General features: G+C 35.8%; 1 protein-coding gene across 5 annotated transcripts; it reads left to right on the forward strand.

The window, feature by feature from the left end:
• Positions 1–22,266: 22,266 nt before the first annotated feature.
• On the forward strand, positions 22,267–118,431 carry LOC117337749 (allatostatin-A receptor-like). 5 transcript variants are annotated; one of them, XM_033898890.1, is made up of 4 exons: positions 22,267–22,693; positions 91,707–91,760; positions 113,704–114,736; positions 116,172–118,431. In XM_033898890.1, exons 3-4 carry the CDS (start codon positions 113,722–113,724, stop codon positions 116,237–116,239), a joined length of 1,083 nt encoding a protein of 360 aa, XP_033754781.1. In that variant the 5' UTR covers positions 22,267–22,693; positions 91,707–91,760; positions 113,704–113,721; the 3' UTR covers positions 116,240–118,431. The 5 variants fall into 5 exon arrangements, with proteins under 5 accessions (XP_033754781.1, XP_033754772.1, XP_033754750.1 ...); XM_033898881.1 differs by having other exon boundaries at positions 22,268–22,693; positions 91,707–91,764; positions 113,704–116,359; XM_033898859.1 differs by having other exon boundaries at positions 22,268–22,693; positions 113,704–116,359.
• Positions 118,432–144,179: the final 25,748 nt, after the last annotated feature.

Consider the following 144,179-nt stretch of genomic DNA (forward strand, 5'->3'; position numbering starts at 1 on the left):
TTTAGCCCCTGTGAGGAAGGCTTTGGGCTCTGTCCCCTGGCCGAGACATACTGCAGTCTTTAAAAATGGTAGTTGTTATTCCTACTTAACGCTCAGCATATTGGGAGCGGAACGAGTGGTTCACCTGTTGTCAGTATATGCGCGTCTTTTTGGGTGTCGTCAGAAGTATGCTTCAGTTGGATAGCACTCTAAATTCTGCATCAGTACGGCATTACAATATATATATATATATATATATATATATATACGGCAACCTCTCAAAATACACAGGAATGTATACACCTCGCACAGACAGGATGTCCATAAATTACCTTAGCTGTTGATAGGACGTTAAAAAGGGCATTACGCCCTTGACATAATATCATCATACTATTACGATAAAAGTAAACGCGAATCAGATATTATATAAAATAGTAAATGTTATAAATTCTACCTTCATAATGACACTCAAAGTCAACAGATAACCAAAGTTCTGAAAAAAAATAAGATTATTTTGAAGTATAACTTCGACTCGAACAGCGAAAATTAATCACCACCATTGTCTATCAATACAAGCATGTGCAGAAGAACTGCTGTCAAACCAGAACCAACAGAATAACAGATGGCGGAGAGCACTTGGTTCTACACGAGTTTCGCTCGATCTTACATTTGCTAACATGCAGATATTTCAATATTATTCTATCGAACAACAAACAAATATTTTACGTGTAGATTGTGTATTTATCTTATCTCGATACTTAATCTGAAGCTGTCCTTCATTTAACCGCTTGCCACACGTCTTGTTAACATGACACGTATTTGTGGCATGTGGGACTCATATGAGATTGTGTGCAAGTTCGTTTTTGGTAAATGATTTACTGCGTTTTGCTTTCTTAACTCAATTACTAGTTTTGCATGTTACCATAACATAAACTCTCATGGAAGAACGAGCTAACCTTGAAGTTTATCATCACAACAAAAAGGGGACACCATCATAGTCTGCCATGTTCTATTCCGTTTAAGTTTCTATGTGGTGTCACGTGATAGCTAAATATAGCAGAATAAGGAGTGGCGGAATAGTCAAACGGATATTTTATTATTTATATATATATGTATATTTATTCCCTCAAAGTTACGCACAAATATGAGTGTTAAGAGCGTTAATGCATTTTTATAAATTAATGTACCTCCGTATCTAGACAGCTTATGTACCTTACATATGGAGACGGATTTATATAAGTTGCAAAACTCGTTTCTGAATCCGATTGATATACGGAAAAATGAATTAGTTTTTTTATGTTGAAATGTATATTGATATGGATGAAATCGAATCTATATCAAAATATTTACATTTTCACTTCGCTCCGCCTCAATGAACATAGTAAACTCAGATCACTTCATTTCCCGTTGAAGATTTTGGGTCACGTGCTTCTGTTCTGAGAGACGAATCACTTTCTTGACGGCGTGTGAATACATTCACTGAGTTTACAATTGCGAGTTCTGTACCGCCTCCGACTTTAATGTACTTTCACTTTGTGAATTGCGTAACATTTTATAAACGTATATGAACACAAGTGGAATAGCCGCTTTATGTGCTAATAAAAATGCCAGTATAATGCAGACAGTTTAGAAAACAGGATCTGACAGAACACTGACACTCTCGATATCACCGAGCTCATGACCTTCGTAGCGCAGTAGGTATAACGTTAGCTGTATCTCGAATGCCATGCTTAATACCATTTCAGTGGACACAGAAAATAAACCTCAGTTTAAACACTATTTAAAAACACAAAACAGACTGGTAACAGAAGTATGCTATATCGAGAACAGGGACACATTATTGTCGTATTTTGACTCGTCAATCTAAACATATGGAGGACACAAGTTTCCTGCCGTCGAATACCGCCAATGTTCAAATCAATGTTTCTTTACTTACTATTATCAGAACTTACATCCCAAAACGCCAGTGCGACAATGAAATCCAATATTTCAAGAACACCATGTACATCACCAGCTAACCTGCCACTAAAATCCACATTGTTACACTTTTTCTCGAGCTCTGAATATCCCGACTATTAGACTGCATCACATCATTTTGTTAACCGAGTCCCTGTGTCTCGAGTGACCAAATCACACACATACTATACTGTCAACACTGTACTCGTGCAAATGGTACATGAACTGCTTCGCAGTTCACTTCATTTGCACGATGTTCACTTCCCTTCATCAGTCCATGCAAGCAACAAAATTGACAATCAAACCTTAATTACTGCGTTCGAACAAAAACCCCTTTAAACAAGTATAAACACAACAAAGAACTAATGTGGCATTTATTGGCCGTGGGCGTTCTGTATTATGTTTAATTTTTCTGGTATCGTTGCATACTTTGTAAATGAACCGTTTAGTTAAGGTAATAGCTTGTTAAAAAGTGACGCATAGGTTCGATCATTGTCAATGTATTTTGCAGACGACCACGTTTTCGTATATATTTGATGTGAATATTTCATATTTTATACTCATGACGCAGATATTTTTTGTTTTTGTTTGTTTGCTTTTGATTGTTTTTATTTCGGGATTGTAGAACAAGCTGTTAAACTAGCAAAGCTCATATTCATTTGAAATTAGTTGACAGGTTATGAATGCTCAACGTTCCTTCTCAAATTGTAACGTATAACGTTTTATATATGATAACGAAAATAGTATCTCTAACCATAGCCTGTAAAACAAAGAATTTTTACAGCGAAAAAAAAATAAAAATTACACACACAAAAACGAATTTAGACATAAAAATGCACATCAATTTATCCAGTCTGTTTGATATTGTTTAAATTGGCGATATTAATAAAGGAGGAAGCAATCTATTCTTTATAATTACAAATATTCGTCAGTAGTAAAGGCATAGAGGTTAAAGAAATGCCGTAATGAAACATTACTATTAAACAGTTGTAATGCTGGGATTCAATTTCATGAGGAATTATTTGATGTTAAAATGATATATGATGACCTTCGTACGAGTATCTCTTTTTTGTCTTTGACGCCTCCTCGCTTCTAAAATATCCATACAAACTTTCCTGGAGCCAAGTCTGTTTGTTTTGTTTCAAGTGTAATAATTTGTGTAGGTATAAAGCATGTTAAATAATAGATCGAATACACTGTTATTAGTATATACCGCCCGTAGTTCAATGCACTATTTATATATAATGTGTAATCAAAGAGAATGGTTTTCCTCCATTTCTAACTTGGCACTACCTCACTTTTGATATAAGTGTTGAACGTCCGCTTAAAAGTACAGTGACTTTAGTGAGAGATACAAAACCTTGTGTAACAGGAGGAGTCATGTAGGCGTAACCAGTAACTGACTAACCAACCGCGGTAAATCAGTTATATTTCGCGTGGGAGTTAATCGCAAATTAAAAACATTCGCGATTATTTGTACAAAAAACAACCTTTGAACAGAGGCAAAGCTATTGGTAACTGTTATAGAGTCTTTTAGAGTCAATTACTCTAATAGCTAATCACTAACTAGTCATTTCTACTTCAGTGGTTTTCTGCGAAAACATGTATTCGCGAATATGTCTGAAAAGATATGTTCGTAAAAAAAATATTCGCGAAATCTAAGTGATTAATAATTGATTAACTACATCTTAATAACAAACTATATGTGACTGAATAACAAGCTACATCTAACTAACAAACTATTTGTGACTGAATAACTAACCACATCTTACTAAATAGCTCAAGCCGCATGAATTCCGGGACTGTCTACTGACCAGAGGAATTGATCTGTCCTCATTGTTGTCAATGACACAGAAGACTCTTACCTTGTTGGAACTCCTGGTCTTATTAGTACTCCGTTCGTCCTATACATCTTCTAACGGCTTCATTCCTTGAAAAAAAAAAAACTAAACTTCACGCAATGATAAAGCCATAATGCAATTTACCACGGACACGGTCGACATTCAGGAAATGTTGGTCAAGGTTAAAGTTACTATTATTAGCGGGGGCCGGTCGGTGACAGTATCCTTGTTCTTGTACGTTTCTAATTGTTTCCGTATGTTTTCGTATCCTGTCTGTTATGTCGATTTTGAGTTAGAGTTAGGGTTTCGTTTTTATATTGGTATTCTCTGTTGTTTTGGCGTTCTTCTTTCATTATATGGCGGTTTAGGACTAATAATTATACCGGTATGAGTATAATGTAAACTTTAAATGTGTAAATTCAATGTGGTGTGTATACTTATCATCCAATGACACATTTTATATATGACCATAAACTGTTGCGAGGACAAAAACGTTTTTAAAACTCAATAATGGAGACCTTATTTGTAAAACACTTTTTAAACTGCATATAAAATACTTTTGCAAATATTTATGAATCGTGCAAAATTAATCTCTCGCGAATTAAGAGTTTATATCCCCTGTCTTTCACTGAGTTTCTCTTATCTCATAACCTCAACTGTTCTATTGCTAGGTTTCAACAAAAGAGACCTCGTGCCTCGGCAGATATGCTACGTACTCGATTTAGATTGCAATGGTTTGTATGCAACGTGTTTAGCTGTTTCATAGTGACACAAGGGACCAACGAGTTTTGTCTGATGCATTTCATGTAAATACACCCCGTCTTGGGTGGTTTCCACAACACTCACTGTTATCGAATATGGATGAGGTCTGGCCGAACGCTTTTATCTGCATATCACGAACACTTTTTATTTGGTGTTGTGTGACAGACGCGGTGGTCTAGTGGTGAAAGTGTCCCGACTCCTTATCACTAGCCCTCTACCTCTTGGTTGCGAGTTCGAAACCCGCTTTGGGGCAGTTGCCTGGTACTGACCGTAAACCGGTGGTTTTATTTTGCCTGTGATGCCGTGAGCTCTCCTTTTACGTCTACACTGGGGCACTTCATTGTCTGTGCCAATCAATAATCAGTTATGACGTCATAAAATGTTCTTAGTTAAACGATAAAAGTGTCTTAAATGTGCTGTTGCAGGAATGCTCTAAAACCGCCCACGAAGGAAATCGATCCTTTACCTAATGCCCGGATAGACATATCCATGGGGCATCTGATAGTTCATATGAAAACCTTGTTCCGTTCCGGACATGCCAGGACGAGGCCATTTTGTACCAAAGTCGTAAATACTCACAAGCACACTTTAGCAAGTATTTATAAGGTCAAAATGTTATTTGTTTGTAAGGAAAATTGTACTAAAATTACATTTATATATCGGGCGACGTAATCGGATATCGATTGTATGAATATTTTCGTTAGTTTCTGTGAAATTTGACATCAAACATAAAAAATGATATTTCTCATAAAGCTGAATGCACGTTTAAACGGCATTTTGTCTAATTCAAACCCCGAGTACTATCGAATTTTGTCGATAGAAAATATCTCCATTCATTTGTGTAATCAATGAAAAAAATGCGCTTCAGAATTACTGGATATGCCTCGTATTTGCAACTTCTATTAGTCAACCCCCCCATAAATCTTCATATAGATCAAAGTGCTGAAAGCACTGCATGCTAGTGAAGACATCTCGTCCGGACAAGAAATACGTTGAAATATTATAGGAAACACGATTGGACGAATTCGCCTTCAAGGAAAGTATTTGTTTCAAGATTTTTGTCAGGATAATGTTAGTCCCTTTACCAATTTTCCTATCTCCATGACGTTGTTGTACAACTAATGTGCTTTGTTCTTGCTCATTCAGCTCATCATGTATTATTTGTGTATTTAGAATTTAATATCATATATACATGAGTATTATATTCCTTCACAGTTACATTCTAGACACTGTCGATCATTTTTGAAGAGCGACAATCAGAAACATTCAGTGTAGTATCTTCCCTACATTCTGGATTATATATATTAGCGGGCTATTTACGTCATCAGTGGCATACACTTGGTTGGTCGAAGTAGTTTTCGAGACTGACTATGGACATAGACCCCAAGGTAGAAGAGAACACTGGCGATATGAGCACACATACCGTCAGTCCTCTGACCGGTTGGACACGTACAGTAGTAATTCTGTATTGGTGGTTGTTCGGTAACTGAGTACTGGATCCATATGTTGTATTTCGTTTGCTATTTATGACTAGATCGGATTTGACATCGAATCAGGTCAGAAGAGTAATATGTAATATGTTCGGAACATGCATCGTGTATTTGATTGAATTGATTACAATGCTAGCCTGTCCAAGCTTGGCAATCTTCATCATCCATGTTGTCGAAGTTTAATACAAGCGGTGACAAGTTATTGGACATGTTCTGTATGATATTGAGTTAATCGTTGATAACAGCTGGTGACTTGGTGGCTAAGTGATTAACAAGTTTATCCCTCCCTGTCAAAACCGGCTCAATGTCAGGACTGATATCCTTACCAAGAAGATGACTTGAACACACCTGGAATCCTCAGGAATGTACAGTTTATGTTTGATAAGCAGCTGGTGTCTTGCTTTCTCACTGATGCAGCTAGAACTCTTAATGTTGTAAGTTCGACAAATGCTACATTTTCTGTTCGAAGAAGGGGCATAGTATAAATCATCTACAGAAAGATACCCGTCCAGAGTGTCAGATTCGTCAACAGAATCATCATTGTCTACGGAAGCTTTTTTCCGTTGCGGTTCATTGGCATTCTCGGATGCAGGACGATTCCTGAGGTATCTGAGAAAACATTTTGGACACATCTTTCCTTCTGTTGATTCAGAAAGTATGACACCTTCAGAAAGGAGAACATCTTTCATCCAGTCCTGAATTTTTCGCGGATGTTTACCATCACCAACCTGGTTGTACTTGAACTTAACTTTACAGCCCAACCCAACGCAGGAGTTCTCCATTTTCCTATTTGAGACAAAGACAACTTTACTACAGAATAACTGAATTAAATAGAATTGTAAAACGTAACAGCATTTATAACAACACGCCGAGCACCATTCGCGGTGAGTAGTCAAAAGACCAAATGGCAAAGGGAACTTTTGTGTGGCACACCCCAACGGAGGAGAAGCTTTGAAGAAATACTGAAGACGAAGATGGTCAAGTGAGAAATAATATGAATCATACGTAATACGGAACTACTATAAGTATGTTAAACATAGTAGAACATAATACATTGTCATGGACATTGTATCAAATCATTTTCATAATAAATCAATACGTTGTATTATTGTGTACGACAAGGACCACTTGTATCGCCCGTGCATTTTTTCCACATACATTTTTCAACATTGAATTACTGCCCTTATCCAATGATTCGGCTCGACTTTCTTTTGCTGGTATACAGAGGGATAGTCAAATATGTTTTTAAAACACTAACATCGATAGTACTCGCATATTATCGTGCCGAATTTGCCGCTTGAATTTAAAAATGGTATTTTGAATTTAATGAAAATTTTCGAATTTTGGTTTTCTACGTCATCTTGTACTAAACTCGTTTGTTTTTTCATGGTTGTTTTTGTTTCATGTGCAATTTTAGTAAATTCGTCTCCAATTTGTTTTAAGTCTTCTAAATGTTCGTTTCACAAATGTTTATGAAATGAAAACTCAAGGTCGACTGCGATTTGGGATCGCCTGTTTTCACGGAGTGTGCGTCTTTTCCTTTATGGGCGTAGCTTCACTTCAAATCTCGATAGGCCACAAAACAATAAATATACATATGTCAGTTCCATAAAAGGAAGATCGCTCCGATACGTATTTTATGTTTAACAAAAAACTTACTATTGTGAGACGAAACCTAGCAATAGGCAAAGTCACTTACAATGTAAGCGGCAATCCAGTAGCAAATGAATTACAGTAACCAAATCCTTTAGCTAGACACATGGCGAAAAAAACTAACTGTTTATTGTCGTAATCATGGAAACTGGAAACAAAGTAGTCAGCGGGGAGGGATTTCTTTTTTTTTTATTAGAACAATAACTGTTATATGTTTGGCAACCAGGAAGATGTCCGAGATTTTATGCCTAGCATTTTTTTCAAAGATTTCCCCTTTGGTTTTGTCAAAAAGACGTTCTTGGGTCCTGACATTTTAGTTTAGGTTTCATGCCATTCTATATACATTCTTTACATTCTATATAAGGTAACTGACCAAAAGTAAATAGAAAGTCAGTCAGTTTTGTTTCTGTCCTAAAGATTAAGTACATTGGTTAAAATGTGGTTGATTTGAGCTGGAAATTGATAGTTACTTTTTAAAGTATGTCCATATCTTCTCGATGTTAATTTCGTTTTGTATACATACACTTGATTATGACTTACATTAGATGTGCTTGTGCATATCTTTCAGCAAGTGACACAGAACATGTTTTCTGTCAAAAATAATGCTATTGACTGACCAAAGTGAACGACCAAATGGCATTGCTACAGTGAATTGATAACAGTTTATGTTCCAGAATTCATATTTGGCTTTATCTAATTTTAACACTACCATAGTTTTGAAATGTAGTTGACCTATTTTGCAATACTCTTAAACAGTATTTTCATTTAATTTTTCTATAGGAGAATTTTGCATGTTCTAATCTATACAGTATAGCAATGTAACTCGTAAGTAAAACTTGTCACATGGAACGTTTTTTCATAAGATATCAATTAAGTTACTTTCCATCACAAATGCTACTTTATATATCACAGTTCAACATTTTTCATGTGTAATTTTTTAGCAAATAAATTTGGATTGCCCAATAAGCAGATTTTTCAACGTTAGCACAATGCTAACAGTCGACTGCGATGATGGGGATCTCAAAGAACTGTACTGGCATTCAAACGATGTTAAATCACTTTAGACCTCACATCGCGCTTTAGCACGTGCGGAGATCGGGGTTTCTAGCCCAGAAAAATCTCCAGCCAGGAACTGACGCGGAATTAATTTTTGGGAATGGTTCGTGAAGTATTTGTGTTGACTTGCTTGGTTTACCGCCTCCTGAACAGCCAGGGTCATATTGATTCCGAGTCTCCTTGTAGTAGTTGGTAACTACCTCACTAAACAATATAAGGGAGGCCCGTTGCATGCCATCCGGAGTAATTAGGGTAAAGTGTCTTTTCCAATGACCCGACATGGGTAGGGAGTGTCGAATACCGCACCTCGGGCCATCACCTGAGGTTACGTGACTGGAGCTTTAACCGAGGGCCGTCGTGGCCGAGTGGTTAAGGTGTCCCGACACTTTATTACTAGCCCTCCACCTCTACTTTTTCTCTGGGAACTCCGGCTTGCCTCCATCTTTAAAACCTGGCACATCCTTAAATGACCATGTTAATAGGACGTTAAACAAAATAAACCAAACCAAAAGCTTTAACCGACCGAGCTATCGGGACCCCTGTTCGTGAAGTAAATATCGCTTTTGACATAAAACACTTAACATGAAATAAGAGCATGAATTTGAGTAGAATCAACATATTACCTAAAATAGAAAGTCGACATGTTTCTTCAAACATAACTTCAGAAAAAAAGGCAATACAGATCATTTTTGTGGCAGAAGACGCCGACAATAACGAACTCCACAGAGATCATCTTCGGTTCACCAATCTGGCTTAATGACATTGGTCGCAGTTTGTAATTAAATGCTACTGCGCGCAACGAGATCATATCATTAAGTTAGAAATATCATGTTAACACCACCGATGGTTGTTGATTTAGCAGCAACCGTGTTTAACAAGCAAACAGGTGTTTTTTTCAGATACAGATATAGAACACAGCCCAGAAAGTGTGTTACAATTATTTTCAAAATATTGAAATCCGATCAACCGACAAGGTATCCTGTAATGATATACCCTATTACTCTAATTGATTCAAGCTGGGTGTTTTTGATATATTGGTTTCCGCGTGTTTAATTTCTGAAAGTTGAACTCGGTTCCGTTAATTTGCTTCGAAATGTCTTCTTTTTTTTCTTTTTGAATTGCAGTGTTTGATATTTTGGCATCTTTTCGCATTTCTGATCTTAAAACGATAAATACGTTATTGATAAGCTAGATATACTAAACTTTTTATCAATTTTATTGATCAATGTTGCATGGACAGGTGTTTGCATACACAGGTGTGGGCCTAGCAGAACAGAGCGGTAAGCACCCAGATGACGCCTTACTGCTCGATTTCAACATTACGTGAATAACTCATGAACATAATAGTTCATCTTTTTTCGTGCTCGACTTATGTTCTTTTGTCAGACCTTCGCTACAAGTGAAGTCCACACGGTTATTAATTCTTTATACGCAAAACTAGAACTTGTATTTTGACGAACATACTCTCAATCCACATATACAGGTAAGTGTATTATTTTTTGTTATTATCATATTGTACAGTGTTACTTCCCTTATATATAACTTGCGTTGTTTATTTTTACTGTGTATTGTATATACATATATGTTTCGTACATAATGTTTTATATACTGCTTTATCTGAGCACAACATTGGTCTTAAAGCGGTTAACAATTATTACATGTGGTCAATGGCCTTTATATGGTAATTTTCGACATGTGAGTAAAACATTTCGTGTAAAATAGCATTCTGCCAGTCTGCCAAGCAGACCAAATGGAACATGTTCTATTTCATATGGAAAAGCAGATGTAACTGACCAATCAGCAGAAAGGTCATAGGTTAATATCGGCAACATTATTATATGAGACACCTTTTGAAACAGACCTTTTTTTTCTTTGTTCCTTCTTAAAACATTTCTGTAACTTTCACTATCTCAATGTGCTAATTCCCATATCAAAATTTGATTGACACCGTGTTGTTCTCTCTTCTGAGTTCGATGATGTACATAAAACTGTCGTCTCTTACTTTCGTTGTGTACGATTTGTCTATAGAAGCAGCAAATATATATTATAGAATCGGTACTGTTTTCATGTCATCCATCATTTTGTATTACTTTATCTCTAAACCATGTAAACAGGATTCATAAATGTGGTCAGTGCATAACTGATCTGGCCACATATGGAAAAGGACATCGTGTAAATGAACCTTTAGAGAACCAGTCATTGTCTTTAAAAACACCCCTAGGGAACATACAGCCGGAGCTGCCATTCCGGCGCTGACAGCTTACACACGGCATTTCTTGCACTGCCCTAGCACAAACTGATTTGCAGCTGAGTCGACTGGAACAGAACGGAGTAGAGTAACTTGTTCAAGGATACAACACAGCGCCCGTGCGGGGACTCGAACTAGTGACCCTTCGATCGCGGTGCTAATAAGGTTCTCCCTTTCAATACATACTAAGATCTGTTTGCCGAGTTGGGACACGTTAGGACAAAAAGCATTAACGCTTAGCCCTAGATTCCGTCTTCTGAATCACGTAGCTTATTGGCCTCTGTCTATTTATGTAAAAACAATCCTAATTATCAATTGTTGAAACTTACTTTTGACTTTACGTATGACGTGTTTCACTAAAATTGAGTAGGAAGTGTGTAACCCTTTCTCAGAATAAAGCTTATTTCAAGAATTAATAGGAGGGATTAATTGATTAGGAGCTATTTAACAGTGTATGCACCTATTACATCAAGTTCATAAAAAATATCGGTCTTTCATCCTTAATCTGGCGTCACTTAAATTAACATGTGGCGGCACAATGGGTGTTATAAGAAAATATATATATTTGTGTTATCAATATCCACAAAGACAATACTTTTAATTACAATTACGAAAAGTGTAAATATTTTCATGATTTTCCCCCTCTTTTAGCTTCTTTTTTGTTTTCTTTAACAAGACATGGCTCCGTTTTTCCTGGCGGCGTCTTAGATTAATAACAGCTATCGTGATCATTGTCATTTTGTCTAGACATGAGACGATAACAATTTCTTTTAGTAAACTTTCAACGGTTTGATTACAGACAATGTCGCATCTGTACCTTAATGTTAGTTTGAGATCAATCCTTTCCTCTCGGCCATTAAAGAGGCTAGGCATAGCGAAATGGCTTACAGTGGACCTGTTTCAACACTGCCGTGAAAACCATTTTTTGTAATTGTATAAGGAAAAGATACTGGATTTAGTTTTTTAAAATCTGAAATATGATAGTGACTATCTACTACTATCATGAAGAACAAAGCGGGCTGAGGTTAGCGGTGGATTTGTTATTGGGGATTCGAATAATGAATCCGCTGCTGCAGCAGATTCGTTATTTGAATACCAACATCAAAATATCAATAAAAGGAAATATCAAACATAAAGAAATGAATCCCCAATTCGCTGGATTCGTTGTTTGAATCTCCGTTAACGAATAATGAATCTGCTGCTTACTTCAGCCCGGTGAAGAACAATGCCATAAAAAAACGTCGGCAATTAATAAATGGCTCCTGGTATAGCAATAATTGTAAATCATTGCATGGCGAAAGAGGCGACTAAATGTGGTGTTCTTGCCGGGACTGAGAGGATTTCTCTCATGTCTTCTTAGATCCAAACAATAAAGCACATTGTATCCCACTGGATGCTGATCGTAGAAGTTGTCCTCTGCAGAATCAGGGATTTTCTTCAATGTCTTCTATTTAGAGAACATTAGAGAAATCAAAATATATTCTCTGCCTCCTTTTGAATTCTTGGTGTCTCTCTTCCTGTACTTCGTTTTCTTCTAACGGTGTATCATTGACACCTGTCCTCGTATGACCCTGGCTGTTCCAAGGTTACCAGATGCATGAAAACCAAAACCTAACTTCGAAAATGAATAAAAGTGGGGTCAACGCGAATGAAGATTTAACATTAGCTCCGGCCCCACTCCGATTTCTTTAAATTTTTCACGATACGTAGAAACCATATTGTCAACCATCAACCGATAGTCGTAGTGGATATCATTGCATAACACCAAGTTGAGTGAAGGATATACTATAATAAAACGGTTAATAATTTGCACAGGCTGGTGTATATTTAAAATTAAGTTATAACAGTTTACAGTGTATAAATGTGCTGTTAATTTGATACCAAATATGTAATACTGACAAGTATGAGGTAGGCAAAGTAATATATATAACTAACTCGAAACATTTAAGAATAGCAAGAAAGAAAAGCCTTGTCTGACACCCAATGAATGTCTTAAAGTGTAATCCAAGATGATCATTAGTCCTTTACTTTTAACTTTTGGGAGAATTGCATTTGACGTGTTTGACTTAATTTATAGGTTTTAAATTTTTCTCGAATTAATTCTGTAGAAAGTGTATATATATTTATCATATGACTACTGTTACATACGGTGTCATAAACCCATCACATAAATTTTCTTTATGACACTAGTGTAATAACACCTTTCGCTACGCTGATTGGCTGGTTCCGTGAGAACTGTATTCATACGCGTGGGAACGACCTACTTCTTTTTACTACGACTCGTAAAAATGTGCTTGTAAACTTTGAAAAAAAATCAACTGAACGACAAATTGGTCTATTAACATAACATATTGTACAATCAAAGATAAAATCCAAGATGTAAACATCCTAAGTTTTTTAATTATATTTATACTATAAGATGTTAAATTAGGCCTGGCAAACATCTATTTTATGACCCCTAGTCTAGTAACATATTTCAACTCCGATAGAAAATAGCGGTTGCGTTGTCCGATGAGACATATCTAGTCTAGATTCTTTTCAAATAAACAAATAATAACATTATTTAATAAAATCCTCGTGAAAAACGGCAATGTAGTTTGTTACAACTTGCCTTCAACGGTTACTCAGAATAACATGCTGACACTGTCGTCGACAAACACGTGTAATGTCAAAACAAACAACACTGCCAACAAATCGGCAACCAAAGTCGCTTTTCATGGCAGTCTGAACACAATGTTCAGTGGGAATATTCACGGTGGAACATTTCACATCTCCATAAACTCCCGCGAGGACGAGGATAAACACAAAGCAGTGAAAAGGCACCGTACAATGGTTCTGTACGACAGCGACAGCGAATAGACATTTGTACAACGAAGCCTCCATTATCGCGCCAAGTGACGTCACGGCTTCGTCACATCAAAAACAGTCGCTCATGAACTTTCAAACTAAAATATTTTCCTCATTGTTTCAAACACCAAGGACAATTTATCTATTATAGATTAAATGAAAAAATGCTGAAATTTTGTTTTGAGACGTGTATTTAATAAAATGAATCCTTTTCAAGAGTCAGTTGTGTTAGAACTATTTCTTCTCTCGTCGGTATAATTGACCTACTTCGAAGGTTCGGGTGATTTGGTTGAGATGTGACGATTCAAGGCAAAAGAGAAAATCAGTTTTTGATGGGGAACGATGAAAGAAAACGTCATATGATAAAAAGAATCTGTCATTCGTTTCCCTTCATATTAGATTTATGATACTCGTTTAGAATTTTTTTATTTTTGCTCGCCAGAGGCTCGCAAAAATAAAAAATTCAAAACTCGTATCATAAATCTAATATGAAGGGAAACGAATGACAGATCCTCTATATATGTAAAGTGTTTAAAGAAGTAAAAAAACATAGACTGTCATTACATCCATAATGTTTCAAGTTGACTCGACAGTATACATTTTAAATTTTATGACAATTTTGCATGTTATTCTTATCAAATATATCACTACACTTACTTCATGCATGTCAATATGACATATTTTGTATCAAAATAACGGTTGATTTTATACACTGTAAACTATATCAATTTATTTTCAAAAATACATTGGCCTGTGAAAATTATTAACCGTTTTGTTAGGGTACCCCCTTCACTCAACTTGGGGTTATGCAAGGAGGTCCACTACGACAATCAGTAGTACTAAGGACTAATCATATATATTTTTATGGTTAATTTTCATTTTACATATTTGTGAAAAAGAGACACTGAAGTGAGGGCCAAATGTTGACCCCGCCTTTTTCAATGAACATGTATTATCATTGTAGTACGTTTAACATTATAGTAAAATGAGTTAATGCACGGACCTCTTAAGATGATGTGTACATCGTGCTAACCATATCGAAGGTATGCAATTAATCCATCAACAGTATATGTTTTCTTGAGTTTTATTTTTGACTTGTCGTGTCGAAAGATTTAATGAGATTCCCCTTGTAGGGTCAGTTTTCCCCCCATATCGTTGTTCAGAGAACTTGAATAATCCAAGAATAGCACCGGAGTTTCTTGTTCAGAGAACTTGTATAATAAAAAAAAAATAGCACCTACAGCATGATTGACTAGTCGTAGGAGAAACCAACTATGCTGGCCATGAAGAATTGTCCTCTGGATCTTCTCTCTAGAGGACCTTGAAGGACCAAACATGACCCCCTGCTCCCATGGCAACTCTCGGGATCTTCATTTTATTTTGTTTTTATTTCTTGTCTGGAATTTTGCTATGTTTTATAACATGTCCTTCCTAACCAGCGTCATTTAGTTAAGTGTTACTTTTGAAGGATTATAAAAAAATGCCTGCAGTCTGAATAAAGCTTCTCAGATTCTGATGTCCAAGTGCTGATATTTCAATCCGCTGTTATCCTTTCCCCTTGAGAAACTAGGCGTCTTTTGAAGCCATCATCATATTACCCTAGCTTTTTGATGACACCAAAACCATGCCCTTAAATGTTGTGTTGACACTTACGTCGCATGACTTTGTATTTTATGCTGATATTTATGCCTGATGATTTTCTTACTTGACACCAACCGGATCATTAGTGTAGACATTATCGTCCTATATACCTTCAACTGTTTTTAGATATTTTCTTAAAAAAAAAAATCTTTACTTAATATAAAACAATTGCGAAACGAGTTATATCAACTTACATGTATCTTAGTCACTATTGTTGGCTCGAATGGAAACGCTCTAGGAGTCTTACTGGGAGAGGAAACCTGAGAACGCCTGATTTACCCCGGCTACATACAGCGTACCGTGTTTCCACTGCGCCACCCGACCACCCAAGGTGTTTTTAAAGACAAACTGCTTTAACGTTGCCTTTTACTCATTCAACTCTTCGACCTTACCCGAAAGTGAGAGGAAACTGAAAATAAACTATACAAAGCACTTAAACGAATATTAAATATCAGAATTGTCTGGTGTAATCTTCATTAAAAATACCGTGACCACTTATAGCATTTATACCAACCCCGATAAAATGTTTCAGACAGCGATCGTTAAAGATCTGAACTACAACACCATTATTCGTGACGCATTCGTCCCTGTCAGATAAGAACGATATTGCTGTGACTACTACTTAGGGAAAAAAAACTACAGACGAAGATTCAGTAAATTTGTGTTTCATAAATTTTGAAATCAAATTTTTAATCTATGTACCGACACTGGAAACGTCATTAATTAAATGGTACACGCTCTCAAATCTCGTCACTGTATACTCATATTAAACATATGTTCCCGTTTACTATCATTTCAATCTGGTTTTGTAAGGCATTGTTCATATAGATCACTCAGCGAGACGTAACTGATTGTGTCAGAGCCAAGGACAGATCATAAGCGTCGATAGTGTTGGATGCATTTTATTTACAGGCTTGTGACAATTCAATTGGTTACGTGCTGAGATAGTAGGGCATGTTACTTAATATTTTAAACTGCGTTTGAAGTGGCTTCTACCAGTTTGTAGAACAAAAAACAAAACGAAGCATCAACACACAAGGCGAAAATACACATGTATCTCTCGGCCCCAACACACAATGATAATAAATACCACAGCGTCGGCACACAGTGACAACAAATGTCACAGCGTCAACGCACAGTGACAACAAATGTCACAGCGTCAACCCACAGTGACAACAAAGCGCCACAGCGTCAACACAGTGACAACAAGTGTCGCAGCGTCAACCTACAGTGACAACAAATGTTACAGCGTCAAGCCACAGTGACAAGTGCCACAGCGTCAACGCAGTGACATCAAGCGCTGCAGCGTCAACCCACAGTGACAACAAGCGCCACAGCGTCAACGCAGTGACAACAAATGTCACAGCGTCAACCCACATTGACAACAAATGTCACAGCGTCAACGCACAGTGACAACAAATGTCACAGCGTCAACGCACAGTGACAAAAATGTCACAGCGTCAACCCACAGTGACAACAAGCGCCACAGCGTCAACGCAGTGACAACACGCGCCGCAGCGTCAACACACAGTGACAACAAGCGTCAATGCACAATGGCAACAAATGTCACAGCATCAACGCACGGTGACCACAAATGCCACATCGTCGACACACAGTGACAACGAAATGCAACAGCGTCAACGCACAATGACAACAAAATGCCACAACGTCGACGTATAGTGGCAACAAAATGCCAGAGTGTCAAAGCACAGTGACAACAAATGCCACAGCGTCAAAGCACAGTGGCAACGAAATGCCACAGCGTCAAGGCATATTGGCAACAAAATGTCACAGCGTCAAAGCACAGTGACAACAAATGCCACAGCGTCAACACATAGTGAAATCGAAATGCCACATCGTCAACACATAGTGACAACAAATGCCACATCGTCAACGCACAGTGACAACAAATGCCACATCGTCAACGCACAGTGACCACATACTCCACATCGTCAACGCACAGTGACCACATATGCCACATCGTCAACACAAAGTGACAACAAAATGTCACAGCGTCAACCCAGTGAGAAAAAAAGCATTAACACAAAACGACCAAAAACAAATAAATAAAAGTCGATAATAGCGTCATCACACAGGGACAAAGTATAACACAAAAACCTTAACATACAGATCACACATACCACTGCATAATGGCGTCTACAATTACCAATAAGATATACATTGTAGCGATCATCATCAGTACTATACATGTATAGGTGAACAAATGACAATGTTTTGCCTTTTGTTTATCTTCCTTGCGTCCTCGTTCTCGGTATCACTTTTCTTGTTTTATCGTATCTGGTTTCTTTAACCAATCTGATCGGATTTGACACTTGCTACCTCGTTTTGGTTGTGACATTTCAGCGAGATTGTACTTCAAAATGATGCCATCATCATGCTATCATAGCGTTAGCTATCTGGGACGTTAATACATGTACAGGCACGGTATTCCTTGAAATTAAAAAAAAAATGTGATCCAAAAAGCAAAGAATCCGTCTAGTAGTAGGTTAAATGTCATTTGAAGAAAACAGTGTTTACAAAATAACTATTGAAATAAGTCGTATTTAAAAAAAAAATCTCCATCCAGGTATGCTCAGCCCATAGGAGCTATTCCCACGTAAACAGACATGTTTAGCAATGGATTACATCCGGAAATAAGAGATCTGCTGCAGAAATTTGAGTGATTATGGATTAACACATTGTATAATCTATTATCCGGGAAAAAGTACGTGTAATTGGAGCATGAATACGAAACAAAACATATGTAATTCAATATCGAGTTTAACACAGACCGCTAATACGTCATCTGGTGAAAGGTGTTACTTTCTGGGGTTTCGGTAACGTGTTCGAAGTGTGTCATTTCATACCTCTTAATTTCACAGGTTCACTTCGAGACATTTTCATTGTCTCGTAACTGTACTAACTACCCTATATTAAAGTAAGCGACGTGTGATTGACAGATTAACTAGGTGTCGTTGTGGTGAAGTACGAGCAAAGGAAGACAGTACATCCCTCATATGGATATACGGTTCCCCATGAATATACCTTTTTTTTTTAGATATGTGATATTTTTTGCGATTTTACCGGTCATGTTAAGGAAATTGGGCATATTTCTGTTGCAACATTTACGAAGCGGGCCATGATTTTCTCTTATAATGTTTTTGCATGCGGTATTATATCTCTTTTTTATTTGATCTTTGGAAAGAAACAGAAAACAGTATAATGCAAGACTGCAAGCCTGAAATTGAAATCTTAATTTGGGTACAATGTACATGTAAATATAGATGTTGAAATCACAGCTGTAGAATTCATTATGAAAGTGCTTATCATTTTTTTTTTAATGTTGTGAATACTGTGTTAATTACAGAATAATCCAACCTGATTACATACGAAGTTTGAATGTAATGTATTTTTTTTATTGTATGTCGGAAGAAGGCGTGCCATCAGTCGTAATAACTTGTGTCGGATTACTCATTGCAACTGACTAAAATAAGATGTTCATTATCCGCCTCCTAAACTCTGCAACATACGGACTTTTCTGATTGGATCATGATTATCTTATTTCATTTAATTGATTCCATTCTCCCTTTTTTGACAAGAAATTGTTTAAACTTTAATTTGTACATGTCGTCGTATGAAGGGGGGTAACTTTATGGATTATTAATAGATGGCTCCCTGAGCCAAATTTGAAACGTAACAGCATGGCAGACTATATTTGATATCATGGGATACCATACCGAGTTTATTTGAGATCGGACGAAATCTAAGTGTCAGGGTAAATTGATGTCTTAGTCGAGTCGATTCACGTATGTAAATGTTATATATGAACATATGTTTACAGTGTATCTACGAGCCTGTACCTTTCAAACCTTTCAAAGGTGTTTTCAGCGTTGCTTCTTTTTATATTTCTGAAATGTTTTACCAGATTTTTACATCATAAAACAAATACATTTAAGTCAAGACACACATTTCCATGTATGTTTCTCCTCCTCCTCCTCCTCCTCCTCCTCCTCCTCCTCATCATCATAAACATCATCATCATCATGACATCACTAAATCGCAAGTTCATAATAACATCAGCAGTCTATCACTGCATCAGCAGCAGCAGCATTTCATTACTACAACACTATACCATGATTTCATCACAACATCGTTAAATATTACGGCGTTGCCTCTTGATATGTCATGAAATATACACGCAGGCAAATATCAAATATCCATGATAAGTAATACGAATTCAATTTACCAAATGCTATTTAAAAATCAACAAACATCATAATCGCTGTAGAGCTCATACTGAGAAAACAAATCCAGTTTTGTTGATATATAATGCATAATTATATATAAAATTGCTGCTCATCCTGGTGTCTTTACCCTATAATCTTCAACGTCAGAGAGATAATTACCATTTCATTATAGATTAGTTTATGTTTACGATCATTAATTCATCACAAGTACAACAAACACGGTTTGAATTTCGTGTAGGCGATGCTACGCCCTGCTAATTCTCTTTTTATGACGGTGTACTGTTATGAGAAGACGATTGGAGATGTGCTACCGTACAGGTAACACAACACTGCGGACTCCGATGTTCATGTCTATATGATTGCATTGATTGTGACCGTAAGCTTGACCGCTTGTACAGCGTCCGATGTTCGGCCGAGTTCGTTCATGTATACACAATAAAAACGAGGAAATATACATCACCGTTGCCCTTTAGATATAGACACGAGCATTTGATTATATCGCATGAGTAGAATTGGAATGTACACCAATTGATGTAAATTAAATAGACATACAACTCGTGTATATCCGTGTGAGCGTGCAAAACACGTGCAGACCATATCTCCTAAATGTTCATTGAGAATCACATGCGATGGGTACTACTGTTTCGTCAGTTAATTACATCATTGGCGGATAAAAGCAAGAGTAGTGTGCTTTTATTTTTATTAATTATTATTGATTCTTTTTTAATTCATTATTATTTGAAGATAATTAATATGTAGTAAAAATAGAATCTGACTTAACCGATATTCTGTCTTATCCGACTGTATATTTCTTCACGGCAATACCAGATCGACTCATTGTCATTTCCGACCACATTATGTCTTCGTCTTAATGTATGTTAATCCAAATGTACATGTACCCTGCTCCGGTCTATACCGACGTACTGTCATATCCGATCGCTTTTCAATACATGTCAGTTTATGAAGGTTGTCTAACCTCCTGCGACACCCGAACAAATGATCAAGGCATGCTGTAAAGCACTCTGTAAAGGGATACCTTGCCATATCCGACTGGATTTCACTATGTACATGTTTACAGCCATACTTTCAAATTTTACCAAATTAGCAAAGTACGCTCTGGGTGTCATTGTCAATAAAATATAAGTGTTTTAACGCCAAAGTGTCAGAATATGAAGGTTAACCTATATACAGTGATATCCGACAAAATGTCGGTATGTGTAAGTTTAACGATATATAGTGATATCAGACAAAATGACGGTATATGTAGGTTTAACGATATACAGTAACATCCGACAAAATGTCGTTATATGTATTTTACCTATATACAGTGATGTCAGACAAAATGTCAGTATATGAAGGTTAACTAATAAACAATGATATCTGACAAAGTCTTAGCATATACAGATTAGCAGGTATACAGTGATATTAGATCAAATGTCCCTATAATTAGGTATACCGATATACAGTAATATCTGATAAAGTGTCAATATATGTAGGGTTACCGATATACAGTAATATCCGACAAAATGTCAGTATATGAAGGTTAACAGGTATACAGTGATATCAGACAAATTGTCCGTTTATACAGGTTTTGACGATGCATCTGTCCAAATGAGCTCACCAAATGACGGAAGGAAATCCACGTAAACCTAAACACCGTTGTATTCGATCTGATCATAAAAGTTAATTTTGATATATACAGAAATGTCAAATATAAAGACACATTCTACATCTGCCCCGATCCTTGAGTTCCTATTGATGTCAGTCGACACAGGTTTCACTGTATGATAAAGAATCGGTCAATACCATCAGGCTGATGTTAATCAAGTCCTTGAGTGTTGATGACAATACGATATAGACATTGTTATCTGTAAAAAAAAACTTATCTATAAACACGTACCTAGAGACTCTAGTTATAAATGAAACCATGCGTATAAGTGGTGGTGTCAATTTCATCTCTCAAGTCACTCATATATCCAAGGTAGCGATTGGTTCCCGCCACTAACTCTCTATTGATCCAGCATCAGTTGCAGCTATATCACACCGTCGCCGAGCTCGCGCTGCCTCTCCCTCTCTCATCATATCGCCCGACAACAGGAGCGACGAATGGTCTAGTAATCAGAAATGTGTTTTCTGTTGTAAATATACGATGATCGGGAGTTAATATGAGAGGCGGCCCTCAGTGCATCGATCACTAACTCTCGCTCAAGAACAAAATAGCTAAACAGGCAGGTGCTAGTTTTCCAATCTACATCAGCGTTCTCTAAAGGGTTTCATGGTTGAATTGGCGCTGGAGATTATCCGGTTTGTGTCGGCGCGAAGAACCTTTAATGAAGCATTTTTTTTAGAGGACGGAACCGATTTTTTAGAGACAGCAAATGAATAGTAGGTGTGTTACGACGGATGTAGTAAAGAAAAACAAACATATTTCTGTAAACCTATTGTATATAATTTGCATTATTTGTGATATATATAAGCCTGTGCATTATTGTTTGAATGTAGTCAACGTTTGAAAAGAAGGAAGAAAGACAATAGAAAAAAAGCGTTAACGGCATTCTGGGTCGTTAATCTCTTTGTAGAATCGTTAATTACCTGTTAGACTTGCAACAGTACCTATATATCTTTCATCACTTTCCCCGGAGGGATTTCGTGTAGTGCCGCTTGAAACTGAGTAAATATATTCACCACACCACGACCGTAACCGCTGTGAAATGATGTGTTGCTTTCTGTTTGGGCGATGAAAGGGCCTTGCTCATTTTGCTGATTCTGTAAGTTGTGCTTTGAATTAGAAGGACAAAAAATTGTTCGAAAAGATCGTATGGAACTGATATACGTTCAAATCTGGTAGATGTTTCGCTCCTCTCTTCGCACAGCAAGTGACTTGACACTTCTAACTCGTCCTTATCATTTTACGACTGAAGTCAAGACGTCATTTCCTGTGCTATCCTGTTAGCGAGGTCCGGACACCTTAAGGTAGGTACATGTAGGAATATTTTCATAGTATTAGTCACATGATTGGGAACGATTAAGTTCACACATAACAAACATCTCTGGGGACAGGACATAAGCTCTGTTTTATTGATTGAAAGGTAATCAAAAAATGTTTGTCTATGTTGCGTTATGATTGCATTGTAGTGAAAAAAACAAAAAAGGACAGACATTGCACATAGACTTCCTCGTTTGTAGATTCAGTAAACGATTTGAAACTCAGTCATGACGTCACTCCTTCAACGACGTTCATGATACAATTAACATTAAGTTTTCAGTCATTATACATATCCAATTAATAGTATAATGCCCCACCCTTTTTCTATTTCTATTAAATTTATAGCTTTCCTTCATGATTCATATTCATACGATTACAGATAAAAGGGGCCCCGAGGGAGCTACATTGTATATCATAGAACGTTTTAAGTATTTCTCAGTAATATCACAAACTTATTAACTCAACAGGCACCCTGAGCTACAGAATACTGTTAATGTATAAATTTTGGCGCGCTCAAATTTTCGCGTATTTTCAAATTATAACAAATAGGCGCTGTGAAGATTTATCGCATTCTGATATTTTCTGTTGGAATAGCATATATATATTGTAATTATCGCAATGCTTCATAAGCGAAAAACGCTTGAATAGAAGTACCGCTAAAATATGAACGTTTACAGTAATCGATAAAGTCTTAGTTTTATATAAAGATGTTCCTGGGATCGATCTACAGAAGATGAGTCTTTTTGAATCAGGGGGAATTATTACCATAAGATGGGATCGTAACTCCCACTAGGAAATTCTAAAGAAGTCGAAGAAATATAAGAACTAATTTTCTTAGATACAGCATAAGGCTTTAAACACACGATATGCACCATTTATTTAGATTTGAAATGAATATGCAAATAACTCTATATTTCCAAAGCAATTTTGTTTGTTTTTGTTTCTGTACTTAAACCTTAAGATATACTTTAAATTTCGATACTTGAGAAGTGTATCGATGCATTTCAATTTAATTTCTTTTAAGTTTTGTTTTTAATTCGCTTCTTTACAGAGAAATTATGTGTATATTAATTTTGTCTATATTCACAATGAGAGTGATATGTATATATGCGAATGAGTTTTACATATGAAATTGATTAATGTCTATTGAATATAAGTAATTACATATGCGACAGTCCGTAAGTAGCCATGATATGCTCGACAGCTGCAGAATTCATCTGCTCACTCGTCACAGTATCCATCGTAAATCCCGCATTACACGCCCTTTAAACGGGAGTTCCGTCTAATTGCTTAGCTGAGGCACTTGTATCCGATGTCAGTGATGTTCTCCGAGATTGCTGTACGTATCTGATGAGCAAGGAGTTTCCGTCTGTGTAAAGTCAATGTTTATTGTCAGTTCCCACTTTGCTGAAAGTCGCTCGGTCTTGTACTCGCCAGAAGTGATCTATCATTCTTTTGTTTGTCTCTACCCTGTTCTAGTTATCAGAGAATCCATCAAATTCTGTGGAAATTAAGGGACACTGTTAACATTACAATCCATTGTAATAAAAACGAAAAACTACTTAAAACAATTGATATACAAATGATGTGATTTCGACAGAGTAAATGTTTATATTTAAAACAACAAAACATTAAAGTTGCGAAAAAAGAGTAGTTCTTGATCAATTGAATTTTTTTTTTTAAATTCGTATTAAAATTTTGAATCGAAATCGATAAAACAATAGAAAATATGGACAAACTACAGATAAACAACATACATTTACCTTTTATTATATACTGACAGCTTTTATCTTTGTTATTCTGAATTTATCGCATTATCAAATTTTAACAGATCAACACAGATATGCATTGTTAGATACACAACAATTGCCATACAAATAAATAAATCTTTTCAATGAGCGTTATTAGAATTTCGTCGGGTTACAAACAGCGCGAAAAACACCCAAACTAGTGATACTTACCGCTAAACTCTCTTTGACTATATGTTTACACTTAAATACATGTACTCACAGAGTCTCGAAAATCATATATATTTGTTTTCTAGACAAAATCCTTCCCATAAATCAGATATCTAACTTACCTGTCAACATCATATCGTTAAAAGAATAGTTCATTAAGCTTCAATCTATATATATCCCGATAGATATAATGTTAATTAGTTTTCCCAGACAGTTATTATTTTGCTTATTGTGACGGCTCCAGAGATCGTATATTTAGTCGTAACAGAATTGACCAAAGCACGAATCACTTAAGGATGACTCGTAAATAACATCGTCTTAATTCTGAACATGATGAGGAAACAATTGCAGCATTATCATAAACATCGGATGTTAAATTGAATAAAGTCAAAACCTATTATATTTATATGCTAATTATGTTCTGGATACTTTTGATAATAGGCACCCTGTATCACTTTGTTTTGCAGCTTCATTTGTATCTTTTCCACTTACAGATTAATTATTCCAAATGCCAAACAAATTACCGCTGGAACAAAACAAAAAATGTTGGAATTTCTTTGTTTTATAGACATGTTTAACGAGAATATTATCTTGTATAGCCATATTCCTTTAATATACAGCCATTGTGTTTCAATCGTGAATTAAAACCTCATTGGGACATGTGCATCGCTGGAAATAATAGATGTTTTTCCGTTGTTTAATTATCCCCAGTTAATAAATTCGTTCCTAGAGACCAGGAGATTGGATCTAATAGTGCTATCCTCTAACGGTTCGTTATACCCCATTTTCACGTTCGTGATACCCCATTTTCACGTTCGTGATACCCCATTTTCACTTTGAATCAATTTTATTGATATCATGGTTTAGTTATTGCCGATTCTACCGGATCAGGGACACATTTGGTAATTTACACGATATTTCAAATTAATTTGTAAATTTCAGCGGATAGGAAATCAATCGAGAGTTCTTTATATACACATACCTTTTGCCAGGAACGGAGAAAAATGAGATGGGTTTGAGTTCGTCAGATTTCAATGTTGAACATATCTATTCCCAAACGTTGTGTATGCGACATGCATATAGTAAGAAAATGGTCGGGTAGCACAGTGGTAGCATCTTGATTTTCACATTGGCGGCCGTGGTTCGATTCCACAGTTCCACTTTGGTCGGGTGGCACAGTGGTAGCACTCTTACCTTTCACCTAGGTGGCCGGGGTTCGATTCCCCGATCGGATGTGAAAAGGTATGGGGTCACCTGCCGGACAACGTGGATTTTCTCTGGGTACTCCAGTTTCCTCAAATAGTAAAAAGCCTTTGCTCGCTTCCATCCGGATCAACACGAGTGATTAATATAAGTTAATATATCTTGTTTTGAAATTGCTGTAAAATAAATGAAGTTATTTTTAATGATTAAAATGCGTATCTATCACATTTATGAATATTTTTTCTTGATTCTCTAAAACAGCATTTTCTTTTAAAAGCCAGCACCAACAACCTTCGTCCTATTTTGATGATAGCGTTGCTCTGATCTACATGTATGTAGTGGTATCGTTTTCCAACAAGTGCCATTCAGAATGAACAATATCTCAACATCAATATCAACGAAAAGCTGTGCAATTAACTAGGTTTCATGGCTATCAACATAATCTAACGCGATCTCAACAACTGTAATATCAGAACGAAGGTTGCATAGTTCTAATGTAAAGCAAAGTGTTATATATATCAATATACAAAACACTTTTGTAGTACTGTAAATCACTTCGATTTTGCGAATACTTTTTCGCGAACTTACCTCTTCAGACATATTCGCGAGTATATGATTTCGCGAACGCTGATCTAGAAGCGACTTTTAATTTGCGAATGATTAGCTATCAGAGCCATTGACTCTGCAAGATTCCGTCGGTAACCGATCAGAATTGTCAGGTAATATATCAAATATCCAGGGTTTCCTACTGGTGGTGGTCCAATATACCACATACTGTAAATTTGGTTATTTTCGCGGGGGTTAATTTCGCGATTTCGATATGTAAACTATACGCGTTGGGGTAATTTTCGCGATCGATCCACATTCGCTTGTAGTTCGAGATTACGCAAATTGATATCAAAATAATACGAGTGGGGGAAATTTTCAGGCTAATATACTGTATATACAGGGTTTCCTACTGGTGGTGGTCCAATATACCACATTTATATGAAACTGCTGTCGTCGTGACCTCCTACGCTACGATCCCAGTGCCTATTGAGAAAGTCGTTGTGAATTTATTCAAATTGTTGATGACAGATAATTTTCTGTATTTAACACTTCATCTTCTGCGGGTGCCGTGTCAAGTGTCGCGTGCAGGGGAAACGATCGTCCTTCGTAGAACGAACATCATGTCATATTCGTTTCAGAATGGTGAGCTGTGTCATATTTTTCTTTTAATATTATTCTCTTATTGGTTCCTGAAGTTGCTGCTTTGAGTCTATGTGTCACCGTGCTTTGGATCTTGAGCTCATGAGAAATATTGTAGTAATCGTGTCGTTAACTATGCAAATGTTGTCTCTATAGAGAAAATATGGGATAATGTGGCGATTTGTTGTATAAATCAATATAAAAAAAACTTACGGATTTATCATCCTATCGAACGAACTACTAACGGGTTAAATTCTACGAAGGCATCTCATTTAACCTGCCAGAAATTTTATCAATAACCTATTGCAGTAGCTTTTAAATTGATCTTTGGCGATGTAACATGGTGATTTGAAAGTGCATTTGAACAGAATAATTGCGATGGTATCGATTCAGTGTCTTTTATCATGGTACCTTCAACTAAAAGGTCTGTCATGTAGAAAACCATACTTCATTAAATACGATATATTTTTTATCAAGAAGTTAATTGTGAATATGTAACGCCAACATTGACTTAATCAATCATAAATGCAATTTCCAACAAGTGTTGCATAAGCCGATTGCTATAAAAACGGGCGGATTTGTAACGCGGCGCTCCGGGTGATATCAGATCATGTAGATTACTTCATCAAATGGTAAAGATTGTGTAAACTAACTCGATTGAAGGTACACTTTCTAGTACCCAGGTATATCGATACAAATCTAATACGTTTTAGAGGATATTAAACTCCATTATGCCCTACTAACAACGGCGGTTCAAAGATTACTCTTTGATTGTGACTCGGATACTGCAGATATCGAAATTTTCGTTATCAATTCAGATGGCAGGAGGTGAAGGGATAAAGGGGAACTTTGCGCTTAAGGGGGTAAAGTTGATTAAATGAAATGGTGATAATGTGTATATCGATAAAAAAGATTTAGTTCATTTGTTAAGGAATTATGAGCGGCGATCATATCTATCTAATGTGAGAGAATTTGAGTATGAAGAGGCGCGGTAAAGGTATTTTGAAGGGATAGATGTTAGAGAAGCCAGAAGATCGTGCAAATATTGAAAATACAAAGAAACATACTATCATATTGTACATGTATTTGTATTAGAGATACACTAAGGACCATCTTAAAAAAGCCTTTAAAGGGATTTATTTTCAATGCATGAAAAAAAGAAATACAAAAAATTGTATATTCACTTAGTAATATGCAAAGGTTGCTTTATTTCATAGTTGAAATTTTCGCGGTTCTACAGAAAGTTGCATCAAAGATAATGTATTTTCTTGGAAATCTTGATGCGATCAATATTTAATCCATTGATGTTATATTTAAAGTCTGGAAATAGTGAAAAGTCTAAAAATCAGTAATGTAAGGCAGCGAACACTGAAACGCAGGTCTTGTGTATATATCAAATAAGGCTTTCAAATAGCATTAACAAAAACCCTTATCTTGACAAAGTGACATGTCAAGTCGACCGCCAACATTATATGGGCACCGGGATGACAGCCCTTATCGCCAACTTTAAATCTATCCGTCAACAAGAAAGCAACAGGAACAGATCTTAAAGTATATGTGTTTGATAAATGTAATACACAGAAGGAACGGTGAAACAAAGTGTTGATACACTGTATAGTAAACTGAAGAAGGGCGGTCAATTGCAATGTCTTATATAGTTATATGAAGAAGGAACGATGAAAAACAGCGTCTAATATTGTAATATGAAGAAGGGACGGTCGATGACAATGTATGATGTAGTTATATGAAGAAGGAGCGGTTAAAGACAGCGTCTGATATAGTCAAATGAAGAAGGAACGGTCAATGACAATGTCTTATATAGTTATATGAAGAAGGAACGATGAAAAACAGCGTCTAATATTGTAATATGAAGAAGGGACGGTCGATGACAATGTATGATGTAGTTATATGAAGAAGGAACGATGAAAGACAGCGTCTAATATTGTAATATGAAGAAGGAACGATGAAAATATGAAGAAAGAACGGTCGATGAGAGTGTTTGATATAGTAATATGAAGAAGGAACGGTCGATGAGAGTGTTTGATATAGTAATATGAAGAAAGAACGGTCGATGAGAGTGTTTGATATAGTAATATGAAGAAGGAACGGTCGATGAGAGTGTTTGATATAGTAATATGAAGAAGGAACAGTGAAAATATGAAGAAGGAACGGTCGATAGCAGTGTTTGATAAAGTATTATGAAGACGGAACAGTCAATGTCATTGTCTTAAATATTTATATGAAGAAGGAACGGTTAAAGATAGCGGCTGACATGGTAATATGAAGTAGGAACGGTCGATAACACTGTTTGATATAGTATTATGAAGAAGGAACTGCCGATGACAGTGTTCGATATAGGTTATATGAAGAAGGAACGGTCAAAGACGGCGATGAAGGTTGGCTCGTTGAATAAGAAGACTCATGTGGAATGCCAAGAGGAATGTATGCAGTGAACTACATTGTGAGAAATTCGGCCAACAAGTGTTATGGTGCTATTAGATTAGTGCTCGGGCGTGTTGATGTTAGTAGCATTCGATTGTCTGACCTAGCGACAAGCCATGTTTATGGGAGCAAATGAATCCAGCTAAAAATCAATCATTCAAGAATATATCTAGCTTATTGAATTAGCTATATTAATCTCAGGTATTAATAATACCAAAGGACTTTCTTCCAGTGTTTCGGAGTATTTGTATACCAATTCTTCGCTGATAACCACCATTTCAAACGTTTCCACAATAAGCGTATTTTATGGAAATAAAGAAAAAGGACAGTTTAACAAACTGAATATGACTGTAAAACTTCACGAGACTAATTTTTCATTGTTGTCCGAGTCGAACCCATTCCTGGAACTACCATTTTCACAATCAATTCTCGACATTGGTATTTATTTCCTTGCTATGTTCAAGGACTATGAATGGAGCGTAATTAAATTTCCCGCGAATATTACAAGTTTACAGTATTCTTTCCTGTAATGAAATCAAGATTTGATCAGCATTAAGCAATTTTCATGGAATTATTTTTAATGAATTGATATGCTACAATGCGGCAGAATAAATTGAAGTATAGAATTTGAAGAAAAAATGTAATATTAACGAAGACAGTTTCTATGGAAACCTTATCGTTTTAAGATAAAGTTTTCAATCATATGAATTATATATCCTATAAAATTTACATCGGAAGATTAAAAAAACAATTTCACCTGCGCTCCAGATTTAATAAGATTGGATGACGATCGTTATGCATTCTCTGTTGGAGGTATCTATAGACAGAGACTGTTAAACGGCTAAAAACGTATTTGATAACGACCCATTTTGCTATTTTTTAAACATATAACCAAGATACTTTATGTAGGCTGAATTAATATGAAGGCAATAAACAAATTGATAGGGCTCTTCATTAAATCTTTCTTATCAGAAATAAGGTAAAACAGATTTAAAAAATGATGAAATATTTTCCACATCTGGTATATATTACACTCTATACATAGAGTGCATATTTTATTTCGATTTTTTTTCCTGGAGATAAAAGTTATAGCTTGTTGCAGGGCTGCAATTTACATCAGACAAAATCGCTTTTCGTAGATTGATAAAAGAGCATAAATTGTCTTTCGTAGGAATTATATTACAGAACCTGTAATTAGTTATTGAGGTACTATATCTATGCACAAGCAGATACAGCTGTTCTGAGGAGCATTAGCGATAGAGAATATCAAAAATGATTTAAATAAAAAAAAAAAGTAAAAAAAATAGTACTACGGGGAAAAAAACCTAACATGTGTTATACTGAATATGCATGCAATCCGAGGTTCAAAATGTTGCTCCGCCAGGTAATTTGACCTCCATCGTATACAAAGATTATTCTAAATTGGCAATTTGGTATGATTCGGTATACGTTTTCTACTTACCAATCAAAAGAACCCCACTGATAGGTGTATTTAGATCCCCCAAAAAATGGTCTCCATCAGATACCTTTTTTAAAACACGTAATTGGTTTGTAAATACAACGTACCGATATGTCCATCTTTTAAGAAGGCATGAATAGAATTTCTTGTTGTTATTTATTTTTATTTACTTTATCAAATTATACACAATGCTACGGTACATTTATGATACAAGTACATATACTCGATCAACAGAAAAATGTACCTGATAATTGCCAGACCCAGACTGTGCATACAGTTTTCAAAAATGTGCGATGTTGATCCTGATGAATTCACAAACAGGTGTATGTTAATAGTTGAAATACCAATAGTTAAAAAAAATACATTAATTAAACTATATTTGGAAGCTTGCACAGCTTCAGGTTTGGGATCGGTGGCTCTTTGGTTTTGAAAAGTTAATTTATTAACATTTTTTATAGCGGGTCATTACCTAAATCAGCTATTGGATAACCTTTTTGTAGCGGGTCATTACCCAAAACAGCTCTTGGATAACATATTTGTAGCGGGTCATTACCCAAAACAGCTATTGCATGGATAACATTTTGTAGCCGGTCATCACCCAAAAACAGCTATTGGATAACATTTTTGTAGCGAGTCATTACCTTAAAATAGATATAGGATAATTAACGAACCGTGTTGTTACCTTAAACAGGTACTGGATAACATTTTCGTAATGTATAATTACCTTAGACAGCTATACGTGCATTGAAAATCAGTGTCTGTACCAGGGCACTGCCTTAAATAATTACTTATCGTGTTCGCAATATCTATATATAGACCAGGAACTAATTACGTGCACGGATGTCCTGTAATTGGTTGACGAGGCTGTTGTCACCTCGTACGTAGATACATGAGTCTAGTGTCTGTATATACTGCTAAACAGACAGCATTTTATAATTAATGATGGGTTTATTGACCATGTCTTTCAAGTAGGTTCAGCAGATATATTGGTCTTCCTCATCGCATTGCATGAGGGCACCAAGGTGACCGGTATGGTATCCTTACAGAAATGTCCCCCGTGCTGTATAAATCAAGGACATTGTCCTTTATTGATCAGATGTCCACATTCTAACGCTTTGGTTCTCTCTTAATCCTCTTCTTATGCAACGATCAATTCCTCTCGGCAAATATCTCCCTAGACGCTCTGGGTAGCACGTTATAGGTTTAATGAGACGGGTTGAATTATATCTTACGGCTCCCGTGTTGCAATATAATGATTTATCTGGCATTATGTTTGTTTTTCAAAAAAGCTTGAACATGCCTGGAACAAAGGTGAATGATCTTAACTACAACAACAACCATTACCATAACAAAAATTAGGTGACCTAAGTCACGTGGAAACTGTTTGACATTTGTGAAGGATGCTTATTAAAGAATAATAGTTCGAATACAAATGAGCAAATTACAATTAACCTGTCTGCGAATTGCAACCCCTACAGATTCGTGGATTTTCTTTTGTGACGGCAAAATAGAAACAAATATGCTTTCGCCACATGTATAATCGTTGCAATGCTAGCTAGACGCCTCTACGACCATCTGTCTGCCGCTTTAATAGTGTTTTCTTATGTACCTATTCCATACTTGTGTAGGACGACAAAATATTATGTAGTTAGGGTTTCCGACTGTAAGTGATGATATCTACGCTAAGAGGCAAAACGTGGCTGCCTTTATGAATTTAACCTAAAATGGATTGTTTCAATTAAATATGTATTATAATTTAAGTTTTTACTTACATCTATATACTTTTTTTCTCACACGAAACACCACTATCTTACCTCTTTGGATCAGTATACATTCTTTGCTCCTGCGATTGTTGGGTTGCTTTTTTGAAACCTCGATTCCAAATGTTATTCTGATAAGTGTTTTCTTCGTTTGCATTCTCTCATTCAACAATATTCTGTACTTGATTTGTTTAAACGACATTATCAATTAACCGATACAAATATTAACAGTTACGTGCAGTTTGTTCGAACAGTTCAATATTGGTAATGAGTTCCTCAAAAGTGCTGCACGAGTTCTCGTAAATTTTTCAGTCTTGGGCACCGGAAGTAACGTGCAAATCGCGTGCAGACTGGTGGTTTTTTGCGACAGTTTGATTGGTCACTTAAATATCGCACTACACAAATCAAAGTGTTTATAAATATTCGCCTGTTGCAAATCACATCCGAAAACAGTAAAATTTAGTCTTGCATATTGGGGCTTAATCAAGTAGTGATTAAATGCATGTTCATCCTAATAATTCAATCTTAATTGTCCGCAGGCCCTATCGTAAATCTAAATCAAACTTTATCTCTTCTTAAGCTTGTTTCAAACATAAGTATCTAAATAATAACTGCACCGCGCTAATAACACCATGAAGATATTTGACCGAGCGTTGCAACAAATATGCCAAATGCTTCGCCTGTCGGAATGTGATCTTCAATTCCGTGCTGTCATTCACGCGTAAAGCACGTGCGTAATTGACATGCAGGTGCTCAGCTTATCGCATGTGATGTTCACGGACGATTATCATTGGTCCAGGCCTCATTGAAACTGACAAAGTATAATTGTGTACACGTCAGAATGACATCTGACGTCACCAAGGATCATTTAGGATCGTACATCTCGGGACCAATGGTATTTTAATAGAATAATGTACTCTTTCCAGTAACGACTAATCATTTATAAATTGCTTCTAAGCGCTGAGACATTCTCCTGGTTTCGTATACAAATACACATCAGTGTTATTGCCCTTGATAATGTTTCGATTTGCGTTATTCATACTTTTCCGTCTGCCGATTCTAATAATATGAAGATGTTCATCATTCTGTTTACTTATGCAAATATTTGTCGTTGTTTAACGTTTTTTTGTCTTATTGGTCTTTCTTCAACCGATCTGGTTTGTTTAAAATGTGTTCAATATTCATAAACGTAACCATTTTGCTCGAAAATCATTTACATATGCTCTCAGATCTGTGTGGGTAAGATTTATAGAGTTCAACTATATATAGCTCCCCGTGATTTGCATAATATCCATATCTGCATCCCACAAGGATGGGTGATTATTTTCTCTCATACTTTCATGTCGCTAGAACCATAATTAGATCATGAACTGTGCGACAAAATTGATGACGTTACTCAGTAGTTACATGGTGATGATACATGAAGTGATGACGTCATCGCTTCGTGAGTCGCGAATTACGTTAGAAAAACGACCTCGTGTGGACTGCCTTTTCCGTGGATAGAGAAAGACAGATTTATCTTTTTCTTTACCTAACGCGGAAATATATCTACGGAGAATTCTTTTCTTTAAGTTTTTGCGATGTTTTCAGTACTTTTGAAATTATACTTTAAATCAATGTAGATCGCAATTGGTACATATTATTATAAAATAACTATGCGCTATCTTTCATTTCTATATATATCCAGTTGCTCCATTCTTTACGATAATCGTAGATCCCTATATTGATGATAACAATAGTTTTTGTAATATTCTTGAGTCCTGCCTGGTTGCTAATAATTACCTTATACATGTTTACTATTTATTTATCTATCTTACTCAAGTTACTTAAATACTCTTTTCCTTTTACTTTTGTGTGTGTGTGTGTGTTTATTCTCATTAATTGCTCAAATTTAATATCGCTAGAGATAATAGCAGTAGCCGAAACACCAATCCCAAAACCTAGGACCTCCTCAATATCTCCTCATCAAAAGTATATCAGTGTTTTAATGTTGTTTAGATACCTACAGCATTACCGTAGAGTAAAATATTAAGAACCCGAGCACTGTGTAATTTGCAGTAGCATGTAATGGTTGCTACATATAATTACAGAAAACAGACATTCATTAATAACAATTGGTATTTATATAGAGATAGTAATATTTTGTGATCCTCAAAGTACGTTAATAATTGTCCGCATGATTCACTTATTTAATACTGCTCCCTACCGATAGCATTTGTAGGAAGTCATAATACTTCATTCATTGCATCCCGCAATGCGGCTTGAGACGACCTCTATTATATAATTCTGCTATAAATGCTCTACCAATTTCCGTTGTCATAATAAAACGCCCTGAATCATCTCCGCAGCTGTAACGTTGTTTTGTAAGCGTTTTAAAAAAAACACTATCAGTCTGATATCAATTTTGCAGATTGAATAACAGCAAAGTCTATAGGTGGTTGTATCTGTCATTCTCAATCAGATAGATCATTGCATATGTACAATTGCTGGAATCGATCCAGCCGTACAACTGTAACGCTGACTCCGGAGGGAGTTTGTCTAGCGCTCAATTGGAGTTACCAATCATAACATCGTGTGTGCACTACCGTTTTAAGCCAATTAGTGTCACATTTAATAAAAATACATACCGGCTTTCATGTTAGATTAATAGAAAAAGATTTACTTTGAAAGAATTGGTGAACTCCATCACAGATTATGTACATTTATGTTCAAGAGAATAACCCGACAGCGCTTTGTAATATTTGGTTGAATATCGGGATTTTATCATCCTAAACCGATATATAAAACGTATCTTTGCGACATTTCCTTCATATTTACCATCCATTATCCGCTTAATTAGTGTTTGCTGAATAATCTTTTAAACATCTATTAAATATTATTAGGCGGGAAATAAGAATTTCCCCGAATTTGAGTTTTTGTATACATAGTATTTGATATATATATACATAGATATATCAGACAAGGGATATATTTTTACAAAAGAGATGCTACGTCTACTTTGATGATAAGACCATTGTCTTCTTCATCGAAGATTTTTCAGTAATATGTCAAATTCATAAAATGAAAAAGAAAAATCAAAACTATATTGAAATAGAGCCTTCAGCACCTCGATATGGAAAAAAGCAAATAAATTCTATCCTGTGGTCGTTGTCGTTGTTGTTGTTGTTGTTCTTTCAGCACAAATATCCCCAGCTTAATGTTGTGTTCTTATGATATACGTGCATTAAGATGATGTACGGTTTAAAGATGTATACTAGTAAGATTTAAAGTCAAACAGAGAGTCTATAATCTATGTCGTTTTTGCCTGTTTTGCTCCAAGGTTAATAGACACTCTTTATCATATGTTATGGCATATGTGGGTTTACGGGTTACATAGACATCGGATTAAAATAGGGCTTATTGAATGATATAAACGAAATCTGACACTGCGTTATGCAGACGCGAAACCAGACAGGGGGCTAAAGACAGTCAAATACAAGATTACGGAATACAAGTATATATATTCTCTCGAAATACAATATCTCAAGTTTGTAATTGCACACTAGCCCCTATACACGAATTCAGTTTTCTGTCGCGTGCGGGAAAAAGATTCCCCGGTGAGACCATTAGTGAGTTAGTGACTGCCAAGGTCACCATTCCAAGATTGTACGTAGTGACGTGACCTACATCTCGACAGTATATCCATTTACTGCAGTTAACTTAATTTTTGAATAAGTTTATTTTGACCGATATGGCTATACCATATTATGTCTTGTCAACTGCTACTTGATGAATGATGTGTTATCAGCGTTACGACTTTATGACTTTTTCACAAGTTAGCGTTCTCTATAGCGGTCGTACTCTATTCTTGCTTCTGTCGTAAGCGTCCGCTGTAGTGACCGTAGTCTACTCTTACTTATGTCGTAAGAGTCCTCTATAGCGGCCGTAGTCTACTCTTACTTCTGAAGTAAGCATCCTCTATATCGGCCGTAGTCTACTCTTACTTCTGAAGTAAGCACCCTCTATAGCGGCCGTAGTGTACTCTTACTTCTGAAGTAAGCATCCTCTATATCGGCCGTAGTCTACTCTTACTTCTGAAGTAAGCACCCTCTATAGCGGCCGTAGTCTACTCTTACTTATGAAGTAAGCACCCTCTATAGCGGCCGTACTGTATTCTTACTTCTGACGTAAACGTCCGCTGTAGTGACCGTAGTGACTCTTACATCTGACGGAAGCGACCTCTAGTGTCCGTACTCTATTCTGATCTGGTCTATTTCTGAGGTAAGTGTCCTCTGTGGCGGCAATGCTCAAATCTCTAATGTAAATATATTTGTTCAAGGAGCACCCTTATTTACGTAATGGAAACATTTTGTGTCGTTGCCATACCCACTCGCACATTGATCTTTATGGAAATGCCTCGTTATTATGCAAGGACATATGTACCGAACCTACGGCCATTAGCCATACCACAGGGGCTACATCGTATCCCGGAAATAATCTTTCTAAACGAAACATAATACACAGCTGAAAATCGAACTTCAGCCATCTGCGTGAAATACCAAGGTGTGTAATGCGCTCACAAGAACAAATATCTAAAAATATCGCTGACCTGTAGTGACTAAATGTTTGTACGATTTTCCGGAGTTCTGTCCATCAATCCATTACTTTAAGCACACTTCATCAGTAAGAAGGGTTCGTTCAAAGAAAAGTACTCAACAGATCATCGAAGCGTATTTTGGGGTTTACCATTTCTCCTTCGGCCAGAAGACCTTTCTTCTCTTATTACATTTGCAAGAGTGTTGGTCAAGTGGGTCAAAGGAAAATTGGTGTAAACGAATACGTTAGGAAAGCAAATACTTGCTGTCATGGACGATGGCAGGTTCTGGCAGTATATTATGTATTGGCGCTGAAGCAGAGGGTCAAAATATTTGCGCCGTTGTCATAGGATCAATAACCTCGATAGAGTTGACGCAAAGTTCAAAAGGGTTATTTGAACATACGACTTATTCAAGTGAAATATGCACGACTTATCTTTATTATGATATGCCAATCGCGTTTGGAGCATGTCCTAATACACATAACCATTCATCAAACTGTTAATATAAGTTGTACTTGTTTTGCAGACGTTAATTTCCGCTAAGATATCGAATTACGTTGTACAATACATGTATATGTATTTACATGTATACATAGCTACATATCTCCCCGTGCAAAGTATACACAAAAACACTAGAGACTTTGAGAATCAAGCATGTTGCACACTTATTTACATATACACAAATATGTATTGTTTTCTTGCTGGGGCAAATTTGAAGCTGGCTTCTAATCTCTAGGTTTGTATATGTACAAAAGACTCACAAGTGCAATTGAATTTCGTTATCTCAAAGTTAGCGAGGTAAAAAAAATCTTCAAGATATCCGAAGTACTTGACGAGATTGAGTATATATTAAAATGTACATAGTTTTTTTTTACTATCGGAACTGAATTTGACGTTCAGTTGAACAGGGTCTTCGAATTATCAGATTTTCAGATAACGAACTTTGGCTTATTAATTAATTAGATGCAATATAATTGGAAACTGAAAAATGGTGATTTCTCCATGAGTTGTCAGTGATGCTAGGAGGCCAAAAATATGGAAACCATTTTTTTTTTCTTTTTCGGATCTCTTATTTTGGGAACACTATATAATTAATATTATCAAAACAATGTTCCACTACGAAAACAAACACGTCCTAGTCGAGATGTTAGGCTTCGCAACAATTAATTCAACAATAACAGCATATGGAAATAAAGAAATTCCGGCGTTAGCAGGATATCGAAAACGTTTGACTCGTAATGTGGGCGCCAGCGTGAGGTATGACCTTCGCTTTTACTATCAAAAAGCTATGGCGCTTTAAGAATCATACCTTCAAGACCACCACTTCTCGATAAATCGGAATTTAAATTAGGATCAAAGTTTGAAGAGCATCTGTAAATGTTCGCCGCTGGTACTAATTAGTATCAGACGGGCACCTGCTTCCTGAATGGCTTGGTTTTACTGCCCCTTAGGGGACCACTGGTGAGCCGTCTTTCCAATGCTTCGTGTTGCTGTGAAGGATGTTATGTTCTTGTGGAATTGTAGTTTAAACATTCTCTTTATATTCATACACACTTCTGACATGCAGGTATAAGTTATCAATTTTAATACATGCTCTTAGTATTAAACTATAACCATGGAATATCTCCTGGAATTATCCAATCTACTAAGAAGCCCGAATGGCAATTACTAATGACTTCAATGACCATGACACCAATCGGAACTCCTCAGATATGCTTAATACATTCGCGGAGTTCCGAGTGCTCTGACACGTCATCAACCGTAGCATGGTCACGCTCAATGATATCCCATTCCCGCCTAACTTTGAATATTGCTTTCGTCAGGAACTCTTGAAAAATCGCTAATTGGCAACAGAAACTGATCAACAAAAAAAATCATCGTTTTTTTAATATTTTTTATGAATGAAATAGAATATCATCTTCTGTACTTTGAAACAGCGGTATTTCAGAGTTACAATGTACGTACTATCGAAAACATTCGTCTATCTGCTTATGTGTGAATGGTTATAGCTATATTTTCCCAGGGCGTAATGGAATACTGTATGGAAAGTGACTAATACGATATCCCGAGAACCAGCAGACTTTCTATTAAAACTCTGAAATGGTTTAGTCTCTAACACTTTCCGTCAAAGCCCTGGTTCCGTTCGAATATCTTGGTAGGCCAACACTTAGTAATTCAATATGTAGTTTTGAAGCGTAAATCCTGATGAGAAAGCTTACGCATTAACAAAACAATAGAATTTCTAAAATTGGACAGATACAACTGTTGTTTCTGTTAATTTTTGAAAAAAAAAGCTCCTTTTGGACAGAATTGACGATAACAATTATGTTGAGCAGGATAAACCCTGGAATATCATAGAGCTACGTACCTGTATTTCCGTTTTTCTAAAACAAAGTGCACATCGTATGTAAACACCATGGTAACTATTCAGATTTTTTTTAAAGAAGTGTGCTATAAATAAATACTATAATTACCGAAAAATGACAAACAAACACAATTTTTCATAGAAAGATGCTATAAATAAACGCTATTTATAAAGAAATGAGCTATAAATATACGCCTTATGTAAAGAAATACAAATGTATGCTAAATAAGCATCTTTATAACAAAAAATAATGCTATAAACGCATTATTTTGATTTCAAACCCGCTTGTTTACGTACAATGTACATACAGGATCAAAGAACAATCACATGGGTTCAAACGACACACACATGCCTCTTTATGAAAACAAGTGGTTTAGAATTACACTGTAAATAAAACGGACCCAAACATTAGAGCAATCCTTTCGTTTAGTGATTTTCTCATGACACAAAAACCTCGATATAATTATCCAGCTAGGGAATTTCTGAAACAACCGATTAAACTAAAATTAAGATGAACGACCAATTAAAAATCTGGCGTCTAAGTAAAATGAATAGTCTTTTAATTCACGTTGGGGAAAAGGAGAAACATTCTGAGGATAGCTAAACGTCTCTTAAACGTATGTTATAAAGCTCATCTGGGTTCATCCTTATCCGTAGTTCTGTTTGGTAATTTTTTTTTTCTAATTTATTATATTTTCATTTCTTTTTTTTCCTTCAAAGGAAAAATATTTCTGAATGATACAATATGCGAAACGTTGGTTTTTTTTCTGTTAGCAATTTTTTTTCGGAATGAGTTAAGGTTGTATGCTACCTGACACATTAGATATATGTAAACAAGAGCTGTCGTCCTTGATTTTATTTTCATAGACATGATACACGCTATATTTGTTATGCATTCAGTATCGTTAAGTCTGAAACTCTTTTGAAAAGAAAACGCTTATACATGTACCGAAACTGTAGCATACGGTTTTAACTTCGGTTTTTAATATAAACTTTATTTCATTCATAATTGAACATTAAGTTTATAACAACACATAATACAGTACGGGAGAATAGGATCCGAAAACAAGTTGTAGTGATTTATATAAATTCGTTTCCTGAATTATTTAAAGAAAAGCTTCGATTTTTCATATACCTGTCCAGACCAAATTGGAATTTCATTAAAGAAACAATTTGAATGACGTATTTCTACTTTGTATTGTTTTGTATCATAACCTCAGGGACAAATAACTTGATACCTACAATATATATATATATATATCATGAAATACGAACCATCACAATACGTCTTCTTCAAAGGGAGGTCTGCATGGCAACGCGATCAACAAGCATTTAGATACGTTTGCGATCACATATTCCTATTCATTTGAGATGAAGCATGGCGTTTGAATGGTCAAATGACAATAATTTCCGGCAGTATCATAACGATATACCGTCATGATTATTTTTCCTTTTATTCATTTGCATATACTACCGCGATGGCGATAGTTAAGTAATGACATCAATGACCTCGACTGACCCCGACACGTCATGAAAACGGAATGCTGCAAATTGGCGTGACACCGAAAGACCAATAGACAACCGAATGTTGCTGACGTCAGGAATCGTGTGCATAGTACACCAAATGTTGCTGACTTCACGAATCGTGGGCATAGTACACCAAATGTTGCTGACGTCACGAATCGTGGGCATAGTTCTATGCCCATGATTCGTGACGTCAGCAACATTCAGATTCAAAAGGAAACATGGTTAAAAATAACAAGTATACATCGGTAGTTTGGTACTGAAGGCCAATTGGTGAAGTTCACACAGAGAGAGTGCGAAGATTAAGTCCAATACTCCGTACAAATCCTCTCCAGATCAATTTGATTTAGGTTGCTATAAATAATTTGGTTTTGTAGATTTATAATCTTCCGGTTAGGTTAAAAACCCATTACATAATCTAGAAAACTAATAAAATACCCAGTGGAGACGTCAGTAATTAACGTTATATTACAATCAAACATGGCGGAGTTTTGGCGTATATAATCCGGATAAAACTGTAAAGTTGGCTCCTGCTATTATAATACACATTTTATATTTATATTCGAGTGGTCCTCAAGGCGTTTTAATCTAACGGCGTATTTTGTGTATCCCAACAGGATCTCGAAAGGTCAGCCACATCTGTATTTAATTTTCATTAATTCCTGCAATGTAAGCTGCCGAACCTATCGACGAACAGGTTCTCAGTAGGTGGGGATAAAGAAGTGTCGAGAGCTATTTCTGTCGTTAGATGAGGGAGATAAAGATGTACTTAGTGTTAAAACAGCTTGGTGTCTCTTTTGCCTAATACATCACCTTTACGGCCGGTCGGTGACACTAGCAGGTCTACGGATAGCTCGAAGCTTTACTTATATGGATATGTAAAATTGTGGATAAAACTGATATACACAAGGATTAAAGGTAAGATAATTCAGATATCTATATATGTGTCTGTTTTTGACTGGCCAGTAGCCCCTGGCTTTATTAATATACATATAAAGAATTACTAAATTTTAAAACAAGATTATCTCCCCCTAGTTTAGAATCGGACGTACATTGTATGTTAATTAGAAAACAAAATTATGAACATCGAATTTATTTGCAATTTTGACATTTTAGAGACAGGTGCCAGTCTAATGCGTGTGTGTGATATTAATATTATGATTGGTATGCGAGATAGTATTTATAAGCTAAATTCATGTATGGAATGAAATAGGAATTAATAATCTATAAAATTCTTATAAGTTTAAGGTTTCGTACTATATAACCATGCCTATGCTGCTTTACGGTAAGGCTATATCTTTTCAAGAGAAAGGAGTAAAGGACAATGTCCTAATCGATTGTTATCAACAGCACGTACATGTACCTAGATGTCGAGACTTTGTGCCATAAACCGGTATCATTGTCGAAAACAACACCGATCAATTCTGGAGGAGTAGCATATATAAGATATTTTATGTTCATCGCGAGAATGTGCACTGACAACTTCATCAAAAAGATGATTTGCATCTTTTAAAAAAAGGTAGATAATACGAAAAGCATGGATAGATTTAATAAACGTATAAAATTAGTAGAAAACTGAACTTACGGTAATGTTTCTATTTTTAAGGGATTTTATTTTCCGCGGGTCTTCTTCCAAAAAAATTGAAAACATGACAAAGGAAATGGACAATAGCACATTCTTTTTAATTTAAACTTGTGGTTAAATCTTAAAACCGTAACCATCGAAAACTAACCCTTTCCAGTAATCCGCGAGAAGGATATTTTTCGAATATTTCTTCTGTGTTAATTCCAACGCTACATGTATAATACATAAATATAAATAACATGGTGTTATTTGTCAATACATATATATCTATATTTAAATGGGTTTTTTTTGTTTTTTTTTTGTCGATTTGGTGGAATCCATTACCATGATTCCCCTAGAATCCCCCGCCGAATCCGAAAATATCTTAAATTAAACGGACTGTTTATGTGCTTTCTTCGGGGCTGGAGATTCCCGAAAATCACTCTGTTCCACTATATGATCTCCTTAAAGCTGAATACTTTCCGAAGTCAATACCCGATTTGTAATTTCCAACTTGTGTAATCGCAGAACAGAAGTACACGTGCCATAGCAAGATGAACGAACATTCCAAAAATAGCATCGATTTAATCATTAGGTATTTTGACAAAATCTTCTGTCTGTCCAACACCGATGTAGATTAGGGAGGATGAGAGGAGCCGTGCTGGAAACGGAAACGACACAGGACACTAACTGGAGTATCGACCCCGGTAACAGTGTAAATCACGCAGGATTATTTCTTTAATTAATTGCGAGTAGAACAAATAACCGGAGACAGCGACAGTGCTCCGACTGAGTCGGCTCTAATAGATCTATAATGCTACACAGTGGAACCTGTTTTTGTCGATATCATTAGGCCGGTTTCTACAGTACGACGGTAAATGAGTGTTAATTTCCGAGAAATGATCGCTTCTCGTAAGTTTAATAATTAAAATCGTTCACTTGAGACCCCTATATTCATGGTAACTGGAATGATTATTATTAAGGTTTTTCATGACTTTTATTAATTGGAATTTAATTTTGTCTATGAATGCGAAATGATATGAAACCAAACTTCTAAAATGAATAGCATATACAAATATTTTCGGATTCATTGAAATGTATAAAAGCAATAAAATTACTATAATTTCCTAATTGTACATACCAAACACAGGGACCAAGGAATTATGCAGTGTGAACTTTTTTCTGATTTTATGTAATCTATATGCACAACAGCGTATATAGGCGATGTGTACAACAGTCGAAGATTACCTGAAAGGATATTACATGTATAACCATAAGCAAATAGATTATAATAATTCTCCTACGACATTTATGTCAGACAGTAAATGCTGTGTCCGAATTTGCAGGACCCTGTGACAAGACCATGGGAAGGTTTTAAGGAAGCTTGCATTGCGAGTTACACTAGAAATATATAGTACAGGGCACTTGATGATCCTGCAGGGCCGTCATAACAAAATAAATATAGCTTAATAGCTGTAAATAATTGCGGGCCTACACGTAAACAAATTCCTTAAGTAATCTGTAAATCCATGCACGTGTATAAAATAAAAACCACGCATGCGTGCTTCAAGTGTATCAAGTCAATCGGGAAGTATTTTAGTGCACTCGGTTGGAAGTAACATACATGATGCACGCTGCAAATTGTCTCGGTAATTTGGGAAAATGGCGTCATCTTTTTTGGCAACTAGGTCGCAAAATGGCCAAATGACAAATAACTTCGGTATCCATTTTCTAACGTCATAGATTTATACCGTTGACAGACTTGTCATTTCGTTATGAAATTGACACATATTCACGTGACACGAATACCAATCATCAGGCTTAATATTTCGTTAAACGTCCACTTCCAAACCACTGCGCCAGTCTTATTCAGATTTCGCAATCTCAAAGAACAGTTAATTACGGGAAAAGCTTTAGGACATTTTACGAGTGTCTCGTGAGATATCGTATAATTTCATTAAACACAATCAACTTCCTGGTTTATTTTCTTAGTAATGATTATATCTTAGTTTATCCTGATTTAATACTCATCAAATCCCAAATCTCAAGCTAATCAAACGTTTGCTCGTATTTCAGGAAGTTCTGATAATCATTGTATATATACAGAGTTGTGGCCATTTGTTTCGTTACCCGAAGCCCTGTTGCATGGCGTAATCAACTTCCTGGTTTATTTTCTTAGTAATGATTATATCTTAGTTTATTCTGATTTAATACTCATCAAATCCCAAATCTCAAGCTAATCAAACGTTTGCTCGTATTTCAGGAAGTTCTGATAATCATTGTATATATACAGAGTTGTGGCCATTTGTTTCGTTACCCGAAGCCCTGTTGCATGGCGTCTATGATATTAAACTCTCGCACATCAAACTTGATGTATTCGGAATATTTTGGTTTGGAGTATCACAAATACTGATATTGAGGTTTGTATGCCTTTATAGGCAGGTTTACAACCCAATTTAAATTAATTTCTGGTGGCCTAGAATTTTAGTTAATCAATATCCTGAATCATGCAATCGAGAATTATTGGCACTCTGCATTTATGATTTTCTGTTTAACAAAAAGTACTATACTGTCTCGGTTGTAGCATTATGGAAACCGTTAAACGGAGCAAACTATTGTATAACTTTACATACAAGTTTATTTGTAATTAACGTTTATAGATACATACGCGTGCAGAAGAAATGAATCTAGTCTATGCCGGGAAGAAAAGTTTCGCCAGGATACTGTAAACGTTCATATTTTAGTGTATTCAAAATTTAGCGGATAACAGAATTTAAACACATTTACGCAATGACGAATTCTAGTTCTTGCTATAGAAAGCAATGCACAGAAAGATGAATTAGCACCACCATATTTCAGCGGAAGGTTTCCAATTCTAACTCGAAAAGCGCTAAAAATATATTACCGCTAGTATTTGTACATTTACAGTATATAGATATCCATATATAGATTTTCAAACGCTATCAGTTTTTGATGTGCATTATAAAGTCAATTTACTTCGTGTACACATGTTGAAATTTTACTAACTTGCCATGAAACAGGTGAATATAGTTTTTAAAAGGGTATTATAATATCGTCTAACCTGTAATATCAATACCATCTTCGCCTTTATACCCGCCTTGTCTGTTATAAGGACGAAACTCCCTCGTAGACAAATAAAACAAAAAACTCGCCCAACACCGGCTGGTTTGATTAATTATAGCTTAGTTACAAATTTAGGGATTAAGGGCAGCTGGTCGTAAACATCATTCATCTTGTCTCGCGATATTTGATTTGTTTACGTGTTTTATGTGTGTTCAGCTTACCCCGCGGTGAAGCTGTCTACAAAACGTAGACATGTTTTCGTATTTTCTCCGTGTGCTGTCTTGTACTATTTGTCTAGTAGGTGTTTACACGAGTGATGGTGAAGCTATTTTGTGCAGGTGATATATTATTCGCGGGTGGTAATTTTCCTGGTTGTGTTTAGATATATAGAGAAATGAACCGAGGTAAAGATATATTCATCAAAGAAACTATTAGTTTATTAATATGTATACAAGCTGTATCTTGAACCGCTAGACTAAGAAAACTCATCTAATATACACCGATGACGTCACCGAATTGTGTGTAGTATTGTCACGTGCATCAAAATGCTATACATCTTATACCCCGCAACACTCTTCCTCTCCACACGATACCCACTTCAACTACGGGAAGCAATCACTACATCCTTGTGTTTCAAGTCTCAAACAATAGCCTACACTTCATCATGTCCTTGAATTGTTTGTCGAGTGAGGTTTTACGCAATCTAAAGGTACTTAAATTTGCCAGTGAAGGATCCATTATCATCCGGCGAGCTCTGTCACTATTACCGACACAGCAACACAACGCTATAATGTTTATGCTGCCAGTATAGTCAATTTAACAAAAGCATGGTCAGCTTATTTTTTTTTTATTATTTTTTTTTTTCAAATATAAATATCTTTACATTTTTATCAGCATTAATTAGCTTAAAGTACATGCTGATTGAAAATGAAATATACACACACATCTAAAAGCGTTCATCTGATACAGATTATTTTAATCCCACAATGCATTAGATTTTAACACCAGTGCAAAGTATAAATGAAGTCGAGACCTTGTTATTGCAGTGAACAATCTCCTTAGAAATGTTAGTTTGTTTGCTTCCTAAAACTCCTTTAGATAGCTATCGCGACTTTGATCTATTTTCAATTTCTGTATATATCAAATGAATGATTTGGTTTTTTTATAAAAAGGTATAGACTATATATATATATGTACATTTTTTTAGCATTTCTCATCTTTAAATTACATGCACATTTCTATCGATTATCAAGAGAACGCCAATTCATTAAACATATGACCGATACTCCGTTTGATCACATTTTGGATATGTATATTCAATCACAAATTTACATGTACTGTTTTTCAATTTAATCAAAGGTAAAAAAAAATAATAATAAACCATGAAGTCTGTGATTTTGGTGCCACTGGTCGAAGTTTTAGGACCGAGGAGCCTTAAGGCTAATGTAACAACGAACTGGCGAACATATTAAAGATATAAACTTGTTAGAGTTCTTTCAAGGTCTTTGTTCGATTTTGTTCCGTGTAATTTATGGTGAAGATTGTACGAGGAAGAAGTTTTTACATAGCTGTTTAATTGAATAGCCTCTTTACATCTCGGAAAAGAGTATATAATTTGCTATACAGATATGTAGAGAAACACTTCTATAAAAAAAACTGTCCACAATAAAACATGGCTTTCAGCGAAAATTTCTCGATGACAGACTTTGATGGTAATGGTGGAGATTTGCTGTCTCTCGTTTTCGTGGATATTGTGCTATCTTTTACTTTCTCTTTGCATCAAAAACAAATTATTATTTGGACTGTCTGGTATTTCTCCCTTTGGCAAATACTCACATATCTATGACATAATACAACAATACTTTTCACGCCACGGAAGTATAGGAGTACAGGATATATTTTGCTCCTTTTCAAGCCTCTTGCCTCAGACCACCTTCAATGATCCGGCTTCCTCAAGACAATTTATGAAATATGACTTTTAATCCTTTCAGTTGCTTTCAATGTAAGCATCTGTCACCGTAACAGAACAACCAACGATCTTGTGTATCGGTGCTGTACACTGGTAATTTAGCAAATGTACGTCAGATGTCTGTCAAATGCCTTTGTTTGTTGAATTTTCTATCAAATGGCTTTGGCAATTTATGAATTGCCTCCCCTGTATGCGAGCTACATGTGCGTGGTGAATGTGGGCGTGGTTTTGGACTAGAGACTGACTGGGTATGTTCATGCTTGTCTCCTTGTGATAGCTCGATACTGATGTCGACTTATATTGCTACCTCACGGAAGTAAACTGCCGACGACATCCAGCAGGACACCACAACTAGACACATTATACTAAAAAAAGACCAAACCAGTCGTCCCAGTCCCAAAATGCTGAGCTCATTCAGAGACCCCGGTATGTATCAGTCATGCGGGGACAGACCTGTGTGGCTAGAACCTTCCTCACGAGGACAAACGCTCAACTTGCGGCCAAAAGGGAGACAGCGTCATGGGAAACGTTGAAGAGAAGAAAGTCGTTTGGAATGAAGAATAAAGATAAGATCTCAAATTTAGTCGCCTCTTAGACAATGAGCAATCTGTATGCGCCTTGCAGGACAGTGTTCGTTAATAGCTGGAACCTTAAGTAAATAGGGCTCTCTACAAAGAAACACCTTTTTCCTCGCTAAACACTGAGTTGGTAGTTGATGGTGGCATTGCTATATATCTTGCGGGACACTACCGAGCAAATGGAGTTAAATTCTTCGCTGACGTAAGCGGAAGTTGGTAGGATTTATTTAATTACAAGATAATGTATGGAGTACGGTAATTCTTTTATTTTCTTAAGAGAATCTGTCTCCATTCACGCGGCCGTCGGACGGTGAGTGATCTATTCATTTATCGTGAGAACACTTGCAATTCGTTACTGTATCCTGCGTGCGCTTCACGAGAAGTAGTTTTTAAGATATTATGTGATGTCCTCTACAGGTTAAATTAGATAAATGTGTATCTTGTCAATCTGATTATAAAATACTATCAATTGAAATTTACTGCAGCTGATTCTCATACAACACCAGCTTAATATCTTCGCACCAACTAAATATCAATCACTTCAGCTAAATCCCACACCATGCAAGCTAAATATAAATAGCTTCAGCTAAATCCCGCACCACACCAGCTGATTTAAATAAATTCAGCTAAAACCCACCACACCAGCTATATATAAATAAATTCAGCTAAATCTCACCACACCAGCTATATATAAATAAATTCAGCTAAGCTTTACACCACATAAGCAAAGTCTTTCACCACACCAGCTAAATTTAATCGCATCAACTAATTAAAAATCACATCAGCTAAATCTCACACTACACCAGCTATATATAAATAAATTCAGCTAAATCTCACACTACACCAGCTATATATAAATAAATCAAGCTAAATTTCACACCACACCAGCTAAAGCTCATCACACCAGCAAAATATAAATCGCACAACACAGAAGCAAGACACATTGTACGACGATAAATGCCAAATATTATCTAAAATATATGTAAATCTCTGATAATGCTAAATCTGAAAAATGTTGCTTATTTAAACAAGCAGTACTGAAATTAGTAACCTAGATTTAGCAGCTAATTGTGGCACGAATGTAACTTACACAGATAACAGAAGAGCTAAGCTGACCTATTAACAATAATTACGATAGTTAATTAGTGGTTAATGATTATCGCCTACATGATTCCGCATGTGGCTAGGTTTCGACTAACAGACTTATTAATATGACTCTAATAGCATTATAATTATATCTGGGACCAAGCCATATCTTGCATTGTACACATCTGTCAAAATCATGATCAAGATCACCTATACGCTTTACATTAGGGCAAAGAAACTACGCACTGCGGTGCGGATAATAAGATGGGCTTTGATTCTTTTTACAAAGTCTTGTATTATCATTAACAACAGCCGTATTGTGTGTAGATTTATAACGAGTTGTGGCGTTTTTTGTTAAAAGACGGGTGCCTATGTAATTACAAGGAACTTGGCTGTTGTTTATAGATTTTACAGATGTAAACGGATGCGTTGATAGTAAGCAGAAAAAATGGACATTCCTTTAATGCTAATGGACAGAGACTGAAGAAGGTGCTTCAGCTATATCAATAATACAATTCGCCGCACTTAACATTACATTCTTAAACACGGAAAAATTACTTGGGGGAAATTATTGGAATATATATAGATCTACAAATATATGTTCTCTCAATGAAAGTTGAACATATAAAAATGGAATATTAAAACAGGATCGGAAACAGCGTGTAAGCATTCAGCTTGCAGGATGAACACAAATTGCATACGTTTGGGTAACATTTTGAAACAATTTGGTTTAGTTTAGTAATGCTTAACAGCTAAGGTATTTTAAGACGGCTTCTACCGTGTGCTAGCTGCATGCGTATGGTAAGTGTTCATGTTTGTCTTCTCTCTAAAGTACAACCTCACTGAAGCATATTGCCGAAGACAGCCAGCAGGACATCCCATCCAGTCACATTATGCTGAAAACGGGCGAGCTAATTGTCCCACTGTCATAAGGCAACTGCCATTTTTAAAGACTCTGGTATGTCGCAGCCAGGGGAAAGAACCCAAAGCTTTCCTTACGGGGCGAATGCTCAATCAAAGGCCAAAAAGAGGCAGTGTCAAGGGAGACATAGAGATGAAGAAAGTTGTGTAGAAAGAAAATAAAAGATCCCAAATTTAATCGCCTTTACGATCATGCAATGGGAACAGCTGGTATAATTCTTACGCCATACGTACAGGGTTGAGTTTGAAATAAATAATTGATGCCTGGATGATTTTTTTCTAGATGATAAATTGTTTCAAAGCTGATGTATTGAACAGAAAGGAAACAACCAATTAAAGATAATTGGTATTAATTAAAATTACGTAATTCCTGAGCACTGTCAGGTTTCGAAATTCCAAGGAAGCAGAAACATAACTCAGTTTGTTTGTCTTCATTAATCCATACACATAAAGTGTCAACAATAATAACATTACACAAGCAATTGTCTTTAGTGATATTCGCGTCATATTCTGTTCAGTAAAATTAATCAAGGAGTTTGTCAATGTGTTTTATTGAGTTATCGACAAAATTCAAATACAATTCAAAACTTGTTTGTGTAGAAAGTATGTTTTTTTCACAGAATTTTAATTTCAGTAACTGCAACGATGGAACAGCTTTAGTGATTGGTAATAGACGTTACCGTACATTTTTCAAACAATGGACGCCTATTATCTAATTAGTGCTTTGTTAATTGCTCATGCTATGCATTTAATTAGTTTTTAAAGTACTCTATTGATTTGAGTACATGCCAGGTTGCGTTTGTTCTTTTCGATAATCAAACAAATGCCACTTTCACATGAATTTATATGTGCATAAATACCAAACTAATATTATTAAATGACAATAATTCTTCAATGGAAAAAGAAGATTGTTTGTTTGGTTATCCGTCCTCTGAAAAACTATGATCATTTCTAGGCGTAGTTTCGGTGTAGTAGCTGGTGACTACTTCACTGAATTACATTACGAAACATACGAATACATACAATGACAACAAAGGGAATCTTTGATACATACATGTATCAGCTTCTTGAATAATAAAACCGGAAAGTAGGACTTAAGCTAGTTGCCTCCAATAATCACTTTAGTTTCCCTTAGTCCGAAGCTCTGTTATTTTATTCAGCTGTCGTAAAAAACCCTGAAACGGAAATGAAATGTGCGTCGTCAGCTACACCTAACTCAGATATCCAGATCATTATTTCATTTTATTTCGTTTTACTTCCATGACTTTGAATTATGGCATGTACAGAGGCATGTTACGAATTTCCATTTCCTTTTCCTTACCTTCAATTTCAATTTAAACAAATTTTATTGACATAGAGAAAGTCAATAGGATTTTATTTCAGACCTAGCCTATCTAAGTCTTCCCCTTAAGGTGACAACAGGTGGTAAGAAATACAAATACATATATACACATTGACATGATTGAAGCGGAAGTAACTCCTTGAAGTAAGTAGACTTTTCCAATATTCTTTAGGAAAGTAACCCATTAACTAGGGTACTAAATTTGAAATACTTACTGGACTATTCTGTTATCAGTGATGGTAGTTAACAATTAACGATGTGCATTCATATAAATATACTATTGATCATAAATATTTGGTGATATTCAATCTATCCCCCAACAGATACAGGCCTTACGGTCCATATAACACACAGGCCATACATTGATGAGGACCAAAAGCCAATTTCCTTACATCTTGCCATCGTTAGAATCCCGTAGAAGCCCTAACTTCGGTTGGCCATCTTTCCTGGAGAGACCTTTTCATCAGAAGCTTCGTTATTTGTCTATATTTATATATATATATACATGTATATATATAAGGAAAACAAACAAACAAACAAACAACCTCATGTAAAGGTCCGAGGTACGTAGTTCGACACTCCCTTCCCGTGACGGGTTGTGTTTCTCGAGAAGCTGAGGAACGGGCCGGTCTGTGGCGGCTGTCCACGGGGTGGTATTCCCAGCAAACAAACAAATAAACGTTATCTATCTTGTTTGTACATGTATATATACATATATATATATATATCGAACGTTTCTCTTTTTTCTTTTCGGTCCATGTATTTTATGATGCCAAAATTAGATTCAGTAACTATTCATAGCTGATACAGAAATTGATTCAGTTGCACACTCGTGAACATTACTTGCAATAGAATTGTAAATACGTTCACAGAACACCACCAGCTTAATGTAGGTGTTATGCTTTGACGTTTTGTGCATTATGTGTTCGAATACCTGAGGGAATACTATAATTTAAACAATTATCACCGAGTAAAGTTTCATACATTTGAACAATTCTAATCAAGAAATATATGTATCTCTTCATTAGAAACCCATACTGATCAAATATAGCAGTGGGCGAGGATCGATCGTTATCTTACCCACTGACAATGCTCGGCTAGAACACCATCCGTTCGGAAGGTAAAAGTATCGCTGCACTCATATGGAAAGTATATGGCCACATATGTCAAGGGATCGTTGTGGTAAAATTTGTAGTTAACGGTTCCGAGTACATTTGTAGGCTAAACACGCATTATGGATGTACTGTTCCCGACCAGACTGAACATCGCTCACTTCACGAGGAATCAGACTACGGATTTCTAATATACGCTGTGATTTTAAATGTGTGACCAGTATTTACCTATTGCTTTTATAAGTTATTCCTGCTGTTTGCAAACATCAAACTAGGCAACTTATCGGAAAACGCATTGTTTATTTAACATTGACGTTCGGAACTCCTCGGTTTATTTGATGGGGCGTTAAGGTCTCACATAACTTATTCAGCTAATCACCTGCTGTTTCTCCTGGACCAAGTCCCTGAAGAAAATGTGTTTCTTTCGGTTTGTAGTTTTTTCTTAATAAAAAACGCATGAAATGGCTACTTCCTTTATACGAGAATAAACGGCAGGGTCTTGAGATTGGGAAAATTACAAAAAGAAATAAATAAATTAACGGAATGATGCAACGTTCCAGGTGTAAAAAGGCGAGAATTCCCCAGTATTTATTAGGGTTTCTGTCTTCCAAGTACTGGTGTGCTCTTATATGCCATTGAACCTTTCCAATAACATCATTGTTCAGGTAGCAATACCTTCAAACTTTAAATTGATACAAATTTCACATCATTTGAAATTCAAATAAGCAACTGAGGAGGTGGAGTATTTGGTAATAACATATTGTGAAATAATTAGTTGTGTGATACCTTAAATATAATTCCGATATGTTTTTGGATCTTGATCCACATTGTTTGTTCCGGACGAATAAAAGTTGCACTTACTAATACAAGCATCATAGACAGGTATTAATCAGCTAGAATAAACACATTTTATCAATGATTTTTTACACACAAAGAAATAAAATCTAGATGATAGACATCCCATAGTACGTATTAAACATCGGTATTCAGCGATCAGATCATATGCACTTAATACCCTACGTAATCAAAGAAAATAAAAATTCCAAATACCAATTAGATGGTATAAGTGCGAGTACGGGTTGCCTTTAGCTTGCGGTCACAGACTACATGTCCCTTTATGTTTTGCCAAAGGAAAATAAACGTTGAGAAAAAACTGGATTTCATCTCATGCTGTTTAAGTTTAGAAACTTAGCCTACAGCTAGCTTCAAGAAAATATTTAGTAACAGACCAGTTATTATATTGGTTGTGCAACGACTCGGGAGTAAAACTGTGGTCTGAGGCCTGATTATTCTTCACGGTCAGTTGGAGTTATTGCCCTTGACTTATATGTCGTTTAATATGAACATATACTGTGCTTATATTTACTGCAAGGGTTAAATTAAAGATATATATAAATATCTTATTAATCAACTAGTCTAAATATGTATTTTATAGTACGGTAGTAGTAATGGAAATATATTGTTTACTACAGAATAGTCATCCGTGTAAGCTATCGTATTTTGCTTACTCTTTGTTGACGGGAAATGGAATGGATTCCATGTTCTTTCAAAAGAATTCCAAAGTGATTTCATTCCACAACGTAATGCTTTTTAATTTATTTTGTTCTATTTTTGTTTAATTTTATCGGATCTTTATTTTTATATAAATCCTTTTAGCTATTGATTCTTTCATCAGCACCAGCAATATGATATAGGACTACAATGTGTGTAATACAATGTGTGATATACAAATGTATATATACACGTATATACATATGGATTGAATAGATTTTTTTAAATTTTCATTGCGGGTATGAATACCAGTAGCTAGCTACATATCCCGTGGCGCGCGGTAGCGATTTAAAAAAATTATATCGAGAAAACGAGAAATTTTATAAAAAAGAAAAAATTGTCATGTATACGACGAAACGCCAAATTATTAGAACAGCCGGGAGATCCCGCCTATGCACCACGCCATTGTTTTAATGTCGTTCCGCATTTTCCGGTCTTTTTTGTTTAATTTTGTATAAAACAAAAAGAAAGAAGTATTGAAGTAAAAATAATATTAAATACAATCATTAAATTCAAATCATATTTATTTTATGTGAACAAATTGCAACAAAAACACAATATTTTCATAATTGAAAGGCGGACTATTTTTGATGGCGTATTAATATGACCCGATTAATCAGGTGATTTGCACGAGAGACAATGTTTTCATACGGTTTTCATACGGTTTTCATAATGTATTCATGGTCATATGTTTGTTGTTTTTACTTGGTATGTTCATATCAGCAAACCACATTAGGAATGTAAATATAAACACATGAACAAACAAGCAAAAAAAAAATAATCTAAAAAGCTAATCTAAAGCGAGGAAATAAACACGAAATCTTTAACGCTAAAAGAAATGGTTTCGTATGGAAAAAAGAAAGAAATCCTACATTTGTAGTTTTTAGGGTTTGGCTTTCGAAAATTGCATGCAACTACACGTAAATGCCAATACACTTTCACGCGCGACGTCAGAAATGTTTTAGTGTCCATTTCCATGACGATAGCGGGTCGCTTGCTAATGGTGTATCTGCATTCGTACTCAACGTCATATCGCTTTCTGATGGGCTATCATTTTATATGTATCAACTGCCCGTATAGGATGTCAACATAATTTCCGCAAAGGGCACGCAACGTCAAGTAAAATGACAATATCGTCGTCAATGAAATGTGTAGGATTTCCAGAATCACACCGTGGTCTTATAGTTAATATCAAACACAGCATGCGTTCTGAGATACATGTAAAAGTTCCATAGCGACCTTTCCTCGCTAATGGAATACAACGGCAAATTAATATACATTTATGCTAAAATATTCCGTGTTTATGAGTTCCGTACGCAAGACGTCCTATTGAGACAAGGATATTTTCCGTTGTATTGCACCCCAGGATATCACACGGGACGACAATGGCGTTCCGATCGGAAAGTCTTCGGAAACAGGCTTCCCCGGTGGTCCTCTGGTTTGCTTACATGTTCGTTGTACTCGTGTTGCACGAATTGGACCATATTTGTTTCACTACGGAAATATAGCAGTTGAGATAGATAGGAAGAAGCCATATAATTATACGTTGGAATGATACGAACATCAGTAAACGGTGAAATTAATTCGAAAGATGCCCCAAAATTGAAAATTAATTAAAAGCCGTCCTTCAATTTAATGAATTAGCGTCATTTTACGATAACATTTTATTAAGCCACATACAAACAGTAGTTTAAATGCTAAATTATAATTATAACATTTAATTTGAAATTTCCACTAATGTTTGTTCAGAAACCATTTTGCTTTTTGGATCGGTGTGTGGAAACATTATACACTGTATAATTTCTCAAAATTATAAGATTAATTAACACTCAAATTCACTAATTTTATTTGGCCCTGATTCTGGTCTGCCGTTAATGTGCCCTTCGGCAAGGCACTTACCATTGACTTCTCTGTATGTCATTTCACTGACCTATATTTTTCATAGAGTTAGTCACCAGCTACAACGATACCCTGCCTTAAACTGTCCCCGGTTGTTCACGTGCATTACACCGGAAATACGTCACAGTGAATAAAACATGGAATAGAATACGGAGTACGCAAAGCTTTGAACTTTCCTATCCTCAGGTTTCATGACGAAGTGACCGTTCGATGGCAGTAACAGAAACTATATATGATGCTTAAGTGGACTCATTAAGTGAAATCAATAAGGAATTATGCACGATGATAAACTTTTCAACCTGACGATCATAGCAATAAGTATACCAGATATAGCACATTTACTGCCTAAATCCACGTACATGTATGTGGTCAGTATACAATTACATACATTTATATATAAATATATCATATAGCGTTTCCTTACCTGGCGATATGCTCACCGACCAACCCTATCAAATCACCCCGATCCGGAACTCGCTATGCGACTGCTACGACAAGTTGATGCCAATAGGAACGCTTGTTTCAGATCAAATGATTGGTTTGGTTTGGTTTGGTTTATTTTGTTTAACGTCCTATTAACAGCTAATGTCATTTAAGGACGGCCTTCAGTGCGTGCGACATGCATACGTGTGGTGAGTGCGTATGTGTGTTTTGGGAGGCTGCGGTATGTTCGTGTTAAGTCTCCTTGTGATAGGCCGGAACTTTTGCCGAATCATAGTGCTACCTCACTGAAGCATACTGCCGAAGACACCAAGCAGCACACCCCACCCGGTCACATTATACTGACAACGGGCGAACCAGTCGTCTCACTCCTAATATGCTGAGCGCTAAGCAGGAGCAGCAACTACCATTTTTAAAGACTCTGGTATGTCTCGGCTAGGGGACAGAACCCAAAGCCTTCCTCACAGAGATCAAATAAAAAAAAAAACCGGACTCGATGTGTGTGAAAATTGAAACCTCATTGTTCGCTTTTTTATTTGTTTGCTTGTTTGATTTATCGCTCCGTGAACAACCAGCCTTACTTTGAGGTGGATTATCCTAGTAGTAGCTGGTGGCTACCTCAACTAAACAAAATGCATAATGTCCGTCGCGTGCTGTTCAGAGTGAATGGGGTAAAGTGTCTTGCTCAAGGATACAACCACATTAACATAGGTCGGCCCGTGACATCAGCATCCGGAGAAGCACGGACTGTCCTGGAAAAGAACCCTCACAGACTACGTGATAACAGCTTTGTTTCTATATTATAATATGTTCAGGGTTTTTTAATAAAAGCAAAATAATTACAAAAGGAAAACCAGGAAATTACATGTCTATCATCTTCATGTCCATATCTGTATAGGAATGATATATTGCCTATCGAAATGGTTATATGTACACGCCCATTGGCTGGGTGAACTCGTCTCCTTGCAAAATGTACACAGCGATACCGAGGGGAGATGCGTTCAAACCAATAGACGGATATGTCCGAATGGTCGAGAAATGATTGATACGTCTATAGTTAGACATGTTCTCTCTTGTTAACACGTGCGTTTGGGCACGTGCCTTTTGGCTGGAAATCTCCGTTGTGACCCTACTATAACCCCGCTGTGACCATGGTGATTATTGCTCTTATGTGCATGACGGCTAGGTAGGGTTTCACACATTTGGCAATTTTGTTTTCTCGTATACCACGGACAGACGCCACAGGAAGCTTAACGATCGACAAATAACTCGAGTATGACAAAGTGCAGTGCTATTGCAGGGGTAACATGAGTTCGGCAAATACAGTTTTTGGCTATTTGCTCCCCCGTCTTCATTATGGAATGGGCATGCTTACACGACCAAGTTCGGCAATTAACCGCGTTCTCCTTCACGCTGTTTTATTTGCATTGGAATTAATGCGCGGTGTAATATGGAGCCGAAAGCATTTTAGTTTATATAGGAACGCTGTTTAGGTTTGATTACTTCGGACCAAATATATACCGCACTGCGCCCCAATCCTTATCTACAGCATATTACGTAACAAAGAAATTAAGGACTCGATACGAAAATCGCATTGAAATAATATGGAAATGTATTTTGAAAGATGTTCTTATCGATATCAGCAGATCCCTTTTTGGTTCCTTTTTAATCCTCCATTTTTCTCCAAATTTCCATTTAATGAAAAAAAAGAAGATTTTCCAGGCGTGTGTAACAAATCCATGCTGGTAGCTTTTAGTCAGACACTGTATATTAATGATCCGTTTCAGTTTGAAAAAAACTAAACTTGTTTTCGCTGTCGAGCGGAAACCAAAGCTTAAATATAAATCACGTGATCTGAATGTATCTTACTCTAGTTGCTTAAGTTTAATTGATAGATAAAGGGGATAATAGAAGCTGTTCCCCTAAACTATGTTTCGACATTTCGTGTTCTTCGTCACGACAGTTACTCGACAGGGGATAGTTAACGCTAATACGAAGTGTGCGCGCTGTAAGGAGTGTCGAAGAGTATGGGTTTACTGGTGATGAATAGTTTAAGAGTTGTTAAATGTGTTGATACGTTTTCTAGATTAAGAAAGATTTTCCGGAATTATTGGTCGAAATACGCCGCGCATTGGTAACACTACAACGGTTTTCCCGCTCCATAAGACCAATTACATTCGGTAGCGCGGGAATGAATGCTCTTCGGAAGGCCTCCCGATGATACATCCAGTTACGAACATCGATTAGGTCGTGACGTTTTGCTCAACCGTGTGACATTCAAACAGGCTGAAACTCATTTGATTTCATTTGCTTTGTGTACGTCCGTGCCCAGGAGTATCGAATCCCTCCTCTACAAAAGTCCAGAAAAGATTGCGTGTACGCCACTATGTGTTTTGAAATACGTTATTTAGACTCAAGATTTTATAAATTTGGACAGACCTGATGAAGTCCGTCTATCCACGGTGCAAATCAACCTCATTCAAGCGCTTTTGATAAATCCATATAACTGTCACATCAAGCACGACTGCTGTTCGGAATTACTCCTCTTATGTTTGAATGCCCGTCAAAACCTCATTTCGTGGTAGAATTCAAGCTTCTGCCAGACAATGAAGAAACAGTCGTAATGTATTGCTTTATTGATAACTATGTAGCATTATGACGTCATATGGGTTCCGCGTGTCATATCATCACACAGAAAAATGCTTTTCATCTCGTGTACAATACGTGCTGGTATCATGAAGATGCTGTCAGTTATATATGCAATTATGTTTTGCCCTTGGTAAACGATTAAAATCGCAAGCTGTGTCAATCAATTACGATCTATTACGTCCACATGTTGACATCTTAATATAATTCGTATTGCCAACATTTCGTGATTTTATTTATACTTAATGAACCCAACGCTCATCAACTGACGCTTGCTATTATTTTCTACATTTGTTTGGAAATAAAACATAAACATAATATTTGAATTACCGTCGATTGGCATGTACGGTCAAATACGTTTTTATTTTAAGTTTAGGGGCGTTTTCCTTGTTTCACGTTTGTCTGTATTGAATGCTAACTAGCTTCACCTGAAAACTGGATTTTGATAAGTATATTATCATTGGTTTATTTTATTATTTTAACAAAATATTGTTTTTCCTGTATATTAACTTAGAAGATATGTTTAATCGTATTCGAATTAAAACAATATTTTGAAAACTGCAAACGCAAAAAGAGACGTTTCCGTTAGAGTGGGTAGTGAACCCAGTCTCACGAACAAAACAAATAAATAAATAAATAAATAAATAGATAAATAAATAAATGAATAAAATGAAAATACTACAAATCATCAAGAAAGATTCGTTAACTAAGGAATTCCCTTATGACACTAATAAAAAAAAAATTGTTCATAACACAAGTACATCAAAATAATCCTGTCGTTGAAAAGATCCAAAGTGTGGTTTTCAAGGATAACCGCTGTTAAACTCAATTTTACTCAAGTAAACATTGCCAAGTTGTGTGATCTTAGGAATGATCCACGGTAACGATTACAATTCTTCAAACTCGCATATCCAGGATTCGAAGTTCTTCCTCCGACCATTTTTCCGGAACACCTACAAATGTGTGTATCTGTATCAATAGACTTTCCCACTAACTGATCCGGAAATATTAGATTGCGTGGAGAGAAAAACCTAGACGCATTTAGTATAATATATATTGACGCAATTAAAAATCGTCAGCTGCCATCGCAACTGGCACAATGATTCGGATCAAATCGAATCGGGAAGATATTTCCTTCCAAAACGACAGTTTATTGTGACCGGAAATTGCCCCGCTGCTTGAGCGGAAGTCAGCTAGTGCGTCCATTTCCGGCTGAGGGCGATGATGACGTGACAGTTAGCCCGCAGTAAATATTGCCATCGCGTCAGTAAATAGATGTCCTTGAACTACAAGACTGATTGTTTGATTCCGACTGACCACAAGTTGGTTGCCTATATTACCATTCCTCCGAGAAGATTAAAGTCGAGATGTCTCAAACATATATGGCAAATCCCAAAGACATGAGGACAACCGTACGCAATCATTTGCGAAATAAACTGATTTACATTACCAACAAGTAAGCATTCGAGATGTGGCAATACACACATATATCAGGACTACAAAGGAATTAGATAATTGATCACAATCTAGGTGAACTAGAATCCATTCTAGCACATACGTATTTCGCGGGCTTCGCCATTTGAATATAACACAAAGCATTGAGAGAAAATGACACACTCGGTGATCCTTGTCCGAGTATATTTAGATTATTACAAATTATCGGGGCCCTGTGTCATGGGCCTATATTTCACTAAATGAACGATAGATTTGTCCATCACTGAAAAAGTCGAGATTATTTCACCAACGACTGGTTTTGTGCTGAAGCCGAAGCACCAGTTTCCAGAAAATAGTATATCATTGATTAGGATTTTCTTTAAATAACCTTGCGTTCAGTTTTTGTTAGTATAGAGGCAGCTATATTATAGTCTGTACTTCAATAATGTGATCCCCAACGTTAACGACGCCTCCATACCATCTCACCGATATAATAGTTCATTCGCCGAGCATGTCAACAAAACGTCATTCCACAGCGAAAGAGACGCCGAAGCCTGACGTGTGATTTTTTATTACTGAATTACAGAGGAAAAAACATCAGATGTCTAGTGGACGAGGTTATAAATTAAGCACGTACTGAATATTGTACAGACACTCAATGTTTACATGTCTCGCGCTCACGTGCACGATCCCTTTTGTGACTCAACGACAGGTGAGGATTCCCCTAACGCTGTACTATATTATGATTTTTTTACCTAGTAGGACATACTTTGCACTTTCAGTGCCTGACGTCCATTCTAATATTGACGGTTAACTTGTATATCTTCACGTGCTGTCGGTTCCACCGTTTCCTTGCCAGTATACGTTCGAGTTCAATACCCGTCTTTCCTATCTTCATTTCGAGACGAACAGACACATATGTCATTCCAGACCTGTCGCAGACAAGACATCATGGGAATTAAACGAAATTTGGAGCGGAAAGTATGCCTGTGAAACACATTTAATCTGAAAATGTCAGTATATGCTCCATTTCTGTTTTGTCTCCTCAATTATTATATAATTTTAAGAACTAGGTTCATACAATCAAATTTATCACATTGTTGTAAAGGAAGCTATATAAATTGCCTTTCCTTCAAATATTCCTTCCTGGCTCTTATTTTATCAAAATGGATGGCTTTAAGGCGTTATGCTGGTTTTCTGCCTGTGGATGGCTTTCAGCTGTCTTGTTTGTCTATCTGCTTGATGATGGCTTTAAGTTGTCTGTATGTTTTTATGTCTCAGAATGATTTTAAGATGTCTGGTTGGTTTTCTGCCTGAGGATGGCTATAAGTAAGCTGTCTGGTTGGTTTTCTGACTGAGGATGGCTATAAGTAAGCTGTCTGGTTGGTTTTCTGCCTGAGGATGGCTAAAAGTAAGCTGTCTGGTTGGTTTTCTGCCTGAGGATGGCTATAAGTAAGCTGTCTGGTTGGTTTTGTGCCTGAGGATGGCTATAAGTAAGCTGTCTGGTTGGTTTTCTGAATGAGGATGGCTATAAGTAAGCTGTCTTGTTGGTTTTCTGCCTGAGGATGGCTAAAAGTAAGCTGTCTGGTTGGTTTTCTGCCTGAGGATGGATATAAGTAAGCTGTCTGGTTGGTTTTCTGCTTGAGGATGGCTATAAGTAAGCTGTCTGGTTGGTTTTCTGCCTGAGGATGGCTATAAGTAAGCTGTCTGGTTGGTTTTCTGCCTGAGGATGGCTATAAGTAAGCTGTCTGGTTGGTTTTCTGACTGAGGATGACTATAAGTAAGCTGTCTGGTTGGTTTTCTGTTTGAGGATGGCTATTAGTAAGCTGTCTGGTTGGTTTTCTGCCTGAGGATGGCTATTAGTAAGCTGTCTGGTTGGTTTTCTGACTGAGGATGACTATAAGTAAGCTGTCTGGTTGGTTTTCTGCCTGAGGATGGCTATAAGTAAGCTGTCTGGTTGGTTTTCTGCCTGAGGATGGCTATAAGTAAGCTGTCTGGTTGGTTTTCTGCCTGAGGATGGCTATAAGTAAGCTGTCTGGTTGGTTTTCTGACTGAGGATGGCTATTAGTAAGCTGTCTGGTTGGTTTTCTGTTTGAGGATGGCTATTAGTAAGCTGTCTGGTTGGTTTTCTGACTGAGGATGACTATAAGTAAGCTGTCTGGTTGGTTTTCTGCCTGAGGATGGCTATAAGTAAGCTGTCTGGTTGGTTTTCTGTCTGATTATGAAAGTTGACTGAATGTTGGTTTTCTACCTGAGGTTGACCTTAAGGTGTCTGGATGGTCTTCTGCCTGAGGTTGGCCTTAAGGTGTCTGGATAGTTTTCTGTCGGAGGTTGGTTTTAAGGTGTCTGGATGGTTTTCTGTCTGAGATTGGCTTTAAGGTGTCTGGATGGTTTTCTGCCTGAGGTTGGCCTTAAGGTGTCTGGATAGTTTTCTTTCTGAGGTTGGCTTTAAGGTGTCTGGATGGTTTTCTGTCTGAGATTGGCTTTAAGGTGTCTGGATGGTTTTCTGCCTGAGGTTGGCCTTAAGGTGTCTGGATAGTTTTCTTTCTGAGGTTGGCTTTAAGGTGTCTGGATGGTTTTCTGTCTGAGATTGGCTTTAAGGTGTCTGGATGGTTTTCTGTCTGAGGTTGGCTTTAAGGTGCCTGGATGGTTTTCTGTCTGAGATTGGCTTTAAGGTGTCTGGATTGTTTTCTGTTTGAGATTGGCTTTAAGGTGTCTGGATGGTTTTCTGCCTGGGGATGGTTTAAGGTGTCTGGATGGTTTTCTGCCTGAGGTTGGCTTTAAGGTGTCTGGATGGTTTTCTGCCTGGGGATGGCTTTAAGGTGTCTGGATGGTTTTCTGCCTGAGGTTGGCTATAAGTAAGCTGTCTGGTTGGTTTTCTGCCTAAGGATGAGTTTGAGCTGACTGATAAGTTTCCGTCTAAGGATGGATTTAAGGTGTCTCATTAGTTTTTTTTAATTAAGTTTGGTGAAATTGACACATAATTTTTGACTTAAAGAAATTATTTCTCATATTTTTTATTTGTCTTTTGATTTACTTTTTTTCTCGAAGCAAACATGCCATACGAGGGATTATAGATCAAGTCTTCATTCCTTCCAGGGTCAGAAATATTTCATTACGAATATTTACGTGATGGTGCAAGTGTTGAAAGGCACTTACTTTATAATTGTACTAGGGTGCTGATATTTGAAATTAGAGTCTCTGTAGGGTTAGAATACCACATGCCGGAGTTGAACTGAAAGATTTTGGGAGAAAAAAAACCTTCTTTTTTTTGACATTTTTTTGACTTTTTAATGTGATCAAAAACTTTTTTTATCCAATATGCGAAATAATACTAATATATATATATTCTACATGTAAGTATTTATTGGCAAACAATAGGGACGAGCTATGCTGTTCTACAACTGTTATTGTCACATCTAATGATAACTTTAATATACATGTATTATGAAAAAATCAACCGTTCAGTTTGGCTTTTTGTGCTTTCCTACAACTAATGTTATTCGGAACGGATTTTCACAAATTTCATATGAAAATATGCAAATGGTACGAGTATCAAATTTAAAACTAATTAATTGTAAAATACCAATGATATGATGAAATGTACGTATGACCACAAATTACTAAAACAAAAACTGAAAAAAGAAGACAATGATGATGTCGAGTGGTTAAGGTGTCCCGACACTTTATCACTAGCCCTCCACCTCTGTGTTTCGAGTTCGAAACCTACGTTGGACAGTTGCCAGGTACTGACCGTAGGCCGGTGGGGTTTTTTCCGGGCACTCCGGCTTTCCTCCACCTCCAAAACCTGGCACGTCCTCAAATGACCCTGGCTGTTAATAGGACGTTAAACTAAAACAAAATATTAAAATGTTTTATATACATTGCATAACGGTTACCGCATATTTAAATACTGATCATACATTATACATTGTTGTTGCTAATTTTGCATTAACTAAATGATGTTTGATATATAACAGGGATATTAGTGATGAACGTGAAATGTAAGTTATGAAGTCTTAACGGCCCATTAACACCATATAGGTAATCGAACGCAAACATCGCAGAGGGGCTTCCAGTGTGTCTAATTATATCCCTTTATCTTATTGATTATGACATATGTCAAGAAATGTAATTGTCATAGGGAACACGTCATGTTTAATGTTTATACAGAGAGACGGACAGTATTTCCCGGGGGAGTATTTTACACACGACCCCAACTTTGTCATCATGCCAAAAAAGATGGCCGCTGTTCAATTTGTTGATGCAATGCAAACATGATACGGCTCGAATTTTATTCGGAGTCTTCTATTCTTGTGATATAGAAGAGATCAAAATTGATCTGCAGTCAAAATTGCAACATCTTTTTATTTGTATAAACAACCTTTATGCGTGTTTTAGTTTCTAGTCTTATCTTGCTTGTTTCGGTAGACATTTTATCTGGTCCCTCCCGTGTCTACACGTGGCCCTGCCAGTCTGTATGTCGACCTGCCCGTCTTTTTGTGATCATGCTCGTCTACACATGGCCCTGTCCGACTACCTATGACCGTGTCTGTCTACATGAAGCCTTGTCATACTACATGTGGCCAGTCTTCATAAGGTCATACCCGTCTACCTGTAGACCTATCTGTAGACCTATCTGCCCTCATGCATGTGGACCTGTCCGTCTACATGTCATTCTGTCCGTCTGCTTGTTACTCTGTCCGTCTACATGTGGGACTTCTCCGTATTCGTGCGACCTCTCCGTCTACAAGGGGACCTGTCCGTCTACATGTTGACCCGTCCGTCTACATGTTGACCCCTCCGTCTACTTTGGGACCTGTCCGTCTACATGTTGACCCGTCCGTCTACATGTTGACCTCTCCGTCTACTTGGGGACCTGTCCGTCTACATGGGGACCTCTCCGTCTACATGGGGACCTGTCCGTCTACATGTTGACCTCTCCGTCTACATGTTGACCTCTCCGTCTACATGGGGACCTCTCCGTCTACAAGGGGACCTCTCCGTCTACATGGGGACCTCTCCGTCTACATGGGGACCTCTTCGTCTACATGGGGACCTGTCCGTCTACATGTTGACCTCTCCGTCTACATGGGGACCTGTCCGTCTACATGGGGACCTGTCCGTCTACATGGGGACCTCTCCGTCTACATGGGGACCTCTTCGTCTACATGGGGACCTGTCCGTCTACATGTTGACCTCTCCGTCTACATGGGGACCTATCCGTCTACATGGGGACCTCTCCGTCTACTTGGGGACCTGTCCGTCTACATGGGGACCTCTCCGTCTACATGGGGACCTCTTCGTCTACATGGGGACCTGTCCGTCTACATGTTGACCCGTCCGTCTACATGTTGACCTCTCCGTCTACTTGGGGACATGTCCGTCTACATGGTGACCTCTCCGTCTACATGGGGACCTGTTCGTCTACATGGGGACCTGTCCGTCTACATGGGGACCTCTCAGTCTACATGGGGACCTGTCCGTCTACATGGGGACCTGTCCGTCTACATGTGGACCTCTCCGTCTTCGTGGGACCTCTCCGTCTATATGAAGACCTGTCCGTCTGCATGTGGACCTGTCCGTCTACATGTGGACTTGTCCGTCTACATGGGGACCTCTCCGTCTAAATGGGGACATCTCGTCTACATGGGGACCTCTCCGTCTACATGTGGACCTGTCCGTCTACATGGGACCTCTCCGTCTACTTGTGGACCTGTCCGTCTACATGGGACCTCTCCGTCTACATGGGGACCTGTCCGTCTACATGTCGACCTGTCCGTCTACATGTCGACCTGTCCGTCTACATGTGGAGATATCCGTCTACATGGGACATCTCCGTCTACATGAGGACCTGTCCGTCTACATATGGCCCTGTCCGTCTACATGTGGCGCGTCCCGTCATCGAAACCTCTACGAATCTATGCGGGAATTCGATTTTAGAGACCAATGAAATGAGAATGCATTCCGGAATTTTCTTTCAATTATTCGTGTTTGAACAAATTTGCTAAATATCAGATTAAACTTTGCTGATAAATATATATCCATGTGAAGTAAAGGATATGTTGATTCATACATACGATGGTACCTTGTTTATTGGTGTTTAAAATAATGATAGTTGTATCATGGCAGTGGGATAGGAAAATAGCAAACGAAGATAAAAAAGAGTAATAAAAGTCATAATATTGCGACTCTACACGTTAAAGACCGGTAACAATCACACCATCTTCTCACTTCAAAATTAATGATAATTAGCAGCGCTAATTATGTCTGGTCCCTAAACTGACAATTATTGATTTTATTATTTAATTTTATAGCTTTTTGTGAAATGACAATAATTGCCTAGAGGAAATGGTTTTGTTTGTTTTTATCGGTTTTGACATCAAGGTGACGACAAGAGTCATATGGGGACGGATGTCCGTGCGGATCACAGATTGTGATGACGGCACCAATGAGATAAGTATCGTTACTTATACAATTGTACTTAAATACGACATAATATATATCTGGCGCGAAGGAAGGTAGTCATAATTTATGACATATCACATAAAATACTTATTAGGGTTTTACCTTTGACATGAAACACAAGTCACGTGTTTGATTGATTAAACATTAATGACCACTCAATCGATTTGTGGACTAAAAGGCCCAGTTCTTATCAGTGTTTGCCAAGTCTAATTGTGGGTGTATCTGTTTGAAATGATGCTCATTACTTTCATAGATCCAGGAAGATTGTAAAATATTAAAAGACAGTAATGTATAATCTACATTGGGTTCAAATATCAAAAGATCAAATTATACAAAAATAGGGAAGTTCCGGGTGAAAATATTGAATTCGTTTTTGAAAAGAACAAAAAAATACAAAAAATACTAAGTTCCTGCCTAAATGTAAATAATTAAAATTGTTTCATGGTGTCGTCCACGATTTTCAGCATATGTAATGGATGGTACGCGTGTGTTTCAGTCTATAACATACCCATAGTTCTAGCCTTTCGTTCATGTTAACTGTGTGATCATTATCATCAGCAGCAATGACAAATGTGTATATATTGATTGAACAGCTGTTCACACCTAGATTTAGTAGATATACATTGTATATATATATACATGAACAGAGAACCTTAATGTTCACCAATAACGGGACTTGACGAAAATGTTGTGAAAGTGGCAATCTAGACACCTGAGTGACAATTGAGATAATGCCATTATCGATTTTGGTAAGTGATCGGAGTTGCCATCCCTGGAATCAAGAGTTCTGATACGCTAATGCTAGACTTCGTTCAGTGTAGCCGTATAACGATTCCAGCGTTGTCAAGCCGTGGCGGTATCTCACAGAGCTAGGATTCCCATTGGACACACGGATACATATATATGACTATCTGTGCACTGTACAATTTGTGCTGGTGATCATTTTTCTTTGATAAACGAGTGGCTATTGTAACGCAAAGACGTTGATTGGCTATACTGAAGGAACTTAGATATAATCGAAGTTGAGTCAAACAGGTATACTCATTATGCAGGACTGCTGAAACGCAAATACATCTTCAAAGGTGTAGTGCTTCATTGGTGATAAGCATAGCAGCCTCTTTGATGGAGACTTGCTCAGAGAAAATGATATGTGTTATATCTCAATCGCAGTACATGGACATTTTATACGGGTGGTAAGTTATTTCGGATTGTTTATTTTGTGCTTTTAATTTTTGAGCAAGTGGGTGTGATGATGTTTAAATATTGCATTGTTATTCTCGTTCAAATTAAAAACTTGTATTTCCTGTTTTCAGTGACGACTTCAAAAGAAAATGATTTTTAAATTTTCAATTCTTCACATAACAGTTTCTGCGAATGTTGTATTAGTAAATCATTATTTAGACATTTCCTGGAAAAAAATGACAAACATGTTTAAGTGTTATAAAAATACTGCAAAAGCTTGCACGAGAATAAATCATTTAATGGAGCACGCGCCGGCAATCTCGAGGGGGAATCGTTTTGTGAAGTGTTAGTTTAACCAGCGATCAACTGGTGCGGTGTGTTATTTATGTCTGTATATGTTCAATTTTTAAACAAATCTTGTCTAACATATATCATGTGCTAGTGTTCTTTATATTCCAACCAGAACTGTATGCTGTCATTTGTCTTTCGCTGTCAACAGCCTTTACGATTTTTGTTAAATGTTATCAATATATAAACGAGAGATATAATTTCATATCCTTCCTCGGTTTACATTTGTGCTGCCAGAGTGACAGTTATGGCTAACTCCAATATTCGGTTCCGACATGTCATTGTTATATTAAATTAGTTGTTTTGCAATTCACCAGTGTTACCAGTAAAAAGAAGACTGGGTTATCTGCCCTTGTTTTTTTGGCTCTCCACTAGGGTCCGTTTTGAAAATAATCAAAACATAGTACTTTTGTTTAACGCCGTCTAGAGAAGAAAAAATACTTTTTGTTTAGGCAGACAATACTTTACGCACATGTAATCGTCAGCACCATGATATTGTATGATATTTGAGGCTTTAGAATAATACCATTATGTGAAAGAACCTTTGTTAGTTATATGATCTATTTATTCCGTTTTTTTATCAGAATACAAGTTTCAGCAATGTATTTCTGTTCATTGTTTAAGTGGCATGGTGATTCATCAAGAAGAAGTTCAAGGTACTAATATAATTATTTTCTCGTGATTTTAACCGATCTGTACATTTGGATATGAGATTGATAATGTCAAAAGGCCAAAAAGAAATACAAACGAACAGAAAACAACCTTTTTATTGCGTCTTCAAATAGACAAGTAGTTAAAGTTTTATCAGAATTCTCTTCATGGAGGCCATCTTAAGATTCAGATACTTTAGATCATATAGATATAGAAACATTTTCATAACAATGATATACACACGTATTTCATTATAATGTTAATTTATTCATGATATACGGTCGGGTACCTATTTATATAGTGAAATTTAAATTTTTTAATTTATTATCTTCCACAAACCCATAAATATTTCAGGCACGTTATATGAATATTGTCTATATGTAATTTATTGCATCCGAACCGTATATTCGGCAAAACAACTTGTAGGTCGGAGTCGGGTTTGTAGCGATATATTAAACTTAAAATTGTCTCCCTTGACACTGCCTCACTTTAGAGTTCACCCATGTGCGAAAGGCGTTGGGTCTGTCCCCTTGTCGAGAGATACCAAAATCAAGTCAGTAAAATGTGACTTGGTGGAATGTCCTGCTGAGTATCTTCGGAAGAATACTTTAGTGAGGTAGCACTATAAAGTCGATAGTAGTTCCGCGATATCACAAATAACCTCCCAAATTACACTCACTACACGCAACCAACTCACAGACAGTGGAGACCGTCATTCAATGACCTTATCTGCTGATATTACGTTTAACAATTAAAGCTAGACACATACCCTGTTCCTTTTTCACTTAATATGATCTTTTGACACAAAGATTGCATATTTGTTTTTATTCACTTTCAACCAAATATCATGTCTCCTTTGAATATTTCCTCACCGGGAAACTGTTTAAACCACATAGGATATTCGATCTCAGACTTGACGTTTAAGGAATGCCTGTGCCTTTTGTTTGTCGATGCCAAGTTTGATGCCCGCCAGGTTTTCCTTTATACTTTATTCTAGTTTGCTCTTTGTCTTCCCATACACAAATTGCGTGGGAACATAACACACGGAACATGAGAGACTGTACTCCACTCGACAGTCTTACCCTAGTGGCCTTCCATGGCATTGTAGGTTGTTTGGTAGGATTTGGATGCATATTAAGGGGATAATTCAAGGATTGGTTAGTTTTCTATTTGGGTTTACATTAAATGTATATGTTTCCAACAGTTATGGTCTTACAAACACACTGTTTACTAATATATAGACAATGAACGGAAGTTAATATAGTGCTATCACGTTGAAATATAATACTTCCAATAGTAGCATGTTCAGCAGAGAATGGAATGTAGTAATTTGAAGACGTTTGATCTGGCGGCGGACATTTCTAACAGCTTGCTTGGTTCGGCGGGACGCTCATTACGAAGTCTCACACTTAAGCTTAAATAATCACCAGCGGATTAAAGGGGAGTGTGTGTGAGGGTGTGTGTGCGGGGGGGGGGGTCTCTCTCTAGAACTATGAATACTACTTAAATTTTAAGATGAAATCATTAAAAGATATCTCGTATGTACTTTTATTATAAAACACCCAGGTATGAATCTATCGTGAAATGCACAAGTTTAACTACCAACCATTTTACCGGAAGATTACCCCCCGAACCCCCAGTTTTTTGTTCGTATATTTTGTAGGTTTAACATGTCCGATTTGTTTGGATCAGTTTTTCCATCTCTTCATTTAAAGCAACACTCTTATTCGCAGTAGATAGGGGTTTGGAAAAATCAATTGAAATGGAAGAACACTTGAAACCTGCACTGTTTTTACAGTTTCACACTAACTGCAAGATTCAAGTGAAAACATTAAGATAATGTCTACCGCTACTTGTTTGGGAAGCTTTGTAAATCAGAACTCTGTGGCACTTTTCTATGCGATATTTAATCAAACTCCTTCAAATTACGTTACACAGTTGATTTATCTCCCGGCTGTTGTTTTAACAAAATTCTATAGCATAACGCACCCTTTACGTTAACACTGACAGAGCTAGCAGTGTGCTTCTAATGGAACAGCTTCATGCAGCGTAGCTTTCATTAAATCTGTTTGTACAGAAATTACCTATCACCTAAATTCTGCCTGCATTAGATCTAACGACAAAGACTGAAATGTAATCTTACGTAATTTCGTTACTTCTAACTAACTTATTTACGGCCTCATATTGCTCCCTATATTTAGATGCTTCATCTATTTAATGTTAAGATCAATTGTCTCCACGCCCAAGTATTGACAGTTTTTGTAACCATACAGTGGCGAGCATATCCGACGTGTGTGTGTTATACATTCATCAAACAAGCAATCAGTATGCAGATGTAATTGAAAATAAAAATGTCATATTTACGACTCATAGAGCGGCCTGAGTGTATCCAGGGGCGTCCTTAATGGAGTGGGTCTGTACTTTTCTTGGTGTATATGTCGTTTCAATAAAGATTGGCGCCGTTTCCTGACGTGTAATTTTGAAGATTACTATCTATTAGATCACAAAGCATTTTGGACATTCTTTATGATGCTTTTCTAATTTTAACTCCTGTTCTTTTCCTCGTGCAATATGTAGCTATAATGATAACACTGATGGTGTTTGATAACATAATTAGGTTCTTCTAAAAGTAGATGTTTTTCTTACACTCTACTATGAAATCTCTTGTATCTGACATAATTTTATTAATAGAACGAAGAAAGTAATTTCATCAACGACGGAGATCTCTGTTAACAATCTCGAATTTACAACCATGGAAAATCTTACATCAAAATTGACGACCATTACCGCGTGTACGGTAGCAATTCATTGAAGCTGTGCCCTGGATTCCATTGCACAGATAGGCGAGTCATTTCGACACAAAAACAACCTTCAATTTACGAAGACAATTATTGATCTTATATGATACATTTATAACATTAATCAATATTTGCTTGATTACGCTGTTTCAATATTTACCTATTTACACAGTCCACAGTTTTATTTATGAACAAACTCAATCTCTATGCACTCTAGCTGAGTAAGCCAATGCCTAACAAAAGATAAAGCCTTACTTTGGAGGTAAAACCATTAATATTTCTATGCATAACTACACTACGAGATCATCGCTATTCAATTTAGATTTTTACTTTTCCGTAGAGAGACAACGTATTGACGATGGCAAATTGTCTCATGGTATCGATGTCTGACATTCCACACCCAATGCTAACATTTTAAATGGTCGGAATACTGCCGCCATCAATAGAGGATCGCGATCTGGTATTGTGTCTCTTACTCATAGCTACAACACAAAGGAAAATATTTGATTGTTCGGAGTCGAGATTCTTTCACATGGAAGCTGCGATTTGTACGAGTTTAGACTCGTTTTGAGCTACCGTAACACCTATTACAGTTTATTTTGAATTGTTTAGTGCTGCACCTATCGTATTTTTACTGTTATCTTAGCTAACTGTACAAAAGACTCGCGTTATTACCAAATTGTAATACATATAGGATTATAGATGAGTTTTGATTTCATATAAAATACCATCAAACACTGCTTTTTTCAGGGTTTTTTTCTGTGATTTTTTTTGTTTTGTTTTTCTTTGCGAGCCTTGGCGATTTTCACAATTTCCTTCATGAAATGAAAACAAAACCAAAAAAACGTTCTATCTCTTACTCAGCCGTTTCGAAACCCGGTTAACCCTGAAAGAAACCACTTGGTCGGTTAAGTGACTCCATGCCTATTCATACCTGACCAAGTCATTCAAATAGTATGAAAGACGCTGACTTGATATACTGATGATCCTGATTTAAAATTTAACGCAATTTACCATTATTTTACTGCTTCTATTACTAATTTAATAGGCTTGTAATGTATTTGTTGATGATAAAAAAATGGTTGGTTGGATGAGTGGTTGGTTGGTTGGTTTGTTGGGTCAGTGGTTGGTTGGTTTGGTTGGTTTTACACGTCTCTGTCTGCCTTCCCAGCCTTAAGCTGTACCACGTAAAGATGGAGGAGGTCGGGACCGCATTAGCCTGTTTCCCCATTTGGTGAAACCTATCATATCAATCTGGTTGCGTCCACGATGCCATTAAGCAACTTATACTTTTTTTCTTCTAAATCCATCCAAGCATACCAATACAAATACCGTATAGAATAATAAGGCAAATCGCCATCACTGAAAGCTCGATATCATTTTATCAGGCGTCTTCTCCGACAATCAAAGAGAAAATACCAGTATTTATAGAAAATTCCTGTATTTACCTTTCCAATGACGTATTCCCCAAGCCATAACACTGCGTTGAATCTTGTCATAAGTCACCACTTTAATATAAACCCAATTTTCAACATCAAAGAATTTTACTCTCGATAAACTGCCAATCAAACGTTATAATGCCTGAAAACAATGACGAAATCTTTATTCTCAGAGAGATTAATGACGCTTACTTCCTGCAAAACTGTATTTTTGAAATTCAGACGATACAGCCAATTTTCCGCTCGGTGTTTTATCATAGAGCGAGTCCTTTGTGATTCCCCTGTGTGTGTTATCGTTTTTGATGTTCGGCATCGTGTGTCTGCTGTTAACATGAATATATGTCGTACGTCAGCGATGTTTAAGAACTAGATCTTGTGATGGATACGATTTGCAGGCTCCCTACAGTGTTCGTTCAATGCTGAGATTACCAGAACGATGCTGTTAATGTAATAACTAGGATTTCTCGTGGAATCCTAAGACACTTAACACAGAAATACATGACGGTACGGCAGGCCCATGTAAACAGATAAACCAAAGGTTATCTAACCGTGCGTACAGACATACAGTTATTGCAATACACCCGCATCGAAGAATCGTTCGGGAAAGAGGGTCGGGGAAGGGAAGGAATATTAGCAGGGAAACTATTTGACCTTTGAAACAAGGGTTGTCTGGGTGTTTTGCTGGCGCGTCAGTTTAAATGTATATGGGGACGTTCAGAATTGAAATCCTATAATCTTCAACAATAGGGCAGAGGATGTGAACTCGTTCAGCTTTTAAATTCTAGACCAAGGTTAATATTATATCGTGTTTGATGTTCTTTCTTTCTTTTATTTTGTTATGTCTAACGCACGCACATTTGATATTTTTTGCTTGGGTTCGGTTTGGTGTTGTTCTACGTCGTTTTTACACAGGACTGCCTTTCGCTAACGTTGTCTGCAAGATATGGTGCTTTTCATAACGAATTTAAGATGCAACCATATTGATATGCCACAACTTGACACTTTTAAAACACCTGGCCACAGAATATTGACAACAGGCGAACCAACCCTCATTTCAAACACTAACGCTAAGCGTCAAAAGACCATATTAACAACAGATATTTAAAGGGATTTTTTCTATCAGCCTTTTTCACAGGGCCAAAAGCTCAACAAAATGGTCAAATGAGTGACAATATCAAGAGGGACTTGACAAATAAAAACATGTCCGTGATTGCCCCTGATGCCACTTCACATCAAAGAAACACATTTCTCTTTGAGGACCGCATCGGCAGTTCCGGAGATTAGTTATTTACTTTGCATCATCAGAACGGGGCGCAACATATGACACCCCCTCCCCACATTTCATAAATACAGAAAATGTAATGGGTGCAGCAGGTACAAATTCAACGCTTACCGGTAATGCAACGAATTGGATGAATTGAAACAATGTCCACATCGTCCGTCTTAATACGATTGTCAAATAAGTCCTTATTTTTTAAATGACCTAAGCTCCTGAATGGACGTTGAAAAATAAAACCAAATCTTTAATAGTATATAGGTATAACCTCCTCGTATGATTCACCTTCATTTTTTTTTTTTTTTTTTTTAAATATTTTTTTTGTATCCAAAGTGATTCTTATTAGTAACGGTTCAACTACCTCCAAGCTTTAATGATTTAGAGAAGAGAATTGCATTAATCAATCACAGCTAATGAAAAGCAAACAACAATTTGTTTACTGAATTACATCATTTCCCTTAATTGTTATGTCGTTAAATCTTTGATTAAAGCTCACTGTTCTGATAAAATGTCTGAAATTAAATCTAGCTGATAAATGAAACAGATCATCAAATACGTCTGATAAAAGTAGTTTATAGAAACATTGTTAATTTGATGTATTAGTAATAGTGCACATGACCCTTTTATACGAAGGTATGAAGATAGCTTCGGTAGAAATTCATTGCCTCTTCTACTTCTTCTCGAAGCTGAAGGTCGAACGTAACAATGGTTTATGCTGGATTTGTAGGAAATGCGATCGTTTTTTTTCCCTGACGTAAAGAACAAATCAGTTGAGCAGAAATTTTATTGAGAGAACTATACTGTTTTCAGTTCCGTTGAGATACTTGAGCATGACCTTTCGTGTTGAAGAATGCAGCCAATCCGTCATGCGATCGATAATGATTGCTATCTTGAAGTTGAATTTAAATTATTAAATGGATTCTACGGATGAAAGGATATAGAACTTTTGTCGTTATGTGTGTTATTGTAGAGGTATATTACATATGTAGTAATCAGGCAAAATACCTATCGAAAGACCAAGAAGAAGTGGTCGAATTCGTAACTGTGAAGAGCATCGATTTTGATGATTTATGCTGAGATTTTCTGAATATATGCAGTAGTGTTAGACCGGCTCGAAGTGGTATTGTTTCAGATATATTGAAGCATTTTTAATACATATATACTATTCATTCCATGCAAATTCAGCATAGACCACTGTGACGTTCGACCTTCAACTTCGAGAAGAGGCAATTGATTTCTACCAAAGCTATCATATCTTTGTATAGAAGGGTCATGTGCAATATTAAATTGTATCTTTTCTTGTTCTCTACTGATTTCAGCTTAATGACATTAAAGACTGGTTTCCCGTGGTGTATATAATGTGACCTAGTCGGGTGTCATGGTGCCGTGTCCATGTAGGACCTTTCAGTGTGATTTCACTGAAAATATGCATTTCAGAGATGCTTTCTCGTCTTTGTCACATATGCGAAACCGAGAACAAACATAGGTCTGCATAACTTGTTCATTAGACATTAAATATCAAACTGAAATTGATTCATGTAGTTTATCAAATGGTTTTGTTCTGTTGGCATTCTTGGTTCGATAAAGTTGTCTGTATATACAACTGAAGAAATTATTTTTAGCCGTGGGACACTTCTGTTCTTTATCTGAGCAATGAGTAATTATCCAAATCCCTACTTCTTAAAGCCGAAAATCGCATTCATGTTCCATGAGATATAACCTCTGATAGTCCACATTTCAACACAAAGGTATTTCAAATCAAAGACGAGGTGGTGACAGTGATCTGTATCCTCTTGACGCTTAATGCCTGAACAACATAATGAAAATTATATTAACTAATATATGCAAATGACGAACACGCATGCGGATCCGATTTTAAATCGTCGAGCTAACGGAAAATTGCAATATTATTTCAAATGATACGTTTTTTTTTCTTATTTCTCTTTGATTTTAAATATTCGTTTTGATGTCCATGAAGCTGTTATCCACTAGAGACCAAAGTCTTCATTTTCTTGTGTGATGAGATTAAGGCATTTTGACAGAAACATTAAACGGTCGAATGTAATCAAAATGGATTTCTTGAAATAAAACAAAGGCAATTTTATTCAGTTTTGTGTCTTTCCGGGAGAAAGAAAAGTTTATTTCGTTATTTGTCTTTCAATTTTTTTTTATCCAAACTGTTCATCATCGGTGATTGTGATTAATAAGGATTTAACTCAATTTGTTTGTTGCAACATTGACATTTCGGTGCATTGCTATTTTGCTTTTCGATATTTGGTTAACATAATACTGGTGATACGAAACAAATGTCAAGTATTTCTTTAGTCTTTAACCTCGCAAATTTTATAATCTTATTGAAGTCAGCTGGCAACCTCTCAGTTCTACAAAGTGGGATATTTGTATTCTTGAAAATAATATCAAAGTTTATGATTTTGAATTACATTCTATTTGTCAAAAATGATACAGTGGCGAGTAGCGTTATAAACTCAAACGGGGGTGGTTGGAATTTCTCGTTTCCATAAAAGTCAATCAAAAGTGTTTGTTTTTTTTAATTTTGTTGTAAGCGCCGTGCCTTCTCTATAACATTCAAGGACTTTTCGAATATTTAGTATTTGCAGATTGTCAAGAGTTCATTCGCGAAGAGGTTCAAGTAATCGAATTTTGAAAGGATGGTGTTTGAAAGTTTACATTGTACCGGACTTTATTGGATTTTCCTGCTCTCCCTCTAGTGACGTCATATATCAACTTCACTCAAATGAAATTATCTGTATAGTTAATGCTCTGCTTTGCAATTTAGGGGATAATGAATGCTGTAAAGCTCCCATTTCGCAAATTTTAGTATTTCTAATATACCAAATTTGTCATATATATTGATGCAAATTCAAAATGATTGTTTATATTACTTTGTTCCTCCCTTTCCGCTAAGAGCTTAAAATGGCAGGTCACATATCGATTTGAATGCACTCTTTCATCATAACCGTCTCTCATTGTTTCTTTCGTGTTTTTGTTTCTAGTTACCCGTTGATAAATATCCAGGAAAATTTATTTAATTGACAGAATTATGCAATCTGTTTTCCTACTGTATTTTTGCCCCTTCTAAGATGTGACTAATCCTATGGCGACTTAAGGTTGTTGAGTTTGTACTTCAGAATAATCCCATGGAACTTGTTTCCTCCCGATACTCAGTCATAATTACAGTTCTGGAGCCAGTCTACTTTCGGATTGTTCCTGTGCGATAGAATCGACACCGAGAGATATTTTAATGTCATCTTGTGAACTCTATTTACGGTACATTGGTTACCAAATTGGGTAAATGTACTTAAATATATGTATCCCTCAGAAACACACTTTATTCATAATAATCGATTGTTGTTTTAAAGGTTGGTGTCCGTTCTGGTAACAACGTGATCTTATAGTGCAAATGTACGTTTAGAATCTAATTCCCTATTTCCGAAGAAGGTAAAGTGGCATTAAAGTTCAAATTTAAGGAATGCGAAATGATATTCTTGAAATGCGAGGATTTTTTATATGTGACGAATGTGTCAGACATTTTTCCACCAATAATAGAAACATAAGTAGATGTGTATCGGAACTGGACCGGGACGATCATTGGCGACCAAGCAGCATCTCGCTAGTGTTCGGAGGTTCCGGGTTCGAACCCCGTCTTGCCCTATTTTTTCAACTTCTTTTACGTTTGGTGTCTGACCAAACCTTGTTTCAAGTGAGGTGAATACTTGACAAGGGGAAACCCGAACCTGGGTTGTGAGTTTTTTGGTCTTCGGTTTCGAAGACCTAAAAAGGGAGGGAAGAATGTAGTGGAACTGGACCGGGTCGATCAGGTAGCTCAATTGGTAGAGCACCCGACAGTGTTTGGAGGTCCTTTGTTTGAACCCCGGTCTGGCCGTGCATTTTCCCACTCCTCTTACAGATGTACCAAATTCATAGATGCTCAAAAATGGTCCGCAAATATCACGTAGCATAGGCATAGTATATTTTACTTCTAATACGGTGATCAGTGCATGTAACATCGGTATTTGTTATGCATGTGACCTTAAAATGTGTCTGGAAGCCATTATCGACCTAATATGAACACCCGCTGTGAATCCAAAACTTTCAATTAATCTTACAAACGTAGAGTCCCCTTACGGTGATATAGAGAGCATACGTTGCTGTTGTTGTTGTGGTACCAGTGTCATATGGGATATGCTAATGAGTTCATTCATCTCTGAACCATTCGGAAAGAGACATTAATCATTTACATGCATCAATTATTATGCATTTCTCATTTAACTTTGTGTGTATCCTCATCAACACCTTATGGAGTTATTTTGATAAGAGTTTTCGTTCAACGATCAATGACTAGATATCATGTGTTTTTAGTCATTTTCGATGTCTTTTGTGGCATGTACACAAGCCGAATATGTTAACCGCTGTGAAATATTTAGAACTTAATTTGTTTTTTGGTCGATGATCCGTAATAAAAACAACAAACAATGATGTTTATCATGTTTTTTTGTCTTTATCATGTTATACTTTTCAAATCCGAAAATTATTTCAATAGGTTTATTAGACGAAGGTCAGAAGGTAGAAAGAGAGATTTGTGTGACTAATAGTCGGAGAAGAACCTGAACACGGTATTCAGGAATTAAACATTAACAATTCAATGTTTTTTTATGATAATGAATTATAAATTATTGAAAATAAAAGAGGACATGTAAAAAATTAAAAACGATATGTTTAACATATTTGATAGATACATAATAGATGTGTTCTGGACGCAGTAGAAAGGTCCCCTATCTCTAGACATTTGAAATAATCAATTTAATTGAATTTCATAATATTGGTCGCTACGATATATCAAAATACATTTCAAACTGAGGGATTGTTTTACATTATTACTGAGGTAGGCAATTCTAACAAAAGAGGAACTTTTGACCGGTCAAACTACTACGATTAGGGTTGGTGTTATGTTGTGGTTAAGAGGTGGTTGTGGTTGTAGTTGTGGCCGGGGATGGTTGGGGTAATCATCCAGTACATTGTTACAGGAAACAAAATGGATGTTACACAGGCAACACAAACTTCTGACAATGTATAAAAACCTCAGCAGTTACCTTTGGTCATTGTTATGTCATTGGATGTATAGCTGAATTCATTACACGCTTTGCTAGCATTTCTTCGATTTTGTATCGTTTGGGTAAAAAAGAACTCAAATTTCAGAACTAAGAAGAAAATCATTGATAAGTTTTGAGTTTAAGTCTGTTTCTGACGAAGTATCAGAGCTAACCCAACAAAACCTCGGTCTTGAATTTATCATATGTAGTAGAGCATTTCGTGGATTTAAGCATTATTTGGGATAAAAACCTTAGATTTCTGGAACTAGATCAAAATCAATGTTAAAGCTATTCGTTAAAGTACACTATAAGCGTTTCAATTACAAATGTGCTTATAATGCATCCCTCATAAACAATGTTTCATTTCTGCCTTTCTCACACCTATTACCTAATAAGTTTCTGGTTATTTAGAGCTTTAAGATATGATCTTCAATTTTATTAGTCTCTTCAGTCATATCATTGAGTAACTCATATAAAATACTTATGATATTGACAAAGCTGGACAGGTGACACATATAATTACGCGTAAATCTTGTGTTAAAACTTAGAGCTTCCTTTGATTTAAATTATCTAGTCGACACGCTAATTTGAAACGATCCGAAGAAATAATGATCGTATTTTAATAGTTTAACAATAATAAAGACAAAACAATCTTCGCTTGTTTTCGGTCTATTGACAAAGGACTATATTGGGAGCGAACAAAATTATATGGCCCAAGTCCGACGTATGCAAATTATCACAAAAGACATCGAAAGTGACAACCAACATACATGATATCTATTAATGGAGCGTTGATCGGAACATTTATCAAAGTAACCCTGACAGTTACTGATGAGGATATACACTAGCTGTATGCTAATAATATACAGACTAATCAACTCCTACCGTTGACAATCAAAGTTGTGATTTGTCATGTAATATTCTAGTTCAATATTCATCACCTAACCGAATAATGGAACTCCCCGTGGGAGTCTGTGAATAATGAGACCTCCCTATTATAATAAGGTTGTATGGATATGACAAAGGGTGTTCCGAAGCTACCAGATGATTGCTCCATGTGATACCATACTTTGGATGGTAAACGGTCATTCCGATGTCTCCGCGGCTTCGTGTGTTGTTTTGTCTTTTATAACTAACATTGTAACTCCAAACGCATTTAAACAATGCGTGCCGAGGAAAAACTGAGAAAGAAATTACTTATATAATATTCTCCACAGTGTTGTAGAGAGGATATTATCTGTATACTCAACAAAGATGAAATTGGGTTTTTTTTGTTTTTTTTGTGGGGTGGGGCGAGGCAAGAGCGACTGAAAAGAATTTTTTATCAGTTGGGTTTAAGGTCAAATATTTATAGGTAAGGAAATCGCTTCTAAGATTATGGATGGTAAAGTATGATATCATTGTCACCCATTGTCACTCATTGTCATTCTTATGAAATATGTCATACTACATGCAATAGTCGCGAATCTGTTTAATCGCTGGAAAGTTCGGGATAGTATATTGTCTACAATGTATACAGTTCTCCAACGACGAGAAAGATAAGCAATACTGATAATAAATCAGCATAAATACTATGTTAATATGAAATACAATTATAGTCATAATATATTAAATTCATGGTTCTAATTCATTGTGAATACTTAACACTTGGAGCCTAATTCATAACATCTGAACTTTTACAGTTATCCTATCGGCCAGGTTACACGATGTGCGCACGACGTCTGCACGACGGGCGATTGAAACGAAGTGACGAAGGGTGTGCGATATGTATCGTGTAGATATAAACTAAGGAATTTATTACAAATAATGTTAAATCGTTCGGAACAGATTTGATACAAAACATGATATATTATACTTATTTTTTGTAATACCAATCTTAGATGTCATTTTTGCAACTAGAGAGCAGCGCATTGTGATGGAACCAGGGCTCGTGACCTTATTTAGTATCACTCGCAATTGAGGTGTGAAGCTCTGGGGGGTCACATAAAGGGATCATTCCGCAATCCACCCGAATAAATATGCTAACAAAATCAACGTAGGAACCCACGATATGATGATATGATCATGTCAGGTTATGCTGAAAAATAGAGGATATATAACAGCATTTTTAGTAATACCAAATATATTTTACGAGTGTGGCTAATAGTTTGATACTTTTTACGAGTGCTCAGCAAGAGTGAAAACTATCAAAATACTAGCACCAAGAGTGAAATATATTTTTTTTATTACTGAATATACTGGTAGATATTCTGTTTAGTTCATTTTATAGCAAAATCTACCTGTGCAGCTCAAAAGTTCTCCCACGGTCGCTTGTAAGCAGTGTTTTGACTGATAAAAGCAGAACAAAAATGATATTTTTCACGGGATCATTCCCCAACACGCGGTAGACTGGTTACATACGGTAATTGGTGCTGGTAGAAGGATTATACACTAATTCAAATATATTTACCTATATGTTTACGGTTATATGTTTTGAACTATGGTAAGTAAGACACTGATTGGAAGTGGTTTGATTTAGTCTTACAAACCTAATGAATGTCGTTGTTCTCCAAAACGTGGGAAACACACCCCGCGGTTATTGTGTACATTATATGATACCTACCGACGGTGAATAGGTACGTTATGTTAAAAAAGCTGTAGATTCATGGGGGCGCCAATGCGACATTGCGGAAATCAGCCAGCATATATATCGCTTACTAAGATTAGTAATACCTACTGCAATCTGAATGCGGCGTATAAAATAATAATAATTTAATGAAAAATGAAGAAGTATATTCAAATAAATAATAGCAGGAAGCAATGTGTTGAATAGCAAGGGGAAAGGCTTCAACTAATCATAAAATATCCGAAGAGCAATCTAATTAAAATATAGATGTTCATTGTTCATGAAACGTAGTGAGAATGACCATCAAGATTTTAATCCGATTGTCAGAAGAGGTGCAATATATGCAATATTTCCACTTTTCCTCTGAAAGACCGTAATGTTACTATCAAGCAATCGGAATGTTTTCAAATCACCCCATGTAACGTTACAGACATAAATTACTTGAGAAGGTCAAACAATTATTACGAATAATAGTACAGTAAACATTTTTTAAGTAAAAATAACATCTGGGGAAGGAGTGGTTTCGTTAAAATGTGTATTAGTACTAATACGTACTCCTTAGTCAGATGAATGACGCAATCCAAATAATGCCTTTGTTTAATTGTTTCTTCAAATCATGATGACTCCTAAATCTTCGTATGAATGTAAGGGACAGATATAATATTTTCATGAGAAAACGACTATCAACAACCCGTATTACAATGATTTTGATCCTCTAGGGTCGTTTCTCTAGAATTTGGTAATAAGATATTTTTATCCAACTGCTGACATTTTCATATCAACCCAGGGCTCTAAACCTAGGTATTTCCAATTCGTCTTCGGGGAGAATTCTGCATAACAACTAGCTGGCCTATATCCGAAACTCCAGCAACTTCGTAAATCTCTTTTACATTAACGAGAAGTCGACTTCTATTGTCTAGGATTCTAATTTAAAGGACTTAACTGCATTAGATCGCAACAGAAACGGAGTGAAATCTAATCGCCTTCATTGTGTCTACGCGGAAGTTTATTTCATGACTATTTATTTTACTCTTTTCAATTTTCAAACGTGCTAACAAAACAAAGAAGATTATGTTGCTGTAAATTGTTTTGATGTAAAAAATATCAGTTTCATTTCACTTGAAAAAATGCGGACGGTTCTTCTAATGGACAAGCAAAACAAAAAAATTAATTGGTATTGAATGTAAACAGATGTGTCCTTCCGTGTTTTAAACAGAAACTCGCACCTCCCTGGTACAACTTGGGATATTGACTTGTTAATGTTAAACGGACACTGTGTATTGCAGTCAGTCTACGATCTAACCGACACGTTTTGTCCCGATACGGAACTGGAAAGGAAAACATAAACATGAAACCAATGAATCCGGACAGGCTCATTGCAATTATAACATAATGATTTCTACTCGTGATTTGTGATACAGATTTTTTGGTTTCTATTTCAATCAATTCAGTAAATAAATGAATTAAATCAAGGCGAAACTGATATGAACTTTTCAGGATATTGTAATAATCACCATGAAAGCTTCCTGGTTTGCTTAGAATGCTCTAGACTATATTTAATGACCGTTTTTCGTTTATTATCAAATAAATTCTATTCAAACATCGATAATTAATTGTAAAATTTCAATAAAAAAATTTATTTGTTTTTTAGGATCAAAATCGCTATTGAAGCTTCAGTTACAACGGACTGATGTCAACCAAACGTCAATAATTCAAACATTAAGACAGAACAGTAATCTGATTTTCGACATCAGATTGTTTTACAAATTTCACTTTAGTAGAGTTAAAACTTCTTAATCGATAAGGTAAACAGACATATACAAACATATCTGAGTGTGTTTTGGATAACTCCATGGCATGGTGGCCCTGCAGGTAGGGCGAAGACTAAAGCACACATTGCATGATTAGAAATTGCGACTAAATTTTAAATCATACATTATCGCTTCTTTATCAATCATTTCTTCCGTCAAAGCTCTCCCTAGACATTTCCTCACCTTTGGCTTTTTGTTGAATGTTCGCCCCTGTGATTGGCTTCGGGTTCCTTCCTCTGGACGAGTCTATACGGTGTGATGAGATGAGATGACCGGCTGGATGATGTCTGATCTTTCAGTGAGGTAGCACTACCAAGTCGGAATCGGATTCGTGATCAGATCACAAAGAGACAAACACGGATATACTGTAGTCTCTCAAATCACACGCAGACGAGGGGTGGGGGGATGTTGATAGGACATTTAACGGTACCACACCATACCAAACCATTGCATTTTCTTGTTTTATCCTAACAAATCCAAATACACAAATGGATGATTTATACGACAAATCAGCAGTCTACAATATCAATTTTTTTAAATATTATTCCATTAGTATTAATGATATATCCATATCGTACTTTCAAGTGCAATTCCAACACATTAATAAAGGTATAGACGTTAACGAAAATCTTATGCTTTTCTTGGTAACAATCGGGTTTTGAGTAATGTTTTTATATCAATCCTGGATAAAAATAGGATTAAATTACATATGGAACTTCTCAGATTCTCGCCTTGTAATGACACGCGATCCATCACACTTGTTCTGTTACCGTTTGCAGACATTTTAGTGGATCATTTTGAAAACTATCAATCAAGTCGTCATGATTGTGTACAACAGGGTAAAATTCCTATGTCCTCTCGGAACAGACCCACGTATTAAAGGCTATTAGAGACGGCGACTTTACAGAGTATATGGCAAAGATCGATCCGTCTCTTATTGAAGTCCCCGGCGACGCAAACGAGCCTTTTTTTGAAATTGTCTGACTAAATTGATAAAGACGATGTGTAAAGCAAATAAAAAACATTATGTTCACTGAGCGGAAATCGAAAATGCTTGCGATCAATACTGTAATATAGACGGTGATATAAGTGACGTAGACTATATGAGTTCTGAACAAAGTGTGATGCTTTAAATTGGGTGCTTATGTCCAATAGAACAATTGTTTAGCAACGGAAAACGTTCTGGGGGAGGGAAAAGTATTAAACATGTGTTTTACGATGGAGAAAAATGCTTTGTACCGGTTCTTTGTCGGCAAGTAGATGTCTATGTGTAGTTTAATTTGGTAATACTGTCGCCGAGTTTTCTTTTTTCTAAATTGGTTTATGGCACCTCGTGTATCGGTTGAATGGTACGTTACCGCAATATATAAGGTCATATATCCGGAACACATCTATAGAAATGGTGTCAAATTAGGTACATTAGACATTCTAATATACTAGCATCAAAATTCAAATGTGAATACCACTTATAACACCCAACCAGACTGTTCTGTCATATTAACTTTTATAAAAACGTGCTTAACAGGGATGTCTACATGGACATCAATAGGGAGAATTATTTAAGGTTTTAGATATTGTGTTATTATCCAGCAGGTCAATTTTGGTTCTTATGATGTTGGAAGAAAAAACATTTTCGTTCCTGCACATGGAGCAAAATTGTTAATCATTTTGCTACTCGCCAGCTTTTGTCTTCATTTGTCATTTATGCTTCACTATCCCTAAATTTCTGTTTTTTTCCCCTTATATACACATAAAAAGTAACAATGAAGATAGAAGTACCTATCGATTTCGTTTGAGTGTTTTATACACCATAACAACCGCATTGTCTGTTCTTTATGTACTTGGCACCAGACTTGTTATGTTCATGATGACGTTGTGTGTCTCTTGGTGCAATGTCGAGACAGGCCAAGTGCTACCGATATATTAACATCAATTGTTTCCAACACAGAATCATCTACGTAAAGCCCATTTATACCGGGGAATAATGGAAAGATTTCTCAATAATCACCGTCTCTCTCGCCATTGCCAATGGTCAATTATGGTCCGTACTTAGAGGCTTTCCTGGATCTTTTCCTGATATATCTGACTTAATAAATCAATGTTTAAATGTTTCAGCGGCCAAAAATTCCCCATCATAAATCATACATTAATGTGCCGAAGAGACGGTTAATATATTTTGTTTAGTTTATGATTTCCATTATATAGCGTTTGATAAAAACCTATACATTGTATAAAAACACATACATTGTATAAAAACACAAGATTATTTAATAAATTACTGGATGAAAACAATTTGTTGTCCAATGAAATATAATAATCGGATAATATATCATAGACAGGGACGTTTGAACTTCATGCAAGATCAACCAAAATTGAAAAACCTCCTTCAGCATAGTTTATTTCATATAATGAACTAGACTATTTATTTTGTGCAGTCTAACAATATACATACAGTGCAAATTAGCGCGATAATAGCTGATTGACTTTAGTGTGAAAAGCAATAAAATAATATTACCGATTATATAAGTATTTTCACCGTTCATGAAAAGCAGGTCACACATGCAAAATCGTACTGCCTTTCTCTAAGCAATGTGTATGCTACAAGAATACTCGAAATGTAACATCAGCATACAATACATGTAACAATATTCACATTTTTCAACGTCATTCAATGTACATTCTTCTATAACGTTATAAAATTTTCGTCACAGAATAAAATGATGCATACTGTAGTCCTTTTTGCAGGAAATGGAAAGATACGATGGCATCAATCATAGCAAAGTATAGGAACGTTTCATTTGATTAATATTGCAGTTAAAATCAAATCCTATCCTAATGAATCGGCGCGCTTATAATCATCCACACATCACTCTCGCTAATGTTTCCGTTAGAATTGGTTAACACTAATTCAACTTCAAACACAGCGATCGATTCAACTGCGGCTCACGTACATTAACCGTAACCCATACAATTAATCACGTACATGAAATATTAATAGTTACTAATCCTATAACAGATATCTACGGTTCTAAAGTTCATTAAGTAATAACAAGGGAACCCATGCCTCATAAGTCATTCAAAACGAGGCTTTACAAATAATTATATTGATTGAATTATACGTAATCGCGAAGCACCGAACACAGTTCAATAGATCGACTTGACTGATGTTAAAAATATGTGGTAAAAAGATAGGAAGGCGTTTCTTGCTACGATACTGTACATGTACATGAAGAGTACCTGCAATTGTTTTTTAATTTGATTTGATTTTTTTTTTATTATTATTATTGTAAATATGGACATATTCTATTAAAAGAAAATTGCGTTTGAATGTAAACCAGCATTTATATATTGTTCCACAAAGTCGAGATTATTTTTCAAGCTCAAATGTACATCCTTAAATGGTATTGTATGTGCAATGCATTTCGATAAGCAATGTTTTCAATAATGGTACCACAATTGAGAGGAAACTAAAAAAAAAAAAAATCTGTTGGTCATGGATGAAAAGGGTTGGAAAATCTTGCTTGCAGAGCGAACATGTTTGTATCATCAGAATTGTTGCTACTTCTACTTGTTGTTCAGGGCGAAATTCCAAACATACGTTGGACGACTCTAGGGAATGGCCATATAGCACAGCTCCTATATAAATCCTAATTGGACAATTAGCTGGATTCACCAGATTCCATCACCTGTTGCTTGGTAATCCAAGCCGCAGTTTTGTATTAATTCCCACCAATTCAAACGATCTCCATAGGGAATACGGTATGTATGTATGTATATATAGGTCAAAGTACCATTTCCAAAATAAGCAAACACGTGTTAAAATCTCGCGGTCAAGAACTAGATATAACATTACTCCATTGTTGGATCAAGACTTGTCTAACTTGAGCATGCTTTATACTTCAAAATGTTCGAAGATGATACAGTTTTCGATAATTATTCACAAGTGTTGTCTTCAATATGATAATATATTCAATTCAGCTCGGATATCAAATTTTCCATGTGCGAAGGAATACATTCCTACATTATAAAGGTACTTAAATGAATAAGTATTGCAAAATGTCCAATGACTTTAAGTACAAGGATTTATATGGCTCCAATTTGGTCAATAGTAGCAATACAATTGAGTCCTATGGCTTTTAATATACTTCAGTCAGTGCCAGGTCATTATGTGACATGTGGGTCCTACATCTTATGTGCCTTGTAGGCATCGGAAATTTTCAGTCGCAGCGATGCCTTCTGGTTTAGTGGGCACTAAAATTTGAATAGTTTGATGTAAAGACGTTGGTTGCTGTTGTTGTTTTCTTTTTTATTTATGCATCTATTTATATATAAATATATATATATAAATAGATCTGCAAAAGTTCCGCACCATTACAAAGAAAAATAATTTAACACGGACATATCGTAGCCTCAAAAACACACACACGCAACGACCACACGCATGCATATTGCATGCACGAGAGGCCGTCCTTAACCAAACCAAATGAGGCGGTTGTCTATAGGGACACAGACAATCAGAGCCATATGAGGACGGGTGTCTTTGGAACAAAACAGTCAGGGTCATATGAGGACGGGTGTCTTGGGGACACAAACAATCATTGTCATTGAAGGACTGATGTCTTAGAGACAAAGCCAGTCAGGGTCATATGGGGACGGGTGTCCTCAGACCAAATATAGGAAGTCGAAGACTGGAATAAGTAACTGACAGAAATTAAAGTGTTGCTTTGGGAGTAGCATTTTTAATTTGGCCTCTTCAATGTCTACTTTAGTAGACCAGGAGAAATCTCCGAATCTGCTGGGACGAATTCAAATCGTATCTTACGTTGGATACCAAAATGAATAACACATTATACCTGAGCTAGTGTTGTAACAGTAATTCTAATTGTGTTTTAGTAGAGGTTAGATAGCATGTACTATTAGTTTTGAGTTTTGTTATTGTGTACGTCGTTATTCCCGCTATGTTTCTACGAATTGCATACCATTAGTGCACATTTAGAATTGCTCCCAAAGAATTACTCTACCAGGCAAAATTAACTGCAGTCATCCAAAACTCTTACGTGTACCATGGCTATAAATTAGATCGGAGATGAATTAAGGCTCATACGAATACACATTTCTATGATAAACTAATAAAACACTCGCTTTGCATGTCAGCAGTTGGGATGTAATTGCTTTACTGACACTCTACATCAGTTTATTTTATAAACGAAGAGTGGGCCTTGAATTGTGAGTTGCGTGCGAAAGCGTTAGTGAAGTTGTTGTCACGCTGCGAATTAACCTAAGAATATCAGTCAAATTACAGTGAATACATTTCTCTCAAGAACAATTATAAAACTCATATCGGAATGTTAGAGCACAGTAAGTCGGATATCTTAAATTTAGATCTAAGAAATAATCTGTGAGAAATCAGATATTTTTTTTCAGATTCACAAAAAAGTTTCGTTTTAAGGGATATATAATTAAGTTTGATGTAAAAGGGATGTTTCTGTAGCTGAAAACATTTACTTTTCGTGAGCTGTTTTTTTTCTCTGAAATACAATGGTCTTGGGCTTGGTGTTTGGAATGTGGTTGATATTTTGTTATTAGATTAGTGCAATCCTTCTGAAGAAATCTTGAATATACAGAAATATGCAATGTGATATATTTGTGAGTTTTGTTTTCTCTAAATTAATATAATCATAATGCATACATTTTTATCAAAAATATCAGGGTCTTGTTAGAGTCCATAGCCAGACAAATTAAAAAAAATATTTGTTAGGAATTCCAACAGGAAGGAACATATGGATATATGACATTGCTGCATAAAGATTTGAAATGATGACATAGGTCGCTGTATCCGAATTATATAGTACTGATAATAGTTGTATTCATCACAACACGGACGCATCTAATCATTTGGTATCGGAAATGATCTGAATGTTGAGCGCGGGTATTCAAGAAACCTTGCCTAGATGAACCTTAAGTAGGCCAATGTCTCGCGCAGCGTACACGCTCACAATATATGAATAGGTCCTAATGATGGAAATCGGAGACAATCTTGATTCTCGGATGTTAGATTGGACAACCCGACCACAGCATACCGTTTTCAAAGCTCTAATGCTAATCCATAATTTACATCCAATTACCATTTTCTAAGAATTCTTTAACAGACAATGGTGCTTTTTGCGTGTCTTGCAAACGAAACTGGGACACACTAAATAAACTGTATTGTCGTTTTCATATTCTTCGTTCCCCGAGATAATCGTTTAAAGATATACCTTCCATTATTTTCTAGTTGCCTGAAAACATCTTCAATGAAGACGAACTTGATGACTCTTCTGAAAGGGTTTAGTACTTTTCTATACATGAATAGGTATGAAAGATACGTGCGCGTTCAATAGTAATCAGGTAATGACACTCGGGCAATAAGAATAAGTTAGATTGAAAACTGGATTGTCAACTTTGAAGTAACACATTCTCCCTTGGGAAAAATATCCTAAATCAAACGCAACGGAAAATTATTTTGAGACGAAACGCAGGATAAATGCTTGTAGCGATTTATAACAACCGTGGGCATGTAAAACGAAATTATTATCGATATTCATTATGATTTAGTTTATGCAAGAGGTTAAGTTTTTACCTAACCAAGGGCAATACCTAAAATTAATTGTATCAATACTACAATGTAAAAATACCTGTGTAATAAGTTTAATATCTTTTTTCGTCCATTGTCAAATAAAATGCTTGTAAATCTGCTTAGCTGGTCTGTTCACCTATTGATTTGATACAACGTCAACACAAACATTTTATATTGTAAGACACGTTGGAATGAAAAAAAAACTTATTTAAAAGCTAGTAATATTGACAAAATATTCATTCATCGGAAAAAATATGGCAAATGATTTATCAAAGCTCCACGGGAGTAAGACATACATATCCGTATACCAGATATAAGGTTATAAGAAATTCCTAATTTTCGAGAAGGAAATTATATTAAATAAAGACAGCATTCAGAATGTAAATTTTGCAAGAAAGAAAGAAAATACTAGCAATTTATGAACGAATTATACAGGAAAAATAAAGGTTTTTGGTATTAAATCTGTAATGAAAAACTTGATTGATAAACTTGCATCTTTTATAAATAAGCAACTTCTTTGGTATCCCTTACCTACTTTTAATTACGGGATATGGATTATTTTGAATACTAACAGAGACATTGTTTTTTTTCAGACAGACGAATTGGTGGACTGAACTAAATCATCGTAAGCCGGCACTCGTAAATTGGTAGGTAAGTTAGCATACAATTATCGAGGACATAGGAAACGCCCAATTATACTTTGTTTACCCATCACCACGTAATATTTTCAATAAAAGTGGTTTGTCAAAATATTCCCATTTCACAGGAATATAATCCCTACAGTACTTTAGCATTGTCATTACGGTCTAAGCAATTATTAGCATTGTTTCTATCGCGTTCAAAGCCACCAGTGTCCTAACGCTGTCACCCCAAAAAAGTGTTTTGGTACTTCTCAACCATACCGTATTCTAACAATTGATAAGCATTGTAACAAGACGGGCTTTCAGTACATTAACCTTGCTTGCAATGGGGTTAGAACGACCCTAGCGCTGTCCGTTCTAGCTTTGTCTAGAGCATTATCTAAGCAAGACCCTATCGCCATCTTAACGGCGGGGTAACTAGGTAAATAGGTTATTATTGTCGGTCCGATAGTAGTGCATTGGCGGAAAACAGTCGTAAGTATATCATTATTTACGATTATGAGAGTGAAAACAAAACAAGATATGTAGAAAGTATTCGTTTAAAATTTCATTTATTCAACTTAATAAAATATCTATTTATTTAGGCTTTGTCTTCATTTACCAGTTTGCACTACATGACTTTATTTTTTCGTCTTAGCATAGTATTTGATGACAACGTTACCTTTAAGAACATTTTCTTCGATCTTCAAGCACCTGGATTCTTTCATGTGTTTCAAAGGCGAACAACTTGTCTTTCGACCCTAATCTCAATTTCAATCTTAGCCTGGTTAGAAGTCACGAATAACTAACTACAGGTAGGTGTAAGCTACTTGATCAAACGCGAATCGATTGTCGTTATTGATTTCAACTGATGAATACCACACCGAAGAATCAAATGTCTTCTGTTGAGATAGCAAGTGTGTCACGTTCATCATCAAATATATTTGCGTAGAATAAATTTGTCCTGGAGTAGGCTAATGAATACACGTAACTCTTTGAAGTGGTATATCCATTGTCATGCAATTGGACGACACTGAAAACGTTGTTTTGAGACCGAGAGGCCAAAACTCATGGCTGTATGAACTCGGTTTCGTGTGCACGTTTGAACTATTTTTGTTTAAACTTTTATAAATACGTGAATATAGGTAATGTAATTATCGAGTGGTGTCTTGAAAGGAAATTTGAGTGTAGTAGTTCATTAAGGTTGGAACGTCCCGTGGTTTTTCGTTTGTAGTATACTTCTAACACTACATAGATGTGTGTGTTCATAACTTAAAGCTTTGCCCCATGATAGGTTTACCTTACGGCTTGTTCAGTATCAAAATACCACGCTTTGTTATTGGAGTGAGGGACATTCTGAAAACATGTTCAACAGCAGTGTTCAGCATGTATTACTCGTACCCATATTCGAAAAAACAACTGCAACCAATAATATCAAGCCAGCGGTACTTGATGATACATTGTATTTACAAATAAAAAATTCTGAATCTATTTCTAAAGACTAAATTAGATAATACCCAGTTCCCAAGAATATATTCGAGATCAAAATAGAAAGTGATTGGTCGGAATAAGGATGTACTCCTCTATGGTTCCTATCACGATCAAAATAAGGGCAATCCTAATAGCAAACAAAAATCTGAAAAATATGTCAAAAATCTACACGTCTGTTGTTTAAAGGATATTTTTTTATATTTGATAAATTGCAAATTTGGTAGCCAATATGACAATGTGAAGCTCTTGTTCATCATCGAAAGCCCAATATCCACCACTTTTTTTAGTCTAGATTGATCACTCACATCATCGGTGTACATTTTGATGTTACTTAAGCACTTTGTTTGGATTTCTGACGTGGCATCTACAAAGATGGTGAAAAATGAGTATTTTCCAATTTAAATATAATATTCAAATAAAAGGGGTAGGAATACATGTAACTTAAATTGCTATTTTGAGTTTAATAATCGGGTCAAAAATATTTAACTTCCTTAATTTAAAAGAAAATACTATTACTGTTTTCGTCAGTAGATTTTCCTGTAAAAGGTCAATACAGCGAAATTCACTTAAAATCATATATGTCAAATTCGCATTTTTGACCTGTCATAGTACGAAAACGACCACAAGGACACATACCGGAAGTTCTTGCATTTTCTGCTGTGCAATTAACTCCTCTTTCCAAAAATGCATCAAAAAAAAAAATATTGATTTTTTTTGACATCACATAGGTATGCATCCATAGGAATGGATTAGAGGGAAATAAAAGATATGGTCTCGCAAAGGTTTTTTAAGGTCCAACACATACAGAAAAGGGCGACTTCACGAAAGTTTTATCTTCGAAAAAAAGTAATAATAATAAGATTGGATTGCAATCATATGAAGCACTTTACACGGATTATCGACAGATGAGAAGATACAACGAAACGGAAATGACGTCATAGCAGTGATACAGAGGCGCCACATTTTTCTGCGAGGCGAGCCTAAACGATTCCGCTTTTGTGCAAAAATCAAGATAAAGTGCCGATTCGTTCGGGCTTGCCACGTAGAGAGGTGTCACTAAGATCAAGCGTCAACGTGATCGATATCACTTTCGGATGAAGTGTCAAAAGGAACGATTGATCGAGGATCAAGCGTCAGAGATACTAAGATCTCTTGGATAAAGCAGCAACAAGAGTCTATCAAAGGATGATGCTGTTCATAATATGTTGATATCACAGACATGGCATAACGAAATGTCCAATAATTTTCTTTCTGTTGCAAGACAGCTTTGTAAGAATTATGTATCAAGAGTTATTAAAATTTCAGCCGGTCTTTATATCTGCCCCTCCATGAGATATATTTTTCGACGACGAAAATGTATATCGATATCGTGAATTAGAAAATTAAAAGTAAACCTAACTGTAAATCATATTATTAGCCCCAATCAGTACTTTTTAAATGATTAATAGATCTTCGTCGTGCAGGTAGGGGTACCACAATTATAGATATTATATCCACGACCTTTTTAGAAAGCATAAAGTAAAATATTATTTTAGATTGCTAAGTTTCATTTTTCCAATCAGAATAATCAACGTGTATGGAGAACCAGTTTGTCGGCAGTTATGATGTAGATCTAGAACGAATTCCATTTAGAATTTACGTAAAAGCAGGGCGTGAAGACAACTGTGTAACTGTACTATTTCAAGACTTTTATAAAGAGAACATGCAAAACGAGGTACACTCACACAGATCCAAGTTACAAGTTCCGTGTCTCACGCAGATTAGGAGGACTGGTCAAATGCTCAAAATCGTGAAAAAAATTTGCGGATTTCATAAATGTTCATGCATGTCTATACATTTTGCTGGCTTTGATCGATAGCGAGGAACGTATCTACCTCTAAATACAGTAACCAGATGTTACTGAAAAGTATCAGTTCAGCAAATATATTGGCCGGAAGTGAAATGGTAAGCTTGCCTTGTATGTCCATTGTTTAAATTGTTGTATTGGAGCCATTTAAAGGAAACTTCATAGGGAATATATATGTGGTATATAACTAATTGATATGGTAAATGGGTTATTAACTCACAAAAAGGAAGAAAGACAAACATTGTCAGTGCTGAATCTGCTGATACAAAACAGACTACTGTTCCTTCCTCTTAACTATGTCTAAATGGTCTTTGATAACTGATTTCCCTATCGATTGATATAATTAATTGCTTGTTTGACCATGTGTACATGTTTTTGGCAAGTGTCTAGCACCTGAACTTGTTTATCATGTTCGATGGGAACTTAGCGCCTCTGTTTCTGAAAGTAAATATCGGTGTATAATTGGTGTTTTGACTACTAACTTTAATCGGCTAAATGCCAATTATCCATGCATATTTTGTTGTATAGGGAATAAATGGTACCAACAATGTAACAACAAACTGACCGTGTGCTGCGTCTTCAGGAGCTTTGATAGAGAATAAAAGTTGATGCGAAAGATTAGACGAAATATCGCCGAATTTAGTCAATGCTTCTTGCCTTTCTCTCTTTTTTTTTGCTTTAGACACTTAACCGTTGCAATAAGGATGTACTCATGTTACTTTATACACGATAATATTCGGTGTGTAAAAAGAAGGAGAAAATGATTTTTTTTTAAACAATCTAAAAAATGATGATTTTGATCTTCTTTAAACCTTATATGGTCTATCGGTAGCTTTCAATATGATGTGATATGATCCTGGCTGTTGCGCGGACCTTAGGCATAAACGAGCCGGAGAACATTATCGTTAACGATAGCCAGACACAACTTAAAACGTAATAATAATTTAAATGCAACAAGGGATTGAGATTGGCTCCTTAACGAGCATATAAACATATATTACATGTACATAATATCGCTCATCTAAAATGTCAAACTAAACAAGATGACATTTATGTAATATTACCTGATATCACGTGACCATGCACACCTTGCTTGATTATTAAGCAACACTTTGCATCATATTAAATGTACATTTCATCCTTCACCGTGCGCTATAAAATACCAAGATATGAGAAACTAGCCCAAAGACGTGTCATTTGATACCTATACGAGGTGCCTACTGATATATTTTAACAAAGAATCATGACTTTAAATTCCTATTAGCTGGAGTTTATTTCAGGAAATGTTAAGCAATCATATTGTTTTTTATGACATTTTATTATAACTATGGCGGGCGTCGTGTTTTATTAGTAATGGATTGTCATTTGATATTCAGGCATTAATGCATCTGAAACAAAACAATGCCATCTCTACTGTGCACCAAGGACGTTTAGGTTTCTGAATCAAAGTGATATATCACGCTTCCAATCAAATCATATTTATCGCAAACAGTCTTAGATGCTCATGATTATACTGAACGACTCAATACATATTTTAAACATATGTTTAATGTAGAATGGATTAACAAAAAGAATCTGTAGAAATAAGGATTTTAATCTTACATAAACAGTTAAGATAAATATCTGCGACTAAAAAGGCCGCTACTTCAGTAAGAATATGTTGTGACGCTTTCAATATTTGGCAATAGGGCTCTTGGCTACTTCGACACTCTTTTTGAGGACGTGTTATTTCCGATTGTATACCTTCATTGGTAGTATCATGAATGCGTAGAATGCTGATCTTATTCTCCTGGTCAAAATGTTCATTGTCTAGGGTATCATGTCTAAAATCTGTAGATGTTTTTTTTTCTAAATTGGTTTTAATAAGAATTTAAGATTATATTATTGTTAGATATCCTATTGTCGTTTTCAGTTTGATATTTCATGCTGATCACATGACTAGTGTGAAAATAAGATTCGTCAGTTACTTAAAAAACATTTTAATGAACTTTTTGGATAAACTTTGTTATGCCGATTGACAGGAACCACAGTTACTGAGCAACTAAAATAAAGATATGTTGAAGCAATTGACAGTCCTTCTTTCAGACGTTCGTTTTGATGAAAATGCTGTTTTCTTTAACAAAATCTTTGTGGGTACGGTCTAGACTCTTGCCATTTTTGTCTTGACGTTGCTACAGACATACGAACATTACCGGTAACTCATCTCGTTTAGTTCATAAAGGTCCGTCTATATCTTATGTACGGAGCCATCATTAAAAACTCCAGTTAACATCTTATGGCATTTATACATCATTTATCACCATATAATTGTTACATATCTGTTTTCTGACAGTACAATTTATGTTTTTTTAGTACAAAACGTCGTACATGATCCTCGGAAACGCCCATGAATTGTTTATTACAGGATATCTGCAAATTCTCCCTTATTTTTCTAATCTTACTAAAAAATCGGTACATTTCTATCAATTGCAGTTTATCGCCAGTATTGCGGAACACGTTATAAAACTCGAAAGAGCCAACAGAAAAGTGATTTATTTGTAATGAGGAAAAGTGATTGGGTTTTTACTGATTTCTAATAGACGAGTCTTTATAGGTACCTCTTGAGCTACCTGAGTTCAAGAACGTATCTCATTATGGGTTGGTAATTACGGGCATTTCGTTGGCCTTACGTACTTCCGGGTTTTGATAAACACATAGGTTGTCAAAGGAATCTATTACTGTCCTATATTATATTCGCTATACATAGTTTCAATATGTTCAATAATTCCAAAATAATTTCCAGAGTATCATTCGTAGGTTATTCAAATATAGATCAGGCCAGGATCATTATGCATAACACAGCTCGATGATCAATACTAATTCAATGTATGATCGATACTTATATAAAACAAGGTCGATACTAATATAATATATGATCAATACTAATATAATATATGACCAATGCTAATATAATATATGATGCCGTTGAGTTAAGTTTGGCTCCACTGTATCTAGCTTTTTAATGGATGTAATATCGTGGTTTGATTTTGTTTACCGTAATTTAGCCCTAAAATAACCCACCTTTTGTATGGATATAAAACACAAAGAATGGCAAAAATCACTACAAATATTAGGTATCGAAGACATATTGGCTTGTGACATTAACGGAAAGATCAAATTTTGCCCAATTGACAAGTTTAATGTTCAAATGCACTTTTTTATTTTAAAGTAAACAGTTGGTTCTGTGGTATTTCCATACGTACATAGTGTATCACGTCCCTGCGACACCAAAGGTGATATGAAGGTGATTTTCGAAGATAATACCACTTAAAAGTAGACTGATCTATTCATAGTTTACTAACACTGAACTATCATAAGATAGGTGTTTAATTTGGCCCGATTTTCGACGTCATCCATAGGTTACTGTCATCTAAAGGTCAGCTGTGCCAATTATTATCATTTAGACGTATACTTGGATTTTTATTTGAAATCTTAACATAATCATAAGGAAACATAGTAAACAAAACATGATAAACGGAAAGGCATCTGAAAGGGAGAGGATATATCTACTAAGCAAACTATAATAAATATCATGGTGTCGAAATCACAGGAGAAAATTAATGATGGAATTCAACGATAAGAAATTAAAGATATGCCAAAACAAAAGAAAATTCAAACAAAATAATGAACAACATAGACTTTTCGAATATAGGTTTAAGACATGGTTTACTGTTATAGACAATACAAGCAATAGGTGTGATTAACGGTTAACGGTTCATTGCATGCGAGACACTGAGGCTGGTCCCCATGCTTCAATAGGTACGAAATGGTATAACTACATAGCAAGCGCAAATTTATAACTACTATGCTCCGGAAAATAGCAGACAACATTCTGAATTGAGAATGCTCTGGTACGTTAAAGGTGCGTGTATATAACTAGAGAGCATATCATACTACCGGTATTGAAATACTTATAGTTGTTGAAAGTTGGCTTCCCCTGTAATCGATATTCTCAAACTTGTGAAGCTGGGCAACAATGCTTTTAACTTGGTTCATCTTTTACATACCTATAAAGTATAAAGTATCTGTTATATTGTAACTTTTTCAGCTGTGTCGCAATAGAATTCTCTCGTCTTGGAAACTATATGCTAATAGGCTTTTTTTTTCAAAAACAATGAAAAAGCCGGTGGCCATTATTTGAACTGCTGACGCTGTCGATGGGGACAGCGAAGGCCGTGTGTTTTAGTTGTGCCGACACTTTATCACTAGCCCTCCACCTTTAGGTTGCGAGGTAGACCCACGTGGGGCAGTTGCCTGTACTGATCGTAGGTCGGTGGTTTTTCCTCCACCTCCAAAACCAGGCACATCATTAAATGGCCAAGGCTAAAACTAAAGCATTCGTGGATTTCATCATTTTTCTCTTGGATGTGTCTAAATTACAATGATATTATTATGAACACATTTCAATTGTCTAAAAGCTTTGCTTATAGGCGGGTTTTGCTTCGCATATGAGTATTTTAAATACAATTTTATTATGATAAAAAAACCATCGTTAAAATATCGAATTATTATTCTTTTAAGGCTGAAGTAAATTAGTGTTACCTGATTGATATAGCTGACATCAGACACCGTCAAGTAGTTTAAATTTTTCACGTACATGCTTGTTAGGCTAAAACTAAAACTGTATCATATCATTATACCGCTACAATTTATTGATGCCATTTCAATGATGATATACAGAAATTCAGCTATCTTATTTAAATCATAATCAAGAAGCGGCGGTTGTTCACTTGGTTAGAGTTCCGGCCATGTTAATTCAGGCAAAAATCTAAGATGCTTTGGTTGGAGCTCCCTACCCGTGTCGTGTTTCTCAGAAACGTAAAAGGAGGGCTGGTCTGCTGTCGTGGTTGTGTTCTTAGGAAAGACACTTTAATTGGTCTGGACGGCATACGACGGGCCTCCCGTATATTGTTAAATGATGTAGTCACAAAATACTACAAGGGTAGTCACAAAATACTACAAGGGTAACCCGCCTCAGTATAACTCGGGAAATGAACCAATAGTTATTCAATTTGAGAACAAAGCAATGTGTTCTTAAAATGGGGGAATATACTTGTCAATCGAAATTAAACTATGTAGAAAATGACGAAATGTCAAAGTAAAGGGCGTTACCCATATCCGCCTACGCGACACCGCCTATTGCCTTCATCGACGATCGCCAATCTGAAGAACTTTGTATCGCAATATTGAAATACATTGTTCATGAAATATTTCATTGATTTGTGGAAGAAGTGATTAAAGCGTTTGTTTTTCCACTTTGAATAAACGAACCCTTTTTATAACACTCAAAGATAATAGAAATTCGAATACGATTCAAAAACAGAAATATCCTTAATTGAAAATTATATTCAGTTAAAAACTGCAATAGCACATGCACAATACAATGAATAAAAGAAAATATACACCTATTTCTTTTTTTTTTTTTTTTTTACAGAAACGAAACAATCTGCAGAAAAATCCAATTTAATGTTCACATTGCCACAGGTATAACTATGATTTACTTATTATTTTAGATTTGAGGTTTGTCTGATCGATAACTAATGCGCCTTCAGGTAATGTACATAGAAATGACGTTGCTAAATGCCCGAATCTAAAAACATAACACATAATCCGCAAAAACCGCGTACAACACTATTCAACAACATACCGTGTAATCGATTATATATGGATTAGGCCTATGTTAATTACACCTCATTCTCCTTTTCTTTTTTAGATCTTTCACTTAACGATATATTTTTTTAAAACGTTAGTGATTGCCGGAAGAATGTTCAAATCTAATTTTCCAAAGGACAAATGTTAGATAGAATATACAATTAGATTCTTTATCATACAACAAGCTTTAAAGTACTTATGTCTTTCTTCGAGTACATGTTACATGAGTAAAACATAATTCACGGAACCTTAATCACGTTTTTTATAGATAGATGTATTAAATCATTTTTATACTCTTTGTACTTTGATATTTTCCCCGCAGATAGGGTGTAATGAATGTCCTTACTCTTCTCATCGTCGTTCGGCAGAAATATACTTGGTTCCTCCATTTCTTTTAAATGCCCTCAACAGCTAGGAAGGCATTGTGTTCTGTTCTCAGTCCATAACATACTAAAATTTCCAAACATTGTACTTTTAAAATCCCATGATTATCTTAAAGCAAAACAGTGAGGCGGATTAATATAGAAACATACCTGAACCATAGAAATGTCATGAAAATGAGCCAGAAGATTTTTTCATGATACATGTGACATGGTATGTCATTTAAATATTACTTTATTGTACTCAAACTAATTTATGTTCGGAACACTTACTTATATAATCGTTATAACTAGACAACTTACAGGGAATTATCTGTCCACCAAAATAAATGTTATGTCTGTACTTGTTAGCTATTTGTAGAATCTGCACAGCAATGGTAACAAGCCCTCCAATATATTCATATTTTCATGTAAAACTTAAATCTTCATTGCGTCTCAAAATAATCTGTGTGGGATTTTCATTTTGTTGAAATGCTTGAAACGGCATTTCATGCAACGTTTGCAAAACTGATATGTTTGGACAAGACACTGCGACAATCGAAAAACAGAGCTTTTAAAACAGGCAATCCGAAACCAATAAAAGTGTTGGAAAATACTCAAAATTGCATATCTATTTTTGTTTACAACAACAAATGCGATAGTTTGCCTTTTATCTACGTCTCGGCGTTGAGGAGATCTGAGTGCATAACCTTCACAACAAAATCATTCTGCCGACTTCCAATTCTAAGTTTGTGATTGAACTTGATGTTCTAAGCTTGACTGTTCATATACAATCGCTTTATGATAATATCCATCCGCATACTGTATATTTTACGACATTGTAAAGACAAGTGTGCAATATCTTCTCATTGTATACTTCACCCGTCTTTTGGAGTGAGAAAAGCAGACGTTGTTGCTAAAAATAGAATTTCGTCCCGTATTTACATATTACACAGACTTATAGAAATCACTATCTAATGGTCTTAAGTCAAACGTCGCTGTAACTTTAACAAGACGTATTGTTTTCGTCACTTTACCGGCGTAATTTCCGATCTAATTTTATGAGTACGTAATTATGAACATAATCCCCTGTCCTGGTTTACGTTTTCCACGTCAATAATAATAAAATAACTGTTTCTTAGAAGTACGGAATATTTGCATATTTTAATTATATCGGGGATAAAAAGAGCATGTCACATGCAAACCAACAGAAGATATTTCACAAAATATAAGCGAATTTTTTTGATACACACGAGCGATTTTATCAAATGAAAGTGAGGCCATATTTGTGAATTTATGCAGTTATATATTTTGATATTAGTTTTGTAATAACGACATTTCATTTATTTGCTTATATGTTTATTTACTGGAACTGTACACCGTTAACGTTGTTTCATATGGCATTAATGATGTTAACGATTTGTTTTAAAAGGATCGAAGAAAATTTGTTTTTTGTTAATTTATCGCCGCAATTTCCTATTGTACAGACTAGTAACAACGAAGAGAGAGAAAGAGCATGCATCATTCTTCTCTAACAAATGTTAAATTCAAGTATTGCAAAAGGGATATTAATAATTGATAGGTGGCATTGCTCTTCATCAGATAAATCAGTAAATATATTGTTGGTAGGAAACAAAACAAAAACTGCCGACAAAATTAATGAAAAGAAGGTAAAATTCAAAATCTTCATTTGCGAGGAGACTCTTGACAGCAGGACTAATACTATTGTATAATGTACATCTAGGTCAGAGCCTCGTTACGTAATGATCTCAAAATGAGACAAAGATTTATATATTGATCATAGTTCAGGCCAGGAATTATAATCCAGGCCGGTGCGGTGTAAACCGCCTATTGGTGTTTGTTGTTGCCACCTGGGGGATGGTCATTGGAGAAATCACACAATATAGCAGTATGTGAGTTTTTACTTCTTTCCGGTGCAGTGCTCTTTATTACGATCTATCATTGATTCAAAGTTGATTTGTCTGACCACCGCACACATTTTCTAGACAGTGCTATACAAATACACAGGCTGTGAGAATGTAGTAAATTCATGAATAGCATATATTTCCAGTGGGTTTAACGTTATCGCAACTGACGGGGTCATCAGAGGACGGGTGTCTAGGGGGTAGCAAGATAACAGAACACAAATAACGACTTTATAGAAAAGGAAGTTAAAAGATATAACTGTTGCGATGGGGAAGATAAGTAGCAGACACTTTTTATTCCCTGGCCATTTCGTGGTCGGGGCATCTAGTGTTACTTTTGGCCGTCATATTTTCGTTTCCGCTATTTTACGTCTGAGCAAATACAAATAAAGAACTATAATTTAGAGTGTATTTTTTTCTGTCAGACTTTTTAGGTAAACTTTTGATAAGGTTACGGACAATTCATATTTTTAAAGCTCATTTTTTACAATAACAATAGGGCCAAAATTAGAGAACCTTGTCTAAAGCCTGAGGGATATAAAACAAAACACTTCTTCAATGCTTTTGAAAAATCATGAGTACACCTTTTACCAATCCGACACTTTTAGTTTTCTCTTAATTTCCTACCGAAGTAGGAATTATAATTTTCACAGAATACCTGTTATGTGGTTTCCGATGATTATCCCGTCTCCAAATATGATTTCTGTTATATATCCGTCAGTGTACGTGATACTATCATTATTTAAAATTCCTATCTGCCGTCTTCTAACGGGGTTCATGTTGTGTATCACCTTTACTCCGCGTGATCCCCTTATTTCGCACAAGTTATATCCTTATTCCACCAACACATTAAGTACTCGTCATACTCAAGATACTACGCGTGGCTTCCGTCTTATCGCCCGTTACCATATGTACTACTCGTATTACATGTATATTCGTCACCAGAAGTGTCCTTTCCCTAATGTTAAATGTATAACAAGTGAAAATCAAAATCAAAATGGCAAGTTTTTCCCCTTTTCTTTTATTTCTCAATGTTGCGCGTTTTCGAAACAAAAAAATCATCTATTTACAATTATTTCATCTGCAGCTGTTTTCAAATCTGAGAGCAATTCAATTTCTGTCTTTTTAAAGCTTGTTCTCAAATATTTGCACGAGGCTAATATGACCGTTTCATAGATTACTTCTATCCTGCTCTTTCGCTGCTTGTTTACATGTATTCCGCCTTGCATTCTATCGAATATCACGTTAAGTAAGAGTTCTATCAAACTAAATTAGGCAAAAATTTCCGGTATCTTAATTCACATTTTCTGCTGATTTCTTGAGATTTGTATCTATAGGTGGCAATACTTTTTAATATCCCTCAGGAGATGGGAACTGGTCTACGTACATAAAGAAATTATTTCTATGTAGGCATTGTAAATCATGATTAGAAACTTCCTCATAAGAAAAGTTATCTATTCTCTTTGAATGAATTCGAGGAGAGGACAAAGCGTTCCTTTCGAAAATACTTTTTATTTGTTTTCGCTAACGACAAAATGGATTTTGATAAAAGTTTATTTATTAACCAATAAAAACATATTTTGATCAAAATTTACATTTGTCAGATATGAGTAGAGAGCCTCTGACCTCTCTGATTGAGAATGTAAATGTCAGGGTCGTTATAATGTTTCATGACGGGTATGTGCGAATACGGTAAAAACATGTTTGGACTATATGTATGCGAATAAATGATAATGAATATCACCCCTATCTCATCATGGTAAGATACAAAATATGCGCAGACTGATGTTAATGACAGCCCTTTTGTAATGTGAGACAACGACGAAATGCATTGCCTCTTTAACATTTCCTGTGCATCGATAAACACAACATGCTTGCATATGAACCATTCTGAAACACTATACTAATACGCCATTTTTATTCGGTGTTGACATGGATGTGTCGCCTTAACAATGGTACTAGTATAAAGTTCATCTCTTCGAACTCAAGTTCACCTCAATAATAGTCAGTAATTAGTGATAATAATGACCTCAACAATAGTCATTGATTGGTACATCATATTACTTTAACATTTCCATCATCACAAGAGCGCAAATCAACTTAATGTTCAGGTGAAGATCTGCATTCAATAGGCGAAGGCAGCAATGTACTTATAAAAATATCTGCGTTTGAGTTAAAACTCGGAATGAATTTCATGCGATAACGTAATTTGCCTGGTTATTGCGAATGACCACTGTGTAACACTTTTATGCAATATCGGCGTTTGAAATTTGTTCGAGCATGAAAGATAATGCGAAACAAATATATTTGCGTTAACCGTTTTTGTCTCTCGGTCAGTAGGTACCTGTAATTATTTTCGACAATATCTTCATACATGTATACTTCCTTTTGGGCGGAAGGAGCATTAAGGTTGTAAGGGAGACAAACACGTACGGTGTCTGAAAATTGAGTAAAATAAACAAAATACTCTAACTAATGAATGCAAAACTACAACATGCATTTCCTCGTCCTTCTAGAACCTGTCAGTTCCGTTTTGGGCCTAACGTTCGGAGACCCATACGCAAAAATAACGAAAATCATGAGGTCATTAAAGGACGATCTCCCGTGCGTGCGACATGCATGCGTGTGGTGAGTGTGTATGTGTGTTTTGGGAGGCTGCGGTATGTTCGTTTTAAGTCTCCTTGTGATAGGCTGGAACTTTTGCCGATCGAAAATCATGATCTGTCTTTAGAAATTGCAAAATGGAATAGAATATATGTTCTCATTACCATGTTTTTTTAATCAATTTTATCATCTTGAATCAATTTGAAAAACGTTAGTTATTATACAACTCAATATAAAAAAAATCATAAAAATGTATGGCTTCCGAACCATTGTAACTGACAGATGTGGTATGCAGGGTAACGGAAACCACATGAATTTGATTTCCACGAAGAGGACAGTTTACCACTTTATACATGCTTCGTTTTTAATGCTTGATTAAGGTAAATTGCTGTTAGAGATTTTTATATAAATTGATGGCTTTTTGTTGAAAATTAAATAGTGTATCTAGATACACTCATTAATAGCACTTTAGTCAATCAAATTGTGTAAGGAAAATTAGCTTAAACTGACAAAGTGATAACAAATCACAGTCGAAATGAAGAGAGCAATTTTAAGTGACATGCACTGTCGATACACTCGTTAACTCGTCAGGGTAATCGACATCTTACATGTAAATTCAATAAAATAAATATGTTTGCTATTAATAGTTTGCATTAATACTCGACAGGCAGGGTAATGTAATATGTTGTCTAGGTTACGTTTTTTATAAGCTACAAAAAACTAATGTACAAGACATTAAGGATTTAAACGAAAATCCCACTTTCCTACATACCATTAAAATATCCATAAAAAAAATGTTTTCGAACACGAAAAAGGTATTTAATTATAAACGCTAATGATACATTCAGTGTGTTTGGCAGCCGTACCTCCTTGTAACTCGTGTCTGACGCTAGGAGTTAATGGACATTGTTGTTCCCTCAAGATGCCATTGTGTCATTGAAGAATTCGCTCTCTGTCGAAGTTCGTGTAGTATAATATATACATTGAATATAAAATCCACCATACACCGTAGACACCCTAAAATAAGATCAATACCTTGTCTGATGGTATATAGTATCTTGGTAAATCTACAAAAAAGCGTCTAGAGTTATCAATTCAATGCCAAAGTATATGATAAAACAATCAAAATGGCTGCTATTACATATTCTCATGTCATGAATACTTGGTCGGCTTCTAATATAAAATAACCAGAAAGGCGAGAATTATCGATCAGTTACGAAATTTACCTCACAAAAAGGCATCATTTACACATATTAATTAAAAAGCTATAATTATAATTGAAATATTTCCAATCGTGTATGTATATGCTGCTGTTCTATGTATTGCATTGTACTAGGATCATCGCTATCTTGACTTCTATAGCCGTTCACTTAAATAGCTACTGATTTTGTATCAGTAACACCTTAATATTGTACTTGGACTATGCTTTATCTCTATTTAAAGCACGCATGTAAATTGATACTGAGTCAGATAATATTTTCTGAGGTTTTTGTTGTTTTTGGTCGTTTTTGTTTGTTTGTTTGTTGTTGTTTTTTGGGTTTTTTTTATGTAAAGTTGTCATATTGAGTGAGATAGCAGCATACAAGATAACGTTTATGTCACAAACGCAATCCATTTCATAGTCGTCCATGTTGCGCGTATGTTTCGTGTGTTGGGATGTCATTATTCTAAACTCACCTAGGCTCGTGTAGTTGTCGTTTTGGATTGATTTTAACTTCCAGTTTTAACATCACATGTTGAATGAAACAGTGGTATATGGTTTTTCCTTTATGCCATGATGGATATTTTATTTCCATAACCTTTGCCAATATCCAGTGTAAGTTCCTTGACAGACTCCAATACTTTCTTTCTGATATAATGCAATCCTGGTTTTCTTAATTTCATCATTCTGTAAATGGTTATATTTGAAAAAGATATATTGAAAACATAGAGCGATAGGAATCAGCTGGGAAGTGATAACAAGGATTTATAACTCTTAGATTTATGTGGTTCTGTCAACCATTGACGCGTTCGATGAAATATATTATATCTAGTTTTGCAACACTGACACAGCAATAAGATTATTTGGCACTTCCATGATTGATATCGACGGTCTATACCAAATAGAAGTCATCGTGTTGTCTACACAACCTCAGCAAACATAGCTACGCGCCATACCTTTTAGCATATACGTTTGCCATACCTATTTACAGTTTTCAATTATAACTTGTCTACATGTTGATGTATTAGCTGTCAATAGGTCAAGTTCTGACGACTGACCCAACCATCCTACATAGCTATGGTTAACGTCGATAGCTGCGGTGCCAACATTAAATCAAAGTTTTGACAGGATGCTTTCATTCTATATTAAAACATCTCCGTCTGCAATGCCAGTATCTCTCTCAAGCCGAAGCTATCATGCAGTATTTTTTCCACATTTTGTGTAATTAGAATCTTTTCCCATTAAAGGGTTTCATTTTATTGATGATTCAATTAAAGTTGAGTTATCTTGAAGTATCCAGTAAAACCTCATGCTTTTATATGTTTAATGAAGTTGTTTAAATTCCAATCCAAGTTTAGCGCATATTATCAATTGAGTTTGATACTTAAATTGATTTTGATGACGTATTCTGTCACTTGTCAAATTGATGCACAAATCAACTTCATTCTTTATAATGTAATTAATAATTTCCAATTATCGTTATCATATGGCGAATCAGGATAGTTTAGTTTGTTAACTTGTGGTGTATCGTCCTTGTATCAGATGCCATGCTATAACTGATAATTGATAGGGGCACTAACTGACATATCAATTATGTTATCTTCAATTTCACTGAGAAGTCTGATTTTCAAAGGGCCTTTTACGACATATAGAGAGAATAAGCAAGCATAGTCCGCACGTATTTGATGTATTTTTTTTATTTGGTCCTCCATTCAACGTCAAACAATTATCATTGGCTTAAGCATGGTCATGTTAAGGTCCAATATTTTGATAAACTGACCAAATGTTTTCTTTGGTGGCGTAATAATTATGAACTCAGAATGCCCAACCGTAAATTCCCTAGTATGCAGATGCATGTTTTGTGATTCGACCCTTTCGCGAACAAGTTTCATGAAATTCAAAAACCTTTTATTTAGTCAATACGTTATTATTCGGATTTGATAAAATATAAAATCTTTACCTCGGTTAATATTTGATTCGAGCAGGTTGGTATAACACCATATTCACCTAACCGAATAACCATAATTAGTATGTATAATAAGAAATTATCTGAATTAGGTAGAATTTAGATCTTAAACATTTTTTATTTACTAATGATAATAGAGCAGCTTATTTTCCCGAATAAAGAATACGTTAGTATTTTATTGTTTACACTTTTTTGGCACTTTCTAAAGAGTTGTCATTTTTTTCAATATAAACGAACAAGTAATGAGCGCTATATATTAGTTTCTTTGGTGTTTTTATTTACACCTCCACCTTTTGCACAAATATAAACAGGATTCAACAACAATTAATCTGTATGGAAACATATTTGCAGACACTGACCGTCTGGACATATTACAAGGCAACGCAATATCAGTAAATAACCTCTACTCCATTAAATACGATTTCATTAACGTGATTTGTACAAGATGGGTATAATTAAGAACGTTTGTAAGCTGCTTATAGCACTCGAGTAGAGCAATGGAGAAATAAAATGATATAATCACTGGCGCTCTGATAGAATTACCCTTTATTAGAGTGATCCTCAGGAGAAGGGATTATTCTAATCTAAAATAAACTCAAACTGCATTTTTTTATCGTTCTAGTTATTTCGTTTCCTTTTTCCCGATTGCTTTTATAAAATATTTTACATTTCCACTTAAACACAAATGCATTTTTTTTATTAGATTTATGACAAACTAGAACCGTGGTAATGATAGTTCTATCTTGTTATACGTGATAAAATGTATGCGAAAAATTGGATTGCGAACACTTTTGATCGAGTGATAGGTGTTTTTTTATTACTTTTCTGTGTACATGTAATCAATTTGGTGTTTCATCACGCGTTTTTGAATTATAAGAGGACGTTACGAGACATTATTAAGAGAAAATCCGAAAAGTGATTATCATAACTAGATGTCGTAGATTGTGTTTGTTCGTAAAGAGGAAAAATAATCAGAATTCCGACTGGTTGTCATAGTTTCCTGTCGGTTTGTTAAATTATAACTACTTGTATAACTGTCAGTTATAATATGGGTTTTGTTTTACATAGCTAGAAGGACCCGTCAGGATTAGTATGGTTTTATTTGTGTTAAAATTAGTATCACTGCTCGCGTTGCTGCTGCTCTTGTTTTCATCTTGAGGGTATGCCATAAATTGGATTTTGACTTTAATTTGTATTTAGGATGCCGTCGAAGCAGGAGACGCTTATCCTACAGACACACTTGGTCTTATAGTTATAACAACTTATCACCATCTACTTTCTCTTGTACTGATGCCATTGTAAAACATTTATGTCGTTTGGTATACGAATTGGAAACATAAACTTCAATTTGGAACAATTGTTAAACAAATTTTATCACTATCACTTGCTAACCCGAATGGAAGCATGCAATGTGTCTTACCTTGTGGAGGAGGAATCGGTTTACCCACGGAAAAACCAATTCGATCGGACAGGTGATTCCACACCTTTTCACGACCGATCGGGAAATCAAATATCGGCCACCTTGGTGGAAACCAAGTGCTTCCTCTACGCCACCCGAACACGCTCTTAAATTAATTACTTGACCAGGGCAAATAGGTGGCAGAAACTAGGCATTAGGGTCAAATATGAAGGGAAACTCATTCATGACTAAATACCACTGACTCAGCTTAAAGGCATACTCGGAAATTGGCATTGCATTATTACTTTGTAGGTTAAACTTGCCTTAAAGGAATATCAGCGGCATACTTAATCCAAGCGTATTAATTCCGCTTCATTGCTAATAGAGTAAGGACCAATCCCTATGAAATTGTTGCAGTATAGATGAAGAATTCCGAGTCTCTATTGCTTTTGCACTCGGAATAAATATCAAGGATCAAGGGCGGCGATATTGATTTAATCGGAACAGCACACGTTTATGTTAGAAACTTTATGATTATTAATATGAATTTTATTGCTAATCCATTGCTTTCTGCAGAACTGCAGTTATCAGATTTTGTTCTAAATATGACGTGGGATCCAGGAAAAAGAGTAACATCGACTTTTACATGAAACCGTGAAACTAAGACACAGCTTTCAATTTCTGTACTTAATACAGACCTGCCAACCTTTCAAATTCAAAAATAGTAATTTGGCCCATTTTTGAGCAAAAAGAGTAATTCTTAACAATTCTTGCCAAATCTATTGCATCAAAAAGAGTAATTTGCTACTATTTCGAGAGAAAAAAGAGTAACGACCACCACAAAATAGTAAAGATTACTATAAAATAGTAGTAGTTGGCAGGTCTGTTAATATCATAAGAATTCCAGACAAAAGGAAAGCAAAAAAAAAATAAAATAAAAAACATATTTGAAACTAATTTCCTCTGGTAGGAAAATTTCAGCAATGGTCAAATTTACAAAATGACCTTTTAAATTGTGCGAAAGAGTATATAGGCATTATATGCCTCTTATGTCAATCTTAATCAATGTTTATCTAGGTGAAATCAAGTCCTGAAATGGTTTAGTTTGATTTGTTTAACGTCCTATCAACAGCTTAGGTCATTTAAGGACGGCCTCCCGTTCGTGTAATATGCATCCGTGTGTATTGGTTGCGTATGCTTGTTTTGGGAGGCTGCGGTATGCTTCTAAAAATGGAAAAAAAAACGGGATAAAGTCAACAAAATCATAAGGCAAATTTAAGGAAATGAAGCATGTCTGTCCTAATAATAATAACATTATACAATAATGATGATACACAACATCCATATAGCGAAATATATTATTTCTTAAGCTTATCTGTGTAAAAATTGGTTTTGGCTAATCATACTAGCTAGCAGGGACCAGTAGGGAGCATGCATTGGTTTAGCAATCAACAGTATTCTTGTTAAGGATGTTATATATAATCCCGGTACCATTAATATCGACCAAGAAACATTTTTTTTAATCCCGGCACCAGTCATTGAGAAAGACATCCTCCTAACGTTGCGTAAGCGTTCTCGTGCTAGTTGAACAACATGACTGTGAAAAGTAAGACACACAAGCTGTTTGGCTATATGAAAACCACTTGTCTTCAACAGCTATATCAGGTCCTGCGATGATGGATCAAACTCTGTTAAAGAGACATAGAAATCACCACTTTAATCTTGTTTGAATCAATATACGTTACGATGTCACCGCGTGTTGTATAATATATGTTCTACCACAAGTGCAAAACATTTGATGGAGGAAGAGTCACCTATACCTAGCCTCACTCTGTGTAATGAGGATATTTCGCTGCCGTATATCAATCATATTCCTTAACAAAATACCGTTATACATATCGTCAACACCAGTATGCCCGAGGGAGAGACAATGAGTTGAGTATTTCATGTCTTTTTTGGAGAAAAAGCCCAGCGATCGTCGCCTTTAGATTATGAGTTCATATACATTTTGTATATATAATAGTCTCTTAGCATCGGTAGTCTATAGACAGGTTCCGCTATATTAACAATAACCACAAAGCATTTTAACCCATAACCCGTCTGTTTATATCCATCATCTCAGTTTGATTAATGTTGTTAGATTGTCGAATACATTGATTTCCACTTTCAATTTGCCCTCTCTTATCCTGTACGTTTGATATAACGTCACACAACGCCTTCAAAACAATGTCCATGCTTTTTTTTATATGTTCCAAAATACATAAATACAGGCGTATTCTACTGGGAACGTCTTTCACATACCTGTTTTTGTACCTTGTCCTGGGCACACTTGAATTTGCGCTGCAACCGTTATCAATATACATGTACGTTAACAATAAATTCTCAAAGATGACGGTGGTTCTACATCTTCGCATCAACTAAAATATTATTACTACGATGACTACGAATAACTGACGGACGCTATTATAGTGTTACACGCTGAAATACCTTACCTCAATATTGTAGCATGGCACAAGAGCAAGTCACATTAATGTGTTAACGGACCACCAATGTATCTGACTAGAACCTATATTGATCAAATGAATTGATTTTATTTCCATATGTAAATCAATATGCAAGGATTTGAATCTGAGCATTTCGACTTAAAGGTCAATGTTCCACTTTAGGTGATTTGGATATTTTTCTTCAAGTAATATGAAGTATTCTATTCGGGTAAAATTTAAATAACATATCTCTCTTATTACGTGTTATCGTTTATTTACTATCTGATTTTCTGTTTGAATGTTTAATTGCTATTTAGTGGCATTTTATCATGATTCGGACGTATTGGAAATCTCGAGATCAAAAACCTCGATTCCCTCAATAAACAACATTAAAATATAAGGTATAACATATAAATGTATCTGATTTACAGTGACGAAAACCAGTTATCATTTAAGAATCTCCATAGCCACTAGTGTCTTCTATCCATTATACTCAAAATTGATACAGTCTTCGTTGATAAGGCGGGATATTCACTTTCAAACCACAAGGGAGAGACATATTTCCGCTTCGTCTCCTTCGATTAGCTTTCTGCTTTATCATGTGATTTTATCTTCTTCGCTACAAACCCCACACAGCAGTTGGTCCAACTAAGCAGAAACCACGTGTAACTGCATGGTATTGAAAGCTATATGTTTAGAGCCGTGGGCGTGCTTCCTAGAAAAAAAAACACATTCATGGACAGAGGCTAGCCCTTGCAAACAGGATGCTAGACAACTTTGTCTTTTTGTAACTAGGCGTTTCTTGTAATGGTAAATGAACAACGATCATCACATTATTCTTGAGTTTAGCATACAATACTAAATCGTCTACGTAGTAATTTCGACTGCTACTTCTGTTTTGTGATGTATTTCGAGTTCGAAACCTGGTCAGTAACTGAGTCAAAATATAATTTACTTTGATTTCAATGTATCAATTATTAACAACGTGTTTTCTTATCTTCACAGTTATATCAGCCTTTCAAGATGAATGAATCTGGAACAACCGCGATCCCCGATAATTACTCGGACGCCTTTTACAACGACACTTTGGATTACTACTACGAATGGTCATCGGACGACCAGAAGTTTCTGAACCTGATAAGGATAGTCGTATCAATTGTTTTCAGTCTCATCGTCATAATTGGATTCGTTGGAAACTTATTAGTTATCATTGTTGTTGTCTCAAATAAGAAAATGCAAAACACTACCAATATCTTGATAGTAAGTCTGGCTGTAGCAGATCTATCATTTATTAGTTTTTGTGTGCCTTTTACCGCCACTACATACACGATGTCGCGATGGCCATTTGGAGATGTCTGGTGTAAAATCGTCCAATACCTAACTTACGTATGTGCGTATGCTAGCGTGTACACACTCGTTTTGATGTCGCTGGACAGGTACCTGGCTGTCGTGCATCCAATCACATCCATGCGTATCCGCAACAGTCGTAATACTTACATCATGGTCTACCTTACTTGGATTATAATGCTTGGAGGAAATATACCAGTCATCTTTGAATTTTCCCACAAAGAATTTAACGACAACAGTAACAGATCAAGTTGTGTGGATATTGATTTCTTTAAAAGTGATTACCGTTCCTCACAACCATTCTATGGATGTTTCTTTGCTTTTGGTTATGTCATACCACTGACACTAACATGCATTCTCTATGGTTTCATGATCAAACGGCTTCTTTATGGAGTTGTTCCCGGAGGAAGCCAACGCCCCGACAGCATGAGGACGAAAAAACGTGTTACACGAATGGTAGTGATTGTTGTCGTAATCTTCGCAATTTGCTGGCTGCCAATTCAGATAATATTTGTACTGATTAGTTTTGGACATGTTGGGACGAACTCTCATTTTTTTGTCGGAACTTTGATTGCGTCTAATTGCCTGGCGTACATGAATAGCTGTGTTAATCCAGTACTGTACGCTTTCCTGTCCGAAAACTTTCGTAGAAGTTTTAGAAGACTGTTATGTTGTGCAAGCGACCCTCTCAGTAAGTTTGAGTATGAAAAGACCAATGTTCGAGGAATTGAAAAGGAGTCAAAAGAAACACTTCTCAACAATACAAGTAAATCAACAGCCACCAATGGCTCAAAGGACAAGAATAGCAATTCTGAAAACGCTCTTCCTCTGCAGACATTAAATAAAATCTAAATATATGAAATAAATGTCCTACAGTAGTAACTTTAACCATATAGATGAACATCCATGTATATAATTTTAAAACATATATTAGACACAGACACATATGACTTGCAAATTTAATTTCAAAGGATAAATAATGTATGTAATAGTAATAGTGCTATGACGTATAAGGCCTCATATATGTATATTCCATTGACACCAAACATATAAGCTATATTGAAATCATATTTTGTGAAATCCAAAAATTATTGTCGTCACAAGATACACTTCACTAGATGTTTGTATATAAGATTATCAAAAAAAAAAATCACACACGACTCATATCATATTATATATGATAAATAGATATCGGTATACCGAATATTATTCATTTTTATCATCATACACATATTGCTAGGTACCGAAGTATGTATGCCATTTTTTGTTTCTTTTTTCTCACAAAAATAACTTTCACGCAGAAAAAAACAAACTTTTTTATCATCATCTTGCCCTTTTATAGATTTTATTTCGAATCTTACTCTTATCGAAATACCAATCCTTCAGGTAATTTTGAATTGCCATGTATTGCTAATTGTTACCGCGTAAGTACATTTCGAAACGAGCGTAAGGTTCGTCATTCTTAAGAAGTATATATCTTTCAGCATCAATCATTTACATGTATTTTGTATCAAAACAGCCAATATGTTCATGATTGTAGATGAATATTGGGGAATTGTCAGGAGTTACAAATATTACTTATTATTAGGAAATTATTAAACCTATATAATTTATCTATTATTGATGTATTAACCGCAATTGACATCATTGTACCTCTTTTTAATATATAATTTATTATGTTTATAAATAAACAATGTTTCATCAAACAGGTTCACCACGTAGATTCACACTAAATTTCTAAATTATTAATATTACCGCATAGGATACTGTTGTTTTGTTTGATTACGTCATACTTGCCTTGCCATGATGTGATTTTTTTCTGATAGGAATATGTCGGGGATGTGGTATAGCTTCGTTATTTTATTCATTGATCATAAGATGAAAAGCAAATATCAAATTCATAGTCATCGGGTACGATCTCCATTGTAAAATAGTCAGCTGATTGAATTTAAATCATGTTTAAACTATGACAATATTATTGTTATACATTTATTATTGTCCTGATTTTGTCTGTTAATGGAATTCAGCTTTGCCGAATCGTTTGCTTTCAATATCTTATGTATGTGACTTGCTAAAGCTGATACGTCCTCTGCATGGTACGTATCATGTGTTTTTCTCTAACTTAGGATCTAGGCAGTATCAGGGGGTCCAGAGCACAGGAGTCGAGAGAACGGAAATGACGTCAGAAATTTGAAGACTCGAGATGATCACCATCTTCTAAATTGAAAGCTAAGGTTTCTGTGTTTCCATTTTGATATTGTCATCTCCTTTGCTTTTAGAAGTAGAAACAGAGGAATGCGTTTCGACTATTTATTTCTTCAAATCATTTTATTGTGATTCCACCGTTTATTAAAAATAACATCGTTCTCCCTCTCTAACTCCTACATTGTATCATGCATGTTGAATTAGTGATTAAAAACGATTAATAATAAAACAAAAACATTAGAATCTATAGTGCTATATTTTATAACGCTGTATGAAAGTCATTTCGATATTTCAGTAGTAGTTTTGTTGACACGATTATATTTTCCGAAAATATTTTAGCATATTTACTTGACGTCATCCACGCATGCGCAATTCCTCAAATATGATGTAAAAAGTGACATAAACCGAACGGAATAATGGTCCCTGTGACATTCCGCCCCATTTCCCGTTTTTATTGTTTCGTTGTTTAGATAGACCTTTTCTCAACATTGTAGTCGATCCTTCTAATGATAAAAACGTTAATTATAAGTCATATTTACATAGCTAATTTATTTATTGTTAAATGTTTTCATTGTCTTCATTATCAAATTGCACAACGAAATAACAAACAGGACTATTGATAAATTTGTTCTATAATATAAATTATGTATGATTGGTAATAACTCCCGCAACATCAAGTTAACTATTCCAGCCATTATATAAATTTCTAAATCTAAATGATTATTTATTTGATATATTTCATTGCCAAATCCTGATTTTGTTTCTTTCTTATCGCCGTTTGTACAATACTTATCAAATAGGTTATTTCTGTAAATGCCTTTCTCTCCGAAAGTATAGGTTATTAAATTGCACACGCTTAAACATTCTCGAATTGCATACATCGCATTTTTACGACTTTTCAAAAGTAATCGATCAACTATATTGCTCATGGAAACCATACATAATGTACGTAGCCATAGATTCTGAAATCAGTGATTACATAGATTTGTGTTATAACCATGACATTTTCTATGATGGAAACGTTCCTTTTTTCCCAGTGGGTTTCAAAGTTTATTTTTCGTTCATGCATACGTAGCACATAGAACTTACGTCAATAGATTATTTCATTTGTATGGTTATTACAATTTATCATTTGATCCATGCCATACAGTTTTATTTTGAATCTTGTTAATATTACATCACATTATCTATACAACAGATTCTATTGAATAGCGTAAAGCTTTTCAAAAGTCAGGAAAACTTTTGTTTTGTTTTTGCAAAGAATCTTTGTATGCGTTGTCTAATGCTTATGTGATTGTTCTTTTACATCATATTTTAGATTTCTTTGGAAGTTCTTCGATGTTTTGTTTCACTGAATTTATCACCATCAAGCTAATTTGCATTTTGGAAGCATCCAAAACAAAATGTTTGATTGAGTTGTAAATTGTGCAGGTAGAAGTGGTTTGGTAATATTGATGTTACATGTATGTATCAAGATGATATTATATCACATATATAGCAACATATTTTGTATAATTATCCTTTGTTTTAATTTAACAGGACATCACACAAATGTTAAAAGTTTAATATATCTGAACATTTTATTAGCGATATGCATTATAGGTTAATTAGAAAACAATGTATAACATATTGGCAAATAATGATATAGACCATCAGTATAAGTAAAAAGGTATATACCTCGTCAGTTGAAGGATAACTAGTTATCTAGTAAATTGATTTGAACATGTTGTTTTACATTTTAATTTCAATAAGATGACGTTTTATAAACGTAATAATTTACGATTAAGTGGTATGATTTACACCATTTTACCGATATACACAAGATATATTATGGTCATTGAAATATTGGTCATACATTATATACAATTAGTACAACTTAGAGACATGAGTAATTTTTTTAATGGATGATTTTAATATGTGTGATCATTGTATGATAAATATATAATTGATATGCGTAGAATATGAATATATTATATACATATATCAAGAAAATGTTCTGCAGTGCGTGACGAAATCACCTTACAAGGAACTCACTATGACAACGTGTTCGCTTATATATATATGTAAGTGATCCGTAGCTATATATGTAGTATATCTTATTTTATTCTCTCATTATGGTTCAGTGTTTGGTTGGTGTTACAAATGTTTATTGTGAAATAAAATTTTGTGAAATAAGATTAAGCATGCTTGTTGTTAATTGTCTTTACAAAATAACTACGAAAAATGTTCAAGCACAACATCGAGGAGAGATTGCAAGTTGAAAAAGGAAGTGATGTACATGGAAACAACAATCAACGCAAGAAGTCCATACAAGGTAAATATTCTAAAACAGTACTCAAGAGTGAGACCCATGATGTACATATGAAGGGCTGGAACAATAAAACAAGTAAAAGAAACTATATAAGGTGCTATATTCTTACCAGGTACATGTTTACGTAAAATACGTTGCCATCAAAACGTTCTTCTACACTGAATTAGGTAAACATCGTTCAAATAATGTGTGGTATATATTTTGGTCTGATAACTTATTATGGTAATGATTTTATAATCTATCAATAGTAGAAACGGCTTTTAATGATCTACAAATCCTGAAAGTATAACAGTTTTGCATAACTAAGTCTTTTTACAAATTTTATTTCATCATCACAGAATAAAATTCGTTTGAAGGGATAAGTCATGCACTGGAATTTTATAGTACATATTTATAAAACAAAACATTGTATATTTGGGAAAACAGGTCCCTCCCTTGACCAACCTTAAACGTCATTGCGATTGGCTATCCTCATGAAAAAAAAGTTATCAATTACATTTTTAAAAGCGAAATATCGAAACTTAATCAAACTATAAACGTAATATTTTCTCTAGGGAAATTATCACTTTTTCTGATATAGCTAGTGAAAAATATCTCTTTTGCTGATTAGACCAATCAAAACACTACTTACAAATGTCAATGGGGATTGGTTTGGTTTGGTTTATTTTGTTTAACGTCCTATTAACAGCTTAGGTCATTTAAGGACGGCCTCCCGTGCGTGCGACATACATGCGTGAGGTGAGTGCGTATGTGTGTTTTGGGAGGCTGCGGTATGTTCGTGTTAAGTCTCCTTGTGATAGGCCGGAACCTTTGCCGATTTATAGTGCTACCTCACTGAAGCATACTGCCAAAGACACTTGGTTTGGTTTGGTTTATTTTGTTTAACGTCCTATTAACAGCTAAGGTCATTTAAGGACGGCCTCCCGTGTGTGCGACATGTATGCGTGTGGTGAGTGCGTATGTGTGTTTTGGGAGGCTGCGGTATGTTCGTGTTAAGTCTCCTTGTGATAGGCCGGAACTTTTGCCGATTTATAGTACTACCTCACTGAAGCATACTGCCGAAGACACCCAGCAGCACACCCCACCCGGTCACATTATACTGACAACGGGCGAACCAGTCGTCCCACTCCAAATATGCTGAGCGCTAAGCAGGAGTAAGACACCCAGCAGCACACCCCACCCGGTCACATTATACTGACAACGGGCCAACCAGTCGTCCCACTCCCAATATGCTGAGCGCTAAGCAGGAGTAGCAACTACCATTTTTAAAGACTCTGGTATGTCTCGGCTAGGGGACAGAACCCAAAGCCTTCCTCACAGCGGCGAACGCTCAACTAAAGGCCAAAAGTGAGGCATTGTCAAGGGAGACATTAGGAAGAAGAAAGTTGTTCAGAAAGAAGAGAAAAGATAAGATCCCAAATTAGTCGCCTCCTACGACCATGCAATGGGGGCAGCAGGTACAATTCTTACGCCCTGCCTGCAGGGCATTGTCAAAAGGGGAAAATTGAAAGTTGACCAGGTATATTTTGCTATAAAAATATTATTAACAGATTATCTAACAGTATCATCAGTAATACCAAATAATATATTTCAATAGTGCGGCTAATATTTTGATATTATTTACTCATACTGCGCTCTCGTGAAATATATTTGGTATTACTGAAGACATTGTTAGATATCCTCTATATGTCACTGATGAAGGAAAAATCTTCGAAAAATTGCAAAGTTGAAGTTTCTTATTTACTTACAATACTTCAACAAGTCAATAGAGTTTATATAGTTTTTGTGAAGATAGTAGTTAATATTGACGGTTCGCCGCATAAGATTTTCTCCGACAAAAAATTGTCAAAAAACCCGTATTCAGTAAATGTCTAGCCCGTTATAACCATATGGGTATTTGATTAGTTATTATCCGCTGTTACAATGTTATACTATCGCATTTTTGTAATCCACTGTTTTAAAATATGACATGAGATGCATTTGGTTTTGTGTATTGTGCTAACGGCCAATGACATTGACCTCGATTTTTTAATGTTGGAAAAACGAAAAAAAAAACGATGATTCAACCCTAGTATAACAAGAGGCCCAATGGGCCTGTATCGCTCACCTGGCTCTACAGCAACTTTGAAGTTGATTGAGGTCATTTCTACAGATACTATGCTGATTATCATAGTAAGCTAGGTTTATTCATATTAATAAATTTTATAGTCCTTTATTCCAGCATTTTATTGGCCTAATATCTGGTCTAGGAGGCTCTTGGCTATTGCAAAATTATTGTTTACAGATTTAAGCTGATTTCACCCCTGTGATCTTAAATGTAGGTCAAGGGTCATTCATTTGAACAAACTTTGTAGCCCTTCACCCCAGCATGCTACAGGCCCAATATCAAGTCCCTGGGCCTCTTGGTTATTGAGAAGAAGTCGTTTGAAGATTATAGCCTATTTGACCAATGTGACCTTGAATGAAGGTCAAGGTCATTTATTTGAACAAACTTTGTAGCACTTCACCCCAGCATGCTACAGGCCCAATATCAAGTCCCTGGGCCTCTTGGTTATTGAGAAGAAGTCGTTTGAAGATTATAGCCTATTTGACCAATGTGACCTTGAATGAAGGTCAAGGTCATTTATTTGAACAAACTTTGTAGCCCTTCACCCCAGCATGCTACAGGCCCAATATCAAGTCCCTGGGCCTCTTGGTTATTGAGAAGAAGTCGTTTGAAGATTATAGCCTATTTGACCAATGTGACCTTGAATGAAGGTCAAGGTCATTTATTTGAACAAACTTTGTAGCCCTTTATCCCAGCATGCTACAGGCCCAATATCAAGTCCCTGGGCCTCTTGGTTATTGAGAAGAAGTCGTTTGAAGATTATAGCCTATTTGACCCATGTGACCTTGAATGAAGGTCAAGGTCAATTATTTGAACAAACTTGGTAGCCCTTCACCCCAGTATGCTACAGGCCCTTCGGGCAGGTGAGCTAACAAAAATTGTATTGCCATTAATGTAGGAGAATAAGATAAAAATGTTGAATTTCATGTATGACTTATCAATATAATAGTAAAGAAAAAGAGTTTTATTGATTTTTTTCCACGATTAATATAAATGACGGATAATGTATTAGCAATACACGCGGTCGTCATGAAAATAATAATCATCCTTAACTTCAATTTCACGTAACGTCTTTAGGATTTCAGCTGTCAATTACGGGACTCGCAGATGTTTAATCAGTATAATGAGGTGTGGGACGTAAAACGGATCATATCACAGGTCTTACTACTGACGTTAACATTTGTTATCTCCTATTGCGAATCTGGAGTAAAAAAGACAACAGGAATAGGAAGAAGCTGCAATCGTTTTACATTTTACAAGATGGAAGTTTCTCTAAATATGATTTTACCAACACAGGTCTGTAACTAAAATGGTATAAGCCTTGTGGTGAAAACAAATCTTACAACAAATTAATCATCCAAAAATAATTATATTCGTAAGTAAGAGAAGATGAAATAAAGTAGCATATCTCATTTCCGATGTTGGCCCTTTTCTGTATCGGGCTTTTCCAATTTCTCACGACACAAATATAATGTGTTCAAAATATGGTCATTAAAAAGAACGGTTCCATTGTAACTGTGAGGTTTAAGTAACCAATAAAATCAATTATACCCATGCAAAGGAGCGGTAAACGAACATGCGCGCTGTATCCCAGTGTATGTTGATCGTAGAAGGGGACTTAACGTTGACCACCTGAAGAATTTATTAATTTTTTTTCCGTATCGTCTGTCAAGGGGACAAGGAAGAGACCAATATTTATTACATTTTTACCAGTGAAATATCAAAAATTATTCATTCTATAAAAGTGATATTTTTCACTAGTGACAAATATCATAGTTTTCACTAGTGAAAAATATCACTTTTGCTGATTTGACCAATCAAATTAATGATTAGAAAATACCAAAATAATTGGCCAATCAGAAAGCCCGACATATATGTCAGCACCTGGACAGGGGGAACTACTTTTTTTGTTTACAAATTATCGCTGTAGGCCTAGTTAGTATACGGGGTAGGTTTTTCGTTGATAAAAAATGTAATAAACAGAATATCTTACAGTGTCTTCAGTAATACTAAATATATTTCACTCGTGTGGCAAATATTTTGATATTTTTCACTCGTGCTGCGCACTCGTGAAAAATATCAAAGTATTAGCCCCACTCGTGAAATATATTTGGTATTACTGAAGACACTGTTAGATATCCTCTATATATTTTTTGCCCCATTACAAAACTTTGGTTCTGAAATATTTTCGTTCCTTTTCTCACTTCTGTCTGTCTTTGCTTTGTAATCTCTATAGGTGTCTCGTTATACCTGTTATCATGACTGTAGTAATGACATTAAACGCATAAAAAATAAAACAAATCTAGTATACCTCAATTATGTAACACACTCAGGGACTCGTTGAGAGCCGTCACATGTCTCCCCATTGCAGAGTTCGTTGTCGTTCGTGATACGGAACTCCCCCAATTTGTTCCGACCAACAAACATGGCAGATACGGAACTCCACGATGTGTTCCGATCAACAAACGTTGGCAGACGACAAATGATTTCATCCGGCAGACGGCTTCAGACCACAGGCTCCATGTCATTGTACACAAATGGATTACATATTGAAGTTTCTGGACTGTTACTGAATAGTTGTTCCTGGCTTGGCTCTTGCAGAAATGTGCAAGATGTGAACTTTGATTGATATATATTATTTGAATTTTGTTGTGATACCGTTTTCGTGTCTGTTTGTGTTACCAACAGGGTGCTGTAAGGATTACGTAGTAATATTTTGTAAATTCCAAGATTTTCCCGTCATAAAGTGGGGTGGTGACTCTTATATAGAAATATATTTCTTAAATGATGACCAGGACGCACTTTTTAGCTCACTGTATGTTCAGCTTGAATAGTTCTACAAGATATGAAAACTAGATTTTTTGTAAAGTTTTAAAATGTTTCAAATTTGATTTTTCGTTCGTAGAATATGAAATCAATTGTGGTTCGAGGCCAGACGCCGATAAAAACATTAATATCATGCAGGCACATGAAGCGGATAACAGAAAACGTACCACAAAGTGTTGAAATGTTTTTGAGATTTCTTACAGGGATGCGGACAATGAACGGAACCATTTGTGGTTTTAAAGCGTATACAGTCTTTATTGAGTCTGTATTTCGGTATGATAAAATTAATTATAGCTCTGGCTGTAGGGAGACATGGCGATTGGTTTACTCACGGCAAGTCTAATACAATATACCCTGCCTAAACAAATCGTCGGGTCTCACGATAACCAGGGCAATAAATGTATATCATCCTCGTTTGTAAAGTTACTTAACGTTTTCCACAGCGGTATGTCTGCATTCCTACTTCTTCTTTTGATAACTGCCCTAGTAATACTGAGGTGGTTGACTATTTGTTTGATATGAATTGATTGTTGGAAAAGGGAGACAATCTCTATGTTAATGTTTCATTGGTTTAATTAACATGTCGTTGGTCAAATTTAAAGTGATATTTACGTATGAAATACACATTTATATATTATACAATACGGAACTGCCTCTTTTTTTTATCCCCTGGAGCAAGGCAAATGTCAAGGCTAAATTCCATATCTGATCAATGATCTCTTTGCTAATGCTTAACGTATCCATAATTCTATATTTCTGAATTTAATGTGACTCAGATATACAGTTTACCTCAAAATATCTTTATCACAAAAAAAATAAACAAAAGCGTTTCAAGGACAAAAAGTGAACACTCGCGCTCTTTACACAAATTGACATTATCATTATGGCAGCATGCTGTATTAGCATAGCTTTAATAATGTTATAGCTGTCCGGAAAATGAAGCAATGAAGTTCCAAAACAGTTACGAGTCACCTTTGACATAATAGCTTTTTCCAATTCTACATGTTAACATTCAATATTATCCTAACCTCGTATAAGTATTTGAGAGGTGACGTTACATTTGAAAAGAAAATGAGCATTGACCTAACTCCAGGATTTTAGGCGATTTATTAATCATACAGATTTATCCTATCTGACCGACCTTCAGAAATTTACTTCGATAAAATGTAAGGGTATAATTCGCACATGTGCTTTTTTACCATCCGTATAAATGTAAACGACGTTAACTTAATTTGGAGCCTTGAGAAATACATATGGTGAAGGTTTGGTATTGGTTAGCTTCCTATCAACAGCTATGGTCATGTGAGGATTTCCTCTCCTGTGTTCTACATGCATGCGCACGTGTAGTGTGTGTTTTGGGAGACTGCGGTAAGGTCCTGTTTGTCTTCGTCAGATATTGCAAAAGTGGTGCCAATTTGACAGTGCTACCTAACTAAAGTACAGTATATACAGCCGACGACATCCAGCAGTCACCTCACTCGGTCGAATTGTATCGACAACCGCCAGACCAGTCGTCCCAGTTCAAAAACATTGACCGTTAAGGAGTAGCCATTGAGATATTTTGACTCTTGTTTGTCTTGTCCAGGGGAGATAACCCAAAGCCTTTGTTACAAGGGCGAACGCTCAACTAAAGTCAAAAGTGAGACAGTATCAAGACAGACCTAAACAAGAAAAAAAAATAAGAAAAATTATATACGAAAATGAAACGCTTTTTTCGATCAAACAATGGGGGAACAAGTACAATAATTACAGATCGTTAGATATATCGGCTTGCTTATGCCATATAGATAACTGTTGTGATGTAATCGGGAACATATGTACATCGATATAGATATGATATCGTTCGTCGGGCCGAGGAGAACATTGAGGTGTATGATGTACACAAACTCTTTGCAGACGTATGGACGGTTGGTAACTTTAAGGTGCATCCATATTGCCGTTTTCACTGTGTGACCTTGTTCCTCTGCTTCTTTAGAACTTTGGTTATGGTGACATATACATCTGCAATGTGATATCCTTTAAGATTCATATCTGTCCATACAAGGCCTATCCTGCAGTGTGCTAGTCTCGTATCAAAGCAGACTTCAACTAAAATGTCTGCCACTTCCTTTAAACGGTGACCGGAAGATTGTATATATCACAAGGAACATCTCCAAACAATTTCTTTTTTCTTATTTCAAAACGAAAGCTTTTTATATTGCGCTGTCAGCTTTAATAACAAGATACGTTATGAATATATATGTCAGTATTCCATGACGCATGGAACCAAATTGAATCCAGAAGTATACTATTTTTGATTAGTAAATTCATCATACTATCGGTTCTTGCCATTGTGTACAACGCATTTGTAAAACAGTTCATAATCCCTTCATCCCTGTGAAATTCCTTCATTTGCTATTAAAAGACAAAACGGTGTATCCTTATCGAAGATACTTAATGTTTTTTTAAGTGAGATGATACTCGTCCGACAATGCTGATAAACAACTAGTGTATTTACACAGGTCTATCAATAGCAGTACATCCATCGACGCAAGAACCTATGATAAGCCCACGGGGGGGGTCCTTAATCTGACGCCGATGCCTGAATTTCATACTGGTATTCACATATCACACCCGAAAAGAAAATAAACACATAATATGATTATAAAGTAATATACACAAATATGATAATATTTCCATCAAATTTAAAAATAACAAAAAATGAAAATGTCAATAATTATAAGAGGGATAAACTAAAAGCATGAAATGTATCTGACGAGAAAACTTGTTGTAGGTTTTGTACAACAAGATTCATCTTATCAATAACATTCTCAACATGCAGTCATATACTAGATATATCTATCCATGTACCGAGGTAGGTAACCATTACCATTTTATCGCTGCTCTTGGTGGTATCAATGATGTAATCTATGTTGTAACAAGGTGAAAGCCATCGGTACGTGACGATGTATGTGAAACAAAATTAGTCAGGATGCATGATATCGGTCAGGCTTTACAAGTTTACAAGTATTATTTGGATAAGGATTTCATATATATGTTTATTATAATTGACGGGAATGCATATAAAGGGAGGTCGGCCCGCGCTTTAAAAAGATCACGAACTAGAAAATTTATATTCCTTTTTTATTTATAGTTACCAAGCAGACTATCAGGTTTTGCCCATATGCCTAATTATCGAAATTCATATATTCTTTTTATGATGTAAACCTAACACCAATTCAGCATCTCTTGTCCGACGCTTATGAAAACAAAGTGGATATTGGAGTTAACTTGCATTTTTACTTACAATATCTTTTGTATTTACAAATGTAATTTGATGGCTTAACATGAAAAAAATAGAAATATTTAATATTTCGTAAAATACTTCACCAAACTCAACACAGGCCAGTCCTCCCGAGCTCTAACGTCTGTTTAATAAATTAACAGGTCTAAAGTATCATCTCCGCATTTTACGAGGACATATTTATAAAATATATGGAATTACTTAGAGTTGGTGTAAAGAGATGTGGATACGTGAAAAAAATATAATGGAAGATTGCCATTATTACTAAAAAAAAATTATGACAATCCAGAATGGAGTGTTTCAAGGGTCTGTTCTATCCACTTTGTTAAGTAAGTACAATATAGAACTTGTCTCGTTTCTTCAAATTGACAATAAAAAATATACTCATCCTTTGTGACATATTCCACTTCTCACTTCTCATTTCCACATGCATATCGCACGCACGGGAGGCCGTCCTTAAATGACTTTAGCTGTTATAAACGTTAAACAAATAAAACCAAACCAAACATTCCAACAAAAGAAATATGTTTTTAGGTTAACATTTAAGAGCGTTATTTCGTATAAATGAATGTTCAATATTCAGTTTTACCTATGATGTAGGCTTGAAATGAGATGATCTCTATTTCAACGCGCAACATACTGTAGTGTTGTTCAAGTCTGCCTGACATCAATAACATTACCCTCGTCAGTCTTAATGTTACATAGCTTACACATTAAAATGTTTTATTATTTTACGCGTAAACTTGAAGGTATTTTGTAAAATATCTATTCCACTAGGACATATTCTTAAGCTGATTCTGTAAAATAACATTTTTTTTATTTTCTTGTAAAAACTATTACCTACATCGTGTTTATGTCAGCTTACGTATCCAGACGTTCTATGTTAAACAATATTAGATTAAAACTGCGTCAGCAGAAACATTACTGTAAAACGTGCCTTGTTTTCCTTAATTTGTTTCAATTACTCTATGGAGATCTAGTTTTTCAGTTGTTTTATTCAAGCTGACTTTCGTTTTCCCATCAAAGTACAGTTTAACCTCGGCAATTCCTTTGTCATAAAAAACACGAAAACACAATTTGCAGTACCTTATCAATGACTTCGGAGTATTCCGAGTAAGAGAGACGATCATTTTTATGTATAATTTCCGAACAAATGTGTGTTTAGATGTTGATGATTGCTTTTGACAGGAATACGTAAGCGTTTTGAATGAGACAATATAACTCTTAATAAGCATCACAAGGAATAGTCCAAAGGTCATGGAGTACGCCACTCAGACAGCCAATGATATATGAGAACGGTTTTAAAGGGCAAACAACCAGAAAAACCTCAAGAGCATCATAGATCATAGACTTAGCATGGATTAAACCCTAAGTAGACGGCACAGATGAAAATGCCCCAGGTTTCAACCGGCCAGACTTTAGTAGCTTCTTGTGACCGTGTGTTTAGTTTTCCAATTTCCGCTTAGGTCCAGAAAAAGAAGGAACATATTCCAAATACGCAAGAGTGCCACGATTGGTCGGCTATTTCGGAATTTAGTGAAATACAGCGGTCGTATTAAAATGTCTCCCTTTCTTCATGGCTCCTCAAACGGTTTACTGTGGCATCGATGATCTTCGAACAGTTGAAATAAAGTGACATTTTGATATCGGAGACCTGCAGAGCATAATACAATAAAAACATCCAAATTCGTTTGGGTATAATTTTGTTCAAATAATTCAATATACATTTATTTTTGAAAGACATTATTGATTTTAATTAGAAACTCTGTACTGTTATCTGGTATGTACTTCAGATAAATAAATTCAACATAATATAAACACTGTGAAGGTAAATTTAAGGGGTAGTAAGTTTGTGCCTTAATTACAATGGATACAATTAATTATTTACACGCCACCGTGATCACGGCTTGTCGGCAGCCGTCAATAACACATTGTTTGTCACGCACAAGCTCATCGATTCCATACAAAAGCCATTTAGCAAAGGCTAGCTTAACAATCAAGATTTAAAAAATTTAAATCCCCACTTACTTTGTCCATTTGTGGCACATAGTTAATCTGTGTCGACACTTGTTCAACGTAGCACGCTGCCAATTTTTGATTGATGAATGACGAATTGACCACACGACTGAAAATCCCGAGTGGGTGAGAGATGAACACACACGGTCCAAAAAGGGTTTTGATGTAATATGTCTTGGTTGCTGTCGCAGCGCTTTCTATATTTCAAATATGGCAAACGCATTGGCATTGCTGCGACAATGTTCTATGTACAAATTGTGGCAGTATGGTATTAACATCTCATTTGCATATGGTATCATAGTGCGAGAATTCAACAAATGTAACCGATTGGATTATATACCAGTCAGCGGAGGAGATGAAAGAGGGATCACAACGCTATATCAGACCTTTATAAATTACCTCTTTTGGCAGCATATCCCCTTACAAAGAGATCCAGATAACTGCAGTTATCTCCCGCTGGTCATCTATTGCCACTATGTAAGACTTTCGACCCCTTTTCATCTAGTGTCCATTGACTGATGGTGAACATTTAAGCCCCTCTCGGTCAAAATTCACAAGCTGTTTGTGAATATCAAACTTTTTCAAACACTAACTTTTATAACTTGGTATTTAAATCGTTGCGATTATCAAGTAACAAACGATCAGTCTCAGTGCCCTGGCATTTTACGAGATTTATACTATAAAGCTGAATTAAAATACCAACGCTAGGGAGCGTGTGTATATATTAGATTACATTAGCACGTACTACAGATTACAAATCAAGCATGGCTCTCTCTCACAACACACCTTCCTTATAAATAAGTAAAATACATACGATAGAACGACGTATTACCTAAGGAGTTCAGTCTTGAAGAGAGTGTGCTAATCGACTAGAACGTACAGGTAAATGTCTCTGGCACTTTCGACGCCAGGTAATCACAAACGGGGATTTAAACAATGGGATATAAACGACAACTCTAAAAGTAGTTTGTTTCATGAAAGGTCGCACGTATTCCTTTGAAAAGTCAACATATACACCATCCATGTTCTATCAAGCGCGGACCAGAACAATGCCACGCGTGACAGCTGTTACTATTGTAATGTTGACTAGTTCCAGCTAGCAATCAATATTGTACCCATTGTTTAAGGAAGTGTCTAAATGTTCGCAAAAATTCAAAGTTGAAATAATAATTTTGTCCATGAGATTTATTTCCCTTTCTCGGTATTCATTGCACATCCGAAGAGTTTTCTTTCATGTCTTCTTCTAAGGGGAATAGTGATGAGACCAAAACCGATCTTCTGTCCCCATTGCAACACTTGGGATCTTAAATTCTTCATTTCTTTCCTCACTACTCCGTCTTTCTGTGGATTCTTCCTTCTGATTTGACACCCTTCCTCATATGACCTTAGAAAAACGTAATTTCAGAGATGTAGCATCCTATTTCCGTTATCATTCTCGTGGCACCAAGGTAACTGATTCCAAAAGCAACGGCTACTGATATCTTCGCTTTGTACGGGTAAATAGGTTATATACACGTATCGCCAAATTTCTTTGTTGATCATGGCAAATTATCTTTTTCTTCATTTGTAACTGTTTTTGCAATAGCCTTCTTCTCGAAATTCGCCTGACATGGCGGGAAACATACTGGGTGAACGTTGGGGGATTTGGGCATTTTAATAATGCCTTCTTACTCGTAACTTGCAGTGTAAGAGGCAAAGAAAAATAATACCGCAACCTTCAAAAACCAGCACACACATACTACACGCATGCATTTCGCACATAGGAGAAGCCATTCTTAAATTACATTAATTGTTGAAAGAACGGTAAACAAAACTTAACCTAGACCTACATATAGGGTCAATATCACCTAAGTTTTTGTTTTGTTTTTTCTTCCCCATTTTCTGACTCTTCAATCATTTTATTATCCAAACATTATGAAATATACAGGCTTTTTTAAAATTGGTCCTCTGAAATATCAAATTTTCGAATCCGAGAAGTAAACACCCAACGACTATGTGTCTTTACGTTAAGTCACAAAAACCTCACTACAACGAAATTAGTTTAATTTACACTATTGATTTAAGATTTTGGACTAGCTGACAGTAATATATGTTGGCCTTGAAATCTTAAATTAAATAGCGGGCCATAGAATGCAACAATTTGAGAATAATGACAGATTTGTTCTTGACTTCGTCTTGTTTTACACTTAATTCAAATAAAACACCGACTGCACACGAGGAATTCGATTTTTCTTGCTGGGACAATTGATTCAGTAATATTAAAGATAATGCATTTCCTGCCATACAAGTGCAATTGATTAGTTTTTGCATGGATGAAAATGAAATCGGTATTATTTCATTTTACTATTTGCACATTTATAACGAAACAAAATAACTGAATCTATAGTATCAATATTACGTAATAATTATTTCATTCTGAAAAATATGGAAATTGATAACAATATTATTACATTTTCTGTAAATCTTGCCTCGTCCGACACGCAGACTGTTTGTTTCTTTGAAGCTACATATTCTCACAACAATAAAGCACTATGCAGACGGATGTAACTTCTTTATATTTGGATTTAATTTATTGCAGGATTTTAGTATACTAGAGAAACTGTGTCAGAGAGATTTCTGAAACTTACACATTGAACCGTTCCTCGTCAATTGTAGTATGCAAAAGTTCCATTATTTTTTTAAAACCGCTGCATTGTTAAACCTTCCAATGGAGTGTAGAAAACGCCAGAGAAGTATTTCAACAGCCTTTATTGAACAGCCTTTATTGCAACAAGGCATTTTCTTTTTATATGGCATAATTGCAGACGCACATGTATACCAAACGCAAAATTTATGAACATGCTTGGAAACTGTAATACCCTATACTTTTTATTGAACACAATTCTTGTATGGATATGAATGCATAAAAAACACATTACGTTAGTCTTTGAATAATATAATTGTTATCTGCATGGAGGAAATAATCTAAAACCATTAATTGTCCGTCGAAATTATAATCACCTGGTAAGGACTACTGCCGTTCACCTTTCTTTGTATTTGCTGCTTATATCTGATTTCCTTTCTGTGAAAAAAAATAATAAAATGTTTTCACGCATTCCGTTAGCACATATGTTGACAAGTTATATATTTTCCCTGATGGGAATTATCCTTTAAGTATGAGCTAATGTCAAAAACGATGCCGACAATGACGAAACATTTAAAAAAAAAACATCTGTGTATCGTGTTTTTCTACGTGCTAGACTGTACCTATTGGCTTGGATCACGGGAGTCTGATCTGCATCTGACAACCGGCAAGGCTCGATGCAAATACAATTGGGTGTCTAAACAGGAAGAGAATACCAATGGGCCTTCACCGTGTACAATGGAAACCATACTATAGACGTGCCATACTCCATCACCTTCCTCCCACACACACACACTGCCATCAGCCAGTATCTCGCATATCTATCACAACTTATTATTACTTAATTTGAAACCTTAACGCCATGATATAAAACATAACGGCGTTAAAATTGTCTAATATGATATAAGTTACATGCAATATTGTATTACAAATATGCACCAAGGTTGGTCGGATTGATTCGTCTATAGACAGCTGTGCCGCAGAACCACGGATTTACATTTGGCGGAAAAAAAGATGTGTAACCTGTCAACACGGATCATCCGTGCGTTTTGACGTGACCTAGTTATTTTCCACTGTTCTGTCTAATGTAAAATTGGAAATATTCAATGAATCAAGTTATCCGGCGTTAATATCAATGCCCTATATTATCTTATCTGCCATAATATTGACACTTAAACAGACAAAAGTAAATCTTTCATAGTTGTACATGTGTATGTAATATGATGATTTTTTTTTTATTACATTAAGGGCACCTTGCCTAATCATTTAACTTGCACATTTAACCCTCATGTTCACTCAAGTACTAATCAGCTCGTCAAACGTTAAGAATCCGACTGAAACATGCCTGGCTCCTACTTGGTACTGTAGAGTAATCTAAAACGACAGTAGGAAAGATCATTGCATTCGAAAGAATATTCTAATATCGATAATAACATGATGCGTTATGACATATACAAACCTCAAATGCTTCGAATACGGTGACATACTGCCTTAAGACGTTCGTCTGTTTTTTCTAAGATTTCCCATCGATTGATTGCCACTCGTGCTATTTCCCCTATATACATGTACATGGAGATGTTATCATGTACCATAAAAATAGAACGATGGATAACAAAATATTTCTTCTAAAGTAGGTGCTATGGAAATATTCTCTTATTTGAATGCAGAATAAAGCAACACATCTTTGGTATCGAAGATATCAATGTTCGTACAAAAATAGTTTCTGAAGCTCTCAAAAATTGTACAAATTGTAAAAAATAAATTTAATGTAAACTCCGTATTAAATACTGTACTAAACATGCCGACAAATGAGCATATGTTTTTGACATATCCTAGGACTTGTCAGTGACACTAGGGACCTAACATGGCAAGGGATTGGTAGCTACATCGCAAGTACCAATAAACTAAAAAAAGATTATATATGTAACATATTTGAAAGCAAAAACAAAACCTAACAGCTGATTTATCTCGCGAATTTAATTGAAAATTTTGAAACAGTTTATTGATTTTCATTTGTTTACTCGGAACCTTATCGTTAATACTTATAGCTGGGGAACAGGTTCTTCCCATAATCACCCCCTTCACGTTAAATCTAGTCTACAAGAATTTGCTTTTAAGTAATGGATTCTAGAGAGCGTCAAGAGGTGCAGTAATAAAACTGGCGGTGATTATGGCCTATTTGCCTCGCCCTTGACACTAATAAATCAGAGAAAAGACACTAGTGTAATATCCCAGAGGCCCTATTCTGGTAGATAATATATTGGAATTACTCGATTCTTGGTTGTGTGCTAGAACAACTATCTTACATATACCTACACCATTTCGGAAACCGCAGAACTGCAAAATAGCTCACGGCGTATCTGTGTAAATAATCAGTAGTGTTCTTACAAAACAATGTAGTTGTTGTTCGGTTATGATGCATATGCTAACATTCTAGAACATTGTAATGATAAATGTATCATCTCCCCTTTGGCTATTTTTGTTGGCAACCCAGTCATCGATTAAATATCAATCACCTCCTTCCCCACATGTATATAAAATATACCATTAGGTACACATAAATGTAGTGGTACGGTTTTGTGCATCAGTTAATATGATTAGACATTTGTATAAACAAAACATTGGAACGAAAAATGCACACCACACAGATCCACGATCCCCTCTGTCGCATTTATACACCCACCAGACCAGTCACATAACGCCAACCACACAGATCAACAACCCCCATCTCTCGCCTTTATACACCCACCAAACCAGTCACATAACGCAAATCACACATATCAACAACACCCTCCCTCGCCCTCACACTGAGCCAGTTACATAACGACAGACACACAGATTAACAACCCCCTCTCTCGCCTTCATATACACACAACGCCAGTCACATTACGACAGCCACACATATCAACAACCCCTCTCTCGCCCTAATGCACACATTGAACCAGTTACATCACGACAACCACATAGATCCACGATCCCCTCTTTCGTCCTCATACATCCTGTAAGCCAGTCGCATAACGACAGTTATACAGATCAATAACCCCCACTCTTGCCCTCGTTACACTAACCCATGCATTATGACAGCCAACAGTTCCACAATCCCCCTATATTGCAACAACCACACAAATCCACAATCCCCTATCTCGCCCTAATACACCCACTTAATATGTCAAATCACTCCAAATGCTTCAAACCTAAATCATACAAGATCACATTCATTTCATTTCAGCTCCAATGACTTTCTATCGATAGACACTGATATTAACACAAACACAGAAAATAAGGTAGTAAACCAAACAGTATGAAAAAATAGAAACGTTTAAATGTACATAACGTACAGACACCACTTTGATCAGTATACTGGAAATAATATATATTCCATTGTGGAAGGTTTCGCCTCTCAATACTTTAAATATATACTACCTCACTGTGGAAAATCAAATACCAATAAACCTCATCCAAAAAAGGTATCAAGTTGTTTTAATTGTACATAATGTTTGCACCGAATCATTATTTTGACTACTGTTTGACATATGTTTGACATATTGACGTAATTATGAATTGTACTCCCACCGTAAACAACAAAACTAATTGGAAACGCAGCTGCGCGAGAGAAAACAATGATATAATTATACCAATAAAAAGTTAGGAATTTGAAATAAAAAAGTCCAAGTTGTCTCTTGGTAGCGTCTAATGTGTCTGTTTATAATGACACATCGATTTATTGTCGAAGCTTCTTACTGCCTGTTGAGACTGGAAAAGAAATATTATTGCATGTTGTACATTAATATCATTGAATTGTTTAGGTGTATATTTACAAGAACTTAAAAATGCTACTGAGTAAAAACTCCAAAGTCACTAATACAGAAAGATGTGTTCCTTGTTCCAAGGCATTTTTGGCATTATTTTTTTTTATTCCATCCAAGAAATGGTTATAATGATCAGTGCATTATATTTAAAATAAATGTATTATATATCTTCATTAAAATTTCGGGATTTTTTTTTTTTATTTTTTATTTTGCGTTTTAATAGGCCACAAGCTGTGGTTCTTCCCTCAGTGGGATCTGAAGTGGTTTCACCTTTGTCCTCTTTCAGCAGACATTTGAGAATTCAATAAAGATGCCAGTTGACACTGTATTTGATCTCCTAAGAAACATGATTTTTTCTTATGTCTCTATTTTGGAAAAATCAAAGAGATGAAAATCGATCTGTTGCACCCTTCGCAACACTTATGAACTTCCTGTTTCCATTTCTGTTGTTTCATACTGCGTTCTGTTTTCATCGATTTGTATCCCCTAAAACACCAATACCGATACCAAGATGACTGTTCCGCCAATGAAAAAAAAATATGGAAAATATCATTAAATGTACATGCTGAATATATCTTCAATGTCTTCATAAAACATTGGAGTAACAAGCTTTCAAAAGACGTAAATTTTATCAAATGTCATGGAAATAACTAACGTCTAGATTTTTTTTTAATTTGCGAGTTTGTAGCCTCAGGTAAATTAGCTGTTGCCAATTAGATAAATGAAGTATATAAACTAGCAAGCTGCAAAATATATTTTTTGTTTCTTTGCGTTTCTGAAATCCCCGAAGAAGTGACGTGGAAATGAAGATTTTTTTTAAAATTTTTGTATTTAATTAATGATATATCGTGTTAAAAAAACGAGGTTTACGGGAAAAGTTCTCTAAAAGCTTAGAAAAAAATATAGATAAAAAAAATGGCTGATAAAATCAATATAGAAGACAATGATAATGTGAAGAGAGGTAATTAATCTGTATAGAACGTGTTTTAAACTTCAAAAGCAACATATCAATTAACTATACTAAATAAATCCAGCGCGACCATGTTGGACAAGGAAGAAATATGTAGTGTTTGCGTTCTTCTAGAACTTGAAGTCTTGTCTGGTGATGCGGATGGACGGAAAGCCGGATGACGACGTTGTAATATTATCTTCCGGCATTCGATAACGGATAAAACGTAAAGCTTGTATGGCACAAACATAATTGGTTAAAAAACTATAATGAAGATCACTCCACACACGTGTGGTGGATCAAGTCATACTCATGTGCATCTTATGGCGAGATATTCCTAGATGGCTGATTTGTTTTATAGGATGACAATAGGGACTGAGGATAAGGTTTGGTAAAGTGTTGTTTAGTGTCCGATCGATGTAAGCTCATTAAAGGAGGTCCTCCCCTGTTTCTAGTGTGTCTTTTTGGATGCTGCCGTATGTTTGTGTTTGTCTTCTTGTGAAAGTGCGGAACGTATACCGACTTCATATTGAGGAAGACAGGTCACGTTATAAAGACAACGGTTCAATCATAGTCCCGCTACCAAAATGCTGAGCGCTTGGCTTGAGTACTACCATTTTAAAGACTCCGGTGTGTGAAAACAATTAACTTAAAAAAGGCAACAGTGATGCAGTATCAAGGGAGACACTAGGAAGAAAAGAGCTTGTGAAAGACGAGAACAGATGAGATCCTAATTTCAGTTAATTCCTCTTACCATTGATTATGAACAAGTTAGTATATTCCCTATTTAGTGATGTTATTGTATATTTCTTTCCAATGGAGAGATTTTTTCCCGCTTTTGATTCTAAGAAACTTGGACGAGGCCATGGCTTTTGAACTATTAGATATATTACCAAAACGTTAGCGATAAAGACACATTTACGAATGTTTTAGTTCAGTTTCGTGAGTTTTCTTTGTAAGCTTTGTTTGTAGTGGTGTTTGGCCGTTCATGACTTTAAATTGACCGTAATAAAATATCTGAAGATGGCTTTTTGTAGTATTCAAATTATCAGGTTTGATTTGTCCGTAACAGCGAACGGTATGAAAATGTAGTTAGTGAAACTTCATTTTAAACACTGTGCTTTATGCTAAAACATTGATTGGTTGGTTTGGTTTTATTTGTTTAACGTCCTATCAACAGCTGAGGTCTTTAAAGGACGGCCTCCTGTGCGTGCGAAATGTATGCGTGTGGTGAGTGCGTATATGTGATTTGGGAGGCTGCGGTATGTTTGTATGAAGTCTCCTTGTGATAGGCCGGAACTTTTGCCGATTTACAGTGCTACCTCACTGAAGCATACTGCCAAAGACACCCAGCAGGACACCCCACCCGGTCAAATTATACTGACAACGGGCGAGCCAGTAGTCCCACTCCTAATATGCCGAGCGCGAAGCAGGAGTAGACACTACCATTTTTTAAGACTCTGGTATGTCTCGGCCAGGGGACAGAACCCAAAGCCTTCCTAACCGGGGCGAACGCTCAATTCAAGGCCAAATGTGAGGCATTTGGAAGAAGAAAGTTGTTAGAAAAGAAAAGAAAAGATAAAATCCCAAATTTAGTCGCCTCTTACGATCATGCAATGGGGACAGCAGGTACAATTCTTACGCCCTACCTGCAGGGCACGCTAAAACATATACTCTGACGAACTGTGCAAATAACGAACGAATGGGACACACGCAGACAACAGGATGACTATTAGAAACACACTGCATATTACATATAACAAACACAAAATGTCCCAACTGAGAAACCTGGATCGTTATAAATGAATTATTTGATTCAATAATTGAATGTGTTTCAAATATGTTTACATTACAAGAGAACTCCGATTTGAGTTTGAGACAGCTGTTTGATATTTCTTTATTGCGTTCATGACGTTTTGCTAGATGTTTGATATTGGTATATTTAGGGGTGCTATTTATTGAATAACGCAACAATATAACATCACTAAGGTGGACATACATGCATCATTCATGTTCTGAACTAAGAGAAATCTAACATTAAAGGACACGAATAGATAGTGGCTGGTGGGGGAGGAGGGTTATTTTCCGTCGTTTTGAGACATTCTGCGATGAAGGAGAACGAGAGGTTATATCTTTCAGTGAGCTTGTTTAAATTTGCCCTCCTCTCAGAGTTACCCCAGACATGCATGTAGGAAGAAATTTGTTTTTTTTTCTCCTACTGTGTGATTTCCTTAATACTTAAAAAAATTTAATCGTTTGTTTTATAATAAAGCCCAAACTATTTCAGAGTCGGGCATACGGTTATACAATTGTACCGTCATAATTTCATTTTCACGCACTAACTCCAAAATGGATACATATACAGAACTGTAATAAAGGTCGATTGATATTCATGTACAATAAGCATTAAGTTTACAAAAAACAGACACACACATACAGGCGATGTCGTAAATGACCATAGCTGTGAATAGGACGTAAAGCACTATACTAAACTAAACCAAACTAAACAATACTAAAACCAAACAAAACCAATCATTTGGCTTTGCTAGTTTTAATCACATCACGAAACGGGTGACCGCATTTGGAGAGCCTTGACGTACTCCAGTGTGATTTAAGAAGAAGAAAAAAATTACCCACACCATTTTTTTCCGGTAGCTAATGTATTTCTATTTCAGATTCTTTTCCCATAGATTATTTCCATAGAATCTGCAAACAGATAGTACTTTCAGTTTTTCTATAATTTCTATATTTATAATTTCTGCGAGAAAATATATTAATTAATATATTACCGGTTTTTCAATAAAACATGTAAGTTACAATATCCACGGTTTTGACCAGGCCTTGGTCAACTCATAGCTTTCTTGTTCTGAAAAGTCATCGGTAGACATCTGAACAAAGTCAATAGAAATTAAAGGTTCCAAACTTGCTTGTTATCGGAGATGGCATCAGCTCTGACACATCTCAAACAATTCTCCATTGATCTTCCTGTTGACAGGGAGGCAAAGGTAAAGTGACTCATTTTGCTAGCTGTATAATGGACGACGTGAAATATGACATGCTCTTGGCCTTCGTCTGTCACGTTGTATTTCAGTAAAATGGCAATTTAATTGAAGCCCGTCCCTGGACATATCATGCCAAAATCTAAATCACACTAGTCAAACACCAACCATATATATTATATTATCGTTATATGATCATAAATACCCGAATTCATATCCATGGTTATTATTTATTTTCAGGTTGTCACCCCTGTGGCAATGTTAAGCGGAAACAGTATTAATGCTAAACTGAAAGTGGTTCAATAATTACAATTGTTATTATCACCGAACCAGATTGAAAGTTACAGTAATAATAAGAAAGGTTTCCTGAGGAAATGCCTTCAATTATATATTCAGCATATGACTATTAATTGAAACCTATATTTAAGTAATGCTTTCAGTTGGTGTTAAGGTTAAAGTCTCACTAGATACATGGCATTATATATATGCATGGTCATTGTTTCTGGAGAAGGTCAAAGGACAACCATTACACATAATTACGTATTTTACACAATTTTGCTATCTTAGATTTCTTCGAAATATATAATACAGTTTTGAAGGGAATTAAGAATTTATTGAATCTGTCATCATATCAAATCTCGCGAATCGTCTGCCCTCTCATAAACGCCTTAAGACAGACGGAACAAGCCGTCAGTTATGGCATGGGTGAGTCAATAGTGAAAGTTAATAACCCTATCAAATGAACGGGAATGTATGCCACTAGGGCTTCACTCGTCCTTGAGACTCATAAGGAATGTTTTGTCATCTTAATGGAGACTGTTCATATTCATTTAATGAAGATGACCATTGATAATTTGATTAAATAATAACATATAAATGGCGTCTATGAAAACCCAATTCAGTAATATAATGTATTAATAACTTTGATACATTAACTGTGTGAATTGTTTGTCCATACTGTGAAAAGAATTCGGGTAACGGCCTGCTTGATAGTGCGTTGCCGTTTTTGCTTCTGTCATCTTCTCCGTTCTCATTTTTAATTTCCGCGGTCTCGATTCCGGTGACATTGTCCGCCTATGACAAAATTAATGCTACCCTTGTCGTAACACTATGGTTTTTTTTATAAATATATTTATTCATTTTCGTCACCACGACACTTAGCTTGATACGGATTGGACTGTTTCGAGGATGTTGTTTTTTTTTTTTTGTTTTTGTTAATCGCGGTGGCCAAGTTGTTAAGGTGTCCCGACACTTTATCACAAGCCCTCCACCTCTGGGTTGCGAGTTCGAAACATACGTGGGGCAGTTGCCAGGTACTGACTGTAGGCAGGTGGTTTTTCTCCGGGTACTCCGGCTTTCCTCCACCTCCAAAACCTGACACGTCCTTAAATGACCCTGGCTGTTAATAGGACGTTAAACAAAAACAAACCAAACAATAGTTTTTTCAATGAATGGACACTTATCTAGTTACTTTTACCTTATGATAGATTGGTAACATAGTATGTTGTCTTTTCGGCAAATCTATTTATCAATGTTCAAAATTGATATCATACAGTATGGAAGGAAATGCCAATGTTATTGGTCAAAACTTGTTTTTCACAATAATGCTATCCGACTGGTTCAATTTAAAATACGTTTGTTCCTTTTTTAAAACTACAGACGGTCACGTGTTGTGGCATGGGAACATGCTGGCTCTTTCACGTGATGACATGTATTAATTACGACATCGGCAAAACATAGTGCAGTTGTTTTTAAACTATATGTTATTCTTAACGAAATAACCAGACTGCTCGATTGACAATGTATGTATATTTAACGGCACTAAAAACATAAAATATGCGTTTCCCTTTGGATAATTAGTTATCCATTAAACAGTTATAGGCCTTTGATAAGGTCGATACATGGTTATATTAATACAAAGAAAAATATCGTCGCAGAGGAAGTTTAGGACTACAGGACAATACCAAGGGCAAGTATTTCATGATTATTCTATTTGTAGAAACACCCAGTCAGCTGGCATTTTCTTGCCGGCTTATTTTGCACGGCCGGTCAATGACTTTTTATCGGTAATCACATGGCACTTTCTTAGCCAATCAGAGAGTGTGAAAAATGTAACTTTATAATACTAATAATTGTCAACCTAGGTTATGTTTTTTGATTTTTTTTGAAATTTGTATCTCATACAGTTCATGTATTTCAGTGATGTAGCACTGTAAATCGGCAAAAGTTTCGGACTACTACAAGGATACTTATCGTGAACATACCGGCAGCCTCTCATAACTCACATACGCACTAACCACACGCATGCATGTCCCATTCACTTCGCAACGCCGTCCTTAAATGACCTTAGATGTTAATAGGATATTAAACAACAATAAACAAAACAAAACCATTCATGTACCTAGCTCATTACTTGGCAAATTTCTTTGTATGAATACTCCTTTAAAGGAAGGCTAATACATAACTGCTTAGGTTGATATATCATTAATTTGTATTGACGAATCGTAGATGATAGAGTAATCAGTTTTAAAAGGACTGGCCTCGTTTTCTCTTAAAGAGTTATTGTCCATATATGGATCTTGGATTAGAATTTCGTACCAAGTGTCTGTGGTTTGATATGACGGATTTTACTCCAGGCGTTCCTGTTTTGTCCCTCAACGCCGTGAACCAAGGTATAACTGACCCGGTTCACTGTTCATTTCTGTCGTAAATGATAAATCTAGCAAACACCTTTTCATATCATAATGTTAATTTCGCCGGTTATCTCGTAACAATACTTTTGTTTTCGGGGGGGGGGGGGTCAAATATGATCGCAAATAATATTGAGTGTAGTTGGCAATAATAAGGCAACGTAATCTTGTCAATTTTACATATTTTTTTGTTAATGGATTCATTTTGCGATAGAAATTACGGTAAAAAAATACAGCCAGAAATTCTTTTTTTCAGATTCCATTTACAGACAGAAAAACGAACCGGAAGTTGACGAGCTGTACGAAGGCAAGATGAAATTGTGTTTGCTGCTGTATCTATCAGGTAACAGCAATTAAACATACTTGTTTAGTAATGTTAAAAACCAGGATCGATTTTGAAATGGCTACGTAACACTCGCTATCCATTATCTATTTACTGGTTGAACAGACCTATCAATGCATGTTCCGACAATCAATCGACAACAGCACCTGTCATGCTAAGGTAAGTCATCAAATCAAGATGTTAATCAGACGCAACGCATCGTGGTGTTAGAGTCAATTACTTGTGTCAGAAAAAATGCCTGTACGAACAGCTATAGCTGTTTCATTGCACACCAGTATTTTGTCAATTGGGTCGTTCAGCATGAGCTACGAAGGCATGAGCAACGATGGTTTGCAAGGAATATACAAAAGGGTGCCGTCTGTCCGTCTCTGAGCGTTTCCGGAGTACATATCTGAAACTGTTCAATACAGCTCCACAGTTTTTTTTCTCTTACATACTCAAATGGTTTAGTCCAATTTTGCTGTGGAACTGCTAACGGTTACAATGCCTTTATGGTTATCATGTTACCATTAAAACAACCCGTCAAAATAACTGATTTCTGCGAGTCTGGAGCAAGACCCTTTCAGACTATTTAATGAAACTTCCTACACACATCAATCGAGTACTATTGTACATATATTTCTGCTTATATAGAGGAGTTTTTAGCATAGAATATTTTAATAAAATCACGTACTCAAGGGTTTCCTGACCATTTCTCCAAAACCTTTTAAGATGACTGATTAAATGTAATACGCACAAAATTTAGTGGGTTGTGTATTATGGCTTCAATGTGTTGATCATATGATCATATATACACTTTCAGTTCCATTCTCCAAATTGGCTTTTACCTCCTATTAAATAACACATTGTTGTATCAGCGAGATGTCATTGGTTTGACAAGGGTACCTATGGTAGGGCATCTGAACGAATATGCTCCTTTTTTAATCATAAACGATTTTATGAGTGAGTAAGTTAGCAGTTTCACTGTCGAATACGAATATATAAGAATATGTTTTTATTGCAAATTAGAACTGGTTTGCGAGAAATAACACAATTCTAAATCGCATAGAACATTTCTCGGTTTTCACTCCAAAATCGCGAAATATCACAATACTTAAAACCATTTATGTTTCATTTGATTGGCTTTTAATTGAAATTCATATTATTGTTGTTCGGGATTTGGTATATGTATGATATTTATTTCTGGAAAATATACTCGCATTTGACACGGAGAGAAAATTTACAACTGTAGGATCGCCAGTGAAAGTATTGATTTCCTCTGATACATGTATATATGCAACACCTTTGATATAGAGGAGCTTTAAAAAGGTTGAAAAAGCAAGGTTTTATTCAGGGGGGAAAGTTGAGCCAGTATGCACTACCACAGTATATCATATTCTTTATACATGTATCCTTCAGAGTAAATAATCCCTTACTCCTTTGCAACATCCCTTATGTTATATTTATCGCACCGTTATTGATTTTTCTAAACACTTTCTTATGGCATATCGTTTCGTTCTTACTTTTTTTGTCCTATGTATCCATAGCCCAATTCCTTGTTTCAATTGTTTCAATGCTGTTATTGTGACCGAGTAAATGGTCATTACGTACGAAACTAGGTAATGGCTCCGAAAGTCATTTGCTTCTTTTTGAGTATGATTTGGAAATAAAGCAATGAAAACAGAATTATGTTCCTCCTTAAAATGCAATATTGCAAGTTTTCCCCTCTCGTTGGGATTGGATATTGTCGAGACGTTTTTTTTTCTAATATGCCTACATCCGCGCATTCTTTGACGAAAGCAAAAGTGGAATTCAAAAGGATACAAATGAAATAAAAATACGTTTCACCATAAAAATATGGAAATCATGCGACAGACATGTATTTTATACACGTACTGAGTGAACCATTATCTGGTGCATTGGAATGGGGTTTGACGTAAAGAGGAAAAAATAACAACCGCACAAACATTTGAATAGTGCTACGCATTAAGCTT

Source organism: Pecten maximus, chromosome 1, assembly GCF_902652985.1.
Source record: "Pecten maximus chromosome 1, xPecMax1.1, whole genome shotgun sequence".
Classification (NCBI taxonomy): domain Eukaryota; kingdom Metazoa; phylum Mollusca; class Bivalvia; order Pectinida; family Pectinidae; genus Pecten; species Pecten maximus.

What these genes read in the sequence shown, in the direction of transcription:
- LOC117337749 (XM_033898881.1), top strand. Translation starts at nt 113,722, where the DNA reads ATGAATGAATCTGGAACAACCGCGATCCCCGATAATTACTCGGACGCC.